This window comes from Anguilla anguilla, chromosome 2 (assembly GCF_013347855.1).
Source record: "Anguilla anguilla isolate fAngAng1 chromosome 2, fAngAng1.pri, whole genome shotgun sequence".
NCBI classification, from domain to species: Eukaryota; Metazoa; Chordata; class Actinopteri; order Anguilliformes; family Anguillidae; genus Anguilla; species Anguilla anguilla.
Genome location: NC_049202.1, coordinates 64,408,520 through 64,525,289, shown reverse-complemented (window position 1 = coordinate 64,525,289; position 116,770 = coordinate 64,408,520). Strand labels below are relative to the sequence as shown.

General features: G+C 43.4%; 3 protein-coding genes and 3 non-coding genes across 10 annotated transcripts; 4 read left to right on the top strand and 2 right to left on the bottom strand.

Annotated features, from left to right (window-relative positions):
• Positions 1-3,522: 3,522 nt before the first annotated feature.
• Positions 3,523-6,182, bottom strand: LOC118221339 (galactose-binding lectin l-1-like). Its single transcript, XM_035406314.1, has 4 exons — positions 6,062-6,182; positions 5,477-5,556; positions 5,127-5,298; positions 3,523-3,892 (listed from the first exon to the last, which is right to left on the bottom strand). Exons 1-4 carry the CDS (start codon positions 6,065-6,067, stop codon positions 3,722-3,724), a joined length of 429 nt encoding a protein of 142 aa, XP_035262205.1. The 5' UTR covers positions 6,068-6,182; the 3' UTR covers positions 3,523-3,721.
• Positions 6,183-15,506: 9,324 nt separating this feature from the next.
• LOC118221341 (beta-galactoside-binding lectin-like) lies at positions 15,507-27,289 on the bottom strand. 3 transcript variants are annotated; one of them, XM_035406318.1, is made up of 5 exons: positions 19,596-19,630; positions 17,661-17,727; positions 16,977-17,056; positions 16,594-16,765; positions 15,507-15,929 (listed from the first exon to the last, which is right to left on the bottom strand). In XM_035406318.1, the coding sequence occupies exons 3-5, from the start codon at positions 17,051-17,053 to the stop codon at positions 15,786-15,788; spliced, it is 393 nt and encodes a 130-aa protein (XP_035262209.1). In that variant the 5' UTR covers positions 17,054-17,056; positions 17,661-17,727; positions 19,596-19,630; the 3' UTR covers positions 15,507-15,785. The 3 variants fall into 3 exon arrangements, with proteins under 3 accessions (XP_035262209.1, XP_035262208.1, XP_035262207.1); XM_035406317.1 differs by lacking the exons at positions 17,661-17,727; positions 19,596-19,630 and adding an exon at positions 27,159-27,289; XM_035406316.1 differs by lacking the exons at positions 17,661-17,727; positions 19,596-19,630 and adding an exon at positions 21,739-21,946.
• On the top strand, positions 27,290-44,181 carry LOC118221336 (GTP-binding protein 1-like). Of its 3 annotated transcripts, XM_035406310.1 has the most exons (14): positions 27,290-27,424; positions 28,066-28,249; positions 30,933-31,044; positions 32,609-32,789; positions 33,190-33,538; positions 33,985-34,108; positions 36,275-36,389; positions 36,574-36,718; positions 36,841-37,023; positions 37,340-37,475; positions 39,223-39,401; positions 41,149-41,313; positions 42,373-42,423; positions 43,429-44,181. In XM_035406310.1, exons 2-14 carry the CDS (start codon positions 28,076-28,078, stop codon positions 43,531-43,533), a joined length of 2,019 nt encoding a protein of 672 aa, XP_035262201.1. In that variant the 5' UTR covers positions 27,290-27,424; positions 28,066-28,075; the 3' UTR covers positions 43,534-44,181. The 3 variants fall into 3 exon arrangements, with proteins under 3 accessions (XP_035262201.1, XP_035262202.1, XP_035262203.1); XM_035406311.1 differs by lacking the exon at positions 42,373-42,423 and having other exon boundaries at positions 43,429-43,560; XM_035406312.1 differs by lacking the exon at positions 27,290-27,424 and having other exon boundaries at positions 28,111-28,244.
• A 17,345-nt stretch (positions 44,182-61,526) lies between these two features.
• Positions 61,527-61,598, top strand: trnat-cgu. The gene has a single exon. It is a non-coding gene; the product is annotated as a tRNA-Thr (tRNA).
• Positions 61,599-62,226: 628 nt separating this feature from the next.
• On the top strand, positions 62,227-62,298 carry trnat-cgu. Its single transcript has one exon. It is a non-coding gene; the product is annotated as a tRNA-Thr (tRNA).
• Positions 62,299-63,347: 1,049 nt separating this feature from the next.
• trnat-cgu lies at positions 63,348-63,419 on the top strand. Its single transcript has one exon. It is a non-coding gene; the product is annotated as a tRNA-Thr (tRNA).
• The last annotated feature ends 53,351 nt before the right edge of the window (positions 63,420-116,770 follow it).

Below are 116,770 nucleotides of genomic sequence, written 5' to 3'. Positions count from 1 at the left end.
AGCGAAGAGTGAAAGAGAGCAGAACAAAACTGAACCAAGCAAAAAAAAAAAAAACAGAGTAGATCAAAAGAGCAAAACACAGCTGATCAGTGTGGTTATAAAGAACAATAGATCCGAGCACAACAATGTAGAATAGTACAGAACAAAAACAAAAAAAGCAGAATTAAACAAAACTAAACAGAGGTGGCTACAACAGAAGAGAGTGAAGTGGACTGGAACTGAGAAAAAAAAACAGAACCACAGAAAAAAGGAAGCGAGAAAACAACAGAGCAGCACAGAGGATAATAAAACTGGCAACATAGCCCCTGGGAGTGACCCGTAAACTGTAAGTTGGGGCTTTTCATTTGATGCTCAGTTTTTGAGTGAAGGTGCATTCCTTTTTTAGCCTCACTGTACCCCAGTCACCACCAGGCCTGGAACATTTGATTCTGTGAGACTCTAATTTAACTGAAACGTAAGAAAAATCAATACTGTGGGGGCCGTCTGGGTAGTGTAGAGGTAAAAGCACTCACCTACCATTGCAGAGCCCCGGGTTCAATCCTCAGCATCAGCACCTTCGGCTTGGTCAGACGTCCTTACGAACATAATTGGCAGTGTTCACGGGTGGGAAGCCGGTGAGGGTATGAGTCCTGATCGTTGCATTAGCGACTCCTACTGGTTGGTCGGGGCACCTGTTCAGCAGGGAGGGAATCTGGGGGAGATAGTGTGAACCTCCACATGCGTTACACTCTCCCAAGTAGCGGCTGGCGACTCCACATGTATCGGAGGAGACGTGGTAGTTTACACACCTCTCCCCAGACCAACAGAAGGATAGCGCATTGACCAGGACCGTGATACACATGGGGAATTGGTATAACGAATAAATTGGGGAGAAAATGGGAGAGAAGAAAAGTGAATACTGTGAATCTAATTCATATTGTTCATTGTAGTAAATGTCCCTCTGAGCTTATATCTCTCTCATTGGTAATTAGAGTAGAGCTTGCAGAATTTCTGCCCTCATCCTTAGACCTCAGAACACCTGACGAGTTTGAAAGATCAAAAAGCTGAAAAAAATATAAAAGATTGAAAGAAAGTAATTTGTCAGATCACTCCAAAATATTACATTACATTACATTACAGGCATTTAGCAGACGCTCTTATCCAGAGCGACGTACAACAAGTGCATCAGTTCAAAGTGGAGAGGTGCAGAAAAACACATTGGAGTGAAGTAAAGATTGCAGTGCCAGAAGTGACCACAGATCAGGACTCCAACCCTGTAGGGTAACCTGTTCAGCAAATAAACAACAGTCTTGCCAAGTACAAAACTAGCACCAAAATCACATTTGCCTAATCAGAATCAACAAAACAATCCTGCCAAATACAAAACTAACGAGATCGCATTAGCCTAACTGGGTACATTGAGCCAAACTAGAGGCTAGGGAGGGGTGGGGAGAGGTGCAGCCTGAAGAGATGAGTCTTTAGTCTGTGCTTGAAGGTAGTCAGATTCTCTGCTGTTCTGACCTCCACGGGAAGGTCATTCCACCAGCGAGGGGCCAGGACAGCCAGCAGACGCAAACGGGAAGTACAGACACAATGTACAGACACAAATAATCAAGTTCATTGATTCAATTCCATTTGGATGATGACATTATGTCTGTGTGAGCCAAATATCTTATGAGTTATTGTAAATATGTAAATGGCGCCCCCTAGTGGCTATCTGAATAGTGATGTTGGGCTGTGATGACAGTAATTAGAGCAGGTGTGCATTTGAACGGAGAAGATGCTGCCGACACACAGTGTTCTACCGCTATACAACGCTTCGCATTGCTCTACACACTGCCTTTGAATTTAATATATTGAAATAAATACTAGCCTGAATTATTTGATTGTGTTTTACTTTTGATTTAGGATATTTTTGATTTGAGAAACAACTTGATTTGCCTTTGATAATTTTCTTTATTTTGATGCATGCATCGTAGCCTTTTGTTTGAGTGTTTATTGAAGGCCATTGCACTATGCACCGCATGCACACTCATACATACAAACAAACAATAACCTGCTTTGTGGAACTTCCGAAATCAACTATCTAATCAACTAATCAACTATCAAGACCATCGCAAACGTGAGTACAATGCAAAAAAGTGTTTTTGTGAAGTGAAGCGCATAGAACTGTCCCGAAGGCGTCTTACATGGCTTAAGTTGAAATTGCAAACAGAAAGCCATATGTCATTATAACATCTAATTTTAAGATACAGTATATGCCAGACATCAGTGGTAATTGTTAACAGGAGCTGAGGGGTACGTCATTTTATTTCCCCTTTATTTCAAGAGCTATTAAGGTTATAAACTACACTTGTTCCAGTTCAGTGATTAGAGTTATCGTAACCCTTATTAGGGTCTTTTATCTTAACCTAAACCCTTGATATTTACATCCAGATGAAGCACACTGATCAAATCAGTGTGATCACACTTAGTCTCTACCTGTAGGTGGCAGTATCAACAGCTGTTGATCTCTCTATGATCGAGAACCCAGTGTATATGACAAGGGGCCGGCCTTGGTTCTCAACCTCTGCAGCAGATTAAATTTCGCCCCCTGCTGATGTCTATGATTTTCTCTCAAAAAGCCTGTTTCCCCCATTGGGCTCCATTCATTTTTGACAGCAAAAATGAAATACCTCCATTTAAATATTGATGTTAACTCTGTGCATTATATTAGACAGAAAAAATTACTTATTATTTTTCATAGGCAAATTTTTTTCTACCACACAAACAAAAATATTCATTTTTTATTATTATTTATTTTAGCCTCTTTCACGTCCTAGTTGAAAATCTGTATGAGTAATGCACAGGGAGAGAAGCCAAAGCAGGTAAGTTTATGGCAGAAAGTTAAGAAAACATGTATAGCTTATATGCTGTTGAGATGAAAAATATATAAATAAACTTTAATTAAATAACATTTGGAGATGTCATGATTGCATTATTTATTTATTTATTTATTTATTTAATTATATAGTTACGTTGTTATTTATTTATTTATTTATAATAATTATTATAATTTCACGATTAAAGACAGTTTATTTATATCCATGTTTTAATTTGAATGATAAAGTTGAATAATTCAGTTTTAAATCTGTCGCGTAAGTTTCACATTGATGATTAATTGTATGTCCAATAATATATTAAAACAATTAGGATTAAGCCAAAGAACATCTGTCCTGGGGTCCCCATCGTAAGTTGTGAAGTTTTTTTTTGCTTTTTTTGCTTTATATTTTGAAATGAATTCTCAAATTGATATAGCCATTGGATATCAAGCCTGGCCATGGACCCCCTATAGTACTCCTGTTAAAAAGTCACTGACCAGGCTAGGAAACACTGCAAAGCAAGAAAAATTGAAGAGTGAATTTGTGACCATTAAAATACATACACACAAAAGATATGTAGAAAGGACTTGACACCAACACCCACCCCCCTCCCCCCCCCCCCCCAATCCACCCACCCCTTTACACTTCACCCCCGTCCCAAATGAACATCCAGACACAGGCATTAAGATTTTCTTGCTTGCAATTTACTTCATTCAAAGCTGGAATGATTCTTATACTCAGTGAGTTTGCACAGACAAGCAGAGAGGCACAAGATTAAAGGCGCTGATGTTTGGGAGGTGCAGACAAAGTGCTGTTATAGCACAGCTGTAGGAAGGAAGCAGGGAGCAGAGCAGCCAATCAGGAGACAAAAAAAGGTATGTCTATCTCTTGGTTGGTTTGTCAGCCACATTCACACTTATGGTTTTGACTGTGGCATCCCCCACAAAGAAAATGTATTTGTATTCCTGGTCACCCAGGTGGTTGGGGAAGTGCTCCACCTTGCCATCTGGCAGATAAATGTCAAAAGTATCAAAGTTGAAGACAATGGACACCTGAGAGAGGAGAGATTGTAGGAAAGTTAAAAAGAGAGATGGGGAAAGAAGGCAGGAGAGATAAGTTACCAAGAAGAATGTTAACACAGTCCAAATCTTTACAATACAGGTCAGTAACTACCTTTCTGTCATTTACTTATTTGTTCTATCATCTACTTTTGTTGTTTCAAGTTATTTTCTGCAATTTCTCATTGAATAAAGAGCATAACACTGGAAGAGGTGTAGAAGAGTTTGGGATTTAATTGCTGTGGAGAACATTCAATGATTCCGGTTCACCTGGAGATTCTCACAATAGCCAAACTCCACTCTGAATGATTAAAATATCATTCACGAAGCCCTGCTGTGACGAGTGTGTGTGAAAGAATTTATCTTACATGCAGGATTGTGAAGGGAAGTTATCCATAGAATGGTGGCTAATAATTTATGGGTGCAGTGCCTCATCTGAATGTATTATGCAAGTGTTTTTCATTTAGCAGTTTCAGGCTGATCCATTGAACACAGGTGCAGAGGAGTGGATGAAGGCTCGGTTGAGGGCCTCCAACTCAGGCCCCTAGTCCCAGTTCACCTCCTAAACACTGCCCTTGTGTTTCGAGTTACGCTTAATTATAAATGTCACAGGCATAAGGGCCACTTACAAGCAAGGGCAGGTATCGAGGTGAAAGGGAGCATAAAAAGCAGCAGGTGTGTGGAGATGCAGTTTTGGTCTCCAACGATTTATCATTTACAGATCGGAATTTACAAAGAATGAATTATTGTCAATAATAAATCAATATCACTTATAAAAAATACCATTATCACTTGTAAAGCATGTCATTTAACAGCTGGGGACAATGAGCAACTTCGAACCTCCACATTTGCATTACAAATAATGAATACCACAATTTAGATGTTACTGGTGTTATCAGTACACTTTAATTGACAAAATCTGCATCATTTGAGAAAACACAGTGATGACCATGATAAATGTAGTTAGTTCTGCGATGCTTTAACAACTTCGGTAACAGCATTGAGCAACGTAATGCCTGCTGGGTCAGCACTCGCTTTTAAGCCAGCACTTTAATTTCCTTGTTATTGAGGGAGCATCGGAGGGCAGAACATCTACTGTCCCTTACTGAAATTTCACTCAGCTGTGTACAAGATGGCGATTCTTGTGAGTGTGCAAAATGAGTGTACAGGCGGAGTGATTAGGAGGTGAATTGGCGCTGGGCCAAGGTCTCCCTGTCAAAGGCCTCACCTGAAATGCCTGCCCTTCTGTGAAGGGGAATCCAGGATATCTTTGTTCTTCTTGCCATTTGTCGTCGGTCTTGTGGTTTATGACCAAGAGGCGTTTGTCATTTCCATAGCTGAAACGCACGTCAACGTGCACCGCAACTTCTTGGGTAGAGTGGCCCACATTGATAGAGAAACTGGGTGAGAAACAGAGTAGCACAAGGCAGGGCAACCAATAAGAAAGCAGGAAGTGAATAGAGAGCGTGGTTTTCACCAGCATTGTAAAAAGATGGATGGATGATTATGGACAAAGTCAGCAAGTGATTCAGCAAGTGAGTAACAGGCCCCATAGAGACAAAGGCAGAAATGACTCACCGTTCTGGATTGGCGTCGAAGACACCGTTGACCTTCAGTTCCATTCCTGGCTTGACGATCAGGTTTTTCACCTCCACTAACTGTTTATAACAGAATAGAGACCAGAAACATGTATGGTGAAAGCATCATGAGGGCCTTTTCATAAATGCAAACCTCTTTCACACTGATGCATGCATTTCTCTTGTGATTATCAGCAGCATGAAAGCATGCAAATGTATCTACAGTGTACTCCATACACTTTCACATCTCTTGGACATTATATTAGAAAGTCAGTACTTTTATAATAAAATGAAAACCTAATCTTCTCAGCAGTGCAACATCACCATACAAAGACTGTGCCCCATCTGCACGCACAAGCAGAGCTGGGGTTGGCATCATACTGAGAAACAGTTTCCTTACTAATATGTTCGAGTCACCTTTCTCTTAACTCTATATTTTGTGGAAGTGTCATCTTTCATTGTGTAATGTAAAGAGCATTTCAACAACTTGATTGAGTTGAATTTATTAAATCAAATTAATTACTCCATGTGCATCATATACAGCATTCTGTTGTTATATTTTTCATTGAAAATTGTCTATACTTACATCCATCTTGGCAGTTCAGTTGCTGATTCCTCACAGCTGTATGGCTCTGGTTGTAATGTGGAGTAAACTGTAAGGTGTGACTCAGGTTTTTATGTGCTAGTGAGACAAGCCTTGCCGAGCTCTAACCAATTACATTCACAGATAGTATGCCTAAGGCAATTGTGCATGTATGACCCACAACAGAACCAAATGAAGAAACAAATTCACATCTGAATGATAGCTTTAGCAACAAAATGTCTACTTCACATCTGAGCTGAATATACTTCAGTATTGGTTAAAGCAAATGAGTAAAATTGCGTCATGTTCATTTTCAAGGGTTAACATTCAGCTAACACTTAATAGCACTGATAGCACTGAATTACTGTGTCGAAGCACAACAGCTGGGGTGTTCAAATATTGTTATTCTGCTGTACACATTTCCAGTTCATTTCAGTAACTTTTTGAGTATTGCAGTTTGATTTCAAACATTACCGGCTGATAACTAAACTGACAATGAATGGTTCTTGTTTTCTTATTTATAACATATTTATAAAATAAGCTTTGAGTGATTCTGCAGTATTAACAGGTCAGTCCGTCTTTGTGCCTCATTTACTGCATTGGCACCAGACAGCCAGAGCTGAAGCATTTTTTACATTTGTGGGCACCAGCCATCAAAAGCACCCGCTCAATTCCCACGAGATCTCCCCAACCTCAGATCGGTGTTCCCTGCGTGTTACTACACTGCCTGGCCAAAAAAGAAGTTGCACACTTTAATATTTCGTTGGACCGCCATTAGCTTTGATTAGGGCGCGCATTCGTCGTGGCACTGCATAAGGTTTTCGAAAACCTTATGCAACGTCACAATGTTTATTTCTGTCCAGACTTGCGTTAATTTTTAACGCAAGAGATCTTGTATTGACGGGAGAGTCGAACCAGACAGTGTATTTTTTTGGCCAGGCAGTGTATGTTCCATAAATCATGCTCCAGGTGCATTCCTATGTTCAATAAGTCACGTTGCATGTGTGTTCCTTTGTTTTCAATAAACATTGACCGTCAACTTTGTCTGTACCGTAGTGTACTTTTCAGTGTACTTTTCTCAAAGTCCCTGAGGAATGGGGTGGGGATAAAAAGGTTCAGAGTACTCATGTTGCAACAGAAAAAGATCTCTCTGTTGTGTCTCAGACTCACGCCCGCATAGGCCCTTTAAATGGTAAATGGTAAATGGACTGCATTTATATAGCGCTTTTATCCAAAGCGCTTTACAATTGATGCCTCTCATTCGCCAGAGCAGTTAGGGGTTAGGGGTTAGGGGTTAGGTGTCTTGCTCAAGGACACTTTGACACGCCCAGGGCAGGGTTTGAACCGGCAACCCTCCGACTGCCAGACAATCGGTCTTACCTCCTGAGCTATGTCGCCCCTTTACTAGGCAATGTGCAGCAGCTGCGGGATTGCCAATTACCCGCTGCCTCCACCCTGTCCGTGAGTGAGGTAGATGCTGTCCTTGGTTCTGTGGGCCTTCAGGTGATTGAAAATTGGAATTACAGTATCACAATGAACACAGGAGCAGCCCTCTGTTTTGCCACACCCATCCTGGCAGCACACTTATCAAAGCCACTTTTTGGAGAGAAAAAAGAGTTTGTAGTCACATGAACATTTCCCTCAGCTAAGGCAACAGAGGCCTGAAGTTTGTTGGATGTTCTTTTGGGAGCTTTTGTGGCTTCCTGGATGAGTTGTCACTGCGCCCTTCGAGAAATTATGGATTATTATATCCATTCATAGAAAATGAATTGACTTCCAGCAACTGGTCAACCAAATCGCTGGCTGGGTTATCGGGGAGGTCAGCCACTCCTGGTAAGATTCACCATTGCTCCAAGGCAGCGCCACTGATATATTTCAACAACTTTTTTTCCTCATCTCTTCTAAAATTTCCTTTGATCAGGGCACAGTGTGCTTATAGAAACTTTGTGGTGTTTACTTTACTCTGATGGTAAGGTATGAGGATTAGATTCAACAGAGCTGATTGCAATCAAGCCTGGCTGCGTTCAATCATCTGCGTCAAATAATCAATTAAATTTGATCAGTTGGATGAGTGAGTAACTAATGGGGTGATAACATTTTCAAATGGATGATATAGGAGTTTGATAACTTTTTTCATTAAAGAAATGAAATAATAATTTAAAAAATCTGTTTGCACAGGTTCCCTTTGTCAAATATTACATTATGTCTAACAAAACCATTCAATGTGACAAATATGCAATAATACAGGAAATCAGCCAGTGGCAAATAATTTTTCATGTCACTATGTGTGTGTCTGTGTGTGTGTACACTAAATGACCAAAAGCATCTGGACACTCCTTGGTTTGGGGCTATTTTTCATGGTTTGAGCTAGGCCCCTTAGTTCCAGTGAAGGCAAATCTTAAAGCTACTGAATTCAATCACATTCTAGACAATTCTGTGCTTCCCCAATAGTTTGGGGAAGGCCCTTAACTGTTTCAGCACGACAATGCCCCTGGGCACCTGGTAAGGTCCAAATGGAAGTAGTTTTGTCAAGAACAACTTCCCCAATTTTTTTATTTATTTATAATTTGCCACCTAACGCGAGGCTATGTATTTCCAGTTTCAACCCTTATTTGGAATTTTCAAGTGTCACCCCAACTACGTTCATGGAGCAGCCATGCACAAGACACACATCTTAGTCCATAATTATATTGTTACCATTAATGAATCACAATGACATCTCAATATAAAACGTTGCCATGTGAGCGGTAGTCATGGTAAAGTATTTTCCCCATGTAAGCACATCAGGTCACTGTTTTTTTATACTCGTGGCGTTTGCAGTGAAACTCCAGCACAGAGAATGAAGTATAGGCACCAGCCCCACAACCTGCAGGTATTTGTTGGGGGGCAGCTGTAAATTTGTGTGTCCCCTCTACAAGTCCTGCAAGGCAGAACTTGCTGCCCCCTCTGGGGTCTCCCCTGGTAGACTCCAAATTCTGATTCTTCTGAGCCAGGTAGTCCTTGGAGCTGCTGATGCAGCTGTTCCCACAGGTGATATGGTGATGGAATGGTGCAGAGGCTTATGCTCAAATTCCCACTGGTGCCTGTGGGCTGAGGTGGGGCAAGACCATCCTCATTTCTTTTCTAATGGAGAAGAACTTGAACTGAATGGAGGAGGGAGGAGGGATGAAAATGTGAAATGCAAACACTTCCACAGACTTCAGGCACGTTCCCACACTTTTGTTTTTCTTTTATCTTGTATCCCTGGTAGAAATTTCAGCTTGGTTCCAGCCTGGTTTTACGCTGGTCCAGATGGATTGAAGCTGATTTGGAGATGGTCATGCAAGCAGTAAGATGGTTGTGATAGCAACCATGCTAGCCAGACCATGTCCAGCGAGTGGGCCAGCTTGATACAGACAGCAGACCATCACTAAATTCCAGAAGGAAGCCAGATGGAGCAGAAGCTTAATTTCATCCTTGGCTGGGAGCTGTAATTTCCACCAGGGATATTCCACAAGATATACAAAACAGACCATAATCACAAGATATATAATAGTACTGCAGATTCACATATAAATGAAGCAATCTCCACTGTACAATCTTATAATAGAGCCTTTCCTTTCAACATCAGTTCTCAGCCGTACTTATGTTAGGCCTGTACAATAATGAGATGAAACACAGTTTCAATAATGTTGATTTCCCTGTCTAATTACACTGTGCTTATTTGAAATGCAAACTTACTTTTATATAAAATGTAGTTGTAACAGAAATCCAAATTAAATTTTGCATTTGTTCCATTTTTCCCCCATGGCAGTTTATTAATGTTCCTATTCGATACTAAATGTTTCTTTTTTGACATTAGACCAGGGCTCACCTGGATTACTTGAGGGCCCTGGTGAGATTTGCTTATGGAGCTAATTTCATGCACCGCAGAGATAAATCTCTCTGCAATATACAGTATGTGCCGCCTAGAATGGCGCATGAGGCACTGCTCCTAGACGAGTTCTGTCTCTTCTCTTACCTTGTAAGATCGTTGCTGGGCACATGTCTATCTTTGTAATGACCACAAAGAGGGCCAGTGCCTGGCAAAGGTGGTCTGTCATAATCCCCACAATAACTGCGTTACTGCCCACCTGCGCGGTGGACAAGAGGAGTCAGGTGTCAGGGCTCTAATGGCTTTGATATTACAGCTGCAGTAAAATTCAGTTTTGAATGTGTTCTATTTTGCCTCCATGTCTATATTAATGTACCTACATTACAATAAATGGCATGTCAGTTTTCTTTTTATTGTGTATTAAACAAATGAAAGCCGGTCTGCCTGCTTCAGGGTCCATGAGAGACAGCAGTTGCTTTTATGTCACACAGGGCTTCACACAAACCCCTTTTCTTGTTCCTATCCATTCTTTCCTTCTGCCTTACTCCATTCTTAGGGTTTATTTTCTTCATCCCTCCCGCATATTGAACTACCGTGCCTTCCTACTTCCATCGCTGCCTTTCTTCTCTCTCATTCTCTCCATTCCATGGCTCCATTCTGAGCCATCTCTCAGTCTTTATTCCACTCCCATCCCCATCCTCTCTCCCTCTCTCACCATCAGCATGCAGAAGTCAGGTACATGTGCACGGTCATGCTGGACACAGTGGTCCCACTTTACCACTATTACCTCTTACAGCAAGCATCAAATAGACATAACCAAAACCTCCTCCTGTTCCACATTACGTAAAACTCTTCCTAGCTCCCAGGTGTCAATACATTTTTCTACATTTCATACCAATTTGTAGTATGAAAGTTATACTTTAACTTTATGTGCTGGAGCCAATCCCAGTGTGCATTGAGCGAGAGGCAGGATTTCACCCTGGACAGGCCGTCAATGTGTCGCAGAGCATGTACACCATTCACTCAGACACTCATACCTATGGGCAATTTAGAGTCTGTGCGAGGAAACCAGAGTACCTGGAGGAAACCCATGTGGACATGACAAGGACATGCAAACTCCACACAGAAAGGCCCAAGCTGAGATCCTAACCCACAACCTTCTTGCTGTGAGGCACCAGTGCTACCCACTGCACCACTGTGCCATCCATGTGTCAATATGTAAAATTATTAAAACATCTTAGCTGACCATGAGCCATACAACCAAATTAGTTGACTAATCAACTTACTATATTAACATAGCAAGCCTGCATTTAAGAGTGTTGTACAAAATGTGACCAAAAAACCTGAAAAACATACCTGAAATATGTCTGAGTTACGTAAAAAAAAAAAGCTAAATGTTCTTTTGAAACTTGGCACAGTATAGTATTTAAAAATGGTGGGCTTTAGTGCTATCACTACATAGGGCAAATTTGAATGCATGTGTTGTAGTCTGTATTTCCGGTCACTTGTCTCCCCAGTACTGTCTCTGTGTCTGTGTTCCCTGAGCTGCTTCACTCCCCTGTACTTGTGTGATTTCACTATTCGGGTGGTTCCGGGTTTTCGTGGTTTCCCCCCTTCTTTCCAGCCTCGCCTTACTTCCTGCTTATTTCTAGTTTTACTAATTTCTACTAATCCCTACTAACTTATAGATTGTAAAGTACTAACCTCGCTAATATACTAACATGTGAATATTACTAATGGACCAACACACACTAGTTTTGGGTTTTTGATAGTTTAGATCACTATACTAATACATTAACCAGTCTCCCCTTTTCCATGCTGCGCTGTAGCTCCGCCCCTTTTCTTTCTAGCCTGCTCTAACGCTGAGTTCTGCAATTGCCTGCACCTGTCTCTTGCTCTAACTGCACCTCTCTCTCTCTGCACGTGTTTACCTGCTTCACCCAGGCCGTCTGTTATCATTGTTGTCTATGTGATTCCAGTCCGCGTTTTGTCAGTCCCCTGTCATTGAATTAGTTTTCCTAATGTTCTTCACCTGGATGTTGTTTGTTACTCCTCCCTCACTCACTTACCCCTCCTTGATTGTTATCTTCCCCAGTGTATAAATGTCAGTCTTTTCCACCCGTTCAATGTCAGAACGTTGATCATATTCATTGTGCCGATTATTTGTAAGCCTTTGTTTATTGAGATTCCTGCGACACCCCTTTGCCCGACTTCGAGTTTGCCTGCCCCTTTTGGTTTTGTTTGCTTCTGGTTCGACCTTCGCTTTTCTTTGACTTCTCTTTTGCCTGCCCCTTTGTACCTTCGCTATTTCTGATCTCCTGGTTTTTGACTTTTTGCCTGTCTTTTTACTATTCTTTTGGAAACTCGATTCGGTACCGCACTCTCTCTGATCACCTGGCTTCGAACTTCGGACTGAATAAAGACAACGTTTTTTGGATTTCCCTGGTCTGCGTGTGGGTCCTTACACAGAACATCACAGCATGTCTACAGAAAGAGAAAGACATGAATGACAATTTGCATACAATGTGTCTTCAGAGCATTACAAGTGAAACGAACCGCCCCAGCGACAGCCCCAGCCTTTTTTGTTCTGACTGCCGAAGTGCCCTTGTTTTTTTAAACCTTAATGTAACCACTGGTCCATACCCTAAAGGGATACTTTACTACACTTCATTTTTGCCCTAATGTCACCTCAGAGGGCCACTCGAGCTGCTGAAGACCTTCAGTTTTTACACCCAAAGGGACATCCCGATTAGGTCATTTCCGTGCTTCATTTTCACGCTCAGGTCACAAGGAACTGGGGACAAAAAACTCAGCTACCATGGGGACTCAAGAGAGGCACTTCTACGGCACCTTGGGTTAAAATGAAGCATGCGGGTGTCCCATTAGGATGACCCTTCGGATGAAAAGACATGGTTTCTCAAGGGTACATGTCCTATCTGGGATATTAAACTACCACATTAATGGGCCAAACGTATGTCTTGATAGGTTTGTAAGATTCTATATTTATTTTTGCCTTAATGTCACACTAGAGGGGCACTTGAGCAGCTGAGAAGTGTAATATTGGCTGGATAGGTAAACTTTTAGATATGATATTTAGCTTCTACAACTACTGTAGTTTCATAAAATATACAAAACAATGATCAGAAACTTTAAATTGTTAATTTGCATGTTTATATATCAGCCATGTCAATTTATTTTTAAAAAAGTAGATTCAACAGCCATTTTCTCTTAATTATATACTATGGAAAACTTTTTTCTCCACCTTAACTTATAGATACAGCTACAAAGATTAATACGGCTTAATGAAAGATTAACACGATTAACAGCTTTTAGCCACTGTGGCCCTAGTCTCTGGAACAGTCTGCCTAAGGATCTGAGGGACTCCTGCTCTGTGAACATTTTTTTGAAAATCCTTAAGACATAGCTTGTTAGCCTGGCTTTCACTTAAGGTGCCTCATCATTTGTTGTTTAATTCATCTATTGTTCTTTTATTCTTTTATTCTTTTATTTGGTGTTTTGCTTCTTTTTTTTTACCTTTGCTTATTGTCTTTCGGTCATGTGCAGCACATTGGGCAACAGCCACTGTATGAAATGTGCTATATAAATAAAGTTTGATTGACTGATTGATTGAACACCGTTTAATGGGGTATTTAATGTGGGAAAACGGCAAAAATCTAAATGTTTTGGCATATACAGAGGGTTATTTGAAATGTATATCAATAAAACAAAATTTTGAAAAACCACTCAACAAATGACCAGCTATCGTGTTCATTCATCACATTGAAACAGAAAAATGAATTCTGACTTGATCCTCTCAGAAGAAAAAGTATTTTAACTAATATGCAAATTAGCACTTTTTACAACAACAAATCGAAATTATTATTACTCATTTTAACATGCCAAATAACACTTTGTGGTCATATCTCACCCATTGATAATTAGTGTTTCTTTTTATGTAATTGTTTTTTTTTTTTTCATTCATTTGTCTAGCTTAATAATTTTACATAAAATAAGTTCAGTCATTATGGAATGCCTTTTAATAGTGCCATTCACAAGCACTGCTTTCTGTATTATTCTACATTATTCTACACAAGAAGCCAGGGTCCCAGGCTTCCAGTTTATTGTCTTATCCATGGTGCTACTTAAATATATAAACAGGGGTTGGGGTGCTACAGAGTGGAATTATGTCGAATTTCTGGTCGACATGTTTTCATGTTGCTCCTTTCCAGCAGCACCTGATCTGTTCTAGTACAACACTGCCACACTGTGTTGGCATCAAGCAGTGATGTTTGAATGTGTGGCTGTGTACAAAAAATGGCATACATCCAAAAAAAAAAAAAAAATATGTGAGGATATGCAGAGGTGCAATATAGGGATGGAATTTCTAATGGTAAAACCAAAATGTATAAACATACACTTTCATAAAAGCTGGGAATATGCACTTTAACCATATGTGAATTGTTTGTCCAAGTTACAAACTTTTCTATAACATGTTGTTTATTTCACCAATAGTAGCCTTTGTGTTTCCTTTTAGTCATAGAAAGTTATTTTAAATACAAGTGCAGGTTGTAAGGATCGTCAGTTATTACCCCAGTTTCAACCTCAGAACATCTGTAAGGAACCGAAGGATGGACCATCCTCAGCTCTGGCGTGGATTATATCTGCCTGCCCGGGGAGATCCTGCAACCTGCGCTGAGCCTGTATATATGCTTAGAACATCTCTAGGACACACAGCATAGATCGGAATCCCAGCTTTCCTGTATAATAAACAACTGCTTGACTTTTATATATCACCTTGTGCTCAACTGGGTCTTCTTTCGTGTCGTGGTTATTGCTGATGTGGCTTCGTGTTATGTCCGATAGCCCACACCTGGTTATTGTAACACAGTGTACATAATTTTTATGTGAGAGGACTGTAAATACTTTTTCGTACTGCATTGTAATTGCACATTCAGGAAACATTTTACATGAGTAAAAATAAAGATGTGAACAAAATGCAGTGCTGTAAAAAATATCTCATTGCATATTAGTCACACTGAATGGTTTCATAACTTTTGACAAATTTTAATATTAGGAAAACTGATTAAACACAAAACACATTTCTTAAATCATGGTTTCATTTATTTAATTAAATAAATTAGTCCTCTCCCCCACCCCACCCAACCCTGGTAGTTTGATCAACTTTCATTCTCATCCTGGTCCTCTGGGATTGTACCATTATTCTTTGGGGGTCAGTAATATGAGAACTGTGCGCAGCAGATTCTCGGTAGGTGTAGTTTTATTTTAGCCCCAGAGTAAAAGCTGTTTTCTTCATGAATTGTCATCACATCATATAAAATATCCTTAATCTGTGCATGCCCGTGAGCCCACTGGTTATGGAAGTGGAGTTGTAACCAGCGAAATGTAAACTCAGGTCCCAGGGGCATCAACATTACTCCCTTTATCAAGAAACCTGGCCTGAATCTCTTCAGAAAACATGCAGCTGTGTACATGGAAAGAGTGAAACTGACCTAAAAAAAGATAAATAGAAGGAAATGGACCTCCTCCTCCTCCTCCCCACCCCCAAATGTAGAACCAAAAAAACAGGCACGGTGGTAAGGCTCTTTTAAGCTTTTATTGCTAAATGATTCCCACACCATATCAGGAAAAGCCACCAGGACAGGACAGCCCATGTTGAAGTCTACCACTATAAAAGTGAAATGAGTTTTTACTGACATTAGTACAAGGCTGCACAAAATTAAAGGCAATGATGTTCAGAAGGGGCAGACAATACACAGCTTTATCAAGGCTGTACAACCAATTAGCAGTCAGACTGTGAAGCAGACCAGCCAATTAGCAGTGAAAGGGGCATGTCCAACACCTCTTGGTTGGCCATTATTTTATCTTGAAGCTTGTGATCCTGGCTCCATCAATGGTAATGTGTTTATATTTGTCATCACCCAGACGGTTGGGGAAATGAAACACATGGCCATTAGATAGTTTAATACGAAATTGGTCATTGTCAAAGGAAATGGACACCTGGGAGAGAGAGGGAGAGGAAAATTGAAAAGGGGAGAGAAGGCAGGACAAAGATGTTGCTAAAGAATGATAACGCAGTCTGACTCATACAGAATACACAACAACTGCAGGGAAAACCAATGAAATAACAAGCCTGCAAGAGATCAAAGAATATTAAAATGTGTATGATACAGATTTTACTTGATCTACATTTCTATCATTTACATATCTATCTTTTGCTGTAAAAAAAATTGGCCATTGGTCTTTGAATAAAGAACATAATATATGAAGAAAAGCACAAGAGTTTGGTATTCATTCTTCAAAGATGCCATTACACCACTGGAGGTTCTCATAACCAAACACTGTGCTAAATGATTCAGATGGAATATTTCTCATGCAGTGAGGTACAGAATTTCTGCCCTCTTCCTTAAAGGGTCTAAATCCCATACATGCAGGATTGTGAAGGGCAGTTTCTCTGAGAACAATTCCTGTGTGAAGTTTGTCATTGTGCAAGCACTTCTCACTTTGCAGTTTCAGGCCGATCCATTTAAGACAGGTGTGTACCCAATCCAATTGAGCAAGTAGAGAGCTGCTGTGGCAGGAAAACGCTGTCTGGACAAAGGCACCTGCCAAGGCTTCAAGCTTCAAGCGCAGTGTCCCCCCCGCCCTCCACCCCAGGCCTCACCTTAAACTCCTCCCCCTGCTGAAAGGGGAAGTTGTTCTCTCTGTGCTCGCTGTTCCAACAGCCGTCCTGCTTGGAGTTGCAGACGATGGTGCAGTGGTCCCCGTAGCAGTCGAAGCGTGGGTTAAAGTGCAGCGCGATTCTGTCCTCAGACTGCCCCACGTTGATTGCGAAACTGGCAGAGAGAGAGACAGAGAGATACAGCGAGACGTGCAAGGCAAGTCAACCAATCAGAACGCAGGGATTAAGAAGAGGGCATGGCCAACACTGAAATCTTTTTTTTTTTTTTTTTAAACGACAAAGACGAAATGTGCTGGATTAAGACGGGAATAAATTTAGGATCAGAGTGAACTGAGGGTTTGTAGAGAGAGGCAGCAATGACTCACCTAGCAGCATCCGATTTGGGGACACCTGTGATCTTCAGTTCAGTCCCTGCCTTGAACGACATGTTTTTCACTTCCATGATCTGTTTAAAATCAAAGAAACAACCAGAAACACTTATGGTCGAAGTATCATAAAGGCTTTCCACGTCCACTGCAAACCACTTTCACATTGATGCACACATTTCTCTCATGAACACATGCAAATGCACCTTGCATTCCACACATTTACTTCTTTTGGGCAGGAGAAATGAGAAAGTCAGCACTGCCGCAGTTAAATAAAAAGTTATTGGTTATGTGTAGAAAAACGAAAGTGAATGGTGCTGATCGGAGCTTCTTATATAGTTGTATGTTCTTTTAAATGGCTTTCGGTTTCTAACTGACTGCCATGTAACTTTGAACTACAGACTTCCACGTGCAAACATTTACTATTATTAGTCACCTTTCTCATAATTGCATCTCTGGTAGACATATCCTCTTTCTTTATGTCACGTTAAGAGTATTCCAATGATAATAATAAAGAATAATGATTATAGAATTTTTTTAAATCAAACAAATTACTCCAGGTTAATTTAAGACAAAGTTGGAGCACTTAAATACAGTTAATTGACACTTAAATACAGGAGGCAGATCATGACTAATCAAAATGCTTAGGACAGTGCATTTCCTTTTGGCTGAAATCATACTTACAGTAGAGGCTACGAGTAGGATCTGAAGTTGATTGTTCAGAGGTTTCTCTATCTCTATGTTGCAGTCACTGATGAATTGGGGAGGGGTAATATATTATGATATGGAATATTTTATAATGGCAGGAGACTAGAAAACATAAATTGAGGAGCCACACATACACTTCATACACTGTATGTACAGCCCTTCATCGTGATAGGTCACTTCCCAGTAATAAAGTAGAGACAGTAGTTATATTGGTACAAACTGCCAATACCAGTCTCATGCTGTCTTCAACCACACCTTGAGGTGGATCTACTTCATCACAGAATGGATACATAGAAACTTAACGATTCTAGGTATGGCCACCCACAAATAATGATCTCTTGTGGTGTATAAAACAGAAGTCAGTTCAACTTCCTGCTAGTACTCAAAGATTAGAAGTTCTTCATGATACATAAACAAGAGGTACACATCTGATGTTTAAAGCCAAAGACTCTGCCAACATGTTTGGTCAACTAGGACAGAGCCTGGACCATGTTGAGACGTCGAGATGAAGTCTGTGTAATAGGACATGGTCACATACATTTCTTCAAAGATTGCTGGTACTAGGTGGATATATTCAGATATCGATGTAGTGTTCCGTTCTAAGCACACAAACTTTGATCGAATATTTTATTGGAACACAAAGGTGAGAGATGTGTTGGTGGACCTAGTGTAGCGTTGTGGGTGGGGCCACCTCAGCCACAATAGACCGCAGGAATGAGGTTATCTCCTTGACTAAGGCAGTGTTAATGATACACCTTATTGGATCAATGGACTAGGGGCCATAAAAGGGAGGAAACAGGAACACACGCCATATGACATACGTAACAAAACCAATAAAAGGGGCTGTAAATCCATAAACCAACCACGCATTTTCAGGGGATTGGCGTTTCGCAACCCTGATACCGAATTCTTTGCACAACATGGTCGACGCCAACATGGTCCCCTCCCAAGTCACCGCACCACAGCAAATAGGTTGTGGGTTTGTGGGTGTGTAGGTGTGTGTGTGTGTGTGTGTGCGTGCGAGACATAGCTTAGTAGGGTGGTCCCACGTACAGTCATTTTGAGTGTCTGGGATAGCAGTACTGATGCCTCAGCGATAGGATACATTAAGTATCCTTAAGGGGTCATATATTTACCACCCAATTATCATTATTCATTATTATCATGTCTTTCACCTGTGTATTTTCTTCTATTTTAGCATGGAACTTTATAAATGTTCTGTGCATCGATACCATGCAGACATTTTGAGTCTTTCCACAGATTTATCCTGATTCTTTTCAAACAATACAAACAGTTTAACCATTTTATAACTTATGGCAGCAGATATCACATTGACATAGAGGGAAATACATTGTGAAATAATTTCAGAAGCTGTAGACCCCCCTCCCCCCGCTACTAACAAAACGGGATGGCATTCTGAATAATACTTAGGTCTAACCATCTAGGTAATTAAAATGGGGTGCAAATCCCAGTCATGAAAGAGGGGAACATATAGGCCTACTATATTGTAATGGAAAATAAGGAATCATATTCACACAGAGAAGTATATTCATTGTGCAGACATAAGCCGCGTTTCCACCAAAAGTTACCAGTAACTTTTAGTCCCAGGAACTACTTTTCAAGGAACTAAAAGGTTCCTTCAGCCCATTGTTGTCTGCATTTCCACCGCGGTCTAAAGTCCCGCGAATATTAGGCAAATTAGCCCACTGACGTATGAAAAAGCGATGTTGTCGTCGGTCCATCTGTCCTATGATTTCTTCTGTAATCCCATACTACCACCAAAGTAGCCTACATTATTTTCTAATAACCGGGACAGCCCGGAGGGGTTTATTCCACATACATACAACGGGTTACCAACAATGACTATATATGGTTACTTTTGTATTTATTGATTTTTATCGATTTAATCACCTGGAATTGAAATATTCTTCTGCAGCCGTTCGGGCATATTTTACCGTTGTCAAGCAAAACTGTCGTTGGTAGTTGAACTTGGACCGTTGTTATGCAACAAATAGGATATAGCAGGCCAATAGTCAGATTGTAACTGTTTTATATATCCTCTCAAACACATTCATTATGTTTTTATGCGAACATTCACTTTCATGTCTTGACATCCGAGGCGACAGAATGCATTCACATTTCCAATATAACTGGCAACAACAGCAGAAAACATGCACACGTTGTAAACAATTTGCTGTTTGATTACTTTCTCATCGTCAATTCCATATAGGCTAATCGCAAAATGACAAGAATAGAACGAAAACTCGGACTTGCGTGAAAATTTAAATTAGCAGTGGTACAGCCACCGTTTGCTTTCCTTCGAAGTTACTGCTAGCCGAGCAGCGAAGTGTGCCCTCCAGATGCGAACCATGCACCATAAATTAGTCCATAGTCTTCCTGGTCTTTTTGTGGAATTGAAGAATGGCAGAGTAAAATTACGGCAGTCTGAAAAAGCTAAAGGGACGATTACTAGAATTAACCTGTTATTTTACCCTGACAAAAAGTGCGGAAGGTGATTTCCAGTTTGCTTTTACTGTATCACCAATGTGAATTACGCAGAACTACCGCATACCTCACATAACTGTATCAAACGTTTTGAGTCAATTACAACGGGCTAACAAAGAAAATCCGGAAGAAAATATTCAGCAACCGAATTAATCTGTTTGAATGTTTTGGTACGTAATATGCTGTCCCAGCACGAATGCTTAGCATTTTATAAAACGAATACTAAATCAAGAAAAGAACAGAAGAGCACACGTTATAATTCCAAGACGTTGGCAGGCTATAACCAAAACTAGGCTACTGCGCCGCATAACATACAAGTTTGATTTGAAGTTATTATGAAAATAAATCGGTTTGCGGCTGTAGATTTTTAAACATGGCAGTTGAAATAAAACACTGCAAGTAGTCGACCAATCAATAATTTTCAGCGCTTGCGCCCCACCCCAAAGGTTCCGGTACTTTTAGAAAGTACTACCCCCCGAGCAGGGGGTAAAATAAAGCCCCCGGAACTAAATTTAGACCCTAGTTCCTGCGGTCGAAAGTTCCTCAAAAAGTTTGAGTTCCTCAAAGGTTCCTAGTTCCGGGGTAAAGTTCCTGCGGTGGAAACGCGGCTATACAGAACTGTCATACAGAACTGTGAAACACCAGTAACTTCCACTTACTATTTAAAGTGACTGTTTAAAAAATATAATCGGTGTTGTATTACAACTGGGTGTCCGCTGATCAGAGAAATGATTTACAGCAGTGTCAAGAATCCTTTGATAACACTTTCTTATGCTCCTGTATCAGAACAACAACACGTTTCATTTCACAGATTATCAACCTAGTTCCTTCTTAGCATCAGTGAGCTTACAGGGATTTGCACTAGAATAACCAATCACATGGAAGTCCAGTAATGTTGAATCAGTATTATTTGTATGACTCAGTATCTCTGAAACAAGGATATACTATAGGGCATTGCATGTAGCACTATCCGCCAATGCTTTCTATGGATATAACCATGTCTCAGTGTTTTCCATGCTCAAACACAGAAATTTAAGAGGCAGTCCTAATGAATGTAAAACTGCAGACTGATAATCATTATTGATCTCACCTTGTTTCTAAATACCAAGATTGCCTGGATATGTTTTTAGACAAGTAAAACTGTTGTGTGTAAGAGTACACACCACCTGTGTGCTAATATATTTTATTAATGGATGTCGTGTGTTCACAGCAAAGTGGGAAATAAATGTGAAGTAGTCTGTCATGTTACTTGTTTTTGAAAAACCATCTTAAATGGTGACAGATTAGTTTCATCCACAGTTACAAGTAAGGCACAAACATGGATATGAAGTGAGTTCACACATAGATAATGTCAGATGATCAGCTGAGTGTATATACTAACCAAGAGTCGATTGATGCCTAGTTAGTTAACAATGTAGACCGTCCTAATTGTCATAGTTAAATCTCTGAGAAATTTATTATTTTTAAAACGTCCATCTGTATCATTCTCAACAATTTGTTATTTTCATGTTTCGATTATTAAACAAAAACGACAATTATCTGTACTCACGCTTATCTTGGCAATTCACCTCCGGATTCCTCACAGCTGTACGGCACTGGTTTGCGAGCCGAATAAACTGTAGCCGTGATTCGTGTATTTATGTGCCAGCGAGACTAGTCATAAACTTTAGCGAGCTCTAACCAATGAAATCGACGAAAAAATGCAACTGAGTGCGCATTACGCGTGATAGACTCAAAGGAATCCTGAACAGAATGACTTAAAAGGGGTGTGTTTCAGAGTTACGTTGGCGTCTGATTGTTTCGCCGGGGGCGTTACTTCCCGTTATGTCATATGACATAATACTGCAAAACGCATAATTGTGGTAAATGTCCTATTTTAATGACTGAATTGCCACTGAAGCAGGACTCGATTATGTAATCCCATTTTGCCAAAACTAAATAAATATGCATTGATTGTATAAAAAACCATATATATACATAAATGGTTAAAATAATTAAATAATTAAGTAATTGACTCATTATAAAATACAATTTCCTCAACAAAATCGTTACATATAACAAAAATTTAGTTCCATAATAACAGATTTTATTTAAAATGACATCCCCCGCAAGACTACTTTTATTTAAAATGGCTTTAAAAATAAATAAATAAATAAATAAATAAATAAATAAATATGTTTTGAAAGACAGCTACTCCAAATGTGCTTTTTGGAAAAGTATCATTATGAAAAAAAAGTCTTTAAAAAAGCCAATGTGTTATTATGAAAGAAAAATTAAATTAGATCTAATAATGTCATTATATAATGAGTAGGATATAATATTTCACAACTATTAGTTGAGTGTTAGTGAATTATTAAATTATTTCACAATTTATTGACTGCAATTTATTACTGCATTTATTAATATGGCCATTTATATTATGAGGTGTGTTTATTTCATTTGGGATTCCATATTTGAGTAGTAGAACCTGCTTGAGGTCTGAGCTTCATTTGCTTTAGTTTTCCACTAAAATTTAAGTATTCCTATGCGTACAAAATGAGCAACTGCTACTTTGCTCTTTGTTTCTGTTTCACAAGCAAAGAACGTTCATATATTGCTAGCACACTGGCAGGTGATTGAATTTGTAAATACCCCTTTATCATGTGGCGTAAAGTACACATTTCTAGCTCATTTCAGCACGGTAGCAATTCAGCTGATGCCACACATTCTTTAAGACAGCTGATTGGCCAGGGAAACTGCATACCTGTTGTACACATCTATAAGCCTGAAAAATTCCCTTATAATGAATTCTTTACAAATAACCCCAACCTATAGCTATTATTATAAGAATGTTTAAAAAACATTCACAGTTCAGTCCATCTTTTTTTTTTTTTGTTACATTATGCCTGACTTACTGTATTGGCACCCAGTTATTTAAAGCTACTGCCCGATTCGCAAATGCACTCCTGAACCTCAGGTCTATGGGCCATATGTGTTATTATACTTATTGACTGGACTGATATTTGCTATAGCAAACGTGCTATAAAAACACGTCTAAATAATAAGCTTCCTCTAGACAAGTTGGATCTCTCCTGCTATTGTTGCTATGGTGGCTTTGTGATATTTATACAGGTTGGATTACTGTTGTCCAAACATGACATCCTTATATAAAATCTTAAGCACAGGAGTGGCTATATCACAAACAGACCAATAAATCTGTCAAACTGCTGGCAATTTAAAGATAAAATGTCCTGTAGGTGATGCTGTCTTTCGGATGAGACGTTAAACCGAGGTCCTGACTCACTGAGGTCATTAAAGATCCTATGACACTTATCACAAAGAATAGGGGGTTCCCCGGTGTCCTGGCTAAATTCCAGACCTGGCTCTCGCAAACTTGCCACCAAATCATCCCCTGATTTAATTGGCTAAAAATGTTCTCTCCCTCTCCACCTTCGCTAATGTGTGGTGAGCATTCTGGCGCAAAATGGCTGCCATGCATCATCCAGGTGGGTGCTACACATTGATGGTGGGTGAGGTGAGTTCCCATCCATCACTGTAAAGCACTTTGAGTGTTCGGAAGTTTGTAAAAGTGCTATATAAATGCAATGATTGATAGATTGATTAATTGAAACTACTAACTAGCAATAGGATGCATTAAATATTCGTTTTATCTGCTTAAATCTCCTTTGAAATTAACCTGATCTTACTAAAGCATTAGCTTCCAACATAAGGTATATACAGAAGGGTGACAAATTAAAAGAAACACCAAACCATCTTAGTAAGTTGTTGGGCCACCACAAGCCCCCAGAACAGCTTCAATGCACCTTGGCATGGATTCTATAGGTCTCTGGAGCATCTTTCTTCCAATATTCCCTCATTTGGTGTTTTGATGATGGTGGTGGAGAGCGCTGTTTAACATATCATTCCAAAATCTCCCATAGGTGTTCCATTGAATTGAGATTTGGTGACTGTGAAGTCCATAGCATATGATTCACCCCATTTCCATATTCATCAAACCATTCAATGACGTCTCATGCCCTATGGATGATGGAATTGTCATCTTGGAAGAGACCACTTCCATTAGGATAGAAAGGTTTCATCATAGCATAAAAGTGATGACTCAGAACAACTTTTTATTGATTTGCAGAGAACCTTCCCTCTAAGGGGAGAAGTGGGCCCAAACCATGCCAGGAAAATGCCCCCACAGCAAAACAGAGCCACCGGACCCTCTCACTGTAGGAGTCAAGCATTCAGGCCTGTACCTTTCTCACACTTTTTATCCACATCTCTGTAGACCAGTGCCTATGGTTTTTGCCCACTAATGCAAGAGCATCACAGTCAACAAATGAGTGCTTTCAAATACAATTTCTGACCCTATTTACTAATGTCTTTCTCATAGATCTAAATGAAGATGTCACTTCAGTCACTGATCCTATTGCAACACTAGTCCTACTTAAATTTAAATAGTCTTTGCGACTGAAGTTCTGGCCATCTGTGCCCCAATAATGAACCCTCTTTCAAAGTCACTTAGATCTTTTCCTCTTGCCATTTTGATCGAAGATCAATGTTGACTGATTCTGCTCAGCATTTTTATACATGCCACAGAGCATGATAGGATGTTAATTGCAAAATAGTATCATGTAGTACACCTGTATGGAAGCATCTGCATTAGTTATATTTCTCCACTTATTTATTCAGGTTTTCCCTTTAATTTGTCACCCATCTGTAACTTCCGACAGAGACCAATTCTGGCAACCTGATTGATTGTGCTCTTTCAGGCTTACAATGGTCCTGTAAATGTGTATGATTCACACTTCTCTGAATTGAAAGGAAGAAAAACATTTGGAAACATTTTGGAATAAAACTGGTTTTGATACTGATATACGTTTGAAATAATCTCTGCACAACTAAACACAAATTAACTTTGTTCTGTGGACTTGTCTTCATGATCAATATAATGATAACACTGCAACATCAATAGAAGTGCTATGAAAAGAAATTTGGTCAAATGGAATATAAATTGCTTTAGTAAACAGAAGAAAACATTTCACCTCATTAAGTGTTATCACAATAGGACAGTGACACACACACAGAAAATGCAGACATTTGCAAATCTGCCATAATTTATAATGGGCCACTGATAATGGTATGGTAGACATCATGGGTGACCAGAGTACGGACCTACCAGGAGCAAATAGTCATTGAGATAAGCATTACAGACTCCGGGCTTGGATCCATGCGCAGACAGAAGCAGAGATAAGTGAAATAACAAACAGACTTTATCAGGGCAACTAGGAAGAACGATACAAAACAACAAACAGGCAAAAGCACGGGGGAACAAGCTAGGATAAAACTAGACACAAGGACGAATTAGGAAACACTAAGACCAAGCAATGAAAAACAAGGAACAAGGGATTTATATACACAGGAAAAAACAAGTGTGCTGAATAAGCTCAGGTGTAAAACCAATGATTTAATAATTACATAATAACAGTGGGTTTGCTTACACGGACACTAATTCTCCGACAATACCACGATTATGGCAATACTCTTGATTTTTGAAATGTTATGTAAATGCTTTTTTATTTTATCAGATTTTTATCAGATGGGCACGTGGTCATGATTGCCATTTTCAAAGCCCTTAATAAGACACCTGGGTTTCTGCCCAATCTTTTTATTTTTTGGTGCACATAGATGTCTGACTTCTTTTGGCTTTTTGAAACTGAATGACAGGCAGAAGTAAAAGGTCCCGGATGAACACAAGTATGACTGTTGTGTCCGTAGAGCATACACTGATATCAAAAGGACAATGTTGTTATTTGCTAGGCAACTGTAGGGTGTTACCTGTACTTGCTATGATATATTAGTAGACCTTTCTGTGTTTCAGTATTGCCTTAGGACATTTTCATTGTATTACATCATACAGCATACTGTGTCCTTTAGCAATCCCAGGTGTCTGACAGAAATGGGCATGTTTTCCTGTTTCTGACCTTTATGTCCCTTCAATAAGTGTCTCAGAAGGAAGAGGGTTGAGTAAGGACTGAAAGTGCCCTTCATTGTTCTATTGACTAGTATGATCTTCAGAGGAAGTGTATATCACTGGCATTGGCCAGCACTAAATTTTTCCGTGCTATCATTATAGTTAAATAGCAGACGCAGAATGACTAACAAATGCAATATTTAAATATTCCAGATTAAGAAATAAAATGAGCAACATCAATGAATGGTCATATCAGTGGATTTAGATGCAGTTAAAATGGGGGGGGGGGGGGGGGGGCATTTTTTTGGTGTACTTTCTTTCCATTAAGGTATTTTTTTTTTCTTTGAATAAACCAGCAGCAGTTTAGATAATGTCGTTGAGCAAAACGTTGCGATGAATGACACTTGATACATTATTTGTAACATCACTTTCATTTCAACATTGTCCCCACCCACAGAAGTGAAATGTAAACCTATCTTACGAACTGCGCATGGGCTGGGCTGTACTGCTTCTTGCAATTCTTTGCATCAGCTGTAGTTCGTCCAACAGATAACGTCAGCGAGGCTATTAACATGAAATCTTTATGATGTTAGGATTCCTCATCGAGAAAATGTCATAAAGCAAAAATTTGTAATGAATGAGTAGGCTATTGTACCTTATCGGACCTGTGTTTTGTAGTTGTTCCAATTATCTTCGGTATGCACTTATAGTGCGTCGCTTTGGATAAAGTATCTGCCAAATAAATGTAATGTATCACTCATTTTCGCAAAACCGGCGCGTGGACCGAACTATTCGCGTTCACACTGCATGGGTCAAGTACCTACTCGGCCTGAATAAATTCGACTTGAATTAGTTATTGGAAATACTGAAATGTAAAAAGCACTAATAGCCTACTCAGTGGACACATCTTCAGAAATCAGCGTAAATGCTTTTCCTGCGTTATTAGTACAACGATCATCTAACAAGTGTCCCCACCGGCCCCCACCCCTAGAAGGGAAACACAAACCTACCTTAGGAACTGCGCATGGGCTGAGCAGAACAGTTTCTTGCAATTCTTTGCATCAGCAGTTCGCACAGATAACATGAGTAGGGTCGGTAATATAAAAAGCAGTTGTTGGGATTCCTCATATGACCGAGGCACAGATCTTTGTTGTTAAATCTAAATGGAAGCGAACTGATGGTAGCTATATACACATTCCGTGAAACACTACCAGGTTGGGAGAAGTAACTTAGTTTAGTGGAATTTAATTTAACGTGGCTGCCTGGACATCCAAAGGTATGTTGCTAACTAGTTGTATATTACTGTAGCCAAGCTAGCAAGCACTATGTACTATGAGTTAACAAAGTTAACAACTAAAGATAGGTTAGCTAGTTAAGATAAAAGAAACGAATTATACGATGAGGCTTTGCTAATTACATAGACACTGATTTTGGGTCTAATTTTACGATCTTCTCAGAGCTAAAAGATCTGATTAATAATTCATAAGGGGGTGTGGTGGTGGCTATTTGAATTAGTCAACCAGTACAGCGTGGTTGCAACCCAAATCGTATCGTATGTTTCTGTTATGGTGGTTGGCTTGCTAATTCATTCAATATACTGTTATGACGTTGGCGAGCCAGCACGGAAACATATTTGTAAATAAAGGGCTTTCTTGTATGTGAAAACGTTTATGCAGTTGGCTACTTTCGTTAATAACTTACCATAGCCAACTACTGTTGTCTGTCTAGCATGTAATTTGCAAAAACCGGCTGTCAATCAGTCAGCTAACAAGCTAACGTTAGCAAGGTAGTTTGGCTACTTCAAGTACTTTGCCTTAGCGAGCTAACTAGCATATTTATCGGCAGGTAGCTTCATTGCAAGTTTAGCCAGCTTGTATGCTAGCTAAACTCGGATAAATCCTTCCATATTTGCACAAGGTTTGAGGAGATGGCGGCAACAGAGTCAAGCTTGAGTCCAGTACCCACTGCGGAGTCCCTAGTTCCCGCTTGCATGTTTGCGCCGGACGGAGGATGTGGAGAAGACCTAGCTGGTACAGAGAGCTGTGAGGGCGGGGAGAGGCTCAATGGCGAAGCCGTGGATCACATAGACTTTACTAGTAAGGTAGGCCCTATGACAGAGTTTGATCTGTATTAATGATGTTGTGTAAAACACTGTATCTGATTTACTGAAGATAACCAATATTTTATTTACCATAACTGAAAGTAGAGTTACCGAGCTGCCTACATTTTCACCAATGTAGACTAACGTTACTTAGCCAGCTGGCTATACAATACCACGTCACCGTATTCGCTACTACTAGTGTACACTGTATGCTTGCCAAATAAGCGTGGTTAGCTAGCAAGTTATGATCACGTTATGGTAGTTAGTCTACAGCAACTATTGATAATGTTCTTGAATAGATGTTACGTCTTCACTTGCAGTGACCTCTGATACCTAATACATGCCTAACTAGTCAGTGGTAGTTTACCAAGTGTCGTAATTAATGTCAAAACCTTACGGTAGCTAGTGTTAGTACTAACTTAAACGCAATAAAATGAAAGCTGGCACACTTGTTAAATTAGCCCGTACGATTGCTGCCCAAATTGCCTTTTTATGACAGCATCTCTGTGAAATTAAGTTTCTTTTTGCAACTTTTGCAACTACTGACTAAATCATTTTGGGCTAGTATCATTACTAAGCGTTAGAATAGGCAGAGGTAGCTATCCTTTTCCCCGCTGAATTGTCATTTTAAAATATGTTGTGCAGCGAATGCGCTAAATGGGATCATTGGCTATCGTTACATGAATTGTAACTGGAAGTGCCTCCTCTGCTTTGCTCATTTTATGTCTGAGTTGGCAGCAGTTGTCCACTGTCTGTGTACATCACCCAGAATGCAACAATATGACAGCCAACGACACATTTAGTATGCATTATTTTGTTTGGAAAGTGGCAGTAATTAATTTTGCTATCAAAACTTATTGAAAGATGTGTGTATTCTGACGGGAAAGGAAAACTGAAAAGAAAACCAACAAGCAAATTAGTTTGCTGTTGATCTGGCTTGTCGTTTAACTTGAGGCAGCATTCTATCGTAGGCCAAATTATCCGTGTTGGGATCCAGGTCTTTACAAAGGTCCCACCCTGCCTCAGTTGTGCCTCTCCTGTACATGTTTGGTATGTGTTGTGGGTGTTGGGGCATACTCGCAGCCTCTGATACAGTGCACCATACTGAACAAACTGTGAAATTGTCCAAGGCCCTGGAATCCCCACCAGCCAGTCTACTTTGGTGTAACAGGAAGGTTTGAATTTGTGGAATGTTTTTTTTTTTTTTTTTTTTTTTTTTTCCGGTGTGACAATGGTCCGCCTCCATTTCTTCTGGATACACCACAATGCCACTTTGCATTTTACTCTGGAAGGGTAATTCCAGGAATGAAATCAGTGGTTATCATTTTAATCTTAATTTTGGTCCTCAGTTTTGCTTTTTAATCTTCATATTGTTCAGCAGTGATCTCTGATAGGGTAATAAATAAAAGGTGTACCTTCTTTTGAAATTCTTCAGCGCTGCCACTACATTGTTTTTAAGCTGGAATATTTGGCTGAAGGCAGGTGTTGTTTACCAAGATGGTGACGAGACATTAGGGCATTTGAAAGAGCACCGGGCTAGTCACCTGGAAAAAGGCTTGTTGGTGCACAGCGGGGCTAGCTCCGGGGTTCCCTGACAATGAACTGTTTGTGCTGGCAAAGGTCATGGCAATGGGCCTCTGGATTCGGAGTGAATAGGACCTGTTCTGACCCCCCCCCCCCCTCCCCCCCCCCCCTGAATAATGCTAGCCGCTGGCTGTTAATAGCTACTCTGGCTTTTCGTTCAGTTAACGGAGCGCTGTATGTGTCCGGCCGCGATGGCGCTGGAGCAGAGTTGTGTCCAGAGGCTCTGTTGTAATGGGCCGCGTGGCTGTTACTGATGCGTGTGGGAAAGGTGACAGCTGTGTCCGGGTGCGCTGAGGCCCTGGTCATTCGAGAAGCGGCCCTGCCATGGAAAACAGCTGCCCTCTGCCCCACCCCCCCCCCCCCCCCCCCCCCCCCCCCCCTAAGTAAGCTGACCCGGTTTCATATGGGACACCAGGGAGTTTGCATGTGGATCTAGATCAGCAGTTACAGTGTAAAGTGTCAATAAAAATTATTATTATTCTTATTTTTGGTGTCTATTGTCTGAATGTGTTGCAGTCTTACACAAAGTGGATGTTACTATTTCACTGCGTGTGGTGTGGATGTGACCAGCAAATCCTGCAGTTTGGATGCGGTGCTTTCACAGTCTGCCGTGCAGAAGTGTATGTTTCACAAACGGTCTTTTGTTTTAGATTCTATTCCTGAAGTCATTTTTTCCTGTAGCGGTTCTCTGTGTGCAGGTATAAGCTGCAGTTGGGTCTGTTTAATTGATGCTTAACCTAAATGAAGTACTGTTTGAAACCACAATGCTTCCCTGCCAGGTCTGTCTTAGTCACCTCCCCCTCCCCCTCTCTCCATGCCTGGAGCACAGCCCAGTGTCACACTTTTGTATTGACCTTCGCCATTGTCTCAGCCCTGTCCTTTTATCCTCTCTGGCTGTCCTGAACAGGTGACATCTACTATACCATAGCATAGTCTCTCTCCTCTCTCTCTCTCTCTGTCATGTAGTTTTGTTCATTCCTGTTTTTGTGTTTCTTCAGGTCTCTTGCAATGGTGTCTCCTTGTGTGTCTGTTACTTATATGGACTCAGAAGTGAAAAGGTCTCTCTCTGTCTCTTTGTCTCTCTCTCCCTCTCTCTCAGTTTGCGCTGGTCAGCCCCACAGGAGAGCAGTATGACTCCTTATTGCGGCAGCTCAGGGAGCGCATGGACGAGGGCTGCGGGGAGACCATCTACGTGGTGGGAGTCGGCTCAGGTGAGAGAGCCCCGCCTACCGCGTCCTCCTCCCGTCCGCAGCCTTTGGGCACGGCCACAGCCCCGCCAGCACTCACGCTTAACGGAGCTCCTGCAGCGTGTCGTCCTTCAAAATGCCAGATGTTTGACATTTCACAGCTTTCAGAATGTATTGCATACCCCTCTCCTTAGAATAGGAAAGCCACAGAAGCTCTCTGCTGTTTGGGCGGAGAGCGCTTGGATTGACCCATATAAAACACAGAAATCCAAACAACCAACCGTGTTTGGAATCAGAAGGGGCCGTTGTGGTTCTTGTCCAGGGGAGTGGCCTGCTCTTCAGGGGAAACGAGAAGCTATTTTGTTCCTGAACCTCCGTCTTGTCGTGTGACCTGTGACCTCCTTTGACCCCGCCTACTCTTCCAATTTGCCATTTAATCTGACAGCGCTCTTATTGGCCCTGTTGGCGTGGCCAGGTTAGAGTGCAGAGGGCTACTGAAGGGCTCTTGGCTTCTCCTCGCCTGAATGCCAGTCACGCTCACCTTGTAGCGGCAACCTGATCAGTCTGCTACTTTACCTCGCTATGTCTGGGGTAATGGGCACCGGGGGCTGTTATCTGAAATGTCCTTCTCGGGTTTGCCTGCCAGTTATCCTCAAGTTTGTGCGCTCTAGCTTCCCTTTACCGCGCTGGTTTGGGTCCTGAAGCGCTGCTCGTGATTTTGCCCGACAGCGAGCGCTTCATTGTGCTGCAGGGAGCAGGGCTGTGCACGCTCTCTCAGCTCTTTTTCTGCCCACGTCAGCTGCATGTACCGCCCGGGTCGACCCACAGGTCACCCCACAGGTCACCCCACAGGTCACCCCACAGGTCACAGGGTCGTTGTAGGTACTCATTTATCCCAGTTGGGCTCGGGTGTAATATTCCTCCCCGCCTCTGGAGGCAGTATTGAAGCACTACAGAGTGTCTTGTTCTTTTTAACACTCCTCTCTCACTCCCTTTCCCCGACAGTTATTTTAATGCAATGAAAATGATTATTTATTGATGTAGGGGATTTTCTTATCCAGAGATACTAACTCGGCTGGCACGGTAATATATTTATAGAGTATGTCATAAGAGCTCATAGAACAAGCTTGTGGATGCATTCTTGCAAACGCTGAACCATTAAACAACACTAAGAGAAGCACAAAGCAGACCTGGTCTGAGCATAAATGTACTGCTTAATATAATTATAACCTTTTCCATTACTATAAGAGCAACCACGCTGCACACCTTTAGACAAACTGAAGCACTCTTTAGGGTCTTTTGCTTGTGGTAAATGTAAACTGACCTGCCTGCTCAGCCAATCAGTGTGTCTGTGTTGGTGCTTTCCCCCCCTCTCAGATGTGCTATCCCTTTGTTATAATTCAGTCTCTTTACTGATGAGAGCTGGTTGAAGTCAGGCTGTATGTATGTGGATTTAATACTAAAACGGGGCCCCTCACTATTGGTCACTGTAAGGCCGAGGATGTATGTCTCCCATTCATGCATTATCTTTGTAGCCAGTGTGGGAGTGTGTGTCTGTGCTGGTGTGTAACTAACACTTCCCTTACAGACGGGGGAGATTATGGGCTGGATGAGAAGGACATGGACGCATCGGTTGCCACGGTGCAGTCGCTAAGCGAACAGATAGGCGCCGACCTCATCCTGCTGCGGGAGCGGACCGAGGCGGGGGGGCGTATCCGTGACTACCTCATCCGCCGCCGCGTGGGCGAGACCGACTTCCTGGAGGTCAGGTGAGGAGGGGTGACCACTTCCTGTCGGAGAGAGCCTTGCTGTTTAGGCGACTGTCATCCCTAAATTAAAGGCTTGTTCCAGTGTGAGAGAGAACGGGGGAGGACAGGATGTTTCCATGTTTAGTTGGAGGCTTGATGACCACACTGGTGGTAGACCTGACTGACTGTGACAAGTCACCCTTCTGTGCCATGAATGGATTCTGGTTGAAGTCTCTCTCTCTCTCTCTCTCTCTCTCGCTCTTGCTCTCTCTCTCTCTCTCTCTCTCTCTCTGTCGCTGTGTCCCTGTCTCTCTCTCTCTTTCCCTCTCTCTCTGTCTCTCTCCCTGTCGCTCGCTCTCTCACTCTCTCTGTCACTCTCTGTCCCTGTCTCTCTCTCTCTCTCTCCCCCTCCCCCTCTCAGGGTGGCGGTGGTGGGGAACGTGGACGCCGGTAAGAGCACCCTGCTGGGGGTGCTCACCCACGGCGAGCTGGACAACGGCCGCGGCTTCGCCCGCCAGAAGCTCTTCCGCCACAAGCACGAGATGGAGAGCGGGCGCACCAGCAGCGTGGGCAACGACATCCTGGGCTTCGACCACGAGGGCCAGGTGGTCAACAAGCCCGACAGCCACGGCGGCAGCCTGGACTGGACCAAGATCTGCGAGAAGTCCTCCAAGGTCATCACCTTCATCGACCTGGCCGGGCACGAGAAGTACCTGAAGACCACCGTGTTCGGCATGACCGGGCACGTGCCCGACTTCTGCATGCTGATGGTGAGAGAGGGGGAGGGTGAGGATGGGAGGGGAGTAAAGACTGAGAGATGGCTCAGACAGGAGGTGGAATGGAGAGAATGAGAGAGGAGAGAGGAAAGGCAGAGATGAAAGAAGGAAAGGAGATGAGTGAAATGTGTAGTGGGGGTGTGGTGGTGGAAGAAGGAATAAACCTTGAGAAAGGAGTAAGAGAAAGGAAAGAATGAATAGGAGCAAGGAAAGGGGTTCGTGAGAAGCCACTGCTGACTCTCATGGACCCTGAAGCAAGCAGACTGGCTTTCATTTGTTTAATACATGTACAGAAATGACATGCCTTTATTGTAATGTAGATACATTAATATTCAGACATGGGGGCAAAAAGGAACACATGTAGAAAAGAATTGCACTGCAGCTGTAATATCAGAAGACGTTAGATCCCTGACCCCCGACCCCTCTTGTCCCCCACGCAGGTGGGCAGCAACGCTGGAATAGTGGGCATGACAAAAGAGCACCTGGGCCTGGCACTGGCCCTCAATGTGCCCGTCTTTGTGGTCGTTACAAAGATAGACATGTGCCCAGTAAACATCTTACAAGGTAAGAGGAGAGACAGGACTCAGGTTTCAGAGAATTGTCTTGCGCATCACTCTGGGAGGTAGAGAAAGTGCCATGAAAATTCCTGATTCCATCTATTATTGCATATTTGTCACACTGAATCGCTTCAAATCTTTTACAAAATGTAGTATCAGACAAAGGGAACCTGTGTAAACGTAAAGCACGTTTTTAAAATTAGTATTTTGTTTAGGTAATGAAAAAACTGATCAAACACTCATGTCACCCTTATGAAAAAGTAATTGACCCCTAAATCTTAATAATTGGTTGCACCAGCTGTAGCAGCAATAACTGCTTCAAACACTCGCTATAAATTGATGTGCTTTTTACACAGCTGCTTTAATTCATAAAAACTGCTCATTTCATGTCGTGCTACAGCATCTCTATTGGGTTCAAGTCAGGACTTTGACTAAGCCACTCCAAAACTTCAAGTTGTTTCTTTTCAGCCATTCTGATGTGGACTTGTTTTTGTGTTTTGGATCTTTGTCTTGCTTACATAACCTAATTACGCTTCAGGTTCAGCTTTTGGACAGGTGACTAGATATTCTTCTTTAGAATTTTCTGCTATAGAGCAAAATTTGTTCCATTCCTTCCGGGTTCCTTCAATAATAGGAAGTTGTCCAGGTCACGAGGCAGCAAAGCATCCCCACACTATCACACTACCACCACCATGACTGTTGGTGTGATGTTCTTACTGTGAAATGCTGTATTTTCTTTACGCCAGACGTAATGGGACTTCTGTTGTCCAAAAATTTTCACTTCTGACTTTTCCATAGAACGTTATCCCAAAAGGTTTGGGGATCTTCCAGGTACCTTTTTCCAAATGTGAGACAAGCATTGATGTTTTTCTTCATTAGCAGTGGTTTCTACCTTGCTGCTGTCCCGTCTAGCTAAGGCTAGAGAGGCTTTCAGTTTGTTGGATGTTCTTTTGGGATCTTTTGTGACTTCCTGATTTGAGTTGTCGCTGCACCCTTGGAGAAATTTTGACCGGCCAACCACTTCTAGGAAGATTCACCACTGTTCTCCAAGTGTTCTCCATTCGGAGATAATGGCTCACTGTGGTTTGGTAGAGTCCCAGATCTTTAGAAATGGCTTTGTAACCCTTTCCAGAATGATTTATTTCAAATACTTTTGTTTTCAAATCTCTTCTGGAATTTCCTTTCAATTGTGCGTAGTGTGCTCGTAGAAACTTTGTGGTAACTACTTTATTCAGATGGTACGGTTCAAAATGAGTGTGTTGTAGATTTGACTGGGCTGGCTGCAATCAAGCCTAGCTGTGTTCACCTGAATCTAAATAACAATTAAATTACATCAATTGGTTGGTAACTAAGGGGCCAATTACTTTTTCAAACACCCATATCACCCTTCTCATTAAATAGATGAAATAATAAAAAATGTGTTTTCTGTTTACTTTAATAAACAATATTACTATGGCTTTGTCTCAAGATCTGAAACCATTCAGTGTGACTAATATGCAGTAATTGAGGAAATATATCAAATCAACATAAAATAATTTAAAGGGGCAGTTCACCCAAAATGAAATTAAGCTATGTTTCCACTTGCCCGGAGTGCTATTCATTCATCCAGATAGTTTCGCTGAGATTTGACAAGTTTTATAGATATCCGCTGCAGCTCGCCCTAATACAACAGACCTCAACAGGACCAAATTATATATAATGTATATAATGGCATGGCTACTCATGCACGTACACAGTTCTTGTTGTGCACCATTTAATCAAAATGACCTTCTACCAAAGTACGAAACTGTGTGTATTCATGCAATGTTTCAACCAAAGCAGGTCAGTGTGGTGGGGCACAACATTGTTTTAATATTTGATACATTGTTATATAGTGAGCTCCATAATGTTTGGGACAAAGACATTTTTTCTTGTTTTGACTCCATACTCCACAATTTTAGATTTGTAATCAAACAATTAAGAAAATGTGGTTGAAGGGCAGATTCTCTACTTATAATAGAGGGTATTTTTATCCATTTTGGTTTCACCATGTAGAAATTACTGCACTTTTTATGCACAGTCCCCTTATTTCTACAAAACACGAAGCGCCATATAAGGACGACAGAGAGTGTGTGTGAGTGTGTGTTCCTGCTCTGTGTCTTTCTGAAATATGAATGCGTGTGCTCTGCCACAGAGACCCTGAAGCTGTTACAGAGGTTACTGAAGTCCCCAGGGTGCAGGAAGATCCCTGTTCTGGTGCAGAACAAAGACGATGTCATCGTCACTGCCTCCAACTTCAGCTCTGAGAGGTGCGGTCACGCTCTTGGCCAAACCTGATGCTACGTGCTCTCACGGGAATGCCAACTTCACTTCTGTCTTTTTAATACAACATGGCTGTGCCATTTCAAGAGAACTCTTTTTGAGAACAGTTTACTGAGAACAGTTTTCTGGCTGTGTGTGTGTGTGTGTGTGTGTGTGTGTGTGTGTCTGCAGGATGTGTCCCATCTTCCAGATCTCCAATGTTACGGGAGAGAACATGGACCTGCTCAAGATGTTCCTCAACCTGCTCTCCTCCAGAACATCATACAGCGATGATCAGCCAGCTGAGTTCCAGATCGACGACACCTACTCTGTACCGGTCTGTCTGAGACACGCGCACATACACACACACACACACACACAATGGCTCTTTGTAGTCTGCACACTAATGCTCCAACATTCATTAACATTTAAGTCTTAATGTTTCTTTTTCTTTCTCAGGGTGTAGGCACAGTGGTATCGGGGACTATGTTACGCGGATTGATACGACTGAACGACATGATGTTACTCGGCCCTGACCCCCTCGGCAACTTCCTCCCTATCGCTGTGAAATCCATCCACCGTAAGAGGATGCCGGTGAAGGAGGTGAGGGGGGGTCAGACAGCCTCCTTCTCCCTTAAAAAGGTGAGCCTTAGTGCCAAGATCAGTGTTTAAAAGTGCACGTATCCCTGCTCATGTTGTTTAACCCTTTAAGGTGTGCTATCACAAATATGTGAATAGAATGTTCTGACCTGAAAAATCTAATGCTGAAGTGTCAATCACTACTGCCAATTGAAAGCAATGAAATTCTAGAACCCTGACTTAGAATTCGGAAAAAAACATTACAAAAAAACTACTCTACTCTTCAAAGGGTTGGTAGATATAAGGCTGCATGTGTGAGAATGTGAATGAGGTCTGCGTACGTCTTTGTGTTTCACATGTTCACCCCTCCTCTACTCAGATCAAGCGCTCCGCCATCCGGAAAGGCATGGTGATGGTCTCGCCCCGCCTCAGCCCACAGGCATCATGGGAGTTTGAGGCTGAGATCCTGGTGCTGCACCATCCCACCACCATCTCACCCAGATACCAGGCTATGGGTGAGTCAGGGTCAGACTGCAACACAGTAGTGTTTCGCCCTCTACCGGGGATTACTTTCCAATATAAACCCATGACTAGCAAATCCAGTCTTAGCAAGGGTCTGGTTCTATAGGAAGTATAAACCTACAAAGACAAATGTACATTCTTCATACATACACACATCAACACGCGTCAAGTTTGAAAGCTGACCAACAGTGTATTTTTCCTGTCTGTAGAACATATAGCATTTGTGGAAGTACGACACGTCACAGGTGAAGAGTAGCAGCCACTTTACCATGGTCATAACGCTGGTTGGCAATGCTAAAACCGCGATGCCCGGCGCATTCAGGGTTTTTCCTGCACAGAGAATTTTTAGGTGGCCGCCTCGATCGAATTCTGCCCAGTGTCGGCATGAAAAAAACATTATGAATAAAAGCGTTGCGCACGGTGGGTCTCTGTTATCTGTGACCGCAATGGCGGCATTATGCCTGTGTGGCGCTGTATCGCAATCAGCACAGCGCGCCGCGTTTAGGACGCTACCAACGAAGAGCGCAAAGCTACAGCAGCTGTGTGCATGATCTGACAGCGCTCTGCGTTCACTGCGTTCAGGATCTGACAGCGCTCTGCGTTCACTGCGTTCAGGCCAGTAAATCCTGTTTGTTTTCTTTTGCACCCAAGCATGTCCAGTACTTTAAAAAAAAAAGGTTTCCTAAATTACATCCTGTCAGTTAAATGTTTTATCGGTGGTCGAGCTAGCCCGTGGAATGTTGAATCTTTGGAACGCAGGACATTTCAAAATCTGCGTTTTACGCTGATGCACTTGCATTCTGATTAAAATAGCTTCTTTTTTTTACCGTAATATGCCATCTCACAATAATGACACAATAAATGCATGGCATTCATAATTTTATTATGATACTTGTAACATGCGGGCTGAAACAGCAGGATTAGCGAGATGAAATAAGATACAAATAATGTTTTTGTGTTCTGATCAAAACAAATATTTTGGCTCACAGGCTAATATTAAAAAAAAACCTATGGGCAATTTCTGTTTTAATTTACTTCTGTTGAGCAAGCTGGCTAGAGCATCTTATTGTCTTATTTTCCACTTTTCATTCAAGTGAAGCTCTTTGAATCTTGCAATGCTGCCAGTGGTTATGTAAATATTATGATCAATAGCTAAACAACACAAATGCCAGACACTGCAAGATTGGCTCAAGGAAACAGGACTAATTATTTTGTTGCGGTTCAAGTCTGGGTCATCGGCCATTGTAGTCTTAAAATAGACCTCAGAATATCTTCGTTTAGAGTGTTTTTTACTGTATTAAAAAATGCAGAAACATGATCCCTATTTTAGCAACACTGCTGCCACTTTATTTTTATTTTCTAATGGATATGTGTGACCAGTAATCAGTTCAAAAAAGGTCACTCACTACAAATTAAATATAACATGTTCTCTGTCTGGAGGGCAGACCCGAAGACTTGTACAGGACTATTACCTGGGCAGGAATTAGCCAGAACTGTGTGCATGTTGCAGGTCTCAAGCAATGCTGTTGAGACAGACTCTAATGCTCGACTGAATGCCTGGGGCTTAACATCCATATTTTCGTCTGTAGCTGTCCGTCAGTGAATGTACACCCTTGGTTGCCGCCCCCTCTCCCAGTTTGCTCACGTCTGTGTAACGGGTGTGATTGCCCGTCTGTCTAAACTGCATGGCGCGTGTCTGTCTGTCTGTCTGTCCGTCCGTCCGCGTCCTCGTCCTCTCAGTGCACTGCGGCAGCATCAGGCAAACGGCCACCATCCTGTCGATGAGCAGGGACTGCCTGCGCACGGGGGACAAGGCCACCGTCCACTTCCGCTTCATCAAGACCCCCGAATACCTGCACACGGAGCAGAAGCTGGTCTTCCGCGAGGGCCGCACCAAGGCCGTGGGGACCATCGCCAAGGTGAAGGGGGCGGAGTCACGGAATGCTGAGAGGGAGCGTATGCAGGCTTAGAGTTTGGGAGTTGGCGTGAGACTTTCAGGTCATAGTTTACACATGCAAAGAATGGGTCCGGTAGTGTCAGAATATTTTAAAAAGAAACTTGAATTATTTACAATCAGAGGTGGAAAATCCAGATTCTGCCAGGCAGTAGAATTCATTGGTGAGATCAGATGGTTGAGTTAATGGCAGGATTTCTACTTTCTGTCCCCTTTTTTAAAGTTTCATAAATATACTGCTCTTCCTAAGCCTCTTATTTCTGTGCACTGCCCGCCAGGAGTGCAGAAGTTCATCGTAAATACGATAAGTTTTGCGTATACTCTAATGTGTCCCTCGAATCCGAATCCGGCCCAGGATTTCTTTTCTCTTACCGAGCAATTAGCACTACTGACTGGCCTGACTGTCTTCACACCTGACTCCCAGGTAAAGGAAGGGTGGAAAACCAGCAGTTATCTGCCCTCAAGACCCACGGTTTGAGCAAGGAGCTTAGGCCCTGAAACATACCCTACGGAAGTACGCAAACGCAGACGCTGCAATCTACGCAAAGTCGGTTTCACGCATCCGTTGCGTTCTGCCATGCGCCACCTGAAATTCTTTACGCGTTGCAAGCCCGAGCTGCAGGATCAAGCGTTGCAGCAGGGGGCTCTAGCAGGATTAAGGCGTCTTCGATTTGTGCTTTCTTCCGCTCAGTCTTTTCACAGCTGTCCCCCTTGAGGGCTCAGGTCAAGCTTCATGATTACCTTTATTTTTCCCACAAAGTGGAAAATTTGGCTTGGGCTTTCACCCATGCTGCAACCATAAAAGACAAACATTCTGCATACAAAAACACATACAAAGATGTTGGTAAATAGAAACATACAGCAAGGTTCCTAAAAGCACCTATAGACAAAGAGAAAAACAAACACATAAATAAAAGCAAAGATCTGCACAAATCCCTTTAATAAAAACAAAGATGCTCCAGTGTCCATCCTGGCCTCGTCCTTGTATTACCTCCACAGGGACGTGAGAGCGTACATCGAGTGTGGGCCGTGCGTTTGCAGTGCGTCGGCCTGGCATTGTCACTTGCGTTTGCGTACTTGCGTTGGGTATGCTTCTGGCCTTACAGCGTCGTCCGAGTGTGAGGTCTTCGGGGTGATTCTGCAGTCTCAAGCTTTGAGAAGAAACGCTGCTTTCCTCGCCAGTAGATGGCAGCAGCGCACTGGAATCATAGTCGGTCAGCTTTACGGACACACTCAGTGGAACAGATGGCTTTTTTGTTATGTGTGTGTAATGATACAAACTAATTAGCCAACCAGTAGCTACGTGAAGGCTTTGCCAAACAAGAAACATAGCCTGAAGTCATCATCGGGAAATTCTGATTTAACGTCCCTGCCATGTGTTCACTCTTAATTTCTTTGAATTTATTCCTGTATTTCAGGGCAAATACTTAGTTGGCTGTCAAAGCAGTTCCAATCAGAGTGCATTTTTTCAGAAAGTAATGCTGGCAAACTAATATTTAAAAATCAGATAACACTTTCTTTTTTCTACAGTTATTTTGAACAATGCATTTGCAGTCTCATTTATGTTTTATCTGGATCTCCTTGATAGGTTTAAGCTGCGGCTCGGACATGCAGAAGCTTGGTCAGATGAGTCCTCTTTATAAATAACGGACTGTTGAATGGAAAAAGTAACCGGTTTAGTAATTCGACCCCATTGGCTGCGTTTGTTTCAGCTCTTGCAGACGGTGAACAGTTTTCCTTCCAACGCCAAGGCCCCTCAGATGAAGATGCAGTCCACCAAGAAAGCCCCGCCTCGCCGTGAGGAGGAGTCTGCGCCGCCCAATGAGGAGGCGGCACCCGCGGGGCGGCCAACCAGCCCACATTTAGCACAGCTGCAGGTGGGAAGAGCAGGTCCGCAGTTGGGTGGCTGCACTTTGGTGGCGAAGAGCCGCAAAGAGTTTTCCGTAGATCAGGGCTGCCCTGCCCTGCTCCAGGAGATCTGCCGTCCTGTAGGTTTTTATTTCAACCGTAGTTTGGCATGCCTGGTTATGCTAATTAGCAGCTCAGTTAGATCTCTAGCTGTTGAATGCGGTGTGCATCTTTAGGGTTGGACTGAAAATCCACAGTATCGTAGATCTGCAGCACCAGGATTGGGCCAGCAGTAGATGTTGTGGAGGTGTGGTTTAACTGAAGCTCTGTTCAGTAATGTCAGTCAGTCAGTAATGGCGTATGATCATCCGTGCTGTGAGGACTTTAGGGGGCAGAAGCCATCGTATGTGCATGTAAAAATGGCAACAGGCAGGAGTGAGCAGCATAAACTGGGTAAGGAAATGCAGGATTTTTCAGGACAGCGTGGAGAACAGAGATTCTGCAGGGGAGAATGAAGGGGATAGAGAGGTGTGTGTGTGTCTGTGTTTGTGTGTGTGTTTGTGTGTGTATGTTTGTGTGTGTGTGTTTGTGTGTGTATGTTTGTGTGTGTGTGTTTGCGTGTGTGTGTGTGTGTTTGTGTGTGTATGTTTGTGTGTGTGTGTTTGCGTGTGTGTGTGTGTGTTTGTGTGTATGTTTGTGTGTGTGTGTTTGCGTGTGTGTGTGTGTGTTTGTGTGTATGTTTGTGTGTGTGTGTTTGCGTGTGTGTGTGTGTGGTGGAGGGGTGGCCGGGTGGCGGGGTGGTTTCTCCTTCGGTGTCGGAGGTGCACTCCGCCTCTCTCAGTGGCCGTCTGTGTGGACCTGATTACCGGCAGCTTCCAGCTCCTTATCTCTGCTGCTGCCTCTTCTGTCTCTTCCAATCTGCTGGCTAATCTCTCTCTCTTTCTCTCACTGCTCACCCCACCCCCACCCCGGGTACCCATCTCCTCATATCTCACCCCTCCCCTTCTTCTTCCTTTGGTTCCTTTCTGCCTTTGTAATCTTCCGTTCCCCTCCCTCTGCCTCCTCCGACACCCTCTCCGTTCCATTAGACATTAGGGGAGGAAGACTCGCAAAGTAAAGACGGCAACAAAGAGAACAAGGTAAAGAAAAAAGAAAAAAAAAACTTTGTTAGGGATGGCTGATTTCCGGTCCTGGAGGGCCGGTGTGTGTGCAGGCTTTTGTTTCCACTGGTTACCCGAGGGAAATGAGCCAATTGGCTGCTTGCACCAACACCGGTTCACTGATAGATTAGATCGCAGTAAAACATTTCACATATAATTAGCAATTAATTGTCATTGCGCACACCTGGGGTTGCAGTGCCAGCTAAACCGCTCCCTCTCCGCCTGCAGATGGCGCCCTAACCACACCACCCCTCCACAAAACGTTAGGGCGATTTACAGAATTAAGGCCAGAAGTTGGAACACCAGAAACGGATACGGACCTCGTTGGCCACCTCTGGCTTACACTCTCATGGTCTCAGCACCCTGCAGCCTCCCGATGCCCCGCCCACTCGCGTAACAGCAAATCGGGACCAGTAGAAGCATGCCCCTGGCTAGCATAAGGGACAGAGTGAGGTGGCAAGCAGCCCAGGCAGCAGGGCAGAGGCTTGCAGGGTGATGAAGATGTGGTCAGCTGACCTCCTGAGGCAGCGCATGCCAATCTTTGCATTCCAAATGGCGGGAGAAAACTAAAAAATGTTTGGTTTGATAAAGGAAAGAAGCAGTTCAGCCCCATTACTCTCTCTCTTTCCCTCCAAGTCAAAGGGTCCTTAACCTTTGTGGGAATGTGGCTCACTTGTAGCCACTCTGGCTAGTAAGGAGAGCAGATGAGGAATTCAGCAGCAGCTCCAGGTGGGATGATTGATGCCTGTATACTGAGGGTCTGATTGTGGCGACCCGTCCGCAGTCGCAAAGCCCAGGGAAGCAGGGACGCGTCGCCGCCAGCGGCAGCCGCTACGGGTGCTGATCGCGTCAGACTGATCTCCCGTTAGAGTGACAGACTGGAGGTCCTTACGTGGCGGGGTCCTGTGTGTGTCCTGTGGGGTCGTGACGGCACGCAAACACGGTTCTCATCTCAGGTTTTCTTCCGTTCGCTTCTTTCCACAGCCAAAGTCCGGAGGCGGGGGCAGGAGGAGAGGAGGCCAGCGTCATAAAGGAAAGTCCCTGAACAGCACGATGGCGACCCCTGCTGGTGGAGTAGGAGGCTGTTAAACGTCCTCTCTTTCCCTCCATTCTTTAAAAAAATGTTTTTGTATCTTTTCATTTTCCTATGCGACCTCTTTGTTCACGAGTGCTGTGTTGTAAAGCAGGACTAAATGAACTGCCCCATCCTCCAAATGCAGGCATTAAGCAGTGAGTTTCAGAAGAGTTCTGCCTCATGCACCACAGCAGCTAATTGTGGTTTCCCGGCAACAGCTCGGCGTCCATACATAATTTGGTTCTCATTGCTGTCACGGCGGTCATGTTTCTTTTCTGTTCTTCACCTTTGACCTCTGGCCGGCCCTAGGTGGACTGTCGCAGACAGAGACGGCCATAAGGCTCCTTTCCGAACTAATTTATTCGGCTTTGAATGGGACTTGTTTGTGAAAGAGGAGACGTGGCATTAGTTATGAATATTTTAGAAAAAAAATAAAATATGTAGGAATTCGGGAACAGAGAGTGCTGAAGCTGTCCCCTCCTCTCTGTTTTGTTTCCCTGTGTGAGGACTCCTGCGCAGTGCGCTTCGTTGTTCTTTATGGAAATAGAATCGAGACGAGAGAGGTCGGCCTGACAGGAAAGGGTGTGCCGCAGTACCCCAGACTTCACGGCCATTCAGCGGGCCCTCTCATCCACACCCGCTTGCACAGCTGTTGCTTTTTTTCTTTTTTAAAAACATAGTACGCATTAATACAGCCTGGGTATGTACCCGAAGCGGTTACACACCCAGCTTATATATACCTAGCTCCTTGCTCAAGAGCGCGACGACGGTGTCCTTTATAGGAGACCGTTTTGACGGAGAAACGGGGATCGGAGCCCGTCTGAGAGGAAAGGACGGGGCGTCCCCCTCGGGAGCCGCTGCAGGCGCTCGCTGGACGTGCCGCCAGGCCGCCCGCGCTCATAGAAAAGGGAAATTGGGACGGCGGACCGGAGGCCAGCAGGCAGAAGGCCCAGTGCGCTGTCTGTTCTTCACTAAGAGACAGGAAATGACTCTGTACCGGACACCAGGGGGGACGGGCTCGAACACACACGCAGTGACACACACGCATGCACACACACGCACGCACGCACACACGCACACAGACATACATGCCCGCACATGCGCACACACACAAACACACACATGCAGGTACACATGCACAGACACGCACGCACAGATACATGCATACAGACATACATGCCCACGCATACACACACACACACACACACGGACACATGACAAACATACGCGTACGCGCACACACACACTCACGTATACATGCACACACAAAGACACACACACACACACTCACGTACACACACACACAAAAAAAGACCCAGACCTTTAAAAGTATTTCTGAGCTGGCTCTTCTTTTTGTGAATACAGTTGCAACTGGAGCCTACGATCATTCAAAATCAACGGAAATCTAATCTCTCAGAATGACGTGCTCGTCTGTGGATGAGAGCTTGACTTTATTCACCCGATACACTGAATGGCTTTGACACGTGTAGCAATTACCACAGCATTCCTAATAGACGCTTGATTCATATTCAACGACTGAGCAATTTAGCATTTCCAGTTGAATGCATTTGTAAGTGACTAGTCTGGATATCGCCTCCATGCTAATGGAAGAATGAAATAAAAATGTACGGACTGCCGTGCCTTTTTAAATATGAAGGCCATTTTATGTCCTAATTAAGTTGTGTGCAGTTCTGATGCTGTATTTCGGACCTGGATACATAAATGAATGTAGTTAGGTTTACTGGTATCACATAGAAACCAAGTTGCTTACCAGCAGCGATTGGTGCAAATGCTATCTGCGTTTTCATTTCACAGTTGACAGCATATTTTGCTGGGATCGCTAAAACCATCAATTTTTTACTTTTGTCTGAATTTTCCACCAATATGGCCACTTCGGAATCACTTTCCTTCAGGGAAAAGTGTAATGTCATGATTTTAGCTAATTTCCTTTAATCAGGGAGGACTGCATAATTCACATTTTAGAATGGTTTGACTTAATAGTGTACCCAAGATGCAATGCAAGTAGAGTGAGTTGGTGTCATGTTCATTCGCCTTCATATGTATTTAGAGCAGTTGTTTCGCATTGCTTCAGAGTTTAAAAAAAAAAAAGAAGAAGACATTTTCACTTTTTTGGACTAAACTCAACTTCTGGAACTATCTGTATGATGAGACCCACAAACCCTGGGACTCAGTGATTCTGATTTTTATTTGAATTGTCCTGCCTTTTTCTCTGCATTTGCAGGAATGTCTGTAAACATGTCTTGTAAATATTTTACCACACAGGTGCTCAAACAAATCACACACACACACACACACACACACACACCGCTGTAGATAAATACTTCTTATGCAGATCATAAAGTACGTGTTCCCTGTAAAACAGTATCCAGAAAGGCCGTAGATCCTGTTAGTATGCTGACAAATTGGGATTCCACTCTTTGGAGTTGGGAGTTATAAAAATCTGTTTTATTATGCTTGAGCAGTAATTGAACATTTTATATGTGAGTAGGGAGAGAATATTTATGGACCCGGAAGGATGGCAGAAGGTCACAGTGGCAGGCGAGAGTAATTTTTTTTTTAAGGTTCTTTTTCTAAATGTGGAACACTTTTTATTAGGCTGTGAGATGTTTGTTTCATGAGGCAAGTTGAGAAAAATGGAAGTGCAGTTTATAAAAGGCTTTTATCAGGGACGTAATCTCATAAAACTGTCAGCATTTTTTTTCTCAGTAAGGCTTTTTTTAATTAGTGCATGATTTTTATTTTATTTTATTTCTTTGGAAAACAAATGTTTGTATTTACAAAAGAAAATGCTACAAAAAATTGCACCAGATAAAAGGTGAATTTGTGTTGTACATGATTTTAAATAAAATATCACGTAAGCGCACAATAGCAGTTTGATATTGGTCCTATAATACTTTTGAAGTTTTGCTGTGCATTTTATCTATTTAATTTTTTTAAATTTTTTAAAAACTCTTTTATCCCCCCCCACCCCCCATTTGGAATGCCAAGCTATGTTTTTAATAGTCCTCACAGCTGCCACAGACATGAGACAGAGGAAGACCTTTCGCATGCAGCTCAACAGTGGAACGGCACAACTCCATTGGCCAGCAGGAGGCGCTGGTCCCTAACAATTGGAGGCTGTATTCCCTGCAGACTGAAACCCTTTCAGGGCAGCGCTAATCAACCCTGCTCCTGAAGACCTACCGTCCTGTAGGTTTTCACTCCAACCCAAACGAAGCACGCCTCATTCGACAGCTAGGGATCTCTTTGAGCTCCTAAATAGAAGAGTTGGGTGTGTCACATCAGGGTTGAAAAGAATAACTACAGGACGGGAGATCACCAGGAACAGGGTTGGTTCCCACTGCACTAGAGTCTGTGCTGTGCTTCTGTGGTGGGTTCGGAGTTGTGCGTTTTAGGCCTACTCACCACAGAGGGCAGCAGTGTACATCATAGTGATTTTATTCCCTATAACAGCCTGGGGACATCCATGAATAAGGTACTGTATCTAACTCTAACCATGTCATCAAGTACTTGTATGTGGAATTGCAATTGAACAAAACCAGCATATATGGAGGTACTCCATGATAAGGTTTAAGAACCACTGGCACCTGTATTATGGAGGAGGATTACTGAGTTGGCTGGGTATAACTGCACTGAGTAAAACCCAGAACCCTCCCAAAGCTCGAACTGGAAGTAAAAAAAAGGTTGTTCTGGGCTTTAATCAGTGCGCTTATCTAGCTAACTCGGTAATCCTGCTTCATGAGACAGGCCCCTGAACTAGATGCAGTCAAATTACAGTATGCTTTGTTCTTAAGTTTGAGTGAAACACACTGACAAGCTGTTTATTATCCTAGCATATCCTCAGACATTCAATATTTAATTAAAGTAGCAATGCAGTAGCAGATCTTTAAAAAATCTAATTTAAATCAGTGTGATGAAATATGAATAAATCCGAGTAAATCTGACTCCGTCTCGCATGATAAAACAGGCTTATCTTTCCCAATTCAATATCAGCATCGGCTGTGGCACCCAGGTTCTAAAATTAAGATGCTCCACTGTATTCAACAACAAATGGGTAGTGTCCTTTATGGAATGTCTCTCAGTGGAACTTTATTTAAAAACAAACATAAATAGCAGATGGCAGTATTCACACACGATACGTTTTCCAGTTAAGCCCAGGGTATTTTTCCCGATATACCGACTGCCACAGCCTCCCATACCTGCATTAACTTCGACCCAAATAAGTCGTTCCTTGGGTACGATGAGTAAGATGGACCAGGATCCACTTTTTCTCATTAAAGAAATCCATTCACTGGAGCATGGGATTTTCTTATTTTCCCCCAACTTGCTGATAAAGTGTACTTGTACTGTTCCATAATGTCTGGTGCCTACTCAAAGTGTCCACGCCCCAGCTGGGAGACATTATTACAAGGCTCATTGTCAGTCATTACCCTGAGGACCTACAACACAAGTAACAATTACACAAACGAGCACAATGTTGGTCTGATGTCGTTTCTTCTCATATTATTATTTGGTATTTAATTAGGGATTGTCACATTTAATGTTGTTGCAGCCCATTCTGTCTGTGTACCAGTGCTTCACAGTCACATATGCCCCAGAAAGGTATGCACAGCCCTGCCCAGGTGTGGTGGGGTATTGACAGTTCATCATTAATAAATGTATCTGTGTCGATGTGTCCAAAATGCGTTAGAATGTGTGTTTTACTGTGCCTAACAAATTACCCTTTTTTATTTTTCCCCTTTTCTCTGGAAGAAATACCTCTGTACACAATGCACTATTTGTGCATTTTGGGATAGAGTATTCAGCACTGGACATGCCCTGACTAGAATCCAGTATAGCGTTGAGTCAGGCTCTGGACACCTGGTGGGTACTCTTCTGCTACATGAGTTTACAAGCTATTCAGTGCATTGAGAACTGCCTGACAGTGTGGCGGTAGGTCAGATGGAGGTCGGTACTCAAAACTGCCGAGATCCAGAGAGCACGAGAGGTAATGGGATGTTTCTGTCTCGCCCTCGGTACTTGAGTCCCGTTAAAATGGCTCCTCTTTCATTAGCCGAACGGCCTCGGTGCCGTGCGGTGTGCCCTCAGCCGAATTAAGGCCCGTTCTCTCCGGACGCTCCATCTGGTCGCCGAGTCGCTCTGTGTCGCGTGGCGAAGGAGTCCGTCGGAGGCTTGCGTTATGACCGCCAGCCGGGCTGAGCGACGCCACTGAGCGAAAACCCACCGTCCTTCACTCCGCAGACCAGCCGGACTCCTCCCCTCTCCCTCTCGGTCCCGCAAGGAACGACACGAAAAACAGAATCGATCGCAGTAATGACCGGCATTCCCTGAGGGAGAACCAGTTCAGTGCGAAACCAATATTTATAGGTAGATGCACATCTACAATGGAAAAAACACAGGTCACAAAAGTGTATCGAAGAGTGATCCACAATGGTAGTTTTGTGGGGAATACTACGTCATACGACAAGGACAGGCTGCAGTTATGTCTCTGGGAATGTTGCATTATCTTGGTTATTTAATTGTTTATTTTGTGTGGTGGGTCAACCATCATGTTGCTTCCGATGAACCTTGCAGATGTGATAAACATTTGCATCTGTCATTGCTGTTAATGATGGTAAGCCAGCGGTTCAAGATGAATTTCAAATCTGCATTAATGTGAATGAAAATATCATTAGTCAACATGAACACTGAGTTTGACAAATGTTCAGCTTGGAAAATGTCAAATGTCATGGTATTATCACATTCTGAAATTAAATTGGGTGATTCTGCTTGCAAGAATCTTTATTAATTAAAAAAAAGAAAGAATCTAATTCAGTAATGTTATTCATTGCACAGTATGCGCAGAAACAGTGGCAGGCAGTTATAGGTATGGATGGGCATGAAATGAAGAAAAAATATAAATAAATAAAAATACATCGTAGTGGGCGGCACCCCGAACCCCAAACGCCACCCCCACCCCACCCCACCCCAGCCAATTAGCAATTGTTCTCCATTCGCTAGATAGGCTAGAGCCATGCCTGTTCCCAGGGCTACACAAATAAATCGAGAGAAAAAAAGGTTTAAAATTAAACAATATTTTCTTTGAGAGACTGAAGGTCAGATTGTACACGCACACACACACAAACAGTTACAGACTGAGGGGAAAATCTTATGTGAAGCACAAGTGGGAAAGTGTGAGATACGAGATGGAATCCTCCTGTCTTTAACGCGAGACATTTTATGCCCGGCCAATTGACCTTGACCAGGGAAGAACGTGCCGTTTCTCAACAATTCATGAACGACGATGCTTGTCTTTCAACTGGTAAACACAACCGCGCTTTCAGACCCTTTGGGCGTCTCGCAGATCCTATGCAATGGGAAGCATATAATTTCCACTTCGTTCAGCATGCCGCATAGTGCCTGTCCCTGAGCTCCACGGGAATAGCTCAGGCTGCTGCATTTACATTTTAGGCCTTTGGCAGAAAAAATATTTCACCACAGTGACTTAGACACACTCTGCTATGTTCTTTTTATTACACGGCTTCTGATAAATGCTCAATTCCGATTGATAACTTCAGACATTCTGCGGTCTTTTATATCTGAGTAACAGACCACAGTAACAAACTGCTTTAACTTTGAATGCTTTTCTTATCGCTGGCAGAAAGAATTTTCTCTCATTTGCTAACTCGCAACGCCTGGTGTAAACAAGACATTACCCTGCCGTCAACTTGTCTCGTACCTTACTCTGATACTCCTGTTAGCCAAGACAAAATACGTATGAGACAAAATACAACACTTTGTAATTATTGACAGATTTCTATTGTAAGGTAATTAGCCGTGTAGTAAGCGGGACAGTCCATAACGAGGTGGTCTGCTATCGAGAAAGAACCCACCCAATGCGAAGCGGAGCAGACCACTTGTCGTGGATTATCCTTCACGTATGCGCATTCCATTTTTGCGGCTGTAAATTTTACCCAGGCAATTCAGGCTGTTCCTTTTTCGGCAGTGTCCCACCTGGGAAGCGAACCGGAGACCTTGCAGTTGAGAACCCAGTTCTCTGACTGTAAGCCCTCCCCACTGCCACCAGTACTGGCGCCCCCTCTCCGCCCTGGCGCTGACCCACAAGATTGAGGGGGGACAGGAGGCCGGGAGAATTCACAAACGGGGCGTCGATACCCCCTTCTGCACCGCAGCACAGACACTGGCAAGCAAGGAGGGAGATCCCTGCCAAGTGGGTCACTGCTACTCCAGAAAGAAAAAGGACTGAGCTGCATGCAGCTGGCTCAGTAGACATCAGGAATATGTCAGGAGTGTATTCCAGCTTTTTATATTCGGTTATGATGTAATTTGTGGAAGTGCTATGCTGTAATGAAATAATTGAAACATTTGACAGGGATTTTTGGCTCATGGGACCATTCTAACAGCGTAGGGAGGGGAAGGGGCATCTCTTCTATCTTTCTTGGAGTTCTGTGGGATAGACAAACATCCATGTCCAAAAATTATCATATATATATATATATATATATATATATATATATATTTTTTTTTTTTTTTTTTAACTGGTTTTATTGCACCTCCTGTTGACATACATAGCATGTGTTTACACCCAGCTAGTGTACAATGTTGTGATCTCAGGATTTGTAATTAAAATATAGGGAGGAGGAGAGAGAGATAGAGAGAGTGAGAGAGAGAGAGAGAAAGCGTTTGAGTATGTGTGCTGCACTCGTAGGTAAAACTGTGCGAGCTGGTGGTTGGTGAGCAGTGAGGTACTCTGTGATCGCGCGGGAGACGGAACAGGCGTTTAAAGATTATGGCGCAAATCCCCCCCCGCACACACGCCGGGGAGCGCGGCCGCCCAGTCAGTCTGAGCGCGTGCGGCGGTGTGACGCAGAGTGCAGCCTGAGGAGATCATTAAAGAGCCCGGCCGCGGGTTCACCTCACACCCCCGCTCGCCCGCCGCGGACGCGGCGCCCCTCGTTACTTACACACCCTTCTCTCTGTCGCGTGCGGCACATTCATCACTCTCACAAGCTACCGCGCAATCTCCTACGGCCGCAGAAAGCCGAATAAGTGACTGAATGGAGGGGGAGAGAGAGAGAGAGAGAGAGAGAGAGAGAGACTGCGGGGTTCTGCCTCCACACTGTTGTTTCTCTTGGGTGAGTGCCTTTTCCTTCCACCCCCGTGAAGATAAAAACACCCACTCCTTTATCCGCCCGGTCTCCCCTCCTTCAGGTCCTGCCTTGATGGACACACAGCCCTTCAGTGTTTCTGCACGGCCGGCTGAGTCTCAGCACGACTGCAGGTCCGGCCCTTCTGCTACAGCTTTAGCTGACATCGCAGTTTTACCAGCCTGTAGCCGCACCGAAAGGAGAAACATTTCTCTGAACATAATAGGCTTCACAAGGTGTTCACACTCAGAATGTCGATTTCTTTTCAGCAAACACACTTTAAACACACACATTCTCTCTCTCTCTCTCTCTCTCTCCCTCTCTTTCGCTCTCGCTCTATTCCTCTCCTCTCTCTTTCTCTCTCACACACTGGCACCTCAGTCAGAGATACAACCTGCCCCCTTACACACTGGCTCCTTGCTCATTGTCACATTGGCCACACACTGACCACATATGTGTAACTGCAATGCAAACATTAGTTCAATGGTAGTTCTACAGACATCAGTTCTGCCTTATCCTCCTGAGACCTGGTAGAAAAAGTTTAAGTTTAAGACAAGAACATGTTGAAGTGAGAATATTTTCAAAACTATTATTTATTTTTATTGAATGCCCCTTGTAGTGTAGGTTTCAGCATTGTAAAAATATATGGTTCTTGAGATTCAGGCCAGAGACTCATATCTCCTACAGGTAACAAAAGTGAATTGTTAGGTCATAGGACGTTAAACACTATTGCCACTGCCTCAAAGCTCCTGGAAGCCAGTACAAACTTCACAATTTGACACAAACATGAAACCCAAATACTCCAAGAAGACAAGCTGTGACCCAGCCCCCTTTGGTATATGGACTAGCTGCCTGCAGTGTTAAATCATTCATAGTTCATTCTAGTTTACAGGATGTAGACATTTTACATTCAGTGCATGTATTGACGTTGCTCTCCAGGGTGTTTTATTTCTTGTTCAAATGAGCTGCTGTTGTTTTGTCTTGTCTGCACAATCCTCTGTTTAAAAAAAAATATAGTTATTTAATTTCAAGCTCTAAATAAAACCATGTGGTCAAAAATCCAGGCCACACATATTTCAGTGTAATGTACCGTAGCCCTCTAAGGCACTTTGCGTAAGAGCATCTGCGGTTTGAATGTAATTTTTGGCTTGCCTTCACTCTATATACTAAATGAGCTCAAACTGACAATTTTAGGGCAAGGTACATCATTTATTTCCTGTTAAGCCATATGGCCAAAAACATAGGCTGCATTTGGTGACGGACCATTTCACTCCAAGTCATTCTGTATAAGAGCATCTGTTAAATGACTGTAGAGTAATGTAATGGGGTCTTTACAGATGGCTGAGACCACAGTTGTGCCATTGCAGCCCAGACAGTGCATGCTGAATAAACTGACCTTTGCCCTCACACGACCATCTTATCAGCCCAGAAGGCTGTAATAGCCCTGTGACTGCATCCTCTTCTTTTGAACCAAGACTGAGCCAATGAGGAGCGGCCGGTGTTGAAAACCCTCTCTCTGCTCCTTAAGAGCCTGACTTTAGACGAAACTCACTTTCTTCTGGAAATTTCTTTTTTAATCTGTTGAGTTTTCCAGGTGCCAGATGTAATGCGGAAGCGCCACCGCCGCACTTGACAGCTCAATAGGGTGACTGTCATTCCCGGAGCTTTGCCACTACACAGTGAAACAGTGTGAGCCATGACAGGTGCATCGTAATGTTTGCCTCATTATTTTCAGTTCTGCCGAATCATCATTAATTAAAAGATAGGAACAGCGTTGGCACCATCCGATGTTTACTGCTCATGACTTTCCTGGGGGACTTTGGGAGGCTTGCCGCTCTGGCAATGCGTCGCCTTCTCATTGAGGGAAAATCCTCAATCCCAACCCAGGACAGTTTGGCTGAGCTGGGCCAGAACCCAAAAATCTGGTTGGGACCAAAAATGCAAGAAATTCTACTCCACTGAGTGAAAACAGGAGAGAGAAAGTCTGTCATCAGAATGTGACAAAGTCACCTCGTAACTCATTATAAGCCTCAGCTGTGAGAATCAGCCCCAGCACACTCATAAATAAATGCACTTTATCCGAATTCCTGGAATCAGTTTTGGGGACAGAAATAAGATTTCCATTTCAGAGAGTCTGGAGTCCTTCCAGGTGAGAGCGAGTGGACGCCTGCCAGCTCCAGGTAACGTGGCCGCCAATGTCGCTGGCCTTACTTATTCTGTACACCTCCGTCATTATACAGGCCCATTGCCACGACCCAAATACTTTTTTTTTTTTTTTTTTTGAAGAAGGCAATAAGTCACTCGGGTTCTAATATAGAAGGAATGGCTCTATTATCGGCTCACTTTGACTCTGAACTCTAACTCAACTCAAACTGACAGTTTTAGGAAACAGTATATCATTCACAACGACTCTCAGTGCATGTCAGGGTGTAGCATACGAACAAGGCTACAAACCAGTTCTGGATATTCAGCGGAAGGAAGATGGACACTGCATAGCCGCTGTACTTTTGAGATTTAACATCTCCTCTACCAACGGTTTTTAATTAGCCTGTCTGTCTGATTACTATAATTAAGGAGGCCTGGGCTGGCAGTACTAATGGTGCTCTCATTCAGGAATCCAGCTTGATGACTTGGGTGTATCGGTTCAGACTGGGAAAATATGTGGTTTGGGGAAACGTTAATGTCAGTATAAAGCTCTGTGTTTAGAAAATATTAAATAGCAGAAGACTACAATGGCTCCCTCTCCATTTCAAGGGCCCCAGTGGAACTAATGTTTGCTGTACTGTGATGAATTATACAACTAATTACAGCCCTGCTCGCTGATTGGTTATTCAGCCTTCCAGCCGTACTAATATTCATGAGAACCACACTGTAAATCATTAATTTGCCTGATCACCTTGTGTTGTACAATGTGTCTGCCTGCCTGGAAAAACTCTCTGACACACAGTGAAAGTGCAAATATACTGTATGAGGAAGCTAAGAAGAGCTGAGAGCAAATCCATTTGTAAGATCTGAATAAGGAAATTGTGGGCCTGCTGGGTGGTTCATCCTGTTAACGCACTGTTGCAGTGTCTGGTATCGAATCACGACTGTGTTCCCTCTTTTCAGAAGCACCTTTCTCCCTCGCCAGCAAATGTTCCTCCTTCTGTCTCCTCATCGAAAGACAGCAACATATGGTTCACTCTTGAGGCGATGAACTCCAGACGAGTATCCTCTTTACGAAGTCGCCCCAATATGGTTTGTCATGCAGACTGTGCATTCGATAATTTGCGCTAATCACACCCTGGGTATGGGAACTGGGAAAATGGAAATGGGAAATGCTCAAGGCTAGAGAGATTATGTCTGCTGATGAGTTTTCAACTGAGTTTTTGGCAACCATGTCTGTAAAAAAAGGAAGCGGGAAAAAACGAATGACCTATTGTCAGCAGAATACCACAGCAGTGCTCATGCCTATGGGTTTCACACATGCCCCCCAGTGGCCAGGACACCGGCGTCCTGAGTTTTCTGAACTCACTGAACATTCACTGCTCCTGCAGCCAAACTATGAACAGAAAAAACAATCTTCATGTTCTAGCTTTTTGATTGATGATATTTTATATTAGATACACAGGGAAAAGGAGGGGCTAATACTAAGGATTACCCTGGGAAAGAAGCCTTTCAACATTGTCAACATAGCTACCCACCAAAGAATCAAAACAGGGTGCTGAAATGTGCTTTTATACCTGGCTACGTACCCGTGCCAACTGGCACAGAAGACAGTGTGTCTAAGCTACAGGGTAACTAGACAAGGGAAAAACAGTGTAGTAAGGGCAGCAGTGGAAAGGCAGATTAAATAAGGATGGCAGAGGAAGGATGAGGGTTGTGTAGAAAATTAGGGGGCAAGAGAGAGCGGGTGACTGAGAGAGAGTAAAAAAAGAGAGAGAGAAGGACAGGGTCAGCCGTTAAAACAATGGAGAGCAGATGAAGAAAGATGAGAGGATATTGCAGGCAGTCCAAAATAAGGGGGACAACCAGAGGTGCCATGATTTCAGAGCTAAGTAGCTGTCCTTTGTGGAGGGAGATTTAATGATGTGGGCTCTGTGTGCAGTGAGGGGGAGTTCTGCTGACATTGCAACCTTGCTGGTGTTGTAGTAAAGACCATGCCATCTCTCATCTCCTGCAGCCGCCCTTCCCTCTTCCCTCCCCGCCTCCCTCCCCCCCTCCCCCCTCCCTCTCTCCCTCCCTCCCTGCCTCTATCTACGGCACTTGTTGCCAGACATATGGATAATGAACTTCACCAGCTGCTGCAGGAGACGATAAGCACTGTCAACATGATGAAAGCTAAGCCCCAGAACCGTGCTGGGGGGGATGGGGGTTGGGGGGGGGGGGGGGGGGGGGGTTGGTGGCAGAGTGGGGGGGGGGGGGGGTTCCCGGCTGGTAGTACACTGGCTGAGGGGCACGGGTGGTGCTCAGTCGCGTCCCCACTTCGCCCCCGGGCGTGGCGATGCGAGGCGCGGTTCGGCTCAGCTCCTGCGCGCCTGGGCTCAGTCTCTCCTTATCGCCGCAGCGCAGCCAGCCCACCCGTAAGCCCCGCGGTACCCTCCCACCCCGCCGCCCTCCCGCCTCATCCGGAACTCTCCTGGAAATTCGGGACCCGCGGGCTCAAAGCTCCCGTTTCCCGCCGGAGACTTTTCCAGAACCGACGGGACGGGGTTATGGGTCTCGGTCGATGTTAATGTCCCCGAAGCGTTCTGCATGAAGGGGAGGAGAGAGGAACCTCAACTCTACCGGTTATACATGGTTATACATGGTTATACTCATGGTTATACACTTTGTTGTACGTCGCTCTGGATAAGAGCATCTGCCAAATGCCTGTAATGTAATGTAATGTAATGTAATGTACCGCATCCCCCCCCCCCCCCCCCCTGACCCCCCTTACTCGCTCGCTTCACGGTTCTCAGCTGTCCTCTGGAGATGTCGCGCGTCAGAAATCACTCGCGGCTGATTCATGGCAGCCATTGATCGGGAGCGAGGCGGTGCATTTGAGCCAGTGATTAGTGCTTCCTGAAGGCCCTGTTCGCCCATTACTACAAAAGCCGTCAGCTGTTTAATCTGAGCCGAGGGACCGGGTCGAGGCTTTTGTTCCACTCACGGACACGAGCCACGTCTTCCCACCCCATCCATCCTGAGACCTGCACGATTACAGCATTCGTAAAAACCACTGCCGGTGAACCCTTCCACTACAGAACAGGAACTCGCATCACTTAAGCGTTTTGGTTTTTTTTTCTTTCTCACAAGGCAGCACACCTCCAGTGTGGGGTAGTTTATTTTCATATGCAGTATATTGTGTGTAGCTTTTTATGCCATTTCAAAATGCACGCCTTTCTCAGATAGAGCACTCTGGCGATACACTAGGGTTTGAAGTACAAGCTCTGTGCACGGATTTTCAATATCTTGTGCACTCAAGCCAAATGTTTCTTACCTTTGTCAGAAAAGCAAGTAAACAGAGGCAACAGTAAATCGAGTCACTCCTCGCGACTTCTGGAACCGGAATTTTAAACATCCAATCACATCAGGCCAGATTTGAGTCGTGTCCACATTTGACGGTTCAGAGCGACTTCTATGATCAGACCGCAATTTGGATTTCATGATTCTGTACAATATTTATATATGAATTAAAACAGCAGGAAACTATATTCCTTGGTGAATGGCATTGGGTGTTTATGACACTGTGTATCTGTTCACCGTGCTCAGATCGTCATAGTGGCAGGACCCATACGAGGCGTGCAGGGATGAAAAGGCAGGAGAGGACGGGTGTTATTTATGTGAGTATTACGCTCCTGGGCGCATCAGCTGTTTTGGCGGAGTTGGTGGGTATGGGTCCACGAATATAGCCAGCATTGATGGATCTCGGTCCAATCAGAGCTGACATTAATCCAGATTTATGTTTGCTCCTGTTAAACAGTCCCCGTTAAGTTTAACGAGACTCCGTCTTGCTGTTAGGACAGATGGCGCTCCAGTTTCTCAGCTTTGAGAATGAATGTGGTTTGAATGTTCTGTCCCTGAAAGTCTTGGTTTGTTCTCCAGTCTCTCTTTCTCTCTGTCTGTCTCATTTATTTCCTCTTTAGCCTGTGTGAGTCATAGCCTGACAACTTGCCGCATGTATAGCGTGTGAGCACTGAAAATCTCTGAGACTTACAGAGCAGTGATGCGTCACTGCTGCAATGCACTGTGGGAAGACCTGGACACTCGCAGGCACCTTGGCAGGCATTGTCTTCATCTGGCACGGTGGCCTAGTGGCATGGTGTTCGTCTTGTATACCAAAGACTGCGGGTTAAAATCCTGTCTGTGTCTTGACATGCACAAACTTTTAAAACCGGAACTGAACTGCTGCAGTGTCTATTGCATCTTCACTGTTTCAGAGTTTTCACTGTGTTGACCAGATGCCCTGAAACTCATCGGTTCAAACCCCTATTCAGATGTTGTTCAAACTATCGTGGCTGGTTTTCCATAATACCTGTTTTTTGTGTTCAAAGAACACCTCGGATCCACAGCTAAACTCACGCACAATGACACAATGACATCACATCTGCGAGGCACTGAGGGCGGGCATCACCTCCATCTGGAACTGCAAGCCAAGCGGTCTTATAAACCGAAGACCACAGGTTTGAATCCTGTTCCTGTCCATACCTTGAAATCCTAAATGCTTAATTTCACTGGAGCCTATTGCTTCAACAATGTTTCAGAGTTTTCACAGTCATGATCTGATGCACTGAAGCCCACTGGTTCTGTAGTATGTTTCATTGAGTCTGATGTGCTAGGTTGATGTCTTAAGTATAAGCCTTGATTGGCACCTGTGTGGGGGGATGGGGCCAAGGCCAGGAATGGGGAACTCCCTGACATGTAGGCACGTCTTCCCTCACTCTGAATCTTTGTTATATCGATGAATAATGGTAAATAAACTTCCAGCTAAGTCACCTATCACTGCTTCCAGTTATCATATTGGCAACAAGGATTAAACAACAAGTGCCTGGAAATCAACAGTGGATTTGTTTAGTACAGTGGATGTGTTTGATGTGGATACAGAGGATTGGGGACAGTATATGGTATAGAGGTATTTTTGTAGCAAAAGTTAAAAATATGTAAATGGATTGGAAAATCTGTAAATTAAGTTTCACACGTATGTGAACAGTTTCACAAATATGTAAATGATTCTGCAAATCTGTAAATGGGGTTTCGCAAATATCGAAACGGTTTTACAAATACTTAAATGTTTCCACAAATCTGTAAATGGGGTTTCATAAATATGTAAATAGTATTTTCTGGCAAACAAAATTGAAGAACAGGCAAAGGAAAAAGCAATCCTTTCGAGTCTGTGCAGGGGAAAGATTTACTCACTCGTTGAAAGTTTTAATTGCCCTTGAGACAAAATCATATAAGGAACTAGTCAAAGTTTCTAAATTGCATTTTTCACCCCATACCCTCAGTAATATTTCAATGCTTTAAGTTCAATTCACAAATTTGGCAGCCCGGTGAATCTATTGTGAAATTTGTGGCTCATTGAAGACAATTGTCATAGTACTGTGAATTTTGCTCAAATTTAAATGATATGCTGGGTGATGGACTGGTTTGTGGAGTAAATGATGAGTCAATTCAGCAGTATTTGCTGTGAGAACCATTGATTTTAGGGAGGTACTGGAACTTTCCCTTGCTGTGGAATCCGCAGCTAAGGATTCGCGTGACCTGCAAAATGGTAATTCAATTTCTGTGTTTCGGCTCAAGCGAACAAGCCATTGGACAGCAAGCAGGGGCTCAAAATGAAAGCGCTGCCACTGACAGCTGTGTTAAGAAACTGTATAATAGGAAGTGACACGCAAAGTTGCTATCGTTGTGGGGGAAACCGTGATCCTGTCAATTGCAGGACTCAAAGCCCCTGAATGCAATGCTTGTCATAAATCACATTTGGCTCGGCGATGCAGATCAAAAGCTACATTTTGGAGACGTGGGACAGCTAAAAGCACACCATGTTGACTTTGCTCAGTTTAGTGATGGAGATGCAGACATTGATGATGCATACTCCCTTTTTAATGTTGCCACTAGCAGAATTGCTCCCATTATGGTAAATGTGACATCCCACTGTGTAGTAGGTGAGTATGTTAGGCTGGAATGACCTGGTCTCTTCATTAGATCATGTTATGTAATGTTATGTTAATATGGGAGTTGAACCCAGGGCATCTAAGACCATTATCGGAGAACAAACATACCAGCATGTCACTGGTGGGTTGCCACATTTATCAATACAAAATGCAGACATTACCTTGAAAAGCATACACTGAGGAGGGAATTAATGTAAAGGGTACTGTTATGGTACAAGTGTGTTATAATGAACTTGATTGGAAGCTGTCCCTAGCTGGGATGGGACTGGTTGCAGGTTAGAATGGTGGATTGGGCAAGCATTTTTATACTAGGTCTGAGGCAATCCAAGACCTAAAAAAGAAGTATGGGGTGATTTTTGAGGATGGTTTAGGCAAATTATGGCGGTGTTGAGAAGGTCAAAATTCCTGTTGAATCTCAGGCCAAACTATGATTTTAACACCAGATCAGTCCTGTATGGCTTGAAGGAAAGGAGGGGGTTGAATTAGATAGACTAGAGAAGTTGGGGGTCATTATGCACGTGCAATTTTCCTCTTGGGAAGAACCAATTGTCCCTGTTGTTAAATATGATCAGACCATACTAGGGATGTTAACAGTTAATCCATTAATTGTTCATCGTTTATAAGAATGTCAATTGATTCATTTTATTGGTTAATCAGTTAAATTTCAATATACCATTTCAAGTTAATTACCTAATGCTGGTGATTAGATTTTAGATTAGAAAGACTTTTCTCCGTCATTAGACACCAGTCCCCTTGACTGGTGGAAAGGTAACGAGTCACAGTTCGCTCAACAGGCAGCATTAGCAAAATGCTATTTGTCCATTCTTGGAACATGGGTGCTGTCTGCACATGCGTGTCTTCACAGCTGCCGGTCTCACCTTCAGCAAACACCAGAATTATCCCAGAGCACACAGACATGCTCATATTACTTAACAAAAATGATCATGTAGGAAGTTTCATATAGGCTATGTTGTTCATATTACGGCTATATGTTACAGAATTCAGGAAAATTGCCAATTAGTGGTCTTTTGTTGGGGGTCTCACAGCACTTCATTCTCTTTTAGGTCTCACCTTTTTTGTTTGCGCACATCAAGATGACTACTTCACAGAGTTGTGAACTCGCTACTGTTTTGCTAAATGAACAGTCTGCCACTTGCACTATAGGATACAAATTGCACTATTGAAAAGATCAATATTTTCCTTTTATTATAAGACTGTGTTAGTGACTACAAGTGCAGTCAGAAAGACAAAAAATGACTAAAGTGGTTAATTTGTTTATTAAGTTAAGCATTAGCCTAATATGCAGCATGATAAGCAATAACTTTTGTCTCCATCCTGGTGGCAATTCGGCCAGCCTTTAATGACAGTGTCCTACCAGGGGAATCGAATTTGTGGCCTTTAGGTTACAAGAAGAAATTCTTACCTGTTATACTACACGGTTATTGCCCATACAATAGATGATGGCTCTGTTAGGCCAATAGCTTATGTGTCACGCACATTAGTCAAGCAGAGGAAAAGTACTCACAGCTAGAGAAGGAGGCCTTGGCCATGGTGTACGGAGTCAGGAAATTTAATCAATATGTTTATGGTAGGGGTTTTACTGCGGCATTGGACCGTAAGTCCTTATTAGGACTGCTGGGTGAAGATAAAACCTGAGGTGCCCAGCGGTATGTTGGGGGTGTGGCAAGGATGGGTATTGCAGGTGGCGCGGTGGCCAAGTGGTAAGGCGTCGGTCTCGTAAACCGAAGATCACGGGTTCAAACCCCGTCCGTGCCTGGTCTCACGAATGTGTCGGGCCTTATCTTTAGCCATGTCTGATTGCCTTGTGTCTCTCTCTTTAAAAACTCAACTATGCGCTGTCGGCTTGCATCATATCTTGCACCCACACAGAGAAAATGTGTCCATCCATATGAACTCTCTTGAAAAGAAAAAAGTGTCGCAGAGCACACACGTTCATATTTCAGATTGATACAGAGCTGGGACAAACACTTCTTTCTCACTGGGTGTGCGTGTGTGAGTGAGTGAGAGAGAGAGAGAGAGAGATTATGGCTCCTGTATTATGGTACTGGCAGGCTGCTTTCTGTTAAGGTGTGGCCTTTAGGTTACAAGAAGAAACTCTTACCTGTTATACTGCACTGTTATTGCCCATACAATAGATGATGGCTCTGTTAGGCCAATAGCTTATGTGTCACGCACATTAGTCAAGCAGAGGAAAAGTACTCACAGCTAGAGAAAGAGGCCTTGGCCATGGTGTACGGAGTCAGGAAATTTAATCAATATGTTTATGGTAGGGGTTTTACTGCGGCATTGGACCGTAAGTCCTTATTAGGACTGCTGGGTGAAGATAAAACCTGAGGTACCCAGCGGTATGTTGGGGGGTGTGGCAAGGGTGGGTATTGCATGTGGCGCGGTGGCCAAGTGGTAAGGCGTCGGTCTCGTAAACCGAAGATCACGGGTTCAAACCCCGTCCGTGCCTCGTTTCTTCAACAAAACTGGTCTTTAGCAGCTTTTCAGTGCAGTTAGTTCCAAAGGTCAGAGTGCCTGGGCACGTGTCTCTAAAGACTCTGGCAGCACGTCTTATGTCATATCACACAGTGAGCGTCAATTCAGACACCTCACACAAAACATGCTTGTGAATAGGCTCAGCCATGTTCAATTAGAAGGACAAAATAAAGGCAAGGTGATGTTGGCATTCCCTTGAGAGCCGAGGGGTTCACTGGAATGTGAGATAGCGGGCTAACCTTAGCTTTAACCCTGAATTTTCAGGGTATCATGAAGCAGACTCACTTTAAATTGGGGTCTATCACCATGGTAACTTAAGCTGTATGGCTAATCTCATTGCTGGCTTTATGAATATGTGACCACTGTCAAATATTCTCCTCAGTGTTCGTTTCCGTACAGGGTGCAGTGTGCTTGTTAAGGTACATTGGGTTGTAGCAGTCAGTTCTCTTCAAAATTCTCTCGTTGCAATGATGGCTTCTTCGTTGACATGAACATATCTTACAAACGTTACGTTCATTTCAGCTGTTGGTCAGTGTGTGATTGCACTAGATGGTTTAGGCTGTGATCATGCGACCCAGCTTTCTTCAGTTTAAAGCTGAGTTTTGCAGGCTTAAGACGCTGTTGGCCTGCAGAAGCCCAAATCTGGCTAAATTTGGAACTCACTTAGTGAAATGGAGAATCCTGGATTTATCCCGAAATATCAACAAACTCTTCTGGTTAATTCAGTTTGCCACATATGTGAAACAGGGCCCAGGTGAGTGTAATCTCTGGCCAATCAAGCAGTCAGTTTTACTGACCTTGAGGGCCAGATTTGTGTATGCCCACTGTAAAATAGTCAGGTGTGGTGTTGGTTGCGCCAAACCTCATCCATTCTTCAGAAGACTGAAATATGGAGATGAGGCTTTATCTCGGACTTTAGCTGCCAGCGGAATATCTGTTGATTCTCAATGGTAAAATGTTTCTATGGAATAAAAAAAAAACACAGCTGTCACAATCCTGTACTGAGCACTGCTATCACCATGTGGCGCGGTGGCCAAGTGGTAAGGCGTCGGTCTCGTAAACCGAAGATCACGGGTTCGAACCCCGTCTGTGCCTGGTCTCAGGAATGGGTTGGAACTTATCTTTAGCCATGTCTGATTGCATTGTGTCTCTCTCTTTAAAAACTCAGCGATGCACCGTTGGCTTGCATCATACCTTGCACCCGCACAGAGAAAATGTGTCCGTCCATATGAACTCTCTTGAAATGAATAAAGCAGGGGTGGCCAACCCTGGTCCTGGAGAGCCGCAGGGTCTGCTGGCTTTTGTTTTTACTCAGCGCTTAATTGATCAATTAAAGCAGTTGATTACACAGTTAACTCACCTCACCTGGTTTCTTTTGTCTAAGTGGTTGTTGTGTTTAAGGTGAAAACAAAAACCAGCAGACCCTGCGGCTCCCCAGGACCAGGGTTGGCCACCCCTGGAATAAAGTGTCGCAGAGCACACACGTTCATATTTCAGATTGATACAGAGCAGGGACAAACACTTCTTTCTCACTGGGTGTGTGTGTGTGTGTGAGTGAGTGAGTGAGTGAGAGAGAGAGAGATTATGGCGCCTGTATTATGGTACTGGCAGGCTGCTTTCTGTTAAGGTGTGCCAAAGCCTGGACAGTCTCAGGCGCTGCAGTGAAAAACACACTCATGGGCACGGTGCACAGCAGGCCTTCTAGGAAGAGAAGGGGAAGTAAAGGAAAGAGGGTGAAGGAGAGGCGGATGGTCGGACAGAGACAGTCGGTACAGGCATGGCTGCTCCCTCTTTAGTTTAGACAGAGGTCTCCAGGGACATTTTTCTCCTGTGACTCAAGACACAAGATTTTATCGATCACAGTCACAGAGGGATGGCAGCAATACACCGGGGTGTTCAGCTGCAGGGGTGTCATCACTGTAGCTGTTCGAAAGCTCGGAGGTCCTCTTCTCCTGCGGGGCCTGGCACAGTCATCCAGAGCTGTAGAACAAGAGGAAGGAGAAGGGAAAGAGAGGGAGGGAGAGTGCATGAGAGAGAGAGAGAGAGAGAGAGAGAGAGAGAAAGAACAAGCAACAGAGAGAGAGAAAGAGCAACAGAGAGAGAAGGGAGAGAATGTGTGAAACCAGTAATTTGCCAAATTGCTCAGTGTCCAACAAGACTCCCTCCCCTGTGCCTTACACTGTGATCACGAGGGCGCCGTGCTGCCCGGTAATAACGTGCACGCCAGTACACACCTACGTAGAACTGCAGCACACACTTAGGTAGTGCGAGATCTCAATGGACCTGCGGGTGGTAGCAGCTTTTCACCTCATTCTTCAGTGACCTGAATTGCTGCAGCTGACCTAAAGCCTTTCCTGTGCACTGTGTTGGACTGCAGGCATTTCCCAGAAGGCATCTGCTTTTTTAAGAGACTAATGTGCTAACTAGGTCTTTCTCAAGTGAAAATTATGTTTGGATAATTTAGGTGAACCTAAATGATCCTATATTCTTTCTGTGTCTGTTATTACACACAAACACACACACACACACACAGAATTTTTTTAATTATCATTTAAATAGGCAGTAATTTTTTATAATTTCCTATTTTGATCAGTTGTTATTAGGATTTAATATATTGCTTTTTGTATTGTGATTGTTCCAGTTGCTTGTTACAGACAGGCATTGGCAACATGGAAACATTTTTGACATGCCAGTGAATTTGAATTGGATTGGATTATGTTAGATTGCGTTGGATTTGGTGAGTGAGAGAGAGAGAGAGAGAGAGAGAGAGGGAGGGGGAGTGCAAGAGTTAGAAAGTGAAAGAGAGAGATAGAGTGTGTCCCTGTGCTACATTGAGAGAGAGAGAGAACAAGGAGATGACAGAATAAGAGTTAGAGAGTAAGGTACTCAGAAAGGGGACTCAGGAAGATTTAAATGCTCAAGGCCAAACAAAACAAACAACAGGCTATACCACCGTAATGCCCCTCTCCATCTCCATGAAGAAGAAATAAGAGTACCATTTCCACAGCAGCAAATAAATCACAGCTGGGGTAACATATAGGTGTTTCATACTGTTAATGTGCTGAAGACATACAGACACCGGTGTGGTGTAAGGTAGCTGATAGCTCAGTCATATAAATATATCTGCATCTACAGACAGGCACAGTGCTCACTTGGAGGGCCTGGCCAGTGTTTTCTAATCACAGGCTGAGTTGGGTCCAGAGTATGGATTTCTCTTTGAAGTCCGCAGTGACCAAGTGCTGCACATTGCAGATTATAGACACGGCTTCAATGGGAACAGCCCCCACGGTACCAAGCCTGAAAAGGGAAGGCTGCTAAATATTTAATTCTAAATCTGTGGCCATGTCCAGTGACCTCTGTGTGTGGGCCCATGTGTGTAGGCCTACAGTATCTCTGTGTGGCGTTGACGGCGTGTCTATTTTGTAAGCATGTGTGTATGAGTACATGCATGTGTTTGAGTGCTTGTGGTCTCATGACCTGAGTGCATGTGTGTGTGTGTGTGTGTGTGTGTGTGTGTGATTTGATGTGCTTGCATGTGTGTCTGTATTTATGCATTTGTATATGCTTGCGTATGACTGTGTGTGCATCTGCGTGTGTGTCTGCACATGTGTTTATTGAGCAGTTTTTGTCATATTGAGAGCCGCTGCAGTACTCGCACATGCACACACACACATACGCACACACATGTGCATACACCTACACACACACACACACACCTACACACACACACACACACACACACACGCAGAGGCAGGTAGGGGGTGAGCGGGCGCCAGGTCAGGGAGCCGTCCCCGCCGGGGGTCCTCTTAGCCCCCCTCCTGCCGCTCCCCTCTGTGTGTCTCTGCGCTACATCAAGAAGCACAGAGACACACACACACTCTCCACAGAGAGCCTGTCCAAGTTCAAAGCACTTCAGACGGGCTGCATGCACAGATGAGACCATCCAATTCCACATGGACGCCGAAAACATACACAGCTCCCATTTCATCTTGGCCCCTGAGCTGCTCGACGGCTCACACACACGAGGCACACACATGCCCGATACCTCGCCCTTCTGACGGCTCAGCAAACACCATCTCCAGCCATCAGTTTGTCTAGATCAGGTATAGGCAGTCCTGCCCATTTAGTTCTGGAGATGCCTCACGGTTTTGTTCCATCTGAGCACGATGTATTGCTGAGTCTGAGGATGAGCATTGAAAATCTGAATGGCACCTCCAGCTCACGGTCACATATATGTTCACTTAGCCTGATGATTAAATGAGTCATTTGGGGATCGGATAACGTAAAAAAACCCAGAAACATTACTGGTGCTCCAGGTCCAGGACTGCCTACTGTTAATCAACAGCCAGGGTCTGCAGTACTGGCTCCAGAAAGCCATGGGGTCAGCTGCTTTTTGTTTTCAGCAAGAGAACAGTTGAGGCGAGTTACCTGTGATTGGTCAATTCGGGGCTCTGTACCAGTGAAAACACTGCTGGTTTCCAGGGCCAGAGTAACAGACCCCTGCGTTAGAGAGTGAAGTGATATAACGCCTCACACACTCTGCAAAGAGAGAACTAACAGTTGACACATATTAGAGAGGTGCTACATTTGACACGTAGCAACAGCTCTCCAGTACATACATCAGCAATGTGATGTACACTGCAGTGGTACAGTGTGATTTCGAAACTGAACGTGTCATCGTTTGTTAAGCCTGGGAGCCTTAAAATAGATTTTTTACATTTTTTTTCACAATCGTCAACAAGAAAACCGTGAACATGACCTATAGGTAACCGAGCCTGTCAAAAAAAATCAAAATTCACGTCAAAGCATCGGCGGGGTGTTAACAGTAATCACTGAGTGTCTTCCTCCTCGTTTGCGTTCCCAAGGGCAACGATAATGATCCAGATCCCAGCAGTGCAGGCTGATCAATATGAAGCTGTTTACTTGTTCTTTAATAGGACAATGCCCGCAGAATCAAAGCTAATATGAGTGGCAGTCTCCATTTGTTTCTGTGACACATCCACGCTTGCTGATGACACTGTGCTCAGGATCAAAGTGGAGTTCTGCTCTACAGAATTCTTTAAAAATCCTTTAAAAAGACATTGCCTATTGCCTTACAGAAATAGAATATACTGACATGTATTGTAAATACGTGGATCCTGGTATTTCAGGGCAGGGTTTTACATATATACTGTATATATGTACGTATGTTTGTAAATATAGTTGCCCATACATTGTGAAAAACAGCAGTGTCATGAAATGATGTTTAATTTTATATATTTATTTATTTCAATATGTCATCAGTATATTCCATTTCTGTAAAGGAACAGACAGACAGACAGACAGACAGGCAGACAATCAGGACGATATACTTTATAACAGCTATCTACCAACATCTGGGAATAAAGGTTCTCAAGCTTGCAAGCAGTGGCAGTTTATCACTGTACGTGCTTTAGTTTTTATGACCACAATGGCGTTTAATTGCATACTGAATCCCTGCAGTATCACATACCAGTTAAAGAACAGGGTGTGGAACTCGGCAGTTGCAACTTCAAGTCCCAAATGGGACGCTATCTTTGTGCCTTTGAGCAAGATATGTCAAATTTCCTCAATATTCAACCAAATAAGTGGGTTGTATGTAAGCAAATGGAATAGATCATGGAATATATTCTAAAGGGCATCGCTTGCTGTTTTTTTGGGCTTTTATGGGTGACTTTCTGAGACACACACACCAACACACGCATACAAATATTGTGTTATTCTTTAATGTTCTCAGAAATTTTCACAAGCATTTTTGGACTGCCTAGTCTACCCAGGATTCGTGCTACACTAAAGGAACTCATTTAGCATATTTGTTATGTGCTAAATTAGCAGGCTCTGTATCCAATAGCATGAACTACATAAATGCAGCTACAAAATCAAAGCTAACCACAAACCACATTGGTTCGTGGCTTTCCCATTGTGCAGACATCAACTGCACCAAGAGCGCTGAGGTCTTACTGTAAGGAATCCCGCTGGTGCAAATGTAGGCGGTACCGTATGTAAACTCAATCTCTGAGAGACGTGACTAAGAGGAAGATGTAGGAATTTGATCGAGCCGCGATGTTGTGGGCTGCATGAGCACAAGAGGAGAGCAGCAGACTTGTTCTGGGAAATTAGTGTTATCATCCGGCACTCCACTAAAATCCCTCCTTGTGTGCCCCGGTGCCCTAGTGAATGATACGTTTTATAAAGATGGAAATTTGAGCTGCTGGGGAAGGGATGTGTTTTCATAGGTTCCTTCTGAATATTCCTCTCACTCTTTCTTTTTCCCTCTTTCCAAAATCCCCTTTTCTCTCTCTATTTCTTTCTGTTTTCTCTGCTTTTCTGTCTCTTTCTCCTGCACTCACACACGCACAACACATGCACACACACACACGTGTGCACACACGCACGTACTCATGCACGCACATATGCACACACGTATGCACACACACACACACATTATACACACACAAACAAGGGGAGACACTTGAAATTGGAGGGCAGAGGTCAGTGATTCTGAGCCATGATTGAAGCCATCTCCACGGTGACCACTGCTGTCTTCCTCCAGAGCTGGGCAATCACTGACATTTTTCAACGACATATTGATTTTTTGAAATTACACCTAATGCCGTATACTTATAAACAAAAAAAGCTGAGCAGAACCCACAACATATGTACTGTAGCATTATACAGAAGCTGGGATTTGCTGTTGGTCCACATAATGATTCTCATTCCTATCTAGCAATTTGTAGAACCCACTTTGCTGAGCGTCAAAAGGGGAACATACAAGGCGTATTGCATAATAGGATGAATGATATTGTGCAGTCACATGCTCCGTTATCTTCAAAACAAGTCTACAAAAACGGGTTGCAATGTGACACAATGAGAAGCATTCTCCAAGTCTACCATAACTAAGATCATTTCAAACATTGACCAGCACACAATGGCGGAGGTCTACATCCATAGTCCAGTTTACTCCATCTTTAAATGGTAAGTCTCCAGGAATACAGAGCCACTGTACACAATATGATTATGATTATTGTACATGAAATATATGTAAAACAGAAATTTCCATTGCCTGAATAACCCTTTGATTGTTGGTCAGGCAAAACAATAAGAAACACCATCATCCCCTTTACGGGGCACTAACTGCTGGTAGCAGCCAATCAAATCCATAACAAAGTGTTGTAATTGGGCCTCATTGGTGGCTCAGTACCAATGGCACCACCCATTTTGGGGTCATGACACCCTGCTCTCCATCCGTATCTGCTAATCACTCAAGAGAAGCCACGGCAGAGCACCCCGCACTTACACGTACAGTCTCTAACCAAACTGTTAAGGCCTCCCGCCAACTTACTAACTCAAATCCTAATATAAGAGATACAGTTGAATTCATGAAACCTCAACTGAAGGTGATGGTTGAAGAAGCCGCAGCAGATGTCAAGTTGGTAACTGGCGGCATTTGAAGGATTTGAATGTTTGTGATGCACTCTACCGAACCTTTTTTTCTACGTCAGTAGCACCTCAAAGGCCACAAACAGCATCCATGTTGGCGGATGCCGAAACCATGTTCAGAGGGCGATGCTTAATGTCAGGGGGAGGTTTATGAATACAGATGCACGTCAGTGCAATGGGCGTCACCTCCGTGCTGGATTATGCTAATTTATTTATGGGCCTGGCAGGGCACTGCACAATCACGGAGAACAATCCCTTTTTCAGCGCGTTTGATTTCTGAAGCGTGGCAGAGCAGGCTGGCTTTTTGATTTAGCACGGCCTGGGAGAAGTATTTAATATTTCTGGGGGTTCGGGGATGAAAACAGCTCAGCACAATGGATTTAAACCTGAATGTGTTAGCATTTGGCCTTTGTGTGAATTTTGTTTTTATTTTATGTCATCATAATTTTAATGTGATTTTGTATTTCAATATTATGCAATATACTTTGCAATGCTGTCTGTATTTTGTTTGTCTAATTTTACCTTCATGTGTTTCTTTGCCTTGTTTTTTTTTGTTCTGATAAGCGCAATATAAATAAAGTTATTCAAAACTAAATTAAAATAAAAAAATATTCAAAGTAAATATATTATTATTATTATTATTATTATTATTATTATTATTATTGTTGTTGTTGTTGTTGTTGTTGTTGTTGTGGTGGTGGGCAGGCAATTCTCAAACTCCAGACTCACTTGGGCACATTCACCCTTCTGAACCAATGTGATACCAGCGGGGGGGTTTTTCGGCGAGGGGCTTCTCAGACGTAGGATCTGTGCCCTGGCTTGCCAGTCCACAGAGCAGGGACGCACCCACATTGGGACCCACACTGGGGGCGCACAATGAGTAATTTGTACAGTGGGGATGGAGGAATCAGAGGGTTCATTACAGAGATACCTGAACATGCCAGCAGAGAAGCTCTTAATGCAAGAGCGTTTTCACTTTAATCCCATGGAGTCAAGAGTTTCATATAGTATATACCCGATATGGATCAACCAATATGTATGCAAATCCCCTCAAATTACAGTTCACAAATATACAGTTTGACCTCATATTCAAATTGTATTTTTTGAAATCCAGTGTGCTGGAGCACAGAGCCAGAACAAGAAAAAATATGTCATTGCCCCAATACTTTTTATTTGTATTATTATCTTTGTAATTACATACAAACCTACAGTAGACCAATATAATGTTTTAAAGTGATATCTGTGAATTTGAACCCAGGGTACAGTATGTGGATCTTTTCAGTTCCACCACCATCTTGGAAACATGCATAGTTTAGAATGTAATTGACTACTTTCAAGAATGTCATTAAAGACTAATCTCTTCATGTAGAATGGTTTCCTAAATTTGAACACTACAATGTATTCAAACTCCTTTAAATAATGATAGGAAATACTGCAACTTTAACTTACAAATATACTGTATTAAAGTGCACTAAATGATAACAGCTGTCACCATAAGCAAATTAAACAGATGACAGATGAATGCTGTTGGTGGGGATAAATAGCATTGTTGCTTGAGCGACTCCTGCTGACTGTCGTATGAATGGGTCTCCTCTGCCCCTGCTGTGGTGTGAAAAGAAGCAGCTGGCAGGTGCATGCTTCAGAGGAGAACCATGGATTCACCCTCCTGAGCTGGCAGCAGGAGCTGTATATGAGCACGCTTGTATATACAGTACTTTACTGTAGTTTACAGTAGTTTGTGCATTCCAAATTCGGGTGGAATCAGCGATGCCAAATTTATTTTAAAAAAAGAAAAAGATTTTTTTAATGAACTGCATGGGTCATAAGTTTCAGAATTTTAACACATACTAAGGAAGAAATTCTGTCTTTTTATGAGCTACTGTCTCATTGCAGTAGCTCATAGTTTCAGTAGTTTCTGCTGTTTTCCATTCATTTCCCCAGGTGTAAAAGGTTTATTGTTGTAATTTTGTAAACGCAACAATAAAAAAGAAACATCGCAAAATCAGGCCATACATTTTTAACTTTTATAATATCCCACTGATGAACTAGGATCTCTGTGTCCACTGACTGTTTTTTTTTTTTTTTGTTTTTTGTTTTTTTTTGTTCAGTTTTATTTAATCTCTCTTTCACCGGGATGTCTCATTAAGATAAGAAAACCCCTGCTCCACGAGAGCAACAAATATCTATATTATATCCAGACATTATATACAGACACTGTTCATGTATTGCCATTTTCACCTTAAGGGTTTCACAGTATTCCTATGCTTGAATAAGATCAAGCTTATTGCAGGCTCGCTGGCCAATTTAGTCTATTACATTCTGTAAATATTCACTTAGTCTACATTGTTTATTGTTCTTGTTACTTTAGCTTTAAGTCCTCCTTTGAGGGTACAACTGTCTGTACTTGTTTTCTTGTTAATCTGTGAAAATCAGTTAAAGGGGCGAGAAATGGAAAGAACAAGACGAGATGGCGGCAGACAGACAGGCAAAGTTAAAAGGATGTGGAAAGAGAAAGAGAGAACAGCACGGGTCTATGAGAGGATAGAGGGAAGGAGAGCGATGGCGAATGGCATAGGGGAGAGGAGGGATGGTGAAAAGGAGAGAGGGATGAAAGAGGCATTTAATCAAAATTGAGACATGCGCAGGTACAAAAGAAGAAATGTGTGTGTGAGTGTGTGATATGTGTGTGTACACATGCCTGCGTTTGTGTGCATATACGTGTGGGTGGGCATGTGTGTGTGTGTGTGTGTATGTGTGATGTGTCTGTTTGTGTGTGTGCATGTTTGTATATGTGTATATTGGGGGGGGGGGAGTGGTGCTTGTTGAGGAAAAGGAGAAAGCAGTATCTGTGCTATTACTGCAGACGACAGGGTAAGAAGTCTGAGTCCAGACCGGATGAACCTGCGTGAGTTAAAGAGACAGGGATCCCTGTTTCAGACAGGACGCAGCAGGGAGGGAGGGAGGGGTGGGGAGTTTCAGCTTCCGAGCTCACGCTGCGCTTTCACTCGATTAAAGAGGGAGGTGAGACGCTGCGTTCTGCATGCAAGCGCAAATTCCGCTGTATCCACAGCTGACTGCTGACTGAGTCAAGCCTACTTCCGAATTACAAGTTGTTCCAGATAATGGAATTGAATGCGTAATTTGATTCATGAAATAATTTTTTATTTTTATTTTTTATTTATAAATATGACTCAGCAGGGATTATTTTAAGAGATTTGTGCTGAGTTTGAAAGGATACATATAAGATAGCATACAACAAGATAGCCAAAGGGTTTGTTAAAAATGGAGAAAAAAAACTTTAAATAAGATTTTTAAAAAGTGATGGAGTTTCTGGTGGGGGTGTGGGGGGGTGTGAGTAATGTACACAATGGAGTAACCAGTTGACACTTATAACTGGTCAATGGGGAGCAGTGGGCAGAGACCTGAGCTTGTAAACAAAAAGGTGGCTGGTTTGATTCCTTATGGTAACGTGCTGCCATTTAACCCTTTGCATGGCTGTCAGTCTGGCCTCATGTGAGCAGGGCAGTCTGGGAGATATGTGAGGCCCTGTGCGGAGTCACCAGCGCCAGGCCTTTATCATGATGCACCACATACACGCGCAGTGCGCGATACATTGTAACAGGCGTGCTCGTCATGCAACATCCACTGTTGCTATGCCTACCCTGCACTGCCTTGCTGACAGACATTAGACATAATAACAGACTACTATAGTCACTAGTATGTAGATTCGTTTACAAGCATGTTTATTAGGATTTGGGATTTACAGTATACCCCATGCCCCACACCCCACATTGAATAAGCATCTGCAATTGCATAAACACCAGTGTAAAACATTCCTGAGAACCTGAAATGAATGCATTGTATAAGGTCACACTTATGAAAAAAGAATTCTAACTAATTGTCTAATTCAAACATTGTCTACCAGTATGCTAGATTTCCTTGGCCTCTATGATTGGCTAATAGTAAATATGGTGCCATGTGTGAATAGTAATTATAAAATTTATAAAAGGTAGACTCTGGGATATGACTTTGAAGCAAAAAAGAGATATTGTTACAGACCGAGAGGCTGCACTAACAGGAAACCCTGCTGTGAACACAGTAGGTCGCATTTTATGATAGATATGTGTCACACTAAATTGTTTTATGTCTTAGTGCATGTTAGACAAATTCCTTCCAGGGCAAAAAGTTGCATTCATTCATTCATTAGCTAGTTATTATCATTGTAAATTGAGTAAATCGAACAATAATTGGCAGCCAGAAAATGATTATATTTATTAGAGCTAGTTAAAGATAATAATTCTTTTTGCTAAAGTTCTAAAAATTATCATGATTTACCGGAAAATAAAATAGTTACCTCTCTAGTTGATGTCATTGTGCTGATGTCTCCCCTGAATAACACCTGTATTATCTTCCACAAGATACTGCAATATACGTGAAGTTAGCTATATTTAATTTTGTTTTCCATCACCTGCCCCACAGCCCAGTTTGTTCACCCCTGGTCATGCGTTTGGATCATCCAAACATCATAGCAAAGGAGTGGAGTGAAGATTCACGCTTGAATGGTGACGCTCCGTCAGACAAAGAGTGCTGTGAAGTCGGTGCGATTCTTGTTCACAGTTGCTCACTACACGATCTTTACTCCCTTTACCCCCCCCCCCCCCCCCGCCCCCCCCCCCCTCCCATCGCATGTAAGTAACAGTGGCTTGGAAGTAAACACATGACTGAAACAAAAAATTAGGCCATAATAATTTCGATTAGGGCCATGACCAGTCCAGATTTTTTAATGAGACAAAGCCTCTGCTTGATAGCACCTCCGATAGCATAGTATCCCTATCGCTGCCCTGGGGCCTTCGTCTTTCTTTAAAGCATCCTCTAATGGCAAATCACCAGACTAAAACTTCAGTTGCAGACATCAAAACAGTCTGAACCCCAAGATGGAGGATGTGAAAGAGGAGCAGAGCAATGTACCCACAGGCAAGAGGACAGGAAATGGATTGCACAGTTTGATGTCGGAATGCACTGCACAGATCATAATGTATCTCCGCTACTATTCATCTCTCTGCTGTCACAACCGGAGACATGGAATAGGACTGTCTCCATCAATGAGGGGGTCATTAACCTGTCAACCACACTGTGTCTTCTGCCTGGCTCTTTGACATTCCTCCTTCGCGCTCTTTCTCAGGATCATACTTTCTCTTTGTTTTTCTCTTTCTCTCTCACTCTAATAATAATAATAATAATAATAATAATGCCTGTATTTATATAGTGCTTTTTTCACACTCTAAATGCTTTACAGTGACGAGGGGGAAACACTCTGCAAACCAGCATTAAGTGATGCAGGTGAGGTAGAGAGGGAGAAAACGATTATTGGCCACTTAAAAACTGGTGGATGATTAGGTGGCAGGTTTTGAAAATGCATCCAGGACACCGGGGAACCCGTTAGTTTTTGCAATAAGCATCGTGGAATCTTTAATGACCACAGTGGGTCAGGACTCAGTTTAACATCTCATCTGAAAGACAGCAGGACCTATAGCACAGCGTCTCCATCACTGCACTGGGGCATTAGGGTTTATTTTTACTAAAGGAAAGATTTCCCCCAAACTGGACCACCAACTTCCGACAGCAGCTTTGTGTTCCACGAGGTCTCCCATACATTTTACACCCTTCATGACAAAAGCAGAACAGAGAAAATAACTCATTACACAATTCATTCCACGCATCATATTCATAATAACAATAACAAGACCAGATGAACCAAATGGAGAGGGAGGGAGGAGCTGTGTGCTTAGATGTATTAAAAAAATCAGAGCCAAGAAAGACTCTAGTTGGCTTTGGTGGCAGGGAACGGGAGTGGGTGGGTCTGCTTGAGAGTTTGAAGCAAAAGTGATTGGCTGCACAGCGCTTACGTCCGGACTCACCTGAAGCGGATGGATAGAAGTAGAAACTCAGAAGAAGGGGCGAAAATGAGAGAGATTCTTCCTGTGAGCGGGGTGAGGAGTTCTGAGAACACTGGGCTGTGCGCCAGCTTGATCACTGTTGGAAGTAGTGAGCCCTGAGGTTGGTAGTTAAAAGGGCATCACGCACGCTGACCTGCGGAGGTACTGTGATCACAGATGCTTTTATGAGCCCTCAGTAAAGCCGATGATCGATTTCAGGAAGAGAGCAGGGCTGGGAGAGAGAGGTTCTCTAGAAGGTTCTAACAGTGCCTTTAGGCTGCTGTGCTGCGCTGGTGCAGTCTTGTAGTGAAATTTGCACAACATGTCCATGCTCTCCGCACAAAGGGCTAAGTCATCCGCTCCCTTGCCTCCTGCTCCTTTGTGTGTGCGGTGTGGTGTGCGTTTGTGCGAGCGTGAGTGTGCATTCCAACATGGCGGCAGACACAGCCGTGTGTACTGCTCCTTGGTACCCCAGTACGCTGGGGCATGGTTTTGCACCTGTCTTTTGTATCAAATAATAACATCCCAAGATTGAAAAATCTGAGACATCCTTGATATAAAAAACAGCAACCTTTGAGTGTGCGAGCGTGAGTGCATGTCTGTCTACACAAAGAGTCATTTGGCCTTGAAAGAGTCTGTTTGCTTTATTTGGGGAATGAGAAGCAGACTGTTTGGGAAATGGAAACCTGCTGAAGGGCGGCCGTGAACATTTATGCTGATGAATAGAGGCTGGGCAGACCGTCGAAACGTGCAATGATTCTCCTTTTTAAGAAAGCCGCGGGCCGTGTTTCGACTGAGGAGCGCAGCTCGTGCTCTAGGACGGGCGACGGGCATCTGCATTCGTCCCTGGGTGTTAACAAGGCCGTCACCGATTGGGCCGCGGGGATAAGAATAACATTAGCATGCCTCCGCCTCTCGGGCGTGCCGAGGCCACCGGCGCCGGGTTTTTAATGCAGGTGAATTAACCTGTCAGGTGTATTTATACGGCGCTATAAAAAGAGCCACCTCAGCCTCGTGACTCAGCAGAGCCGGCCCACGCTCCCCCGGGCCGACTCCTCGGGAGTCATAATCACTCCCGTCCCTCAACTCACAGTAAGGCACTCTGGAGCAGGGCTGCCCAGCCCCCGTTCCTGGAGATCTGACTCACCGCCTTACCTGTGTTTTCGTTCCAACCCCTATCTGGTGCATCTGATTCTAATGTCAAGCAGCTCAAAGAGATCTCTGGCTGTCGAATGAGGCGCGCTTCGTTAGGGTCGGTGTGAGAACCTACCGGACGGTAGATTTCCAGGAACAGGCCTGGCCCAGCCCTCGCTCTGGAGGTCATTAATTGGACAGAGTGGTGCTGTTTCACCCTCTGAAGGTCAGGATCTGCAGCCCAGGACCTGGAGAGCCCCGGCACCTGCTGATTCCTGCTGCTGCTCAACACGTACTTTTCCAATTAAAGCACCTGCTCGGGCTGCTGACTCACCTAACTGCGTTCCTGGGACTGAAACGGTAGCTGATTATAAGGCACAGAAAAAGCAGCACATCCTGTGGCTGCGGCTCTGAGCGGAGGGGGTCGCAATCTGTTTCCCAGAAAACCAGTGTCTCTGTCCTTCCCAGATAAGGGAAGAAGGATTAAGGAGATTCTTGAACTTGAGATCCTTTGCTGAAGGTGACAGCAGCAGTGCATGGAAACAGTGTCCTGACTAGAGGTTTATTTGCCAGTTTGTCACCCCTGTAAGCTGTATACAGATCCTTTTATTCCAGTGATACAGGAACTGCTATATTTCCACAGCTATATTTACAAAAAAGATGTAATAAAATAACTCCGAGATATAATGAATTTGAACTCCAAGGCTGTTGTCATCCAGCTTTTTTTTCACTTTGTGTGTGAAGAAAAGCATTTGCTCAGCAAGTAAAATCAAGTCTGCTCATGGTCAGCTGTCTCCAGGCTCTCAGCAGTGTATGCTGGGAGATTCTACATAAACCCCCACTCTCAGTCTGTCAAAACCCCCCCCCCCCCCCACCCCCATGCTCCCCACCACCCATCCAGTCTGTTCCCCACCACTCTACTCTTCAGCCAGCACAGAGCATGGTAATGTGACAGTGCTCCTCCTGGACCGTTTGACCTGGAGGTCAGAAATTAGACCAGTTTCTCCCACAGGTGGGTCACTCCATTAGCTGAGTGTCAGCGGGCCCGTTCTGCTTAATGACGTCCCCTGAGTGCCAGAATGGGGGGAGGGGGGGTGGAGGGTGGAGGGGAGAGAGGAGAGGGGAGGGGGTTGAGGGCAGCTATATAACGATAACCCCCACAGCAGAGCTTCCTATCCTGATCACAGCGATGCGAGTCTGGGGTCCTCCGAGCTCAGAATGCAGATACGCTGGAGCGTCTGATTCCTGTAATTCCAGTTCCTTCTCCGTACCGCCTGGAGTTCCCTGGATTCCCTGACCTGACGTTTGCTCCGGGGGGGGGGGGGGGGGGGTTTTGGGGGAATTCTGCCGTCACAGACAGGAAAGGCATTCCCAGGTGAACACCTCTCCGAGCGAGCACATGCTCTTTATAAGCCCAATGTTCTCGCGTCCCCGAATCGATAAAGGCCGCGCATGAGTACTTGAAGAGGATAAGTGGCCATGCGCGGTATTGATGGAATGGTTAGGGTTAATATTCAGCATTAATCACACTGGCAGAACGGAAAGTAATGTTGCTCCCTTCTTCTCATTGGTCCGATCTACAGGCCAGCTGCAGCATCCCTCCTCATTTTGTACAGCAGATGGCACTGTTGGATATTTGTGCGTGTGTGTGTGCGTGTGTGTGCTTGCGAGTATGTGTGTGTGTGTGATTATGATGTGTGTGCTGTGCTATGTGTCTGTGTGTGCATGAGTCACAGAGCTGTCTCAGATTTTTCAGACAATGGGCAAAATATTTTGTTAACTGTGACAGTAAGTGAATAAGAACCCAAAAAAAATACTGGATATTGAAAGCACAGCTATTGTCCTTGTCCCGAAATTCTCAATCTTCAGACAACACATACACACTTATGAACAGGGGATTTAGATTGAAAAGTCTAGTAATTTTAACTGCTCATAAGAACATTAATTATTTGTGTGCATGATTCTGATGATGACGTTTGCTCATTGGGGAGGGGTAAACTCACATGTGCACACACACACACACCTTGATTTTTTCCGCTAGTTTGCACTGATATAAAGCTACCAAGTGCATTTTATCTAAACTTTCCCATAACCATCCCATTGAAAAAAAAAATCTAATCTCACAGGCGAATTGACCATACCTGAAAACGAAACTATACTAGTGAAGACAAACGATGCCTCTGAGAATGTGTGGTTGGACCGAAGCCTGTTTTACACTTTACCCAAAAACAAACGAGAGCGAGGGGGCGTCTTACAGCAAGCGCAACAGTGCACTTACAGTGGGCCGTGGGAGCCATGTCTCGTGTGTCTGAGCACAGGCACCACGAGCAAGCGCCAAAAAACTTTCTCAGCGCTGGCCCAAGCTTCCGTGTATTCACATGTGTATGGATTCACTGGCACACCATATTACCAAGTCAAGTATAAATTTGGTTAACCCGCAGTGCAGTATTTCCGTTTTCATCCTCGTGGCCGTTGGCTGTGTATCTCAGTGTTTTGCATAATCGGGGCATTGGCAATGGCAGTTCTTCCCCCGCCACCCCCCCACCCAGCACTATCTCAGGAGTGCAGGCCAGAGCCGTAGCGTGTTTGTGAGTGATCAGACCGGCGCTGGAGCCTGTCCCCGGTCTGGAGCCTCATTTGTTCTTCAGAATCCCGGCCAAGGTCCTTTCTGTGCGGAGGCGCCCCCTTCGCCCCAGTTGGCGTGAAAAGGTAATCAGTCCTTCCTCGCCCCCGGATCAACCTTTCTGCAAAGTTTCGTGGTGTTGGGTGAATCCGTTTGGAAGCTACGTGCCTTTTTTGCAAAAAGCCACTGCCGTGCCTTCCTCTCCCCCTCTCCGTATGAGAAGTTAATCGCTTCTTCCTTGCCCCGTGAACAATCTTTCCACAAAGTTTCATGCAAATTTACCTGTAACTTATGGAGATATGCTGCTAAAAGACAGACATGCAGAAATACAGAAAGGGCTGAAAAATGGGGTGAAAAAATAGCCCATCAACTCTGTAGGGGGAGATAATTCAAATATTGCATAGACTGGTTACCAGGTAACACTCCACTGCACAAACGCTTTACTTTCAGGAGCCCAGTCCTGTGTCCCCTTTGAGACTTACAACATTTGGTATGTGTGTCCTGCTGTTCATGTGCATCAATGTTTTTCTCAAGGAGCAGAAGTCTGCCTTATTGGATCCTCACTGGATATCACGCAGTTGTTTTGAATTTTATTTTTTGCAAATCCCCATTTTATTCATCATCAGTTCAAAACCAAATTCCTTTGGCTCAATTCCGCAGTCCCATCCAAAAACAAAAATTCTGTTTCAGATGTTTAAGACATTCAAAAAAAAAAAAAAACAGACCCAAGAGCCAAACATAAATACTAATAACCTGTCATATTAAAAAGATTCAGTTTGTCCTTAAAGCTGCTGCACAGCACATTCCATTCATCCGTCCCCACATTTCTCGCTGAGAAGCAAGGACAATCTTGACTGCTGTATCTTCAAAATAAGCACAGTGCTTTGTGTTCCCTGGAGAAAAAAAAACCACTTCAAGATCCAAATATATACAATATGCTCCTGACACAAAGATTTGGCAGATTACCCAGGATGAGCTGTACAATCTGTTTGAACATTGCACAGATGTGACAGCAACCATAAATACTGTAAAACACAATCTCACCGGATGTAATGTATACATGTGACATACTGTTATATACTGTTATTATGCTATAGGAGAGGACAGCTACTGTATACAACAGCAATACCATTATTTCTTTGGAGAGAAGGAAAATATGATATGCAGATAGATATTAATGAGATACTTTTTGATGCAGGATTTTATTTAAATGAAATTTATAACCTTTAGTAGTTACTGGCTCCACAATTTTTTTTTCCATTGTTTGCAATAGATGCCAGGAGTCTTCTCTTTTGAGTTAAGCACATTCTCCTGTTGCTTGATGGAATTCTAGTTAAAGAAAACCAAACCTCCCCGAGGGGTGAAATTTCACCTGAATTAACGGGAATAACACGAGAAGAGGTGTCTCGTTTATTCAGTCCTGGAAACACTAATGGATTAAGAGAGTGTGTAAACATTAGCCAAAGCGAACAGCTAACAAAAGCAGAGAGAGAGAGAAAGGTGTTGTTACTCAGCACCTTTTAAGATGTTCATTTCCCACCCCTTCCATCACCCTGTTTCTGTTAGAAATGATACTGCACTTGTCCACAGACAGGTTTTGTCATTGTGCTTTTCCTTCTTTTCCATCTCAATAATAACAAGATTTACCACAGGAAACCTTTGTAAAGGCTACTGTCATGCAGCCATTATGAAGTGCGATGCGCCTTCACTGTGGTGGAGTAAATCACACACTCGCACCTCTCCTCTTCTTCCCCCCGCGTCTCTCTTCCTCTCAGTCTCTCCCTGTTCTCTCCCTCCTTCGCTCTCATGTTTAATCAGTCCGTCAGCTCGCCGTCACGGCAGGAGGACGCTGAATTATTGATCGGAGGAGCAAGATGAAAAGGAGGTGGAGCAGCAGGGGGAGAGTCTCCGAGTAGCAAGGGAAGGCGAGAGAAAGAGAGCGATGGAGGCGGAGAGAGAGAGAGATGGAGGTGGGGGTGAAGTAGGAAAGGCCGATTAAAGGGAGAGAGATCGAGTTTGGAGGAAAGGGGCTGAGACATTGAAGCGAAGAGATGGCCACTCTGTCGATAAAGAGGTGCAGAGACAGTGAATTGCAGGGATGGAGGGTCACAGAACCTGATAGCAGAAAACAGAGGATTACAATCGGGAGAGGTAGGGGTGAGGTGCCGGAAGGAGCGATGAACCTATAATCAGACAAAGACGGAAGACAGAGAGAAAGCGAGATTGACAGTTGGGCAGAGAAAGAAGTTGACGAGAAGACAATGAGAGGTGACAATAAGAGAGAGAGATAGAGAGAGAGACAGAGAGAGAGAGAGAGAGAGAGAGAAACTGATCAGCGGGATGCAGAATCCTCGCTCCACGGGGGAACAGCTGCACCCCATTTCCCTTTTTCACTGCTCGGCGAGCCGGTCTCATACGTTTCAGTGCCGTTTGATTACAGTTAGGAAACGGGACGGCGGCTTCCAGCGGCGTCCGTCTGAGCCATTAAGTGCACATGCATCCCATCGCCCTCCTCTCCGGAGCCCAGGAAACGTAACCTCCAGATGTAATCGGGGCTGTCTCAACTGACCGCTGTCATTTAGAGGCCTTGATGGAGCCTATTGACGGAAAGCACAATGAATTAAGAAAAATAGAATTCTGCCATCATTGCAAATGTTCAAAAAAAAAGAAAACAAAGAAGAGAGATGCAGGTGTTTTCAGTTTACATTCATTTTAAGCACGGCTCTCTCAAGTAGTATTTAAAACGAATCAATCTTAATCTTCAGTCAATCAAAAGTATTAAGTCGTATATAAGACTTACTATTAATTTTTCAAAATATTGCCAATGAGGTGAGACAGCGTGTCTCAGAGACAGCTAATTTCACCAGACAAGAAAAAAGGTAAAAAAAAAAAATTTTTAAATTAAGATTTTCTTTTAAGTTACATTACAAGACTGAAACACTTGTTAAAACAGCTGTTTTCCCTTTTTTGTAGAATTACTTAATTGTTGGTTATTATTTCATAATAGTAAGTTGCATGTAGTATTTGATGACAAAAGGAATACTCTGTAGATTAAAACGCTCTATTCACAGTAGATGAAATAGCTGATCCCAGGCCTGTGCTGAATTTGCATTGACATAGATCAAGAACATGCATACAGCTCAAGCTGTCCCTTTTCTATTTCATTTCAGAACATAACCACATTTACAAGCCACAAAAAAAAGAACAGTGTCTGGTATTTCATTTAACCTTCCACAGGTAAGCCTGCAGCACCTGTTGGGTTCTTGGAAGAAATCAAGTCGACTGTGCCTCTTCTCACGCAGTCCAGCCAGCCCACCAAAAACTAAAATAAATAAAGAATAGCTAAAGGTGGCACTGTCAGGTGGCTGGTCAAAGTAATATGCTCCACAGGGCTGGTGCTGGAGTTGCAAAGTAAAACTGTGTTAAAAAATAAAAACCATTAAATCAACTCCAGTTGAACTTAAATGAGTCTAGTAAGGACCATATGTACTCTATTAGTGTTAGAAGCACTCTGTCAAAGTTTATTTAACACTGTCCATTCCACTGTGTGGATACTCAGACTGAAAGCCGAACAGCATGCTTGTTTCTTTGATTATGAAATTACAGATTAAATTTTAATAGGCCTAAAGCAGCCTTATCCTAGCGCTACTTGTGTGCCTCTTTACTAGCTACAGATCCGCATGCAATAAACGTGTGACAGTTATCCGACCAAGTGAATTTAGAGGACTTCCAAAACTCTCTAGGAGTAACTGCACAGGCAATTTTAAAGTGTGAACAGTGTAGTTTTTTTTGTTGTTTGTTTGTTTTTTTTTCACTTCGTTTCAGGCATATATTAAGCAATTATGCGGATTTGGGGAAAAAAAAAAAAAATAAATAACAATGACAAATGATTCCACAGGCATTACTGAGGGACAAAGACCATAGCTAAACACCCGGAAAGGGAGAGTGAAAACTAGTGCCGTGTAGAGAAGGAAATTAAAATGCCTTCTTCTGTGTAAGTCTCTGAAAGATAATGTCTCTTTGCTTGCAAAAGGCTTGTTAATGCGGTTTGCCTGTCAGTCTCTTTAATTAAATGACGTTGTTATTAAAACCTGAGTCGACCCGCACTGCATAAATCTGCATAATTTCAGGAAATATGCGGCCAGGGATTATTATTTTTTTTATTTTATTTTTTTATTAGTATCGCTCTTTAGTTTTTAGGTCCCTGGGACCCAGTGGAGAGGCGCTGATTAGCAGCCTAATGAAGGCTCGGGTAGCTGCTCTCCCTAATCTCTGATAAGGTGGGTTATCCAGCGCACCCGTCACCGGCTGAGATCAGACGTTTGCGTGCGTGTGCGCACATTAACGCCCGACCTCTTGCCGTTCTGAGGGTCAGGGAGAGAGAGCGGGGGTGTCTCTCTGTGAGCCGGCGAGGCCAGACGTGACGTTAAAGATCACAGCGCCAGAGCAGCTGATGTCGTTCAGGTGTTGCACATGTTATTTATTTATTTATTTATTTATTCGCACAAAGTAGGTGATAAAACAAAAGTATGTAACAACAAGCATAGCAGGGATTGTGCAGGACAGGTAAGAAACCCCAAGGGGCTTATAGTAAAAACATCCCCTCAATACAATGGATATATATGTAATGTTCATGTTCATTACATTACAGGAATTTAGCTCACACCCTTATCCAGAGCAACTTACACAACATTTACATTGTATATAATTATATAGCTGGATATATACTGAAGAAATGCAGGTTAAGTACCTTGCTCAAGGGTACAACGGCAGTGTCCTACCCAGCAATCGAACCTGTGACCCCTGTGACTCCGTACCTATTATACTACACTGCTGCCCTATGTTGATGTTCTGGGGCTGTGTGAAGGGCAGCCCCAAATGTTCATAAATTATTACATGTAAGGAAAACTCCACCCTGTGGATTTTTACTCCATGCGCATGTAGCACATCGAAGAATATTGATCCATTTGGGGTTGGGACAAATGCCTGCAGTGTGTGTTTGACAGCTAATCCAATAGGGACATTCATTGGGAAAGCAGGGTATTGAAAGGGAATGTAATATGTGTGGGAAAGCTGATATTTTCCTCTCTGCACAGCAAGGGCATTGCAGTACGGCATTATTAACTTCAGAATGGCAAGAATGTACAGAATCAGAGAGGAATGAAGGAGAGAGAGAGAGAGAGAGTTCAGGTTAACTTTGATATCCACTTTGATATTAACTTAGAATATACTTTTTTGTTTGTTTGTTATAATACATTTTCTCTAACTTCATTATGCCATACAATGAATGCATATGGTGGCTGTTCCTTGAAAATGACAATATATTGTTAAGAGATTAAAATAGGTTGAGTTTGCCTACTGGGAAGTCTATATGAGCATGCTTTTTTGAGTATTCATGCACACTAAAACAAAGTAAGGCAAGACTAATACAAATTTTGTGAGATGCATCTGTGGAACAAAATAGATTTATTTCATCAATTTATTCATTAAGATTATTAAGTTTTATTTGCAAAACACTCAAAATCAAACATCTCACAGGTACAGCATTAGTTTGCATGTCACATGTTCCTGTGTGAAAGAGGATCCTGGCTAGCTGAAGAAAATATGCTGTGCTTACCTGCCAGAGAATGAGACACAAGCTCCTCCTCCTTATCTGCTCCAAGCACAACTTCAACGGGGATACTTTCCAAATTCCTCTTCACTCCGATCAGTATCAATGTTCAGTTTCAGAAAAAAAACTATGTAGAGACTTGCTCTATATTTGGCAGTCAAATATGTCTTTGCCTGCCATATTTCAGCAGAGGGTGTGGAATAATGTTTTTATTGTTTTAATGCTTCAGATCATTATTTGGTTTTTCACAATGGGTGTGTATATTTGTTAGAGGGAGTAATCGATGTGTTGTTTTTGTCCCTTCTCTGTTTGAATTTATGTATTAATTTATGAATTTAGTGCTTTAGTGCTTTAGCAGCAATGTTTCTGTGCCAGTAAAGCAGATTTAATTTGAATATAAATATGAGAGAGAGAGAAAGAGAAGAAGATGATGATAAGGAAGAGGAAGAGTAGGAGGAGGATGAATATTGGATAAGATAATATACATTTTGCAATGTCTGTATTACATAATGCCAAGCAATCAGGGGGTGGGATTACTACAACCTTAACAAAGTGTTACCCAGTATTTCCATGAATTACTTTAATCCAACTACGATCAAAGATTTGCACTGAACAGAGAAAATGCGACATTTCCTCTTGGCTTACCGTTCCTCACGTGCGCGCATGCACTGTCTCCATTTCAAACAATATCTCCCCAGACCATGTTCATCGACCGGGCTCTGGGCAAACTAATGAGGATTCTGCTTGATTGAGCTGAGCCGATAAGCCGTCTGCCTATACTTCAGCCGTACGCGCCTCTCCGTCCGTGCTTCCGGCGTGACCGCGGCCGGGTAATTAAGCCTGCGTTTCCTCCTTCCGGGACCGTTTTTCTGCACCTTGTGCCTTTAAGGAAGAGGTCAGCGCTGTACCCTTCATGATAATGGTGTGGCAAAACTCGGTCGGGTGTTCTGGTTTTAAAATCAAACGTCTATGGCCAAGTGAGCACTTACGGGCGTGTAATTTATTTCTAAGAGTAGGTAGTTCCTTCATTCCCTTGCCGAAGTCCCCATCTGGCTCGCAAAGTTCTGGCCATCTAATCCTCCCTCAGTTTAATAGGCTAAATGAATCCCTCTCTGTCTGTCTGCTTCAGTTGGCGTACAGTATGCTAAGCCTTCTGACACAAAATGGCTTCCAGAAACTGGCACAGAATAGTTAGCGCTGTGTCTGTCTGTACATACAGAAAGCAGTTGACAGGGAGGGAGTTCCTGATGCTGCAAAGTCTATGGGCAGTGGAGAAATGTTGCTGTGTGTGTCCATGTGTGTGGGGGGGTGGGGGGTGGTGTGGGGGGGGGGGGGTGGTTGTGTGTGTATGTGCGTGCGTGTGTCTGTGCAAGCATGTGCCTTTTAATTTCACCTTCATCTCACCAGGTAGGTCAACTGAGAATTCAATTCTCATTTGCAGTGACAGTCTAGTCTGGGGAATCGAAGTGGGTAGAGGATACAAGGGTCTGTGTAGCCAATCATATCTGGGGATGATAAGTATGCGGCCAGATGCAGAGAACAAGATTTTGTGTGGATTTTTGTCTCAGTGCTCAGTGTTTATATGTGGTGGTGTCTCATGCTGTTGCAAAACCAACAGCAATCAGCACGGTATTGAACTGTATTGTATTGTGACTCATTACCACTGCAGGCTCCCTCTTGAGGGCCGGAGCCCCAGGGCATGCAGTAAGACAGCCTCGCCTTCCAGCCGCCGCGTCAGACCTTCAGAAGTTCTGAGCACCGAACTCGCGCGGTCGGCGAGAGAGAGAGAGAGAGGTGGCGGGAAGGCGGCCTCCGCCGAGCCCCGCGATGTCCTAGCACAGACGCCGCTGCCGCGGTTTCCCCCCGCGTGCGGTCCGTCGTTTTGCGCACCAGTCACCTATGATTGGACGCCGTTTTGGGAGGGGGGGGGGGGGGGGGCATTCATTCGGATCCCTGCTCAAGTCCAGAGGAGGCTCCCGCTGGACTGATCCGGGCCAGGGGAGTCACGCAGCCGTGCCAGTCGCTTTCAATCCATCTCCGTCTACATCCCTTTGTGTTTGCTTTCCTCTCCAACGAACCTGCAAGCAATCAGTCTGTGTTTGTGCTCGCCCAACTTTCCACCAAATAACGTTTCGCTAACTCTCTATTAAAATGTGTTTGGAGAAGGCTCGGTACGAAGGCTGTGCAATAAATAGCTATCACTCACACACTCACAAACACACACACACACACACGCACTCACACACACACATGCACATACACACAAGCACACATGGGCACGCATACACACATACACACACATGCACACATAAAATATTTACATAAAAGCACACACATATATATAAATACCATAATAAATCATATTTGAATTATTGAAAAACCAGAATAATAAAAATCTCAATGAAATACTTTGTTGCCCAGATGGCAGGAGAAGCCAATTCTAATACACGTCTGAAACAAATCCTTCAAATGACTTTTCTGCAACAACACAGGAATGGCAGCATACAATTCAATTACAGAGAATTTCATTCCACATTTCCAGCTGTCACTTTGGAATAAATGAGATTCACACATTTGATATGGAAGTCATTCACAGATTGAAATTTATATATTATTTTCCCAATAGACGGTGGCAGAATCCCCGAGCAGCAGTAACACCTGAATATTTTACATGTCTACAATTGATGAGTTCACATGGATGATAGCTCTTCAGCTGTTGCCCGAAACATAACAGATGTTTTCAGTCCTGTCTGAACACTCACCATTAAACCTTAAAGGTCCCACTCAGCACATTAGACTAAAATAGCCCAACGCTGCAGCTAATGGCCTGTCTTCAATGTTTAATTGGCATGGAACATGCCAAGCGCATCAGTGTTTACATCGACAGATGGAACGGATGAGCGGGGATGCACGTGTGTGTGTCTCTCTCTCTCTCTCTCTCTCTCTCTCTCTCTCTCCCACGGACCAGCTGAACGCCACCCGTTCCGTGCGAAACACAAGTGTGATGTTTTAACGGTAAACAAAAGAAGTTTTCAGGAAAAAAAGAGAAGACAAAAATGCTTCATTGTCTGGATCATTCTGGAGTGTTAGGCGAGGATATTTCAAGCAGCGCTGATCCTTTTCATGTGGGGGAGCCTCAAAGGAATATGATGAAACAAACTGAACTTATTAACATGCTGAGACAGGAAGCCTACTGTAATGTTTTAGCTCATAAATTAAAGTTAATTTATTTGACCTGGGTTTGCTATTAATTTTCCTTAAGGACATTACTATTCATAATGATATTATTAAAAAATAATATCGGCTATTTAACAGCAGCTTCATTAATAATGGCATCCGTTGTATCTGAGCTGGATCCAACCCTGTTTCTAAAAAATAATTGTTCCCCTCTGTGTTCCAAGAGAATGAGCGCCATTAGAATAATGCCTTTCAGTGCCAGCAAGGTAAATACCTGAAGCTCTCAAAATAAAGGAGAAGAGAAGAAGACGAAAACAGCATAAAGAAAAGGAAGTACACAATCTGTTTTCAATTTACTCCCGAAGGCTCACTTTAAATCATTCATAGGAATGCGGTTATTGCTTTGCGCTTTTTTCTCCCAAAAGTTTTATACGCCGAATGCAAATTGAAGACATTCAGAGTCACTTGAAAAGGTGTAAACAAACCATTTTATGGACGGTTATGTTGCATCCTAAAAAGGGGACTGAAGCCTGTGCTGTAACTATGATACGTGATTACATTTGCCAGATATATCATTATGGTGTAATGCTTATTTAAAAGGAGAATTTAACGCACTAGGCTCTCATTGAAAATTGTTCCTCACAAGTCCACACAGCAGCCCAGAGCTCTCACCGTTCAAAACCCATGACTCTTTACTCTTTGCAACACAGGAGTTGGAGTCGTGGCCTTTGAGCTGTGAAAGCATTGTGCTTGTGTACTGAAGTACTTCCAGGACCGGTCTTTACAAAACGATAAGATGCATCCTTGAACATGGTTCCTTTCAATAATCAGAAGGAGCCCCCGTGTCACTCCATAGTGATAGTGACCTGTACCTACAAAGGGTAGGAACCAGGAGGGTCAACCTCACAGGTGGTGGAACAGCTGTTTCAGCTTTCTATGACTGGGCAGGATGTCTGGAATCACTTCCTAGCGCTGTCTGACTCATGGCAGTTGGTCAGTCTGATGACTCTGGTCAGGCTGGGAAACCTGTGTCTGTGGGAGGGACAGGGATAAAGACCGAGCTGGTTGGATGGATGGATGGATGGAAATGGGTGGAAACAGAGATGAAAAGGTGTAAAAAAAATAGACACTGATGATATCAGTGACAGACTGCAATAAAGAGCAGTGACAGCAGACCTCTTTCTGCATTGTTTCTTCTAGATTTAAACTTGTATGATAAGCACACATATACATGCATATATACACACATACATATATACACACAAACATACATATACCCACATGCATACATATACCAGACCAGGGTCAAATATGTATTTGTTTTGGATTCAAATACTTTTCTACTGATCTTGTCTGGTGGAACCAATGAAATACTCTCAAAAAGTCCAAACCTTGCCTTTTGGTCATATTGGCAGGCTAAATTACACCGTGTAAGATCATTGGAGCACAGAACAGTATCTGAATCCAAAACAAATGCATATTTGACCCAGGTCTGATATATATTGTATACACACACATACATATAGCGCACACATACACACATACATACAAACTGTTATGCCCCTCCAGCTCAGGCGGTGGCACTTGTTGCTCTGGCAGGAGTGCGTGTGCCTGTTTATTACAGGTAATGGGTGACACCTGTGGCGCCAGTGAAGACCAGGGTTTGCACTTTGGACTGGAGGCGACGCCCATCCCTTGTTGCCTGCTAATTGCTCACCTGCACGCCAAGTAGCAGTCCTGTCAGCGTCTCTTCACTCTCTACACTTTTGCGTTTTCATTGTTTATTTTCTTATTTATATGTAATAAATTTTCCTCATAATTGAGTTATTTTCTGTGGCGTATTTTATGTTCCAATTTGCCAGGGGCGAGTCATAACGCAAACAAGCACACACAAATAAAAACATAAAAATTGAAAACACAGCCACACACATACAGTACATATTCACACACATGCATATAATACACACATATACATACAGACATACATGCATACGCACATACACATGCACACACAAACACACACATACATACGCACACATGACACACGCACATTCACACACACTTGCGGGAAGTTTTACAGCTTCTCACAATGCGTCTTCGCACCTTTCTCTCAAGCTTTCTCACTCATATTGGTAAGGAAGAGGAGATAGAAAAATCAAAGTTGAGGTAAAGGCCGCTTTTCAAAAATGGTTACATTCTGGTGGTGACTCATGTACTTATATCTGTAAATTGCTCTCTGCTCTTTGTCTGAAGTTTCAAATGAAGTGGCTTTAAAAGTTTCTCTCTTTCCCTCTCACTTTCTCTCTCTCTCACGTGCTCTCCGTCTCCCTCCCTCTCCCTCCATTTTCACAATGGTTTAATTACCTCTCACATCACTTCCACAAACACCTTTTATTCTCTCGCTGTGCAACCTCTTCTCATACTTCCATTAGTAAAATAAACTACAAGGCAGAATAATCTGGCTGAGAGAATTATGCCTTCAGCTTTTGGTCTCATGCTCCCATATTCAGCCTCTCCAATGACATCATTTGCTTCATTATGGCCCCTGAACAGTTCTGGAAAACACATCTGAAAGAAGGAACTTCAAGGGTCAGCTGCATCATGGGCAAGAATTAACTCTGCATCCCAGACAACCAATGGAATATTGTAACCCTCCCTTACAACAGGAAAGAGATTCATATGTTATGTCATCTGCATATTTGTTAACCAATATGCTTTACTGCAAATGTAAGTAAGTGTAAGCCAAAAACCTTAAAATAAATGATTAATGTGTATTCAAATACATTTTTATATGAAAATGGTTAAGAGGTTTTGCAGCAGACACAAGTTCACATAAATCAACACTCCCTAAAAGAAATATTTTTCATGAATACGTAATGACACGGGCAGGCTGGAAACATAACGAGAGATGAATAAATGACTAACGGCATTAAAATTGATGCAGAAAGCATTCTGTGCTACATTCTGTCCCGCCCGATTCCACAGCTCACACAAGCGCTGCGTCTGCCAAGCTGTGTCCTAGTGACACCTGTACAGTAAGCAAATCTCCCCTCCTGCCCAGGGGGCATCGCTGCCCTCATTCCTGATCCCGCTCCAGAATGTTCCAGAGCAGCGGGCCCTGCCTGGGTCTGTGCCACAGTGTGCGGGAGCGTGTGCGACATCGTTATTATAGGTGTGACCTGGCAGGGAGGAAAGAAAATACAAGCCCTAAAATTAGTATGAGACACACACACATACACAGATAGACAGACACACAGACACAGACGCACTAACACACACACACACACACACACACACACACACACAAGCAGACACACAGACATGGACATATTAACTAACACACACACACAGACATGGACATACTCACTAACACACACAGAGACACACACACACACACACACACACACGCACATACTCACTAACACACACATACACACATACACCCACACACACAGAGAGGCATACTCACTAACACAAAAACACATGCACACACAAACACACACACACACACAGGCACGGACATACTCACTAACACACACACACACACACACACTTTAACACATCACTGCCCTCTCTATCTCATTGAATCACTCAGCCATGACAGTTTGACCATGCTGGCTCTCCACTACCTTGAAATTAAATAATGTTCCAATCAACAGTGCTTTACCGTTTATGGCTAACATCTCCAGTACTGCAGGTGCAAAATGCAGTCTGTTAAACAGTGTTCGCCAGAGAAAAGCAACTCACACTCATCTATTAAATGAAAATTAAAGAATTCCACCGGAAGAAATAATAAAAAAACATCTGCTGTCCTCCAATATCTGTTTACTTGGACTGATGCCACAGAGGAACATTGTTTTAGGACATTAACTGGTTTCGGAGCATTCCCAGAAATGGATGCAGTCCTTTTGTTCAAAAAATATTGTGTGTGTGTGTGTGTGTGTGTGTGTGTGTGCGCACTGAAAAAAGTATGTTTTAAGAAAAGGAATTTGTGCATTACATCCAGTCTGATTTTTAAAGAAAGTACCACTTGATATGCACTGTAGCTGAACCTCATGACTCGAAATTCCTCAGAGCATTTACCGGACTAAAGTGCCTTATTCAAGGCTGCACCGGCGCCGCTCTCGAACCCGCAAACTCTACGTTAAGTTAAAAGCCCAACTCTTCAGACTCCGCGCTGCGCTTGGACAGGAATGATAAATATGCTTTTGTCTCAGCAGGCAAACCGCTCGTGTTGTCCTTTCAGGAGGAGCAGATTAACGGCGCGTTTTGTTTATTTGAAAGAACTGCGAGGAAGAGCGGAAGAAAAAAAGCAAAGTGCTGAGCGGGAGCCACGTTGTTCTTATTGATGTGTTATTACCGGGGCCGTTATTTATCTGCGTGCTTAGCCAGAGCCCTTATCCCGAGCAATTTACCCAGCTTACAATTCATCTTACGCGCCATTTATGAGGCTGGATATTCAGCGAGGCAATTTGGGGGTAAGGGCCTTTCTGAAGTGCCTGGTGCTGCCGCGGAGCAATCGGCTCTGGGATTCGAGCCCGCGATGACCCGGCGCCAGTTCCCTCGCCGTCGCTTTTCAGTGGACCGGCCCAAAGTTCACACTTAACGTCGAAACATTTGCGAGCCAATCGATGCTGTCCCCGGTCATCGGTATGCCAGGGTGGTACTTGGCTCCACCGCATTGCAATTGCAACTTCATCCTCTCGTTTCATGGTCCCCATTAATGACACACAAAGCCCGGAGATTTACACCACAACTTACGTTTAATAGCAGGTAAAATGTCAATATCGAGAGAGGAAATCGCTATGTTCTCAAAGCTATGCAAGAGAACAAAGTAATTAATACCACAGAGAGTGCAGAAGAAACTACGGTAGGAACATATTTGTCAGCTTTTGCACATCTTTAGCTATACCCATGAGAAATTCTTTTTTTCCAACGCTTGAGTTGTTTACTTCTTATTGCCGAAAGTGAATGGATTTCTGCTTCATTTGAACAGCTAATTCAATGAGGCGTAATTTGGTTACAGTGAAGAACACAGAGGTGTCAGGTTATGCAAAATGCACAGTATAAGAATGTGCCTAGATGCTGTTTTCCAGCTGATCATGGCGGGGCTGCCAAAAATAAAATCCTCCATGCCATGAATCATAGATTTTTGCCATCCTCATATAAACCCACAATTAACTGATGGTGTAAATGTAGCCTTTTCAACTTCCTATTTCAGCCACCTCACAAAGAGACTACCATTTAGTATCTATCCTTTCAACATGCTGAAAACACACACACACACACACACACATAGTCATTCTGAACACAGGGTGATAACAAAATATGTGGTTTCGTACAAAATGTCCAGATGTACGTCGTCTTGGAAATGTCCAGATGTTCAAATGACCTGGATGACTTCAGAGCAGCATCAGGAGCTACTGATTGATCACGTCTGCTTCAGTCCTGATTTTTGCACAGAGTGAACTTAAATCTAAAAAAAAAAAACAAATTAAAAACCCCTTTGTTACAAATGTGGCTTTTGGAAAAGGAACTTTCAAAGCCTTTTTTACACGGTCAGTGAGTGACACTACACGGAGACCACTCACTGAAGTAGGCAATCTTCTTTTTTTCATTTCTTTTTTTAATTGGAGTCCAGAATCCACACACTGACTCTCAGAGGTCTGAGCCAATTCCTCTGTGTGAGCCAATTACTGGCTGGGTGAGCATCTGCAGGCAGGGATTAGTCCAGAGGTCTCCTCAGGCCAAGGTATGAGCTACCGTCTGACACAGGCTAGGAGCACGGTCAAACGCTACGCTCACATCATACAGTGTTACACACAGGAAAACACACACACACACACACATACACATGCCTACACGTACACAGACAGACTCAGATATACATGGGCACACACACACACACAGACACACATATACACGTCTACACGCACACAAGCAAACACAGATATACATGTGCACACACTCACACACATACACACACACACACACGCCTACATGCACACAGACTCAGATATAGCTGTGAACACAAACACACACACACACACACACACACACGCAGAAACAGATGCATGCACAAATACGCAAACAGAGACACGCAGTCATGTGCGCGCTCACACACACACAGACACGCATGCACAGACACACAGGCACACACACACAGACATTTGGAGGGGGGAAGAGATATAGAGAGAGGTGGGAGAAGAACAACAGAGAGGAGCGAGACAGAGAGAATGGTGAGAGAGGAGAGGGAGAAAAAAGGGAGAGGAGAGGTAAACAGAACAGAAAGAGCTGGATGGACAGGAAGGGACAGAAAATGAAGTTCTGGAGAAGAATATGGCATAGAGAGGGAGAGACAGACAAGGGGCGGGGCTTGCTGTCATGTGACATGTCCGGTGATTCTGAATAGGCTTCTAAACTCTGGGGACGGGACAGAGAGAGCTAAAAAAAGAAAAGATGGGAGCCCACTGCCACTGAACAAGCAGCGAAGCTGCCCACGCACACAGCTCTTTGAGTCGCCTGCATTATGGCAGAAAATAACTCAGCATTAAACAGCTCTTATGACCTTTCTAAACTACCGTGGCATTGCGACATTATTTACATTATAAATTCAAGTTATGAATCTTCTTTTGAAAATGACAGTTTCATATTTAGTTGGCAGTCCAGCAATGATGTGTTGTCTACATTATATCTGCATTATAAGAGCACCCATTTATTCAAAGGCCACACCGTGCTGAATATGTCTGGGTTCTGGACAAAAACAAAATCCTTGAGCATTCTTTTTGAATGGGTGACTGCATCTTCCTCCACACTCAGAAGATTTTACATTCCTGGCTGGAATTGAACATACTACAATGTACAGAAAAGAAATATGTTATCAGATCAGAAAAGATGTGGCAACATTTCACAATATCTGGATACACATATCATTGCATTTTTTTTCAGTTTACATTGCTGTGAAATATATTCTCCACTATATTTTCCAAAACATTAACAAATGTGTACGATTGTATCACAAATAGCCTTATATTCTGTGTCAATTAGAGATTTCACTTTAAAGAGTGGGTGCGTTTGGGACACCACTGGCACAAGGGTCACACAGAGCAGAGCAGAACACAGGGCCCATAGACCTGCAAAATTTGACCTTAAGGGGGGCAATGTAGGCATGACATCATCGACTGATCTCATTAGGAACTATAATTAAACATTTGTCACAGAGTGTAATTATCACCTCTACCTCAATCAATGTGTGAAAATTCTGCAATAATAACTATTTTTGCTTCACTGTGGTAATTAAAGTTACACTTGGGCATGGTACATTAAGCTACGCTGTCATAGTCTCATATAAATGATAATTATCCTGGAATGAATTGATTTATTCATTAAGAAATTCTGTCTTATCAGTTTTTCCTTTAAATAGCGTATGTATATGCACACCCCTCGCAATGACACAGAGCACATGCTGTCTGCGGGGGCAGGGCTGGTGATGCATTATTGCATTAGAGAGTCCTGAGTGAGCTACTGTACAGCACAAGATGAGAACGCACCCGAAGAGCTTCAGACCCAGTGACCTCACATGGCTTATCAGGATTAACAAGCTTGTCAACTGTGCTGAGAGTCACCCCTTAAAAACAGAGGTTGTGGGGGGGGGGGGGGGTGGAGAGAGAGAAAACATATGTATCAGCTTGTGAATCATCTTATGCTCTGGCATGATGTGATAAAACCAAACATTAATATGGCCAGGGGGGCAACTCAGGTCTCTGGGAGCTGCAGGGTCTGCTGGTCTTTGTTGTTATTTGGCACTTGATTGATCAAAATTAAAACAGTCAATTGCACAGTTTACTTGCGTCGTTTCTTGGGTCTAAGGTGGTTGTTGTGTTTAAGGCGAAAATAAAAACCAACAGACCCTGCAGCTCCCAGAAACTTGAGTTGGCTACCTGGCAATATTAATGTAAGCTTTTTTCATATCATGGACCAGGGTTGGCCACCCCTGTTTAAAGCTAAATAATTAATATACTGTATGTTCATAAGGGTCTAAAGAAAGTGCAGCCTTTAAAATACTTTATAATAAAGAAGCTGTTGGTTTAAAATTAAAACCAAACCCCAATGCCCTTGTTACAGTTGAACTTGTCTGATCAGATGATTGCAGAACTGCTCCAGTGAACACAATTCAGTTAAATTGAATCAAACTCTGGTGAATTGGACTAAAAATGACACGTATGAAAACAATGAAATTGGATCAAAAGCAGGTTCAAAACAATTTTTATATTTGAAAGCTCTGGGTAAAATTTTCTGCTGAATGCATAATTGTACTGTTAACTTCAAGGTGATGGGTACATTGAAATTACCCCCCAGTGTCATTGTAGTCAAACAGTAGGTGAGTCCAATTAAAAATGAATTCACATTCAAGGGAAAAATATAATAATAATGTTTGCCTTGTTATTTATAACCCTTTGTAGTGGTTTGATTCAGCCGTCTGTTTCGTGCAGTAGAGGTGGTTCAGAGATATCTTTTGGAGTAAAAATAAAACCAGGATGACATAAATAAAGACAAAATTAGCGTTTGAGGATTATATTAAGTTTAAAAGTTGGGTTATTTTGGCTCTCAGCAGGCTCAGTCTGACTCCCCACAAGTTTAATCCAGGACCTACAGCCTAAGCAGTAAAGGGTTTGAGTCTGTGCTGAGTTATATGCTGACTGGGTCTCCAGACTGCCAGAAATGAGTGGATCACATCCTGACAGAGGTCATCCAGTGGAGCTGCTCAGTGGCCAACAATAGAGGATTGTGTTTGTACTGGGCAGCTCCCAGGTGTGAAGCAGGGCGTTCTTGCAAAAGTGCATCCATGCTCAGCGAACCTACCCTGAGTAAATAAAGGTTAAATAAAAATATATATATATTTTTAAATCCACAGTTCCCTGGTCTACTGTTGACTCAGCTCCTCCCAACAGCCAGCCTTGAGCCCATGGGTAGGGGGGCCGCCAGGGATTTTGGGACCCACAAACAAATCTCACATTGGGCCCCACCAACCGAGGCCACTCTATCCCGGCACAACTGCTGCACAGTTCTTTAAGGGGCCCTGTCAGTTGGGGCCCTTGGAGCGGTCCTACAACCCCCTTTTCCCAACTCACCCCATTATGCCACCCCTGCCCAGGGGTGACCAGTTGTGATAAAGAGCTGCTTCAGGCAGGTCCAAAATGGGCTGATCCAGCATAAAGAGGCAGGGGGGAACGTCTCAGACTGAAACCTCCCATCGATTCTGGAAAATGAGACGCGCCACTGCATGAAGGGCCAGAGCTTTAGCTGGGTGTACCGGCCAAGAGCCACACGAATCGTATCTTCAGCCGTCAGCTTGAGGTAAAAAGCATTCGCGCAGTCAGCGTCACCCTCTCGTTTAATTAGGGACAGAGCCTCACTGTGAATAATGAGCCGGAAATAATGTAAAACAAATGAAAATCATGAACAGTACAGTTGGGATTCTTGTCTGTGTTACTGCTGTATTAAATATACAACACGGGGTATCACAATACAGGTAGAGAATTGCTTATGACCGGGGCCATTGTGTCACAGTGTAACAATGTGCCGTGAAAACTTTTTTGCTTTTGCAGGCATGACTAGAACCGCCTATCAAATCTGACTTACCCATTAAAATCGACAAACATAAGATTTCATATACTGTCAGTCTTCTTCTGAAAGACTGGAAATAAGACATTTTGTTGCATAGTGATGGCGCGGCGAGGCTTCTCAGTGGTGCAAAGCCTGACCAAATTAGGCCTCTTTTCGTTCGGAAGTCTTTGGTTTCCGTGGCATATTTGCCCAGAGCCCTTCTCTTCTCCTCCTCTCTCCCACTCTAGAATTCGGGAACATCGGAGACCTCCTATCACAGCCGGGAAGCATATCTAACCTGACTGCAGTGGGAGAACAGCCGGCGATCGGGGGGAGAAGCAGGAGCAGGAGCAGCAGGCGAAGAGCGAGAGAAAGAAAGAGGGAGGGAGAGAAAGACGGAGAGCGCGCAAGATCTCAGAGAGAAAGAGAGGGAGAGAGTTTTTTTTCCCCCCTCTGGGCGTAATTAAGACTCACAGTCTGTTTGCTGTTGACCACATGTGCGTTTCTGAAGAGCGCGACGGGCCTGCACTGTTCTGTCGGGGGGGGGGGGGGGGGGGGGGGGGGGGGGGGGGGGGCGGGAGGGAGGGCGCGGGAGGGGGGGCCCTCCTCTCGCTATTAACGCGCGTTCTGTTCCGCAGCATCTCTCCGCAGCTCTGTCCACGTCCGTCCTCCCGTCTTTCATCTTCCCTCCAACAAGCGCAAAAAGAACATCAACACCAGCGGCAACGACGCGAACGCTGACACTCACGCTCGACGCTGTCAGCCGAAATCCTGTTAATCGCCGGGGATGGGTTCTGGACGATGCGATGACGTACTCAGCGAGCGTAGAAACAAAACAATGCTCCCCATGTGGCATGCCACTTCTAGTGCGGCAGTGGCGGGATGCTCTTTATGATATCAGCCTTAGCTGACTCAATTCGTATGTGTGTTTCAAAGATGATAAAATTGTTTTAGCCACAACATATCCTTCTTAATAAAAAGAGGGGCTCTACGAATCACAACTTTCTGGCCATACTTCTGTGTGGGTATACAGGAAGTAGTATCCGCCAATCACCATTTCCATTGTTCTATTGGCCATTGCCAATGCACTCCCTGATTGGCAGAGGTTGGGGGCACAATTCACTTACCCTTATGAAAAAATCTTGTGTTTAAAAAATCGCATTGTGTACAGAAACCTCACGTGAACACCCAACATGTGAAGAGTACACTTGTGAACAATAAAAAAATAATCCTGCTTATAAAATGAGAGTGGGAAAAGGTAAGCAATGCTATTTCAAATCACATGTTTTGTTTCGTGAAAATTGTAGTTCACATTTGAAAAAGTCAGTCGCCATGTGAAAATGAGGAATTTCACGTGATTACATGTCACAAGTTTTGTTTTCACATGTGGGAAAGGCCATCTGTCAGATGCACAAATGCATAAACATAACATTGCCATTACAATGACCATGACAGATTGATGACTGCATAGATTGTATACTTCTCTCGCTGGAGAGAAGTGGGTGGGTCCTCTTCTGACTGGTTTATCCTCCCTCTACCTGTGATGAATGCCTGTGATCGTTCCACCTGTGATGAATGCGTTTGATTAGCTCTCCCTGTTCTCCTCTGGGCTCAGGGACTTGATGGCCAGTGAATGGTGCCAGACCTGGGGGGCCCTCCGTCACGTGACCGTGATTCATGAGGAGTAGCCATGGCGATGGAACCCCTTTAAACGGTTATCGTTATTCGTGCGTCTTACTCGGGGATATGCAGGCCGTTACGGCGCAGTTAATCTCCTGGGACTGCCGTCATTGTCATCTGCTTATATGTAAAAAAGCAAAAAAAAAACTAAACGCAAGCATCTGTTATCCCACCATCAAAATGACAGCCTGCCATATCGTTCTGTTGTATATCACATGCATTTTCATTAAAGGAAACCATAGTATGGGCATAAATAGTTAAATATGAACAACACTATTTTAGTGTGAGAAGAGGTACTACGGCATGAGTAAATATTGCTATACGATGTTGCTATTTGTAATGCATGAAGAGGTGTGTGCCGTTATGTCCAGTGCTTTGCGTGTGTGTCCGTGTGTTTGTGTGTGTGTGTGTGTGCATACGTGTGTCTAAATGCAGAGTATGTGTATATAACTCGTATAACTCTCAACCTGTGTGTGCGTGTGTGTGCATGTGTGTGTCTAAATACAGAGTATGTAGATATAACTTGTGTAACTCTCCGTCTGTGTGTGTGTGTGCGTGCGTGCATGCATGCCTGTGTGTGTGTGTGTTTGACCAGTCCCTTAAACTTGGGTGACTGCATGTCAGTTTTTATTTGCCTTTTGCTGTGTTTCACTGCCTTCCAATAACATCTGCACCTGAATGATAAGCTTAAACTAAAAATAGTGTGTTTTCCCCTCTCCACTGTGTCCACACCTCTCCCCCTCTTTTTCTGAGCCTTATTTCCCTTCATCCATCTCCTCTCTTCCGTACACTGCCTTCTGTCCTTTATACTAGCATTTATTTTTCCCTCAGTGAACAGTTAAGTTTCTCTTTCTGCTACGTTTGCTTCAAATTTCATTGTGGATGCTTTGTTTTTCTGAGGTCAAATATTTTCTCAGTGCCATTTGCTCCTCCTCTCTATTATAGACCATACTGACAATAATATGAACACAGCCCTTTCAACTATGAATGCAGCATGTTTCTCATATAGAAAATATTACGTTTACTTTATATTTAATTTGGCAGACACGACGTACAATAAGTGCACACTGAAGGTCAACTACAAAACACAGGTCTGATAAGGTACAATACTCATTCTGTAACAGTTACCCATAGCCATGAACACATTAAGTCCTGTGCACACACTAAGCATAGGCTAGGTCAAAAAATTATGTCTTAATAGAATGAGGCAGGACGACAAGATATGGTCGAGCTACCACATAAAGAAAGCAATACAAGTGCAATATAAGTGTTGGATGAAGATACATGTGTAACATGAAAGCGCTAGAGAATCAAGATAGAAGGATACAAGTGATAAGAGCGATCATAGATTGGGAGTGCCCTATATAGCTTTGGTAAGTGCACCTTAACGAGAGCCCCCCCCCCCGACTGCACAGTGCAGGCCCGTCGTGCTCTTCAAGAGTCAAACAGACAGAGAAAATTGATTACGTTAGATGTCGGAACCGTACTGTCCTCGGTAAGCTGCTGCCATTTTGAAGTTGAGTAGACGGTCGCAAGTAGGCCCTTTTGCACCTGGGCCTCCTGTGAGATCGGTGCTCCATGTGGACAGTGAGCTCCAGTCACTAGGTTAGTACTTCTCTTTTCTCCCCCCTGTCTCCACCCCTTCCCCCCCCCCCCCACCCCCCCGTCTTTCTCACTTCCAAGGTTTGTTGGAATCGCTCTAGCAGCAAATTGCCTGTCAAGGAATGCATACCTCTCAGGGGGAGAAGAAAAAAAAAAAGCGAAAGAAAGAGAGAGACACAAAGAAATGGAGAGGATTAAAGAGGGAGGGCGGATTGGCGGACGCCGGTGTGATATCGGAGGGAAAGAGCGCCGCTGTGGCTTCTCCGAGGCCGGTTGAGGGCCGAGGGCCGCCCGAACGCGGCGGGGTTCATAAAGCGCGAGCGGGGAGAGAGCTGAGGGGGTGGGGGGGGGGGGGGTGAAATGACCTGAACGGCGGGATTCGGCTTTGCAAATAACGGCTCTCCACCTCCGGGGCCAGCGCGCTGCCTCTGTGCTGATACCGGGTCCGCGCCGGGGGGCAGACGGGAGGGAGCAGAACGCCGGAGGGGCGCATCACTTTAAACAAACAGGAGCCCTGCGCGCCCCCTGCCTCTCTCACTCGACGGACCGCGCGCGGCGTGTCTGGCTCTCCCCCGGGCACCGGCGCAAGTCCACAGGGCACACGTCTCTGCGTGGCGGCTGAGTCGGGGTTTCGGGCCTTCAGACCGAAACTGGATCGGGACCTTTGCAACCATTCAACATCCGGGAGGGCCTCGAGGGCGAGCCGCGTCAGGTGACCTCTGACACAGAGCATCACTTTGGTGTGTGAGAGAGACTGGGAAAGCAGTCTGTGCACTGCGAAAACCAAAATAAAAAACGAGTCATTCTTAACTTAGTTTTCTATTTAGACTTTATAAGACAAAAAAAATTTCCAGTGACGTGAGGCAGTTTTACTAATTTAAAGATTTGCAGACAGGGCAAGACAACTTTACCTGACAAGCAAAAAAAGTAATTTAAGACAAGCTAATATGTTCTACGTGAGAGACAAAAAAAAAGATTTAAAGTCTCATTATAAGAATACAACACCTGTTAAGACAGACTTTTTTCCAGTGTAAAACAGCTTGTGAGAGAAGTGAGGAGCTGGGATAAGACTAATTTATACATTGTCACACTTTTGACTAGCTTCGCTTGAGAAAAATGAAGGTGTCTCACAACGTTTCCATGTGCGCTTCAGAAAAGACCTGCAGGTAGGGTTCTGTTGTCGCTATGGTAACTGGACTGCAAACTCCTGACTGTTTTTTTTTTACATTTGTGAAATGTCCGAACACAAGAGGTGTTTTTGAGAAAACAATGTCATGCAACAGTTTTTTTTTTTGTTTTTAGCTGAAAATATGTGGTTTTTGTGAAGCAACACTCGTCTGGAGTGTCATGCCACAAAGTACAGTATAAATTAGGATTTTGACAAGATGGTGTTTCTGGCTTTCAAGGTCCTGTCTCACCAAGACCTCTATGGGTCAAACACAGGTTTAAATCTAACAAATGAGTGAACGGCTAGTGAGGAGATGGGGGGGGGGGGGGGGGGGTGGAGGCAGTCATGTTTATTATTTCTCATCATTGTCTCCTTCACCCCCCCACCCCAGTTTGTACCTGCTCGATGCCTTCCTCTCCACTGATGTTCTCGGTAAAAGAAAAATCTATAAGCCATTGAGACATTTCTCTTACCCCACCACACCTGTCGCAGAGTTTGATTTGTGCACAGGGCCCCACATATAGATCTAAGACTGCAGCCAAACTCAGTCGTCCGTGTCCAAAAATCACAGTCTATTTAAAGACGCTAGTTTATACTCAGTGCTCTCAAGCAAATATATAGTGCTAGCATTTCCAATGTAAAGTTTTGTTATTTGACCATTAATTAATGCTCTATTAAAGCATTATTAACATTTACTGCTGTGCCTCTTCTGAAGTACTCATTGCTCACCCCATACAAAGCACCTTTGGACAGGCCCTGTAAACCTAATGCTTTGCAGAATCTTTACTGCATTGATTGATGCTCTATGTATATAAAGAGGTGAGTATCGCCTGTTTTAGGAGAGACGCCGCAGAATAACGTTAATAATGACTTGCACAAAGCAAACAATTACCTTTAATTGAGCATAATGATCTCAATGATCTTGCTTAATTGATGGACATTTAATGGGACTTTAATGTGAAGTGCTTCCAAAAAGTCTTTTTATTAAAAAAAATTTAAAAAAAAGGTCAGCAACACTGAATCGCCATTACTGCATTGTGTATGTGTGTCTTGTCTCAAGTGAATCCACCATTAAATACCCTCGGATCCTTGTGTATTAAACGGCATTGCATATGTGTGGTTTGTCTGGGAGGCAGGGGCTGGGGGAGGGCATACAGAGCATATATTTCTCTGGCTGGGGGGGGCCAGAGCTGAGTGGCCCCCGTGTCTAATTTCATCCACTGACCCCCTCCCCATTCCCATTCGCCTGCACAAGTGCACATCTACCAGGGGTCCCCTGCACACTGCATGTGAGCTTCATCATACAAACACATTGGCATTCTGTGAAATCTCCCTTCGCGTCTCAACCGTTTCCTCTGTGGAGGACAATCTGGAAAACAATGTGGCTGACACTGGGACGTCCTACCCAGGAGCCATAACTCACTACGCCCACCTATCCTGTGGGAACAGTTTCATGGTGGTAGACTGACAGTAAAAATAAATCCACTGCTACGGGTTTATTCTAAGTGGATAGTAAACATTTTTTTTTTTTTTTGAGCCAATGGTTTATGTGCGCAATTCACTCCTTAAGGGGGTTTTTAGTGTTATTCATTGATACCGTCGGTTTGACAGCCCTGTTATGTGTGCGTGTGCAATGTGCATCTATTTGTGCACGTGTGTGTGTGCACTTGTGTGTCTGTATTTTGTGTGCATGTGTGTATGCATACGAGTGTGTGTATGTGCACATGGACATTAGAGCAAGTCTGTGCTTGCATGCACATGTATATGTATATATGTAGGCACATATATTCCATTATAATGTTTGTGGTGTGTGTGTGTGTGTGTGTGTGTGTGTCTGGTGTGGGTACATTAATGATGTGTCTGAATGCAGTAGCTGTGGTCAAGATTCCTCTCTCTCTCTGCACACGTGAAATTGCATTTTGGACTGCGAGTCCGAATTTCAATCTGTTACCCGCATGAGCAGGAGCGCTCCCACGGACTGCGTACGCGGTACGCGCGAGGACATGGCTGCATGCACGTACGCGCGCGTGCTAATCCCTTTCACCCACCCGCTCTATCCCCGCGTCAGCCGAGGCAATTAAGCGCTTCAGACAGAAAACGCTCTGTGCCGCGCTACGGCTGCTGCAAGCGGAAGGATGGAATGTTTACCGACTCGTTCTCGCAAAGTTTATTTAAGGCGGGAAAACTGACGGTTTCCTCCAGGGGCTGCCTGGAAGGCGGGTGACGGCGCGCCGGGATTGGTGCGTCGCTCTGCTGTTAGCGTCTGACTGCCCGATGCTGTCCCGAGTCGCATGGCCTCCGTAGAGCCTAATAAAATGTATTAATTTAGCCGAGACGCGGGGACCGCTGTGGGGCTGATGTAATGAGGGACTCTCCCTGACTCTCAGACTTCCCCACGATGAAATAAAAACCGCAATGACAATGGCTATGGAATTCATATCCAGAGTGCAGTAATGTAGGATAAGTACAGGGACAGAGCCACTGATTGCGATGTAAATAATTACGTACTGCAGACTATACAAATATAGTGCCACAGTAAAAGGTCCAGGGTCAATTCAGCTTTAACAGAATGCATCACATATGAATCCGATGGGGCCCATATGTAGGCTACTCTGTAAGAGGTAATTTAGCACTGAACTGTTACTGTGTACCTCTGTAAATCACTGGAGGAGGAAAATGTACATAGCATATAGTGAATGGTACTGAAATAAATAGCCAGGGTGCAGGCCTTTTATGATAGGATTTGGATACAGTCGATAATAAATAAATAATTAAAAGGGAGTATAAAATTTCATCAGATTAGAGAAAGAGCAGAACACTTAATAAGCTGTCTGAGTAAATAACTCTTACCTTCAACCAAAATCTTCAAATAAATCCAAGTTAAATCAGCCTCTTACAATGTGCTTGACACCATTTCGGGTCTGATTAAATTGATTAAAGGATCTGCAACAAACACGCTGTGCTGATATGCCGGTGGTGTAATCTTCCAGCTTTTGTTTAATTTGTCTTCATCTGCACTAATTATAACATATCTATCAAACCAAATTCAATGTGTGGTGCTACGTGTTTATCCCAAATGCGATGAGTGTTGCTGTTAGTGGGATATTGATATTCATCCCCTGCCTCTGAGACTCGGAACATTTCACGGGCGGACCGCTCTGTAATTTACGCACGTCACGCGGGGCTCGCTTAATTTTCGGATGGGAAGACCACTTAGAAAATACTGTATGTGGATTCTGCCAGAAGAGGAGTAGTTCAACCAGTAGGGGGCAGGCTTCTCTTGTTATCACTGATGATTATTCAAGAGATCGTGAGATTAATTGTATTTGACATATAGTTACTTTAATATGTTAAGGGATTATGTATTTTTCATCTGTTCATCTACCCATATGTAATATTTCACTTCAAGGCTTCCCAATACAGGCCACCACCCATTTTTTATGGCATATGATTTCAAAAAATCATGATGACCAATAATGAAATACCATGCATTATTAATTTATACATATTCATGTACCAATCATAAGGAATATATTCTGTTTGAGGAAAGTTCTGATCATAACATTATTTCAAAACCAAATAGAAATCTGACTATAATGTTCCCCAGTGTTCATGTGATTACTTGTGTAAGCTAGGAACATGTCCATACCTTCTTGTCCTTCACCTATTAAGGCCCTTTTAAACTGTGGTGTGTTTCAAGTACAGCATTTCTTGTTGCCTCGGTACATTTTTGCAATGGCTGGTCCAGCAATGCAGTCTACTGAAGACTATATGGGCCACAGTCATAGAACCTAACTATAGCATATCTTAATATGGTTACATGGAGCTTATTAAACAACTATTAAAACTGTTTAAAAAATAAAGTAATAAAGTAAATGAGGGAAATCTTTTCATCTTTTAAATTTAGATTTTATCTTTACATTCAGTCATACATGGCCCCGGGAAAATAAACAAACAAATAAAAATAGACCAGGAAAGAATTAACATTATCTGGCCCACATCTAATTGTGAAGTGGGCCACTGGTGAATTTTTCTCCCCATGAATCGGTGATTAGTGTAAACAACAACTTGGGGGGGGGGGGGGTGGAGGAGTAACCCCCTTTAAATTAGGACTGCACAGTCCTGAATTCAGAAATCAAATGTGGCCTGGACAGTACCTCATGTGTCCAGAGATCATACACTTCACACATGTAGTACAGAAAACAAGACAACGACAACTCTGGCTGTGCAAGTGGACTGTACTCCGTGAAATAAGCCCCAGATAAATCATACACATGACCGCACCAAATGGAACATGATACCATCGGGCCAAGAGCCCATGCCTGTAGCATGTTCCTTCTTTCCTTCTGTTCCCTGTGAACACCTACTTTAATATTAGCATTGACTGCTAACGCACATTTTTCTGTTTTATTATTCCTCTTCAGTTTCACAATAATTTTCAACATGAATGAAACCCAAAAAAAGACAAGAATAAGTTGAATTGTTTATACAGTATATTGTGTTGATACCGTCGATACAGTAATTTGTTTTTTTTGCAGCTTATATTATACATTGTCTAGTTGTACAGTGATAAATGTGATGTTGTCACGCAGTCTAAGTCTTGTTTTCACTTCAGGAACTGTAAAGTCTTCAGAGCTTATAAACGGTCTGCTTCCTTGTGCGAGCAGATGCTATTGTCCCAGTAGTTGTGATTAAGACCTGTCTCAACTCAAAGAGTGTCAGCGTTGCGTTTCCGAAGTTCTGTTCATCCGTAATTACAGACGCTGTCTGCTTTAATGAATCACTGCCAAAACAAAAGCCACACCCCTTAAAAGTGCCCCGTGCGATCAGGAAGAAGCCCTAAGGCTATGCTCAGAACTGTGAGTTTCCCTGGTTACGCTGCCCCACTGACTTCAGCACACACACACACACACACACACACGCACACACATATTGTGCTGAACATTGTGCTGTGTGCATGAAGAGAACAGATTAAGGCCCAGTTAGTCATTGTCATTCATTTTTCTTTCAGTGTTTCCATCAATGCACACACAATGCACAGTTCCATTACACACTCAAAACACACACACACACACGCACACACACGCATGCACACACACACACACACACTCTACACACACACACGCACACACATTCCACATACAGATACACAGACTCACCCACACATGCACACACACACACACGCACGCACACACACACACACACACACACGCACGCACACTCCACACACAGATACACAGACACACCCATACATGCACACACACACACACACACACACACACATACTCTATACACACACACGCACACACACTCCACACACAGATACACAGATACACCCACACACACACACACACACGCACACACACACACACACACACACTCTCTCACAGGAGAGCTGTATGGTGTTACTTGCTTCCTCACTGCAGCGTGTTTGCCTGAGCAGTTCAGCTGATGCCTCTGAGGCTTTGAAGAGGCACACTTTCTTTGCGTGATTAGGACAGAGCGTTTCCCCCTGGTACCGTGTGTGACCTTCATTTACGGAATACTGGTCACGGATGATGCTCTTACCCAAATCCCTTCTGTACCCAAGGCAGGCCGTAGAGCCAGTGAAACAAAATGGCCGACCGCATTAAGCATCGCTATTGGCATCAACCTTCAGCAATCCGGTTCCCATAGGTGCTCATTTTTGGAAGATAAGACCAACAATATGCCTTGAGCCACCCACCAGTAGAGGCATCTGTGTTTTCACTATAGAAATGCCCTGTTCATCCGGTATGTTTGTCTGGTTTGCTTAATACTCAAAGCACTGTTAAAGGCAATGGTCCCCCCCCCCCGCCACTGCATTCCCAAACATGCAAAGCTTTTGTAATATATATTGTCCTATTTAGTCCCTGTTTTACTGTTATTTACAATATTCTTACTGTTATTTGCATTCAATGCATGTTTTCATATTTTACTGGCCTTGGAAACCAGCTTTGGCTTAAGGCAAATAAATATTTAATTCCTTCATTTCAGTGCGATTTCTCCACTCAAATTTGGTGATGGACAGTGGAGCCGTGGGGCTTCAAGCATGTCCCCAGTAGTATTTAGCACATATGTTTATTCAAGAGGGTTTAAAATACCGTTCTTCACACTCTGGCTCAGGCTATTATCTCTGCGGCTGAGTTCATAATAAACAATGGCCCCCACCGAGACCCTTAGGCCTGTTGAGGGTCGAGTAAGAGCGTCACTGCCAACCACAGCAAACTAGGCGCTGACCGTGAGAGTCTGCGGTACAATGACGTGGTGGAACACGGCGTTAAGAATGTAAATGCTGACAAACCGGTGCTTTATTAGAGAGAAGGAGAATATAGCAGGCCTTGGTCTGAGGAGCCTGTTCTTCCGCACTCTCTGTTCTTTTTCTTATTTTTTGTGGAAAATGAGTGCCTGAATCATCACACACCACACCACCACGCCACCACCCCCCCTCCCCCCCCCCCCCCCCCCCCACCACCAACCCCATTTCACCCTGTCAATGTAAGTGGAGGCAAAAACGAATGGTAGTTTTCCATTTCATAGCAACTGCTTGTACTAGCACGGATGTATTTTCACTCTGGCTGCAATTCTCACCCCCATCGCTACAGTGGCTACACAGACCATGATTAATCCGAATACATGCAATTATTTTTTTTTTAAGCCTGGAATGCTCAAAAAAAGGCAACACACGTACCATTTATTAACTGAACGTTTGATATCGTTTTTAGTCAGGAAACAGCACCTGAAGAATCTGCAGGCTTCCTTAGCCTCAGAGACAATTTAAAAGATGATCACTTAAATTGACATCCAAAAATAGCTATATACTGTAAATAGCGACATACGTGGCTACACGAGTCAACGGATGAGCAAAACTGGAGAAGAAATCCACTGAAGGGTGCCGCCTGCTTTTTAAATGTAAAGGCAGTAAGGCCCCATCTGATTCATTATGGTTTGTATCAGGGTGACCAGGTCACCATTAGCCCATGGTACCACAATATGTCAGCAAACATTTCTCCTTCTATGTTTTTGTTTATCTAACAGTATGCTGACTGGGTTTGTCACTGGAGTTTCAAGAGAAACAACCCCATTAAGCTAGATTTGGAAACACAGCCAGCCACTGTTAAAGTGGTCAACTGATAATGCCTTTGTTTTTTTTTTAAAGAATAAAATATACAATTTGGTACCTTCTTTTATTAGTCCCAAAGCGCTTCCTGCTTTGCATCAACTTCTCAGGGAAGCAGCATTTAGGCGGCAAAATTACCAGCTGATTAAAGTGTTCAGTTTACTCACCTCTGAGCACTGATGCAGTTTAAAAACTGTAAATGAAGCTTCTCAGCGTGATTAAAACCGAGTGCGGTTGTAACAGTATAATTGCACACAACGCCTCCAGCTTCTCTGTGAAGCTTTAACCGCGCAGAAGTAATGAATATCTTGGGAAACCGAACAGCATTTCAGATACTCTGTCCTGTCAGTGAAATAACCAACAGCTCACTTGCATAATAAAAGAACCCAAATCTAGGCGTTATTATTTGCAACGAATCCTTGTATTCCCTTGTGACACTAATTTAATAAAAATTTTATAAATTTTTATATCCTCAATTTTTTCCTTTTATGGCTTTGTTTGAAACGCCTAATAGCAGTTGTAAGCCTTCACTGAAATATCTTACATCGGTTTGAGAGAGCAGCAGGGCATAGCTGGAAATCAGGGACTTCTTTAGCTATTGTGCTGGACACCGTGGTGTGTGTGTGTGGCGGGGGGTGGCGGGGGGGGATTGCGATACTTGACTGGGGGAGGTGGTGGTGTAAGATAGAGATTGCGGTCATGGACTGGGGTGTGTGTGGGCGGGGGGGGCGGGGGGGATGGGGGGGGGGGTGGGAGATTACGATCGCTAAGCGCGCCTGTGGTTTAAAAGAAAAATCGTAGCAGCCTAAAAGGCCACTTTTGCTGTTTCAGTGCAAGGAGTGTGTGCTGGACTGCTGTCTGTCTGCGCAGCAGCCAGGAGAGCATTAACTCCCAAACGCATCCTCTCGAACCCATGCACCCCCCTGCCCCCGGACGGAGAAAGCAGAGTGCCGTTTAACTGGACACACTACCCATCTTCACTTCTTCGAGGTTTCGTGAAAATTCCTTATGAAATAATCACAATGCCTCAAACATTCCTTTCCGGAATTATTGGCACCCTTCATGATAAAGATTAAAAGTGGCTGTAGAAAAAAAAAAACAACGCACAATGATTCACACAAACATGGGAGAGCCATATACTTTTATTTTAAAGCAATGGCTTCTCAAACACAAAGTTGTACTGAGTAGTACAATTTTTCTGCAAAACATAATTTTCAACATAATGTCAAGGTCCTTCACATTCTTAACTTTCCACTTGTGGACTTCCCTCTTCGATTCAAATGACAGGTTTTCAATAGGGCTCAAGTGCAGAGAAGGATGTCCATTGCAAAACACAGATTTTGTGTTTCCCACTACCATTTTCTGTGTTGATTTAGATGTTTGTCGGGGTCATTATCTTGTTGAAGGGTATGTCTACAGCCAATCCTCCTGCCAGAGGCAACCAGGTTCTGGGATAAAATATCCTGGTTCTTAATGGAATTCATCATGCCATTGCTCTCACCAAGAGGCCCTGAACCACTAACAGCAAAACGGCCCCAAAGCTTCAATGACCGACATGTTTGGTGACAAAAGACAACTGCATACAAGGAAAAGCACATAATACCTGCAGTAAACCAGGGGAGCATGTTTTCCTGTGGGTATCAGGTGCTTTTCCTTGTATGCGATTGTCTTTTGCCACTAAACATGCCGATGGTGTGCATGGCCAAAGAGTTTAATTTTGGGCTTATTTTGGCCACAATATATAATTCCAGTTGTAGTTCCAATGATGCTTGACAAAGTTCAGGTGCTTCAATTTATGGATTGCTCTCTAGAAGGGTTTTTTTCGTGCTAACCTTCCAAAGAGCTTGTTGACATGGAGGTGGCTTTCCTCTTCCTGGAAAATCTGTAATTTCTCCAGACTTCTGAAACTTTTTCTGTTTATTGCCCTGACTGTACTTTCAACTGGTATTTTCAGCCATTCAGGTTTTTTTTTGTTGTTTTTTTTAATATCCATTACCTGATCTGTGTAGATCAACAACCACCTGTCTCTTCTGAATTTGAAGCTCTTTGGTTTGCTCCATGGTGATGAATGACAATGAGATTTGAAACAGGAAATAGTTAAAGGCCACAATACAGTTTCTGTAAACTGAAATCAATGAACCCCTTAAGTCACACCGGTCCATATTTGGGACGGAGTGTGTTTATTTCCCTTCATTCTGGGTTTTCTTTATGTTTTGGAAATCCACAGACAACACACATCATGATAAAATAGGTGTGCTCGTCATGGCAAGAAGTCAGCTAACAAAATCCATAGTCATTTTTTAGTCCCAAAAATGTGCTAACTTGGAGAGACCTCAACGGAATGTCCATTGTTCACTTGGAAATTCTTCGGAGAAATCATCATTGTTGTCCGTTTTGATGTTGCATACATGCTTAAAATATCTCTGGTTTGTATGAATTCTCTGGAACACAATGAGCTCACCTATAAGCTTCTCTGACCAGTTCTGGCCAAGCAGTGCCTGTTTGGTTACCAAGTGTCCTTTTTGAGTTTCCAAAAGGATTTTTTGGAAACCTGCCCAGACATAGCTCAAAAAAGGATGCAGAATGCGAAGGAATTTTACACAATCATGTTTCTGCATTGTCCTGAAGGATGCCAGGATTTCTGGATTTAACTGTAAATTATTATAATAATCTTTGAAATAGATACTCATAAAGATTATGACCAGCTAATGATTACTTATTTAAAATATTAATATCATTAGTATATTAATTCCCAGCTTTGCAGGTTTTTCCTAATGGAAACAAGCATTATGCAAATAAAAATTAAGGTTAATCTCCTTATTAAAACACAAGGCCTTTAGAATTCTACTAAGCTGACAGTTTGTAAAAATCAAAATATCTGGCCTGAATGCAAATTAAGAAAATTTTGGAACTCATTCAAGACGTATTCCATATCTTGGCTGCATTGCAAAAATGTTGCAAAAAAAACTGTCCTCATGTGCACGTGATTAATTCAACTTGCTCTTTAATGTAAGATGTGGGGCTTGCTCACATTTATGTCACATTGCTGATTGCTTTTGGCACTTCAAAGTAAAATCACTTTGACACTCTAATGGAAATGAAGCTACTGTCTCTACGAACTACTGTCATAACAATTAAAGCAGCATCCGGTTCAGAAGGTGCAGGTTTTCTTTTAATCGTTCATCTATATTCATATAGGCCTCATCGCGCATTGAGGGCAAAAGTTCATAACATTCAGCCTCATTAAATCTGTTTTTTTTTTCTCCTCAAAGACAAAAACTGCACCGCCAGCACCCTTTGCTGCAGTACTTTAATCCAGTTACAAACATTATCACATGCACACCCACATACGCACGGGCACATGTACACATGCACACCCACATACGCACGGGCACATGTACACATGCACACCCACATACGCACGGGCACATGTACACATGCACACCACATATGCACGGGCACATGCACATCCACATAAGCACGGGCACATACACACATGCACATCCACATACGCACGGGCACATGTACACATGCACATCCACATAAGCACGGGCACATACACACATGCACATCCACATACGCACGGGCACATGTACACATGCACATCCACATAAGCACGGGCACATACACACATGCACATCCACATACGCACGGGCACATGTACACATGCACACCCACATGCGCGCGGACACCTTCATTACACGTACCATCCACCACTCATATACTTACGGGCATGTACTCACACATACCACCCACATTCGCAAGGGCACGTACGCTCGCATTCCACCCACATACACACACATACCACCCACATACACACATACCACCCATATACTCATGGACATGTACTCACATATACCACGCACATATGCATGGGTACGTACGCACACATACCACCCACATACACACACATACCAGGCATATACTCATGGGCACGTACACGCATTTACCACCCACGCATGCACACGCACATACACACACATACCACAGACACATTGTGAATTACTGTCACCTGCATTCATGTATGTTTCATAGAGATTAAATTAAGCTTCACTAACTATGTGGATTGAGGAAAATTGTATATTTTATTTTAATTTAATTTCTTTCTTTTTTTGTGTTATGGTTGTTTTGGAAATTAAGCTGTCATGAGTTACAATCATACATGTATCTAAAATAAGGTATTCATTATATGTGCAAATCTGTTCAATTATATATTATGAATCCACCATTGGTAACTGACAGTGATGGATGAAATGACACGCTGACAATGAGCACTTAACTAGCAGTCGGCCCTTAGGCATGTCAAGTGATGAAGAAAAACCGAGAAAGATTCAAGGTGCTTTTCTTGTTTCCAGATGGGTAAAGGCTAACTGACAGTCTCCCCCTCCTGGGAAGAATATTTAGCCTGTGTAATATTAAACGGAGAGAGAACATACCATTTCTCCAGTGTGCGGGGGGGGGGGGGGTGTTAGCCTTCTCGCCCTCCCCGTGGAGATGCAATGCTCTCACTCTCGCTGCGCTTTCACACAACGTCGCTCCGCTCCGAGCCCAGCGGACGCGAGGCCGCGAGGGCGCGAGAAGTGCAGCCCCGTGACCCAGTATCGCTGTGTGGAAAATACACGGCAGCCACGGCCTCTACTGTACAATACAACATTTTAGAATATACATCACAGCACTCGTATTGTATGCCTCAAAATACATTATTTTTTAGCAATGAAAATAGTGTGTGTGTACGTGTGTGTGTGTGTGTGTGTGTGATGATGACAATGATGTTGATGATTAATAGTGTGTGTTCATGATGATGATTATTATTATTATTATTATTATCATTATTATTGTTGTTGTTGTTGTTGGTATTATTATTATTATTGTTGTTGTTGTTGTTGTTGTTGGTATTATTATTATTATTGTTGTTGTTGTTGTTGTTGTTGTTGTTGGTATTATTATTAATATTGTTGTTGTTGTTGTTGTTGTTGGTATTATTATTATTATAATTGTTGTCGTTGTTGTTGTTGTTGTTGTTGACCCTGTTCTTGTTGCTCGTGTTGTTATCGTTGATATTATTAGAACACCAGGAAGTCCAGGCAGTGAAATCTCCGCGTGGGGACATGGTGTTCTGCGTGAAGTAGGACCAACAGGCCTCTTCACTGAAAAGGCGGCTCCGGAGACCCGAGCTGCTCGTGATGAGCATCGGCGGGTGCCTGAGGAGGCTCTTCTGTGTGCGACGCCACGCTCTCCGCGCCGGCCCCGCCTGACACCGGAGAGGACAGCTGGGACAGCACCTCAGAGGAGCCCTAATGGCTGTCACCAACACCATTAGTATGTATGCGAGCAACAGCAGGACATTTAATTAAAAGCCCCCCCCCCCCCCCCCATGGAAGGAACTCACGGAAAGAGCACAATCGAACGCGCCACAGAACGCGCGTATATATGGGACTGGGAAGGCCAGGTTAACACTGTTTGGTACAATATGTCAGAGAAAGAGTGCAGCGTGTCAGGGAAAGAGACTGGGAGCCTTTTTAGGTGAAAGGCCACTATCTTGATTTTGCAGTATATTGCTGTAACTGTAACCGTCTTAAAACTGTCGCAAAGACACGAGAGTAATAAATGCGACAACTGGTTGCTACAGCGTATTGGTCCCAGTTTACTGCGGTGCACATGCTTGTTTCTTAACCGGGCTACACTGCTGTTAGATTACAATAAATGAAAAATTAATGATGTAAGTGCAAGGCTACTGTTAATACGTGCCTTTAAATTAGTCTCCGCGCGAGGAACAAAACCACAGTTGCAGTTATTAATTACAGCACGGAGAGTCAATGCCAGAAGCAATCCAACACACGGGCTCAGGTTGTTTATTTGTGCAGGTTAATTGTTTATGCATTCATTTCTAATGTAAATGCCTCGGGCATGTCTTTAGCTGTCCTTTCTCCCTTTCATTCGTTGAGCTCAAACTCTTGGAGGAAACCACAGCAGCATGATTAGGGATATGAGTAGATAGAATGTGGCGGGGGGGGGGGGGGAGTCATGTGGGATTATTAATGACAGGCTTCCAATCTTCCCTCACCTCTATAGCAGAAACACCCTTCTCACTACACACCAGCTTTTCTGTCACGGTGTGAAACGGGTTGCCAGGTCATAATAGCAGAGGCAGAAACCCCTCTGGCTAAAATCTATGGGCCCAGTTGAGTAGAATGGCCAGCTGTCATCGTTGTGTATTCTTATGTTCTTCTGTGCACTGGGGTGACCGTGAAGAGCCATGTCTGGTATCCAGTATTTACTGGACACACAGTATGTACTGAAAAGTATTTACTGAGTGCAAAGGGGGCAGACAGCTTAGCCAAAACGTCATGAGTACAGCTGACAAGTTGAGTTTGCAACCAGTGAAGACAGCAAACCTGTTCCGTGACCCTTCTCCGTTGACCTCACCAAAGATAAAGTGTTGTGGAAAAACTATATAACTTTTAAAATAAGTTATAAAATAAATCTGGTTCTGCCTAGCCCTAGGGAATTGGAATTCTGTTATTTTAACATATAACATTTCACAGAAATATCCACAGTGAAAATGAATATATTCTATTACTCAAAAACAATGCTCAGGGGAAAACTACAACTCAGGTCAACAGGCATTGCAGTGCTGCACGTCTGGGGAATGGTGTGGCAACGGTATTGATTTTTCCATGTAGGCCATACACAGCACTGTTTTTCAATTAAAGTCAGCATTATCATGCACAGTCAACATTTTTATAATGACGGACTAAATCAACGTAATGAACAAGTGGCAGAATGCTGTTTTAATCACACACATGCTTCCAAGCGCACAGTATTTTTAGTGAATGGTGTTAATTTTCGAAGAACAATAGATTTCTGTACGCGTGTGCTTACTAGAAATGAAGAGTCCTCTCGTACCCAGCATAATAGACCATGAAAAAAGGCTTATTGTTCCAGTGTATTTCCCAGTTAAATAAATACTGGGAAAAGGAAGCAAAATATGGCCTAGTATGAGACGGAGGTAGAATGAGAGGTAGAGAGAGATAGAGAGAGACAGAGTGAGGGGGGTGGGGTGGGAGAAAGAACAGCAACAGAGAGGGAGAGATAGAGAAAGAGGTGTGGGGAAAGAGGAATAAAGGAAAATATTGCCTAGTATGAGACGGAGGTAGAATGAGAGGTAGAGAGAGATAGAGAGAGACAGAGTGAGACAGAGAGAGAGAGAGATGTGGTTAAGGGGGGAGAGAGAAGCAAGACAGAGAGAGGGGTGGGGTGGGAGAGAGAACAGCAACAGAGAGGGAGAGATAGAGAAAGAGGTGTGGGGAAAG

Excerpts from the sequence above, each read along its gene's own strand:
- LOC118221339 (XM_035406314.1), bottom strand. Across the intron at positions 5,299-5,476 it reads TTCGACGCCAATCCAGAACG|TTTCTCTATCAATGTGGGCC; the intron begins GTGAGTCATTTC and ends TTTCTCACCCAG. Across the intron at positions 3,893-5,126 it reads CAGAAGGGCAGGCATTTCAG|GTGTCCATTGTCTTCAACTT; the intron begins GTGAGGCCTTTG and ends CTCCTCTCTCAG.
- LOC118221341 (XM_035406317.1), bottom strand. The coding sequence starts at position 17,053 with ATGGAAGTGAAAAACATGTCGTTCAAGGCAGGGACTGAACTGAAGATC. Across the intron at positions 16,766-16,976 it reads CCCAAATCGGATGCTGCTAG|TTTCGCAATCAACGTGGGGC; the intron begins GTGAGTCATTGC and ends TCTCTCTGCCAG. Across the intron at positions 15,930-16,593 it reads AGCAGGGGGAGGAGTTTAAG|GTGTCCATTTCCTTTGACAA; the intron begins GTGAGGCCTGGG and ends TCTCTCTCCCAG.
- LOC118221336 (XM_035406310.1), top strand. The coding sequence starts at position 28,076 with ATGGCGGCAACAGAGTCAAGCTTGAGTCCAGTACCCACTGCGGAGTCC. Across the intron at positions 34,109-36,274 it reads CCCAGTAAACATCTTACAAG|AGACCCTGAAGCTGTTACAG; the intron begins GTAAGAGGAGAG and ends GCTCTGCCACAG. Across the intron at positions 37,476-39,222 it reads ACCCAGATACCAGGCTATGG|TGCACTGCGGCAGCATCAGG; the intron begins GTGAGTCAGGGT and ends TCGTCCTCTCAG.